Source organism: Gorilla gorilla, chromosome 7 (assembly GCF_029281585.2).
Source record: "Gorilla gorilla gorilla isolate KB3781 chromosome 7, NHGRI_mGorGor1-v2.1_pri, whole genome shotgun sequence".
Taxonomy (NCBI): Eukaryota; Metazoa; Chordata; class Mammalia; order Primates; family Hominidae; genus Gorilla; species Gorilla gorilla.
Genome location: NC_073231.2, coordinates 91912353 through 92034248, shown reverse-complemented (window position 1 = coordinate 92034248; position 121896 = coordinate 91912353). Strand labels below are relative to the sequence as shown.

Here is a 121896-nt window from a genome sequence, read left to right as displayed (position 1 = left end):
GTTCCTATCACTAAAATTACTAAAATATTTAACTAAAAAAGCTAGATTTTTGCAGAAAATTTGATTTACTCCTTGGTCTATGCATCTAATTCTAGATATCAGTATTTGTATACTCTCTGTAAATATTCTGATTTGAAGAATTTTCAAATATATATGGGTTTATTTTTTAAAACATGGCAAATATAGATTTTACATTTAGGAATATGTTAATATGTTTTATATTTAAAGGAAGGACTTGAGCAGTGCTTTGTTGCCTTTTTTTTCCTGGTAGCTCTATGCACCATTTCTATTGAGATTTTAATAGAGAATTCATACCCTGCAAACTGAACCTGCAATTTTTGAATGAGTAAACTACAATTAAGGAGGTCATTTTCTTCTCATGTAAAGAAGGAAGAAACCACAAGAAAGAGAGATATACCTTTTATTTAAAGAAAGGTGTGAAAAGCAAATTTATTAACAAATTTAACACTGCTTGCATCTAGAAGACAGGATTTGAAATTGTGTTGCTTTCTCAAGCTGATTACATCAAAGTATATTAGAAAACAAAAACAAAATAAGGGGCCAGGTGCAGTGGCTGAACAAGGGGCCTGTAATCCCAGCACTTTGGGAGGCTGAGGCGGGTGGATCATGAGGTCAGGAGTTCAAGATCAGCCTGGCCAAGATGGTGAAACCCCGGCTCTACTAAAAATACAAAAAATTAGCTGAGTGTGCTGGTGGGTGCTTGTAATCCCAGCTACTCGGGAGGCTGAGGCAGAGAGTTGCTTGAATCCGGGAGGTGGAAGTTGCAGTGAGCCGAGATTGCGCCATTGCACTCTAGCCTGGGCTACAGAGCGAAACTCTGTCTCAAAAAAAAAAAAAAAAAGCAAAACAAAACAAAAAACACATTTTCCAACAATTGTGAACCATGTTGACTACATACAGCTTTGGATTTCTGTGAATCTAGGCAAGGAACACACAGTTAAAATGTAAATGAAGCCCAGCACAGTGGCTCATGCATGTAATCCCAACACTTTGGGAGGCCAAGGGGGACCGTGGATCCCTTGAGCCCAGGAATTCGACACCAGCCTGGATAATATGTTGAAACCCTGTCTCTACAAAAAATACAAAACTTAGCCTTGTCTGGGGGTGTGCACTTATAGTGCCAGCTACTTTGGAGGCTGAGAGCTGGGAGGATCACTTGAGCCTGGGAAGTCGAGGCTGCAGTGAGCTGTGATCACACCACTGCACTGTAGCCTAGGTGACAGAGTGAGACCCTGTCTAGAAAAAAATTTGAAAAAGAAAAAGTAAAGGAGACATTCAGTATTTGGACCTGTAGAGAAGCATGGAAAAGCAAGAATAAAATACTTTTATTAGGTCCAATTTTTAACATGATCAAACAAGAATAAGAAAAATGCCATAGAGTTAATTAAAACTATCCTGTAAGGCCCAGTGAAGAATGAGACAGACATGTGGAAACAAGATCTAATACCACTGAAAACAAGGAAATGCTTTGTTTCAGGGCTGGTTTACTGTGTTTCCATGGATTTGAAACTCATGAAGATATAGTGTGGCTTACTTTTGTGTAGTCTAGATAATATAACATAATTTCTTGTATTTTCTTCAATAACTTCCTTTTAACATTTATAATTTTATGCATTTGAGAACCTTACTTGGGTTATAAAATTGGAATGTAACTGTTGATTTTAGTTCGATGCCTCTGTGAAATACATTCTGCTATCCACACAATATTTCTAATTTCCTGTTCCTTCAGCTTTACATATGCATAAAACACACCGTAGTGGAACTGTCTGTCGAATGCCAGCACATTCATTTGTACCTGAGGAAAGAAAAAAAGTAACACAGATCATCAACTTATTTGGAACATTATGGAATAATATTAAGCTACTGACTGGCTTGAACTTGTGCAGTGCTTATTTGTGTTTAAACAGGCAATCTCTAAATTGGGCCAAATAGAGGAGTATGGTGACAACTCAGAAAGTTCTAAAGAGAGAGTGTCACTCTGCAGATAAATGTAGACAATGGAAGTTATTAAAGTAAGTTTGTAGAATCACAAGAAAAGCTCCAAATTGAAATAGGAACACTTTCACACTGTTAGTGGGAGTGTAAATTAGTTCAACCATTGTGGAAGATAGTGTGGCAATTCTTCAAGGATCTAGAACCAGAAATAACATTTGACCCAGCGATCCCATTACTGGGTATATACCTAAAGGATTATAAATCATTCTACTATAAAGACACCTGCACACATATGTTTATTGCAGCACTGTTCCCAATAGCAAAGACTTGGAACCAACCCAGATGCCCATCAGTGACAGACTGGATAAAGAAAATGTGGCACATATATACCATGGAATACTATGCAGCCATAAAAAAGGATGAGTTCATGTCCTTTGCAGGGACATGGATAAAGCTGGAGACCATCATTCTCAGCAAACTAACACAGGAACAGAAAAACCAAACACCACATGTTCTCACTCATAAGGGGGAGTTGAACAATGAAAACATATGAGCACAGGGAGGGGAACATCACACACTGGGGCCTGTCGGTGGGGGGCATAGGGGAGGGATAGCATTAGGAGAAATACCTAAAGTAGATGATGGGTCGAGGGGTGCAGCAAACCACCATGGCACATGTATACCTACATAACAAAACCTGCACATTCTGCACATGTATCTCAGAACTTAAAGTATAACACAATTTTTTTAAAAAAAAGAAACATTATCTCATATGATTAACCAAAATTTTACACTAAAATTTGTAGCATTTGTAATAATGTTCTTCAGCAAATTCCACAAGGAATTGAATGTACTTCCATTACTTCTCGCAGTTTTTAAGTAAACTCTTTTAGAAGGGTAAAAAAAAAAAAAAAAAGAAAAGCTACAAACTTTAGCAGCACTGCTAGCACAAAGATTCCTAGGTCTGCGTGTAACTTTGTAGCAATAATACACCACTGGCTATCAAGCTATGAATGTGCCTAATCAATTGGCATGATCAGCTGTAAAAAGAAAACCCAAAGTAAGAAAATATATAAAATCCACAGTAAGAGAAAAATAAGCTAATAGTATTTCCACTTATATCATACCTCACGCTCGTAAAACACGTCCTCCAATGTCTTTCCCCCACTGCCACCTACAGCTTCAAATAAAGGTTTGTATACCTTAAAAACAAAGACATTAATTTTAAAGACATTTTCATTTCTTACAAATGTATATAAATATATTTTTCCTAGCATTATAGAAATTGTGTACCTATTTAAAAAAAAATACCAGGAGGACTGAATTTTTTTTATAGGATTTTGGCCTCCCGAAGAAACAATAAAAAAATCCAAATAACAAGAGTGTGGATGAAATTCTAGCCTATTGGCTTGTTCAGGGCTACAAGGCAATTCAACTCTCAGTATACAGTGTTTGAGCTCATTTTCTCACTCAGGGTCTTAGGGCTAGCTAGGTACATTATAGAAGCTCAGTGAATGTTCATGATTTGATCAGTATGGGTTCATAGGTTCTTTGAGACGAAAATTGATAAAATTCACATGTAATTTCCAGTGTGGAAGGGGTGGAATTTGGGAGAAATTCAAATTTTAATATTGTGCTAAAGAGTCTCACGCAATTACATATGAGATGTCACAAGGTTTACGCATTTGCTGACTTTCATCTTTCCTGGAGTGCTTCAGAAATCCGCAGGAAAAGATGAGTGTCTTTCTAGCCCTGGAAAAGTTACCTGGAGGTTACCTAAATGTGTGCAAGTCAGAGGGAATGCAAGCTGAGCCGAAGCGTACAACCTTAAGCTGAGGAGCTTCGGGTGCTCCAAGAGCAACTGGATGCTGGAGTGGGGGAAGGACACAAGCAGCTATGTTTCCTCTCCTGATTTCTGGCCACTCAGCAAGGTGAATGGAAAAACTAATACATCCATATTGTTCCTTGCCGTCCACCTAGACGTTCTGTGCCTAACCTTGTTTCCCTAGTGGGTACCTGAAAGGGCTGCTGGGTCAGACTATTTTACATAACGTTGATATGAGCTCACATTTCCAGAACACTGAACCAGTCTCCTGGGGGAACTTGCTTTATCAAACACTTCAAAAGGAGTGCTCAGATGACCATTCCTTGGAGATTTAAACAAGTACTTGCTTGGCAGGAACTTTAAAAATTAGCAGCTTGGGCTAGAAACTTAACGTGTTTCTTAGGGAGAGATTGCTTCAGCAAGAAACACTGATTGCTACCTTACAAATATTATTACTTCTTTTGAGTATAAGTGGAAATTTGATGTGTGAGCTTCTAAAGCACATGGAAATGAATGAACACAAAGGACTTAGGGAAGCCAGTGTCATCACATACTCCGTAATGATCCGCTACGTTCTTCATCTGGTCAAAGTCTTCTGCTTGAGCCAGCAGCTGCAACCCCTCAGGATAGAGTTTGCCGAAGGTTGGATAGAGGGTCTCTCGGTCTTCTTTGCTCAGTTCAGTGCCAAAGGAGTTAAGAGTGATGATGAAAGCACGTCTGTCGGCCTCAAACTGAATTTGCAAGACAAAACCAGTAAAATCTAATAAACTGCTAAATGCTGTAAACAGACTCTTAAGTGCACACATTCATTTCTGAAATGATTCGCTTTCCTTTCTGGATCTATGTCTAATTATACTGCAGACATGTGTTATTAGTGTTCCCTTAGTCTTTTCTTGTAATGTAGTAACTCTGCTTGCCAGAGAAGGATCACACAGCAGCAATGATAACCTATGACTCCCGAAACCCCAGTAAGATTTATTTCCTGGGCACCCTGCGATGAATTCCTCATGTGTCTCTGTCACATTAGGCCACTAGTGTCGCAAGTGTCTCTTCTATAAAAAGGAGAATACCTATTTCTTAGGGTTCATTCAGGGGCAGAACCAGCTAACATAAGTGGAAGTGCTTAGCATGATGTTTGGAACAAAAAGTGCATGCCATACATGTTAATATCCCTTCCTAGTTGTCAATGTCAGCATAACTTTTTACATAATGAAATGTTGTGCTACCTACCATTTGTTTACACTCTTATGGCTTTGGTTTTCTTTGTTAGTGTCCTAGGTGAGGTATCAATAAATCTAAGACTGTAGCTAAGAACTATGTGGGTTAGGGCAAATCATCTTTCTCGCAAGAAGTTTTCCTCTTTGTAAGATGCTGGAGTGTGGCTACATGATCTTCCACGTAGGTCAACACATACTCACGGCCTGTCTTCTCTGTGCTGAACATCACTAGGCACCTGGGCTCGCATCCCTTCATCATTCCTGTTTCATCTGACCACTGAAGTCTTTCTTGAAATTTCGTTTCTATTCCTTTGAGCTCCATGTTTCTACAGTCTCTTGGTTCTCCTCCTACCAACTCTGGCCATCCCATCTCAGTCTCTCCTTTAGGGGCTCCTTTGCCTATTGTGGGGGCTTGCCATGGTTTCCTTGGGCTACGCAGCTCTTCTCTAGGTACTTCAAATGCCCCATACTTACCACTTCATTTTGAAATCTGTGCCTGCATTTCTCCCCACTACACTCTAAAATCTTTGAAGAACCATGTCTTTCTTGTTCGTTGTTGTTTTTTTTTTTTTTTTCCTTTGGAGATTGGGTCTCACTCTGTCATCCAGGCTGGAGTGCAGTGGTGGGATCAGGACTCACTGCAGCGTCAACCTCCCACCTCAGCCTCCCAAGTGGTGGGGACTACAGGCACGTGACACCATGCCCGGGTAATTTTTCTTGTAGAGACGGGATTTCGCCATAATGCCCAGGCTGGTCTTGAACTCCTAGGCTCAAGAAAGCCTCTGTCCTGGGCCTTCTAAGGGTTAGGATTATAGGCATGAGCCACCACGCCCAGCCTTTTGTTCATTTTTGAATAGCCAGTGCCTGACACATAAGAAAGTCTTAAGTACTTACTGTATCCAACAGAGTGATGTGTGATCCTACTACTTTGAAATTCTCCAACATTCTCCATAATGTTGCTATTCAAAGCAATATTTTATGGCTCAGTAGATTTGACGTCACCTGGAAACTCATTAGAAGTGCAGAGTCTCAGGCCGCAGTCCAACCCTACTCAACCAGAATCTGCATTTTCATAGGATTCCCAGGCTATCTGTATGCACGTGAAAGCTGAAAAGAATTGCTGTATGCTATCCTCTAATCAGCTTTTGACTGGTTAACCGATAACAAAACCCAACTTGCAACAGATTTCACTGGAAATCTTATGTAAGAACAGGTGTTTTCTATCAGGAGAGTGAGAGTTAGTTCCATCTGACCCTTTTGATTGCTCTCATGGAGATTATGGGTGAGCTGAAAAGTAGGGAGTGGCTTTATTTGGAAGCAAGGGCAGCTGTCTCTGGCTACTGAATATAACCAGTCCTGTCAGTAATTTTAGACCTTCTAGGGATAAGAGAAGAAATGCAAGAAGAAGATTTCATGGCAATAAGAAAACTTAAAACAAAAATTAGGGCAACTAGAGCAACAATGGAGGTAATTGTCACAGATGTTCTTTAATGTGCTCTCTGATTCTAAAATGTTATGATCTTACGAAGAGAATTAGGGCAACGTAGGCAGCATTGCAGACGTGCAAACAGCAGAGTCCAGGCCAGAAGAGGGAGCTGCAGGAGATAAAGCAGGATGATTTGGAGGAATTGTCATGGCTCAATCATTGGGAAAGCAATTGGAGAAGTGGGAAGGACAGCTGGCTGGGGAGAGAATATGAATATAAGAAGAAAGGGCTTTGGCTGATACAGTAGGTTATCTGAGCCCTCCATCTTCTCGCTACCTCCTTGCCCTTGTAACCACTTCTTCCCTTAGCCTACCGTGCATGTGCTCTGTTCCATAACTCTGCATGCTGAAATCCTCCCTGCGCTCCCGTCCCATCAAATGTCATCTTTTTCATAACAAGCCCTTCCATTTCTTCTCTAATTGGATATGATTCCCTTTGAACCCTGATTACATTCCATTTTCCTTTTATCGTAACTGACTATATATCTACCTTACTCTTCTAGTCTAGAGGCTCTTTTGGGTAAGTGTGTGTATTATCCTATGGTGAAAACACCCATCGTTTTAGAATTGGAAAAGGACTGTTCTTTGACCATCCCTAAGCAGAGTTTGATACGCATTTGATTAGAGGAGACTGAATGGGCTGGTGTTAGTGTGACTTAGTTCCTGTTTCTTGCAGAGAGTTGGCACGCTGTGTGGTATGGTGTATGTTGGCAGTCCCATGACTTTCCTTTTACTTTTCCCTATAAAAACTTACTCATGTTAAAACTAGACCTATTTTTTTTTGTTATTTCAAGAGATAGCAATGAACTGTTTACTTGCTCAAAATCACTATCGGTTGCACATCATAAACTCAGACCGATGGGGTCACACATTCTCTCCAGTTCCTCATGGGAAGAAGGGCGCACCTGGCGGGAGGCAGTGGGCGGAGATGTCAGTGGCAATGGAAAAGAGTGAAGTGAACTGGAATGGAGCCCAGCCTTATCAGCACATGCACTGACCAGTAGAGATCAAACAACATATTTTATGCTTGTTTTTCACTGCCCTATTAACCATAAGATTGAAGAGTAGGAGTAAAAGGCAAATTTTATACTACAGTGCATTTGTCTTGAACATAAGTCAATTTCTTTTTTTTTTTTTCATATGAAGTTATAATCTTGCAATTAGGTCAAATTTTCACATGTAAGCTGAGGTTAATGGTCTCTTCTACCATATTAAGTCTCTTGAAGTCTCTGGCCAAATGAGAGTAATTGAGAATATACATGGAACCTATAAACAGTAAGTGCTTTATAGTTACAAAAATAAAAGGGAGGTAATTACATGATCGAAAGTATTTATGTAAAGCTGACAAACACCCTTTGATCATATAATTATAAATGTTATAACCTCATGCCCTGTGTAGCTGATATTTCTATATAAATAAAAATTGTTCAATGGATTTTTATTTTTATTTCTTAGAGACAGGATCTCACTCCGTCACCCAGCCTGGAGTGAGGTGGCTTATGGCTCACTGTAACCTGGAATTTCTGGGCTGAGGCGATCTTCCCACCTCAGCCTCCTGAGTAGCCAGGACTATAGGTGTGTTCCACCATGCCCAGTTAATTTCTGTATTTTTTGTAGAGGTAGGATTTTGCTATGTTGCCCAGGCTGGTCTCAAACTCCTGGCTTCAAGCGATTCTTCTGCATAGGTCTCCCAAAGTGCTGGGATTACAGGCATAAACTACCATGCCTAGCTGGATTTTTTTTAATGCTGTTTGAAACAAACAAACAAACAAACAAACAAACACTAATCTCATCTGATACCATGAAGACTGGAAAAGTACAATGAGAACACTGGGCATATTGTAGTTTGATCCCATCATCCCAGTGATAAGCATTTTTCTGATACTATCCTTTTTTTACATTACCAAGGATTACAAAGCCATAATTCTTACCTATTTCTCACCTATTCAAAGACATAAAGATATTTTTTGGAGATCTTTAGTGATAAGATTTTCACTTCACAACTAATTAGGCTTTATTTTAAGAATTTCGGGCTTGGACAACATAGAGAGACCTCGTCTTTTCTTTCTCCTTTCCTTTCCTTTCCTTTCCTTTCCTTTCCTTTCCTTTCCTTTCCTTTCCTTTCCTTTCTTTCTCTCTTTCTCTCTTTCTTTCTTTCTGAGTCTCACTCTGTTGCCCAGCTGGAGAGCAGTGGCACGATCTCGGTTCACTGCAACCTCCACCTCCCAGGTTCAACCTTCACACCTCCTGTGCCTCAGCCTCGCAAGAAGCTGGGATTACAGACGTGCACCACCACATCCAGCTAATTTTTTTTTTTTGTATTGTTAGTAGAGACAGGGTTTCACCATGTTGGCCAGGCTGGTCTCGAACTCCCAACCTCAGGTGCTCACCCACCTTGGCTTCCCATAGTGCTGGGATTATAGGTGTGAGCCACCACGCCCAGCCAAGACCTGGTCTTTTCAAACTTTTCAAAAAAATAAAACACTTAGCTGGGCATGGTGGCATGTGCATGTGGTTCCAGCTACTCAGGAGGCTGAGGTGGGAGGATCATTTGAGCCCAAGAGGTCGAGGCTGCAGTGAGCCATGATCATGCCACTGCACTCCTCCAGTTTGGGCAACAGAGTGAGACCCTGTCTCAAAAATCAAAACAAACGAATAAAATCTCAATAAGGAATAGCAAAATATCTTCAACTATAAAACATTTTTGTTTCCTTTTTCTATATCAGAAGTCATCAACCAAGTAAAATTTTAATGATTAGATATTTTGAGGGGAGCTAGTTTTATCATATGCGGTTTCAGAGCATTAGGTTGAAATATTTGCAAATGAAGTTAATTTTTTTCTTTTTACCTGAAGGGTAATGCTTACTAGGCTTTTCTTGAAATCAGAATTCCACCCACCAGTGAAGTCACTGTACCAGATAATGTAATGATGAAAAATATTCTTTAGATAAAATTTAGTTTCACAGGGCAAAGTAAGGGCTTGTAAAAGCCCAAAGTGATATTTTTTCTTTTTAAGTGAATTAGAAAATTATTTACTAGCAAGAGGAATGGAGGTAAAATACTCAGTGCAAATTATGTACAGGATGCCCCACAAATCCTTCTGATCCCTGCCCTGAATCTCCCATGCATTTGCAGGTCAACATTCTTATGCAAGAGGACTCCTAAGCATAGATGAAATCTGTGGTCCTTAAGAGGAATTAAGTTATAACATCAACTAGAGAGGTAGATACCAATGGTGGTGTTTGACACGTAATTAAATGAGCTTACCAACTGTGAATCACGTAACCAATGAGTCTTCCTGCCAAAAGCTGGAATGCTCATGGGTTGCTTGGGGCAGCCTTTATTTTAGGATTTGTAAGGCACAATGTCCCTGTGGATGAAGCTATAGTGGACTTTTGGTGCCAAGTTGTGGGGGTTCCCAGCTGCCCAATGTTCCCTCACCAGAGGGAATTTGGGTGATTATGGAGTGTCTATAGTCCATCATCCATTTCTCATACTGTCAGAGGCATTTGAACCAAAGCAACTCCATCTTGAATAGGGGCTGGGTAAAATAAGGCTGAGACCTACTGGGCTGCATTCCTAGACGGTTAGGCATTCTAAGTCACAGGATGAGATAGGAGGTTAGCACAAGATACAGGTCATAAACACTTTGCTGATAAAACAGGTTGCAGTAAAGAAGCTGGCTAAACCCTACCGAAACCAAGATGGCACTGAGAGTGACCATGGTCGTCCTCACTGCTACACTCCCACCATCACCATGACAGTTTACAAATGCCATGGCAATGTCAGGAAGTTACCCTATGTGGTCTAAAAAGGGGAGACATGAATAATCCACCCCTTGTTCAGCATATAATCAAGAAATAACCATAAAAATAGGTAACCAGCAGCCCTTGGGGCTGCTCTGCCTATGGAGTAGCCATGCTTTTACTCCTTTACTTTCTTAATAAACTTGCTTTCACTTTACTCTATGGACCCAAATTCTTTCTTGCTGAGATCCAAGAACCCTCTCTTGGGGTCTGGATTGGGACCCTTTTCCAGTAACAACAGTATACTAAATTTGTTATTGTTTACAATCTATGTTTTACATATGACATTAAAATGAATCATAACCAAATCTGTGTAAACATTATTATTTTCTAATTCCAAGCTAACTTTTCCATGTAGAAAACTTCCATATTCCAACTTAAGAGTTGGAAAATACAACTCTTAACCAAATATATCAAATCATATGTATAATAAAATGTACTGCTTGTCTTACTTCTAGATTTAAAAAAAATTCAAAGATAAGGAAATATAAGTAAGGTTAAAACAGTAAAAATATGTAAGCACCTTATTTAGCATAACAAAATTCAAGGACTCTTTCTTACCTCAAGAATGGGACACATAACTTCTGCTGTGACATCACCATGATTCTTACAGAATTTATAGAATGCCTCAAGGTAAGACTTAAAAAGAAAAAAGATCATAAAGTGATATAATGAATATATATTCCTTTTGAAAATGTCTAGATCAGCTTTTCATGGTTTATTAAATGCTTTAATGGAATCTGAATTACATCTCCCATAGGAAGATATTTTATAATAAATTTGGTAGAAGCTTTCACATTGCAGCATGTTGCACAGTCTAAAAAAGAATTCCAGAAAAGGACAAAACTGCATTTATCATAACTTATAATTACTTAACAAGCACTTTTTTTGCATGGCTTTGGATTATTTCATATGGTTAATTCTTGCTATTTTAACAAGAGTGCCAAGTTCTTTTCTGAGATCAGTGAATAATTTTAGATTTAGCCCTATGCTGACATTTAGTCTCTTGTAGAGGCACATTTGGGATGGCTTTGAGCATGGAGCTATATGGGAAAGGCTGTAGGGTCAGACTGCCTGAGTTTGGATCCCAACTCTAATACGTTTTAGCTAACTGACTTCTTCCAAAGAAACCTTGGCTCTCCAAGCCTCAGTTTTCTCCTCTGAGGAATGGAGATAGCACAAACATCATATTTTTGCCAGGTGGATTAGTGAGTTAAGGCCTATAAATTGCTTAGAACGGTGCCTTCTGTTAGTTATACCTCAAGGATGCCTCCTCTAGGCCCATAAGTCACTTTACCAAAAGGAACACTGCCTGCAATACAATGCTTTTGAAAGGACCACATGTTTGAACATAGCATGCCATATATATTCAGTTACTGTGTGTGAGTGTCCAAAGAGGCTATGGTTATTTGACTTAAAATGGACAGATTTTGCTCAGCCTAAAGTATATACAGCTACTCAAATGGTGGCAGCACAGTCCAGACAGACAGTCAGATTATGCAAAGTGGTACCTATGATGCAGTGTACACAAATTGTTCATTCTGGTATGCTGCACACTGTAGATTAAAATTGTGTGGGCAGATTAGCTGTGAGATTCAGGGATACTAACAGGATTGAGGACAGAGATGAACACTACATAGCAGAAGGTTTACTATGTTTGCTGGTTGCTTTAAATGGATTGATATTGTTCACCCCATTTCTTCACCTACCATCATCCAGACACCTTTTATGTTCCAGGTACCATGCAAGGAGCTAGGAATATGGAAGAATAGGGCATGTTATTTCCTTTCAAATATCTTGCTGGCTAGGGGAAGCTGACATGCGTGCATTTAACTAGAGGACAGGCCAGAACTATAAAAGCTATATTCCAAATATGCACAGTTTCATAATTGCAGAAGTTGGTTAATGAGTAAAGTAAGTTTTAATAGAGAACTCTAGTCACAATATATTGTGTAATCAAGAAAAAGACAATATTTGGGAAAACCATTACCTTGTATAGTTTATTGCGTAGCAATTCAATATTCAGTTCATCTAGAGCATTTTCAGACATGCAGTCTTGGAAGAATGGAGCTGAAAGCAGAAATTGCCATACCAAAAAATGAATCTTAAGCAAGATTATAAACTGTAGAAAATGTATCCTGAACACACCACCCTCTGCTCACTCCTGACAAGAACACTGCAGAGTTGCAATCCATACATTCCACTAAATAGGGCTAATAGTAATGAGGGTGAAAGCAGTTATTACTTTTTAAGTATTTATCATGTGTAAGCCCTAAACCAGGGGTCCCCAACCCCCAGGCCACAGACCAACAGCAGTCCGTGGCCTGTTAGTAACTGAGCCACACAGCTGAGGTGAACAGTGGGCCAGAGAGTGGCTTCAACTGTAATTACAACTGCTCCCCACTGCTTGCATTACCACCTGAGCTCCCCCTCCTGTCAGATCAACGGCAGCATTAGGTTCTCATAAGAGAGCAAACCCTATTATGAACTGTGCATCTGAGGGATCTAGGTTGCCTGCTACTTATGAGAGTCTAATGCCTGATGATCTGTCGCTGTCACTGTCTCCCATCACCCACAGATGGGACTGTCTAGTTGCAGGAAAACAAGCTCAGGGCTCTCACTGGTTTTACATTATGGTGAGTTGTATCATTATTTCATTATAAATTACAGTGTAATAATTATAGAAATAATGTGCGCAATAAATGTAATGTGTTTGAATCATCCCGAAACCATCCCCTCTCTCCCGTCGTGGAAAAGTTGTCTTCCACGAAACCAGTCCCTGTTGCCCTAAAGGTTGGGGACTGCTGCCCTAAACCTCACTCACTTCACTACACACTGAATATACTTTCATTTAATCTTCACAACACCTTGGAGCTATTCACTTAAGGCTTTTTTTTGAAGTCCCTCCTCCTTCACTATCTAATAATAATATTTATTATTTGCAACTTTAGTATGTGCCAAGCATTGAGTTGTACTTAAAAGTATGTTTTATTTTTAAAACTCTGTTATAAAAACATACGATTATTTCCAAAATGAGGAAACTGGGGTGAATTGAATTGCTCCTAGTCACCTTGCTGGGACTGGGCAGAGCCTGGTTTCATGCTCATGGTTGTCTGATTGCAGTCTCAACCTCTCTCGATCAGCCTACGCTATCTCAGTATCGGGTGCTTAATGATGACACAAATATTTTTTTTTGCTTTTTAAAATATCTATCTTAAACAGCAACTATTTTGACAAACGATCAATAGTGAGTTGCTACTATCCAGATTTCCTGACAATATTAGATAATGATGCTTATACAATTATCTCTTTAGCATTTTGAACACAACTCTTGTTAGTGCCAAATTAAAAGGAAATTAACAATCATTTCATCATTGCTTCTGATGACTTGACAGATACTCTTGAGCGTCTCAGAAAAATGACATTTTTAAACTTCCTGAAAGAAAATGCTTCCTATATGCAGCCTTATCTAGACAAAAATTTAAATGGAAGGACAAGAAACTAATTCTATAAAACCAAGCTAGAAAATTACATTTTTTTTGAAGAATGACAAGTTCTATTATTTATTTGCTATGACCTGGTATAAAGTGAAAGGTTTGAAGGTTGAGAGATGAGCTCCAGTTCCTTCTCTACTACAAATGGTTCACATGTGATCTGAGCAGGTTGCTTCATTTGTCCTGATCTGAAAAATGAGGGAGCTGAACTAGATAATTCCTTAATGTCTCTGCCACTTCCAGGAATCTGCATGGTATGCTACTGTATTCACGGAAAAAAAATTGTGAAATCAAAGTACATTTTCCTTTGGACCACAGGGAAGAAAAAATAGTACATTTTCTAATGACTGTGATAATATACACAAGCAGCTACAAAATTACGTAAGTGTTCCTACCTAATGGCGTTTCGATCAGAATGGCATTAAAGAGATCTGAAGGTGTCTCTGCAATGTTGACAGCTTCCATTTCTGTGAAACGGCCCAAGGGGTGGCACTTCCCCAGAATTTCTTTCACAGATTTTTTCTGCAATGCACCATTCATCAGCAGAATCACATTGTCTATCATATAACTGCACCTGGTTTAGAAGACAACTCAATCATTAGAGGACAGCTGCAAGAGGATAAGAAGCATCCCACAAGTAAAAAACACACACTGTTTAAGTACACACTGTTTCATTCAGAAAATACATGAGTCTCTTTTTATTTTAAACACTGGGGTTTAGGAGATGTGGAGAAAAATATATGACCTCTGAGACTGTCATAAATTGAAAAAGCATATTCAATATTCTTTTTTTTTTTTTTTTTTTTTGAGACCAAGTCTCTCTCTGTCACCCTGACTGGAGTGCAGTGGCCCAATCTTGGCTTACTGCAACCTCCGCCTCCTGGGTTCAAGTGATTTTCCCGCCTCAGCTTCCTGAGTAGCTGGGATTACAAGCTCTTACCACCATACCCAGCAAATTTTTGTATTTTTAGTAGATACAGGGTTTCACCGCGTTGGCCAGGCTGGTCTCAAACTCTTGACATCAAGTGATCTGCCCGCCTTGGCCTCCCAAAATTCTGGAATTATAGGCATGAGCCACGGTGCCTGCACCTGGCCATGAAAAAGCATATTCAACATTCTAACAACTAACTAAATAAAACCTTGGCTGGTGGGAATGTGCGGAAGAAGCCCCTCCACAGTCATTCTCAAATGTGTTGGTGGGGGGTGAGGGTGTGAACTTGTTTGGTTTATCGGAATGGACAAAGGGCTTGAAAAGTTGAAAAACACAGACCTGGAGCATCTTACTCTACTTTAAAAACTGACTACTGTATTTGAAACTGCAATGAAGCCTATCACTGAGGATTCAAAATTTAATTCTAAAAAATACTGTGTAATTCTGTCCTCACATGAGATCACATTGTGAATTTTCTAGGCCACCTTCCTCACATCCCCGAGTTTATTAATTCATATTTTAATGATTTTTATGTGATTTCTTTATTTGGTATAAGCTCTGCTCGGGATACCGTGGGTGCATGTCCTGGTTCACTCATGTAGTCAGCACCTAAGATATTCCAAGCAGTGAGATTGAGAAGTAAATGAGACCTAGGGCCTTCCTTTACAGACAATACAGCTTAAGTGAGGAAATGGACAAAGAATCATTTACAACAAATCACAATAGGGCATACATGCTATGCAAAATAAATTATAGGGTGGTGTAGAGAATCATAGCTGGACACTAAACCAGTCCTGGAATTAGACTTGCTAGAGAAATGACAGGGAAGTAGAAACTTGAAGAATTAGTAGGAGCTGGCCAGCCAAAAGGGGCTGGGAACTTGGGAAAAGCACGTTTCAAGGCAGAAGGGAGAACATTTGAAAAGCCCCAGAGATGGGAACACAAGGATACTCAGGGTGTTTCCTTTGCCTGGGCGGAGCACTGGAGCTGGGGCTGGGGCTGAGCATGTTGGGTCCCGAAAGACAAGATGAGGAACTTGAATGTTAAGGGCAATGGAGGATACTGACTTCCCTTACACTGAAGGGAATATTATGACCTATGTAAATATTAAAACAGGAGAAAAGGTAAACAAACACCTATACAATGAGGTGCTTTACAAAAAGTTATCTTTTCAAACCATAGCTGCAACACTGTGAGGTATGTCGTATTATTATCTCCATTTTATAGACGAGAAACCAGAGGCCCAGAGAGGTGAAAATATAACCCATGATGACACACACAGCTGACAAGTAGGAGAGCTGAGACTCAGACTCAGGCAGTCTGCTTCTGAAATCTTCCTCTGAACCCTCACATTATGTGCTTTTAGTTGTTGGGGTGATGTGTAGGTTTCTGGGCTTGACAGTTAGGCTATAGAGCCATTTATTGAGATGAGAGCATTAAGGGGAAGAGGAGGTTGCAGTGGGTGCAGATGTTTTAGATGGAATGAGTTTAAGGTAACCAGGAGGTAACCAAGAGGAGATGTCAAGTAAGCCTAAGAAGAGTGTGCCCTGAAGACAGCTGCCGATTCGAGACATTTGGGCGAGCGGGTCAGGAGGGGTTAGTTTAAAGGTGGAAGCCGAAGTCTTGGTAGTAAGTAGGATCACATCGTAGAGTGCATGTAGAGAGTTCTTTCTTGGGAACTCTGGGGAACCCCAGCTTTTAAGGACCTTGAAGGAAATTCAGAGGGATGACTAGATGGGGGAAGGAGAATCAGGGGAGAGAATTTTAGGAAGTTCTAGAGAGTTCTAAGAAGTGACTGGAGAGTCAAAGTCCACATGTAAGTTGAGACCTGGAAGTAGGCATCTGTAGGGTACAGCAACTAAGGGGTCATCAGAGAATGCAATGAAAACGCCTTCAGTGGAGTGTGTCTGTGCAAGGGAAAGGGAGAAGAGGATGGCGGAAGACTGGCCATTGTGTGTCTGAAATTAACGGGACATGGAGGCTTAAAGAATGGAGTTCATGCTGCAAGCTGACCTTGAAGGAAGAGAAAACCAGATATATGGAGATACAGGGGCCAAGGAAGCTTTTGATTTTTAGTTTTAATATGTGTCCTTTTAGGGTGGGAGGAAGAGAAGTAAAGATATTTAAGTGCTGAGGGGGAGGAGGCAGTTGGCAAGGCGAGGTCGCAGATCAGAAGGAGGAAGGGACAATGCAAACCTAGTCCTCCAGGTTTCACAGTGATGGGAAGCTTAGCCACCTTTGTGAGATACACTTGAAAAATGATACCTTTTTACTGGATGAAAATTTACCTGAACATTTAGAAACATTGTCACCAGAGTCTGGCTGCATGGGGGACAGACTTCCTGGGCAGGGAATTCGTTTCTGGCTGGAAAAGGGGGTCTCCTTCATTGTGGAGCTTCTAGAGCTTACCCCCAAAAATTCTAACTAAAGAAGATTTTGAAGCAGGCAATTATCCCTTTATAAAAAGCACATGACTATAAAGTTTCTTCACCTCCTGAACAGCAGTACCAAATTTAGACATTATGGAATTTTAGAATCCTTTTTATCTCTTCAAAATGATATTAAAATGGAAGTGCTTATTTAACTGTCCCTTTATGGCTCAAAAGCAATTACCTCAGAGGGCAATTGCTAGTACTTAATAATGCTTAGCAGACTCCAGACATTTAATTGTTCCCCACAACCCCCCCTGCAATGTAAAAGCATCTGAGCTGCGAACATTCCCAATTAGCAGAGGACTATTAGAGCAACGTTGACGGGCGACCAGCGTCAATGGTGTGAGCAGGATGCAGCCTGCATATAACACCCAGACCTGCCTCTACAGTGTGTGCATGTGTGTGTATTCAGGATTTTTATTTTTACTTTTTTACTAATAGACAGGCTAAGCTCTATATTGCAATGAGCAAGGGCTTTATAGATGGGGTTCAATTGTATTTCAACTCTTACTGAGTGGCCTTGTTTCTAAAATGGAACAATAACACCAGTTCTTGCAGTGTTCCTCAGAAACATGGAGAACCCAGGGCTTGGCCCACGATGAGGGGCAGGGGTGTCTCTTTCCTGTCCCCTCTCTCATCTCCATCACACATAGGTACCATGTATATAATTATCATTGGCTGTTGGGGTGACAGGGACATAATGTAACCAGAAGACAGGTTACTTTCTCCAGACTATAATCTTTGTAGATCTCCAGGGGGTCATGCATGCAGTGGTTGGGAAGCAAATAATTGCTGACATTGCCTGAGTAATTTTTGAACAAAAAGACACCAGGGTGTTTACCTAGTTCAAACCTCTGTTTTAGATAATTATCCTCATAAGTAGTGACAGAGCCACCCATTCAGTTAGGTTAATTTTTCTCCTACTCATGGTCTAGACAAATGTCCTTTGACACCTGTAAAAATCATAGTCACCTAAAACTGTGATGAGCAAATTACTCAATTTCAAAAATTTTAGGATATTAAAAAATCTTTAAATGCTGATTCTTTTTGAAGTTTTTACTATGTGGCAGTAATTATATGCACACTCTCACTCAAGCTTCACAACAACTCAAAACTGTAAGAACCATTATTAAGGAAAACTGAGGCTTAGCAGTACTAAATACCTTACCCAAGATCACAGTGCTGGCAAGCAGCAGAGTTGGGTCCCTAAAATCAAAGTGCTGGCTCCCTAGTAGGTTCAGATAAAAGAGCTCAAGCCAGATGATATTTTAACATTTCCATTTGATCTTAGAGCTATTCTTTCTCCTCCTGCTCCCTAGCTTATTTAAGGATCTCAAAGATAACTATAATATATTTTCTGTATGATAACTACCACATTCTGCTGCTATAACAGTTGCTAAGAGGTCAAATAATATAGAGCCATAATTTGGTAAGTTAGAGGAATTGCTCTTCTCTGAATAAAAATTTTAGTACTTCAGTGTCATTAGCAATAGCTGAGAAATGACTGTCATTCACTAAGCACTCTGGCATGAGATAGAAAAAGAGAAACACCTTCTAAGAAAAACACAGTTCAGTGAAGAAGCTCTCCAGGGTATTACCTCTTCATTGTCACACCCACCCTTTCCCACCCACCACCCCCAATGTCTAGAAAATGCAAATCAGTTCTCCCACTCTATAATTTTGCCATTTTCTGAATAATATATAACTGGCAGCAGATAATATGTGACATTTTGAGACTGGCTATTTTAACTCTGCTCAGTGTTCTTGAGATACATGTAATACATTCAAGCTGTTGCATGTAAACAGTTTGTTCCTTTTTATTGGTGAGTAGTATTCCATGGTATTGATATACCACAGTGTATTTAACCATTCACCTATTGATGGACATTTGTGGTTTTTTTCTAGTTTTTGGCTATTACGAATAACAACTGCTAAGAACATCTGTGTGCTGATTTTTATATTAAAATAAGTTTTATTATTCTTGGATAAATGCCCTGAAGTGCAGTTGCTGAGTGGCATAGTAAGAATATGTTTAGTTTTTTAAGAAACTGCAAGACTATTTTTCAGAGTAGCTGTCCTAATTTTAGTGCAGTTTTAAAAACTTTACTTCTTTTTAAGTGTCTTTTCCTTCCCTGTTTATAACTTATATTTCCTCTATGTATATCGAGAACCACATCAGACAGAGTAATGATTTTTGCTTCAACTGTGAAATATAATTTAGAAAACTCAAGAGGAGAAAGAGTGTATTGTATTTACCCATATTTTTCTCCTTTCTGTTGTCCTTTCTTTTTTCCTATTGTTTCAAGATTACTCTTTTTATCATTTCCTTTGTGTTTCAAAAGCTTCATTTAGCCATTCTTTTAGAGTAGGTCTGCTGGTGACAAAATCTCCTAGCTTTCCTTCATTTTAGAATGTCTTGATTTCCCCTTCATTCCTGAAGGATTTTCACTGAATACAAAATGCTATTTTTTTTTTCTTGTCTTTAGTGCTTGAAAAATACTACACCGCTTGCTTCTGGCTCCATGAGGTGCCTAATGAGAAATCTGCCATAGTTCAAATCGCTTCTCTCTTATTGGTAAGGTGTCATTTCCCATAGCTTTCAAGATTTGTTTTGTGTTTTTTTCTTTCAGAAGTTTGATTATGACATGTCTTGGCCTGGATTTCATTGGATTTTTCCTGTTTGGGGTTTCACTTAGCTTCTTGAATCAGTCGGTGTGTGTCTTTTGCCACATGGGGGGAATTTTCAGCCATTATTTCTTTGAATACTTTTTCAACCTTTCTTTTTTTCTCCTCTCCTTTTGGGATTTATTACTACTCTGCGTGTGGCCTCTATTGACACCAAGGCTAAAAAGAGGGTTCATTACTGCTGGGAGGTGGTCAAAGGCCCAGCTTCCCGCTCAGCCCTCTCTGACCCCACTTACAGCCGGGTAAGGGTAGACATCTGGGTCCCCATCGAGCATTTGCTGACAGGGGTGGGGTTGCAGTTTTTCCCATGGCACTTGGTTAGAGTAGAGCCATTATTATCTGAAGATTTTCTGCTTGTGGCCAGGCGCGGTGAATCACGCCTGTAATCCCAGCACTTTGAGAGGCTAAGGTGGGCGGATCAAAAGGGCAGGAGTTCAAGACCAGCTTGGCCAATATGGTGAAACCTCGTCTCTACTAAAAATACAAAAATTAGCAGAGCGTGGTGGTGGGCGCCTGTAGTCCTAGCTACTCGGGAGGCTGAGGCAGGAGAATAGCTTGAACCCAGGAGGCGGAGGTTGCAGTGAGCCAAGATGGTGCCACTGCACTCCAGCCTGGTGACAGAGCGAGACTCCATCTCAAAAAAAAAAAAAAAAAAAGACTTTCTGTTTGTGAAGCTGCCCCTTTCCTGGTCCTTTGGCTAGAGAGAACAGGCTTTCCTTGGGGGCGTTTTTGTATGTGCCCATTGGCTTTCTGGGCTGTAAGATTCTCTAGCATCCGGTTAGGAGTGTATGAGGCAACCCGAAGGAAAACCCGAGAAACTCAAAACCAGGTCATTCCCTGGGTCTCAAGTTTCTTAGCCAATCAGTCTTCTTCTCTCTACCTTTTAGTCGTTAGTGTCCTCCAAGACGCCAATACTTCAACCACAATAAGATAGCATCTTACCCCATTTAGAATGGACAGTATTAAAAAGACAAACAATAAAATGTGCTGGAGAGAGGATGTGGAAAAAAGGAGATTCTTATACACCATTGGTAGAAATTTCAATTAGTACAAGTACTGTGGAAAACAGTAGGAAGATACCTCAAAAAACTAAAAACAGAAACACCATAGAATCCAGCAGTCCCACTACTGGGTATCTATACTAAAGAAAATAAATCAGTATGTCAAAGGGATACCTGCACTCACATGTTTATTGCAGCACTATTCACGATAACAAAGATATGGAATTAACCTAAGCATCCATCAACAGATGAATGGGTAAAGAAAGTATGGTACAGATACACAGTAGAATACTATTCTGCCATGAAAAGAATAATACGTCATTTGCAGCAACATGGATGGAATTGCAGGTCAATATGTTAAGTAAAATAAACCAGGCACAGAAAGCCAAATATCATATGCACTCACTCATATGTGGGAACTAAAAAAAGTTGATCTCATAAACGTAATGAGTAGAATGACAGATAATAGAGGCTAGGAATGGTGGGTGGTAGGGAGGGGGAGAAGAGGAGAAGTAGATTAAGAGGTATAAATATACAGTTAGATAAAAGGTATAAGTTCTATAGTTAGGCATAAGAGCAGAGTGCCTATAGTTAACAACAATGTATGACATATTACAAAATAGACTGATGGTTCCCAACACAGAATGACAAATACTCAAAGTCATAGACTCCTCAAATACCCTGACCTGATCATTACACATTCTATAACTGTAAAAAAAAATTGCATGGACCCCATAAATATGGAAAATGTTATGTATCAATTAAAAAAACAACACACTAACACTTCAAATGGTCCTGTGGTTTGTTTAGTGCCCTAAAGCTTTTTATACCTCAGGGCTATACATCATAGTATGGTGTAAAAGGATGGTGGAAAAAGAACAGTTGTGATAAGGAGGTGATAAGGGGAACCCAGCACAGTGTTCTGACTTCAAGTACTCTTAGGTAGTTTTAGTATATATACATATAGGCACTCAGGATCTGGAAAGTGGTCATCTTATAATCACTCCTGTCTCCATAACCCTTGGAAAGCATCCTGTAGACCTAGGGGGACATGTATAACAGTGGAAAGGTTGCTGTCCTATAGAATGTTCAAAATTATTCACTGATAGGTTTTAATTTCTTTCTTTTTTAAATTTCAATGTTTGCATATGTTTTTAAATGGACATAAGGCTGGGTGCAGTGGCTCCCACCCGTAATCCCAGCACTTTGGGAGGCTGAGGTGGAAAAATCACCTGAGGTCAGGAGTTCGAGACCAGCCTGGCCAACATGGTAAAACCCCATCTCTACTAAAAATACAAAAATTAGCTGGGCGTGGTACAGGTGCCTGTAATCCCAGCTACTCGGGAGGCTGAGGCAAGAGAATCACTTGAACCCGGGAGGCAGAGGTTGCAGTGAGCTGAGATCGCATCACTGCACTCCAGCCTGGGCAACAAAGTGAAACTCCATCTCAAAAATAAATAAATAAAAATGGCTGGATTCGGTGGCTCACACCTGTAATCCCAGCATTTTGGGAGGCTGAGGCGGGCAGATCATGAGGTCAAGAGATCGAGACCATCTTGGCCAACATGGTGAAACCCTGTCTCTACTAAAAAATACAAAAATTAGCTGAGCGTGTTGGTGTGCGCCTGTAGTGCCAGCTACTGGGGAGCCTGAGGCAGGAGAATCGCTTGAAATCAGGAGGCAGAGGGTGCAGTGAGCCGAGATTGCACCACTAAACTCCAGCCTGGAGACAGAGTGAGACTTTGTTCCCCCCACCCCCCACACAAAATAAATAAATAAATATAAAATTGACATAATATATTAGAAAAATGCATATAATATATAATTAAATATGTTATCATATTATGTTGGGCTTGTGTGTTAATGATTGAGGTATATGATTAAAGGATGGTGATCACTGATCTAAGGGGACAGAAGGGACATTGGACACTATATGACAAAGAACCGCTGGCCACACTGTTATTTATGTCTAAGATAAAATCCAAAAGGGTCTCTGAGGTAGAGAAGGGGAGAGTTAAGATTTCTGATGTGCTTACGAGTACTGAGTCAGAGTGAGCAGAGACGGAGATAAACCCAGACCTTGAGAACAGAATTGAAAGGGGAAGAACTGGGGTGGGGGGTCGTTTTGGCCAGCAGACATGCTCCGAGGCTTCCCCATAGGGCACATGGGGAAGAGGACAGAGGCAGGCAGCTGGGCATATTATTCTTCCTCTCAAGTAGCAGCAAGAAGGAGGGCTTCACTCTGGGGAGGGAGTGCTTCTCAGGCTGCGTCTGCCAGGATTTGCAATGGTATTTGATGAGTGTAAACACCCCTCCAGGACACCTTCCTCCTCCTTCCTGGAACTTGAATTCTGTGATAATTTGTCTTATGGTTGCCCTATCTCCCAGGCCTGTCGTTTTCTTTTTCTACTTAGCTCATTCTTTATTTTGTTTTTCCTGTCTGTCTCTTAAGCATTGCACACACTGAGATTAGAAAAACTCTGTTTTGTAAAATTATTTTTAACATAGTTTAATTTTTAGAATAATTTTAGATTCACAGAAAAAGTTGAGATGATGGTACAGAGGGTTTTCATATACCCCATACCCAGTTTCTTCTCATTAACATCTTAAAATAGTATGGCACGTTTGTTATAATTAATGAATCGATATTAACATATTGTTATTAATTAAAGTCCATACTGTGTCATTTCCTTGGTTCTTAAGGGATAGAAAGGAGATTTTCACAAGGAAGAAGGAGAAAGAGTGAAAATGGTAAAAAAGAGCACAAAGAATTGTCACAAAGTGAATGGGACAAGGCAACAACAGTAAATGCCATGGTGAATTAGGAAACAGCTGAAAAAATATCCATTGGACTTAGCTATTAGAATGGCTTTTGGTGACCTGATGGGGAAGGAAATAAGACCGAAGTGGGATGAGGAAATAAGTGAGAAAATAGAGAAGTATAGATTATTATTTTCTTTTTTCTTTTCTTTTCTTTTCTTTTTTTTTTTTCTTTTCGAGACAGGGTCTCTCTTTGTGACCCAGGCTGGAGTGCTGTGGTACAATCACAGATCACTGCAGCCTCGACCTCCTGGGCTCAAGCAATCCTCCCACCTCAGCCTCCAGAGTAACTGCAGCTACAGGCATGCACCATCATGCCTGGTCAATTTTTTTCCCTTTTTTTTTTTTTTTTTTTTCCTGAGACAGAGGCTCACTCTGTCGCCCAGGCTGGAGTGCAGTGGCACGATCTCGGCTCACTGCAACCTCCGCCTCCTGGGTTCAAGCAATTCTCCTGCCTCAGCCTCCTGAGTAGCTGGGATTATAGGCACGTACCACCAAGCCCAGCTAATTTTTGTATTTTTGTAGAGATGGGGTTTCACCATGTTGACCAGACTGGTCTTGAATTCCTGACCTCAGATGATCTGCAGGCCTCGGCCTCCCAAAGTGCAGGGATTACAGGCATGAGACACTGTGCCCGGCCAATTTTTTTCCTTTTTTATAGAGACAGGGTCTCCCTGTGTTGCCTAGGCTGGTCTCAAACTCCTGGGCTCAGGCAGTCCTCCCACCTCAGCCTCCCAAAGTGCTGGGATTACAGGCATGAGCCACCATGCCTGGCCAGATTATTCTTTTCAACAAACTTGGCATCACAAGGTGAGAAGAAGTAGACAATTACTGTCTTCACAGGGTCGCTGTGCACACTAAATCAAATTACACATAGGAAAGCAGTTTGTAAATCATAAAGAAGTTGTCACAGTAGAAAGAGCCCAGGCTTTGAAACAAATAAACCTGATTTAAGCCCAGCTCTGCAACTTAAAAACCCTAAGAGTTCCATTTCTTCAGTTTTGAAATGAAAATATTCATTCAACTTTGAATGGTTGGCATCAGGCTTAGTAACACATATGAAAGCACTCGTAGAGTGCCTTGGATAAAGGAGGACATACACTGTTAGAAGAAGATATTTTCCTGTAAACTGGACTTTGCAGGAAATTATAAGCCACATCATCTTTAATGTAAAACATTTGAAAAGTTTAGTTGAAGTAAGCCTGAGCTTTCTTCATCTCCGTAGTTTTGGATTTAGTTTTAGCTAAGAGAGTTCTTTCTAAATTTACCTATTGCTCTTAGATAATAAGAGATTATCATGTCAGTTGTGGTGTGAAGACAAGAAGCTGAGTGATACAGTCATTTGGAAGGCTGGGACACCAAAAAAGAAGACCATAAATCGTATTACTCAATAGTGTTGAGATACTAGCCCTCAAGTCTGATTTACACCTATTTCATAAAACCTATCACCATCTTGTTTTGTATCTTGTAACCCCAGAGTTGTCTTTGTGTGGTCATTATTTTATATGATGTTTCCTTTAAGTTATCCGAACTTCAAAAAGTTCAATATTACTTCTTTGGAAATGTAATCAGTAATCTCAATACATTGCTTGCCAACTGTTTGTCAAAACTGATAACAGCTTTCCTATAAAGAGACCTGAGCCCCTTTGCTAGATGGAGGCACCTCAATACTCAGTCTGAACTTTGTCTTTTGGGCCTGAGAGAACATTTAACTTGGTAATGACAACACCTTCACTGTCTACACACATTGTGACTAATATTTGGCTTGATCACAGGAGCCACATCCCTTTTATTGTTTGTTTGTTTGTTTATTTATTTATTTTGAGATGGAATTTCACTCTTGTTGCCCAGGCCGGAGTGCAATGGTGTGATCTTGGCTCACTGCAACCTCCACCTCCCAGGTTCAAGTGATTCTCCTGCCTCAGCCTCCTGAGTAGCTGGGATTACAGGCACCCACCACCATGCCCGGCTAATTTTTTGTATTTTTCGTAGAGATGAGGGTTTCACCATGTTGGCCAGGCTGGTCTCTGCCCGCCTCAGCCTCCCAAAGAGCTGGGATTACAGGCATGAGCCACTGCCCAGCTTTATTTTATTTTTTTAGAGACAGGGTCTTTGTCATCCAAATCCAAGTGGCGCAATCATAGCTCACCACAACCTCTGATTGCTGGGCTCAAGTGATCTTTCCACCATGGCCTTCCAAAGTGCTGAGATTACAGGTATGAGCCACTGTGCCTGGCCCAGAAAGCCACATCCTTGTATCAGGCCTTGATTGCTACAGGTTTCCTTTCTACCTAGGAGGCCAGATCCACATCCTTCATCTGCAACATGTAATCTAATTCTTAATGACAACCATTTTGTTTTAGGTGACCAGAACTATGTGAGATGTTGGCTAGGTAACAATTATACATACAGAATGTACAAGGATAGGGACATAAAATGCATGTTCAGGCTGGGAGCTGTGGCTCATTCCTGTAATCTTAGCACTTTGGGAAGCCAAGACAGGAGGATCGCTTGAGCTCAGGAGTTTGAGACCAGCCTGGGCAACATGGCAAAGCTGCCTCTCTACAAAAAAGACAGAAATTAGCTGGGTGTGGTGGTGAGTGCTTGTAGTTCCAGCTACTCAGGAGGCTGAGGTTGCAGTGAGCCAAGATCACACCACTGCACTGCAGCCTGGGTGACAGAATAAGACCCTGTCTCAATTAAAAAAAAAAAAAAAGCATTTCAGGGGTCATTGTTCATGGAAAGGATCGGTGTGTGTGTGTGAAAGGCACCTTTCATTTACAAGTTTCATTGAGGAATTAAATAATTTATAAAAGTACACCAAATATATTTCACACTTTTTCAATGTATGAATTTTCAAATGAAAGTTTTCCTTGATTACATTGGTAAACATTTTTTGTTATACTGTGGATTTGTTCAATCCAGCACTAACCACATATGCTTACATGGGGCAACCCTGTCATAGCGCGTGATTTCCTAGTCAGCTGAATTTAGAATATCCCCATAAACATTCTTCTCTCTCTTAAAATTTCACATTTTTGGTAACATTTCTTCCTTCTCTGAAGCTTCCCTTTTTTAAATAGAGGAAGTGAAAATTAAAATAATTTGAAAAAGCAAATAATTTTGCTGTCACACTTGTTTTTCCTTGTAGCAAAATAAAATACTGAAAAGTTACTTACAAGTCAGCATTGCCATAATAGCATATTTTGAACAAGAATGCTGATAACTTTGCATTTCCCAAGCCCTTGGTTGCTCTGGAATTTTAAGAAACCTCTTCAGTATTTAAGATTCTCTACAATCTTGGTCTAATCCAACTGTTTAGATTAAAAATTCTTCAAACTTAACTTGTCCTTTTCTACATTAATGTCTTGGTTCCTACCCTTCTCCAGATGTATAAAGTTTCCCTTCCTTACCAATCCTTTAAGGCCATATTCTAGTATCATATTTTTCATGAAGCTTTTCAAATGTCTCCAGCTAGAGGTGATATCTTTTTTCTTTCTAAATTTCTGTATTTATATTTATCCTGGGGTGAAATTAATTTTCTATATACATTGGCAGTAGCAGTGATGAACATAAGGACTAGTTAGCTCATTCATTCACAAATATTTAATACATATTTAGTGTGACATAAGGCTTGGATTCCAGTACTAATTCTGCCACTGTAGAGCTGTGTGCTTTTGAGTAAGTCGTTTTACATGTTCATTTCAAACATGGTTATTTACAGATAATAAATAACTATAGGGGAGTGGGAGAGGGAGAGCATCAGGAAGAGTAGCCAATGGATGCTGGGCTTAATACCTAGGTGATGGGATGATCTGTGCAGCAAACCACCAAGGCACACGTTTACTTAAGTAACAAACCTGCACATCCTGCACATGTACACCTGAACTTTATACTATATACAAAAAGATATATATATAGGCTGAGCACGGTGGTTCACGCTTATAATCCCAGCACTTTGGGAGGCGGAGGCAGGTGAATCACTTGAGGTCAGGAGTTCGAGACCAGCCTTGCCAACATGGCAAAACCCAGTCTCTATAAAAATACAAAAATTAGCTGGTCATGATGGTGCATGCCTGTAATCCCGGCTACTCAGGAGGCTGAGGCAGGAGAATCACTAAAACTCAGGAGGTGGAGGCTGCAGTGAGCCAAGATCACACACCTGCACTCTAGCCTGGGTGACAGAGTGAGACTCTATCTCAGAAAAACAAATAAGTTAATGAATTAAATTAAGTAAATAATACATAAATTAAAAATATTAAATAAAATATATCTTTATATATTTATGCAAAAATTATAATAGATTACATTTTAAAAGGACAAATTGTGGACAATACATATATGATCTCACTGTTCTAAAACAAACAATAAGCCCAACTATGCATATTTATATTTGTGTTTAAATATAAACACATGCACATATAAAAAAACATTTTTCACAAGGAAAAAGTTTAGAAAGATATGCATGAAAATTTTGAGTGGTTACCTCTGGGCTCTGTGACATGAATTCTGAAGTATAGTCTTTACTCAATCCATTGTCTTATTTCTAAAAAGCCAACAATACTAGTGCCACTCCATAGGGTTGCTGTGAAAATTGATTACATTTAATGCAGGAAAGTGATTATAAAGGTACTAACTTGTGTAGTGAGCACAAAATACATTTTAGTAAAATCCTCTTTCATTTTTTAAACACACGTGCTTATTTTCAATTAAAAAATAAACAAGATAAAATAAAACTAGGACAATGGATAAGTGTGGATTTCAGTCTCCATCCTGAAAATGAAGGTAATGGGACAGTCTCAAATCTCTTAAACTAAACAATTGGGGAAGAAGTAGTGTTTTGGAAAACAGGTTATTGGGATCAATATCGCCTCCTGGTGGTTGATTGATGCCTTGCCATACAGTTGCCCAAGCCCACCTTGGTACTGATTTGTATCCCACTCAAAACTGTTGTTGTAGCGATGGCATCCTAAGCTCTTTCACATCCATTACCTTAACATCCTCAACCTCAGACGCTGATTTTGCTGACATGTGGCATCAGCAACCCAACAACAGTAGTGGTGGGGCCTGTGTTTTCTGTTCTCTCTGCTGTTTGCCTCTCTCCAGCCATGTCCACCTACAAACGCTTAGCCTTTCAAGCCTTAGCTTGGGCATCACCTCCTTCATGCCACCTTTTCTCACTCACACAGGTGAACATTATACTCAAATACACAAATAAAATTAGCTACATTTTTTGAGCATGTGTATGGATGTGTGGGTATATTTATATATTGTATAAGTATACATTTTTTTCAATCAGCCAGTTTCAGGGGAGTGTGATCTATGTAGTCACAGAGGACGCCATGCTTGGTTTAATTCTCTGCTGCTGTTCTCTTGAAATCACTGAGCATATTTTAAACAAGGAGCTTTATATTTTGCACCGGGCCTCACAAACTATGTAGCTGGTTCTGTTTTTAAATTAAACTCACAACTCTATATTGTATATAATTATGATCCCTGTACTACAGATGAGGAAACCAAGGCTTTGAGTGACTAAGGGACATTTTTGGGGTCCCACAGTTGGTATATTGTAGACCCAGTTTAGAGTCTACCTACTGGTTATAAGAATTTCTCACCTGTATCAGGGTCGCCTGGAGGGCTTTTAGAAGAGCAAATTCATTGACTGCATTCCAGAACCTAGTAAATGATGATTTTTAAAAGCATGATCTTAGAATCTGCATCTTAAGTAACTCTTCCATTGGTTAATGAACAAAGTCTATATTCAATTCGTTTCTAATCTTAGAGTCTCGCATAAGCCTTTACTCATAGTAGTCACTTACTGTTATGCTGATTAAATGAATATCATTCAGTTACAGGGAGAACAAGTATAGCTTTGGCAGAATAGTGCCAGTGTTTTTCAATTCACAAAATGCTTGAGAGTTTTAAGCACTGAAGTTCTTATCAGCAACTACAGTAGGGACGTGTTTGCCCTGCACTTGCTCCCCTTTGACTATTCCCGTTGAATCTCTGAGTGCAAAGCCTTTAAGACAGTGCAATCTATAAGACCACAGAAGAACTTTTCCGACCAGAGAATCAGGATCACAAGGGCATGGTGGTGTCAAAAAGCCAATTTCATATTATGGGAAACTTGATTGTTGAAATTAGAATTCAACAAATTAAATATTATGCAAAGTTTGGGGAAAGAAAGACACAAAACTCAACACATCTATGTTCATGACCAGATGGAAGGCTATTTACTCATTTAAAGATGTGGGGAAAATGCTGATAATATACAGAGAAAAATCAAGATTCAAAATTAAAGTGATGATAATGTTAGTTCTTTAAAAATGTATAGAAAAAGAGTATAGGCATATGTCAATTGATGGTGAGATTTAGGGTGATTTATTTACTTCTATAATTTCCTCTAATTTACCATGTTCTTCCTAGTCTCTTTGATAAGAACCAAAAATAAAATCCACTTATCTTACTTGCAAATCCTTTCTTTCCTTAACTTAGAATTCCCAGGAATTATTGTCTGCTTTCCCTCATGCCTCATAAATCAAGATACTAAATCCTGTTAAATCTCTCTCTCAAAGGAATCTAATCATATTCCCCGCCTTCCTGTCTCTACCATTCAAAGTTCCAGTCTAAGCTTTTAAAATAGCTTCCTCTATTGTTTCTCTGCTTTAAGTTCCATCCCCTCCATGCATCTTTTATAATACTAACAAAATCATCTTCCTAAGATATACATCAGATCAGCTCCCTCACTTTGCGAAGCAGGAGTTAAAAAGTAAAAACATACAAATAAGCAAAAAAGAAAAAAATGATCACTTTTGGAATGCTATTTGGAGTGACTTGATATCACATCTTAGGCTTTTTACTTAGCAGCTACAAGGACTTGGACACTTTATTTTTAAGTATGCCCCAGGAAAGCAGCATAATAATAGCAATCGCCAGTTATTGAACAAGTACTACGTGCACAATAATCCTAAGAACAGGTACTCTCCCATTGGCTAGATGAGAAACTAATGCTTAGATGTCAAACTGCCTTTGGCCACACAGTCAGAGGTAGCGGAAGTGTTCAACCACTCTATCACATGGCCACCCAGGGGGAAAAGACTTCTCCCCTTACAGGGTGGTGACCATTAAGTGAGGGGGTATCGTCTGCAGCACACAAGAAGCATGGAATTGATAGTATTTTCTGAAAGCCTTCCTGTAGTGACTTTTATTTAGAGACTTAGTGACAAAGCCCTTCACCTGGTCAACCTCTTTACTCTCTTGCCCAAGTCTCTGTTATCCCTACTCATGTCTAGGTTCCAGCAATATCAGAGATGCTATGTCATCTCCAAACACAAAATCCTTTCATGCCTCATTTATTCTTTCAATCTATGCCAATTTTAAACAATGGCCAAAATTCTACTTGCTCTACAGAATCATTTAAAGTCAAAATTCATTGTTTCAGTCCTCTAGGTTCCTCTCATTGAATGTTCAAGCTTCTATTATAGCTGTGGCTTAATTCTGTCTTACTTTTACACCATTTGTGGACTTGCTTGCTGCATCAGAATGTAAGCCCTTAGTGAGCTAGAGTTATGTTGTTCATTTTTTAACTAACTGGTGATAGGGTGATCAACTGATCTGGTTTTCCAAGGACTTTTCTGGTATCGACACTACAAGTTCTGAGTCCTGGGAAACACTTTGGGTAAACTAAGGTGTTCAGTACCCTAATGTACAGCACACCACAAAGGCTGTAGATGGTTTATTATGTGTCATTGGGATATTTTAAAACTTTAATTAGCCTTTAGGAATGAACCTTTAAAGATTTCTTCAGTGTGTGGTCCTTAACCTCAGATTCTTAGTAAACTGAGAATTAGGACTTTAACCTAGGATTACTCATTACTGTTTAAGTACCGAAGATGACATTTCCTTGGTCATCCTCTACTCAGAAATTTTACAGCCTCTGAGGTGGGATACTTTGAATGCTTGAGAGATTATTTTTAAAAAGATGCCTGGTTTCAAAAGAGATGAGAAGTTGAAATGCTGATGGAAAATGTTCGATAGGAAGGAGGAAAAATAAAACAACCAAGGCCTATATTAAATGGTCTCTTCGTTAAAATGTTATTGCATTTATTCCTTTGTTTCACACAACTGTGTATAATTATAGTATACAAACCCTCCAGCAGATCTTCCTGCTATTAAGTATTTAAAAATATCCATTCCAGATTTTCAAAATAAGTTTCACATGTACAGTAATTATATCTCATAAAATGTGCAATACTTAAGATTGTATTTATTATACCAACTTAAATTTAGACTGTCTCTAATAAAATTGATTTAATCATTTGTATAACGTTGTCTCAGGCATTTTCTAATAGGACAGGAAGTTACTTCATTTGATGGAATTTCATGGGTGCTACAGAGACCCTTGAATTTGCAAGATATACTGGAAGAGAGATAAGAGAAAGGGTTTCAGAACTGTGGGATACCTTTCCACCATTTGAATATTCTTTTTTCTTTCCTCCTTCTCCTTCTCCTTCTCCTTTTCCTTCTTTCTCCTTCTCCTCCTCCTCCTCATCCTCCTCCTCCTCCTTCTTTTGAAATGGTGGAGTCTTGCTCTGTCACCCAGGCTGGAGTGCAGTGGCACGATCTCAGCTCACTGCAACCTCCACTTCCCAGGTTCAAGCAATTCTCATGCCTCAGCCTCCTAAGTAGCTAGGACTACAGGCGTGCGCCCCCACACCTGGCTAATTTTTGTATTTTTAGCAAAGACAGAGTTTCACCATGTTGGCTAGGCTGGTCTCAAACTCCTGACCTCAAGTGATCTGCCCACCTCGGCCTCCCAAAGTACTGGGATTACAGGCATGAGCCACTGTGTCTGGCCATATATCATTTCTTATTGTAATAAATCTCTAAGGTCTACAGACAGCAGCTGAATGCTGCCAGGGTTGCCAGTCACAAGACATCACATGACATGATGGGACAGATCATGGATGGAGATTCAGAAGACCTAGGCTTTGGTGCTATCTAGTCTCTGACAGGGAGATAATGCTATCTGTATAGGTAACTGTCAACAGAAACTCATGAAAGTATTTGTGAAAGTCACCTTCAAGTAATCAAGCTGAGGCCCCCTGATTAAACATTTTAAATCAGATGTGCACCTCAGTATAACCTGGGTGCCTTCAAAAATACACATGGGCTCCATCCCAAGGCCAACTAGATCAGAATCTACTGAAGTAGGGGTCAAGAATATGAGTGGTTTTTGAAGACTGACAGATATTTCTGATTTGCTTGCCTTATTATAAACTAGGAGGACAGTGGTGAGATCATTATCTTGCTAGACTGATAGACCTGGAATGGAATCCCTTCCATGTCTCTTACCTTTGTAACTTTGGAAAATGCATTAATTCATTGACACTCCATTTCCGTAATTTTAAAAATGGAGATATAAACACCTGTTTTGCAGGGTTCTTGTGTAGAGGTGAAGGTAAAACATCTAAGTCAGAGTAAATATGTTCAGGGGTCTGATAAGTAGCTTAAATACAAGAGTGTTGGAGACTGTGGCTAATGGAAGAATGCAGCCTTGACAAAATTTTTTTTTAATTTATTTATTTAAAGACACAGGGTCTTGCTGTGTTGCCCAGGCTGGTGAATCAAACTCCTGCACTTAAGTGATCCTCCTGCCTCAGCCTCCTGAGAAACTGGGACTACAGGTGCAAGCCACCACACCTGACTTCAAAGTGTTTTTTTGTATGTTTGTTTTTGGTTTTTTTTGAGACAGGGTCTCACTCTGTCACTCAAGCTGAGGTACAGTTGTATGACCATGGCTCTGCAGCCTCAATCTCCAGACTCAAGCAATCCTCCTGCCTCAGACTCCCCAGTAATTGGGACTACAGGTATGTACCACCACACTGGGCTAATTTTTTAATTTTTTCTCTTGTAGAGACAGGGTCTCACTATGTTCGCCAGGCTTTTCAAACTCCTGGCCTCAAATGATCCTTCCACCTTGGCCTCCCAAAGTGCTGGGATTACAGACATGAGCTACTGTGCCTGGCTCAAAGTGTATTTTTTAAAAGTTATTTTTTAAAACACTGAGCTGGCCTCACAAAATGTATCTGCAGGCATGACATCCAGTTTTACCCCTAACATAATGGTCAATAAAAAACCAATTTTCAAGTGCTATATAAAATATAAACTGCTGAGTTATCTGGATATATTTTTCTAGCTCTGTGTAAAGTACTGCTGAATGCAGGATTCTATATTGATTCAACAAATATTCAATGCCCATTAGGTAATAGGGAGTCCAGACAGAGATACTACAAGCACTAATTCAAAGCATGTATAGCCAATAGGAAGAGAAGATAAATTAAAATATATCCTTTAGTAACAATACTGATACTACCAAAACCAGCTTTCCAATTCTAATTTTGCGTTAGCATTCCACCCTGGGCTTTGTGATTATCTGTATTTTTGTACATAATTTTTAAAAATACTGCTTATAACTAGAAATATTTAAAATTTTAAGTAATTATTTTTGTTTTAGAAACAGTATATTTTTAACATAGTAGTTTGTTGTGAAATAAGGATGCTTGCTTAATTAATGAATGCTAAGTTTCCTTCCATGTCTAAGATTCTATGATTAGGGCCAGGGGCAGTGGCTCCTGCCCGTAATCCCAGCACTTTGGGAGACCGAGGTGGGTAGATCACTTGAGGTCAGGAGTTTGAGACCAGCCAGGCTAACATGGCGAAACCTCATCTCTACTAAAAATACAAAAATTAGCTGGGTACGGTGGTGTACACCTGTAGACCCAGCTACTTGGGAGGCTGAAGCAGGAGAATTACTTGAACCTGGGAGGCGGAGCTTGCAGTAAGCCGAGATTGTGCCACTGCACTACAGCCTGGGTGAGAGCGAGATTCCATCTCAAAAAAAAAAAAAAAAAAAAAAGATCCTATGATTAGGAAACAAGAAATCTGTGGGATCATCAGTGAGCGGAACCTTTGACCAAAGGACTCACAGCTGTTTTTAGAACTAGAGCATTTCCCAGTGTATTCTGGGCACATTGCCTTTATATGAGATTTGTTTCCCAATCCCAAAGTACAAACCCTGGCAGCTTTCTGACTCAGATAAAATTGGGCTGCCCTCTGTCACTGTCATGGTCAGATTTTCTGAACTCAACTAAAATCTGAGCAAAATAATTTTATGAAGCCTACTGCTAACAATTATTTCAAATCATGACTCCACCGCTTGTTAGATCTGTGATCAGGGCAGATTATTGCACTTAAGTTCTAGGTTCCTCATCCTTAGAATGGTGATGGTAAGAATTGAGTAAGACTTGTCAGGAGGGTTAAATGAGATAATATTTGTAAAGCACTTAGCTTTCCAACCTAATAAAGTCCCCGGCATATAGTAATATTCTGTAAATGTTGTCTAATATATTGATTATTATTTTTCCTTCCACACAACTAGGGCCATTTTGTCCTTCAGCTCAGGAATCTTTACTGTTTCCATAATTATCCATGCCAGGTATTTTTGCAGGAGGCACCACTGCTTGCAGAGCCTCTCTCATGCCAGCTATTGAAGATTAGGTATGAATTTGGATCTGACTCAGCCCAAAGCCTAAGCACTTTCTACTTCCTCCCAACCATCACCGGGAGGAGGAATATGTTCTGTGAGCAATCCTGGCATCTTCTTTCATCTCTTTTACATTTTGGGTTTCTCCTTAAGGTTTTTACCTTTTAGGAAGGGCCTTGCAGATACCAACAAAATACACCACATATACACACAACCTTGAAAAATACTCTGCGGACAGGCGCGGTGGCTCACGCCTGTAATCCCAGCACTTTGAAAGGCTGAGGCGGGTGGATCACTTGAGGTCAGGAGTTCAAGACCAGCCTGACCAACATGGGGAAACCCCATCTCTACTAAAAAAAAAAAAAAAAAAATTAGAAAAATTAGCTGGGCGTGGTGGCGTGCGCCTGTAATTCCAACTACTCCTGAGGCTGAGGCATGAGAATCACTTGAACCTGGGAGGCGGAGGTTCAAGTATGGGCAACACAACAAGGGTGAAACTCTGTCAAAAAAAAAAAGAAAGAAAGAAAGAAGGAAGGAAAGAAAAAGAAAGAAGAAAGAAAAGAAAGAAAGAAAGGAAAAGAAAAGAAAAACACTCTGATGTGATAAGGCTCAACTTCCTTAGCCTGGCATCAAAGACTTTCCATAATCTGACTGGAGTTTGCGTCTCCAGCCTCGTTTCCCCACTTTCTCCTTCCTATTTGGCACACCCACTCCAGCCAAAACTGAACTGTTCCTCACGCATGGAACAACCTTCCCATCTACATGTTTCAGCCCCAGATGCTAAGGCTTCTCCTGTATTGCCAAATTCTACCCTATTTTCAGGCTCAGTAACATCAGCCCTTCTGGGAAGGTTTTCCAGAATCCCTGAACTGAGTCCTATGTAAGTCCATATCTAATCTCTACCCCTGACTAGCTGTATATTTGTGAAGTCTTAGAAAACATCAGCATCTGTGTCTTGCCTATAAGCAACATGGAAGGAATTATCCTAACCCATAGCGCTGATAGGAGGACTGAGTATGGCAAACAAGAAACATCCGCACTAAAGTCATGCCTCAGGTATATCCACAATTCCTTCCTTCCTTGACCTACGGTCTTTTCTTCTACTTGCTTACTTACAGAAATGGAGTAGAAAGGGAGAGCTATTTGGGAAAACAATTTGAGCTAGATCTGTAGTCTAATTCTTTACACGAAAATAAATTCTAAAATGGACCAAAGTTTTAAATGTAAAAAATGAAGCAACATGTGTAACAACAAATAAATAGAAGGAAAGACAAGTGGGTTTATTTATGAATTTGGAGTAAAGGCCTTTCTAAACAGGGTACAATAAAATACCCAGAAGGCAATGAATGAAAACATTGATGAGTATAGCTAATTAAAAGTGTTCAATGTTTCCACAGCAAAAAACCACAAACATTATAAAAATTAAATTATATAACACCAAGAAAATAGTTTTGCAACATATATTATGAAGGGCTAAACTTTCTTAATTTACAAAGAGCTGTTATATGTCATTAAAAACTGCTGAAAACTCTAACAAAAATAGACAATTAGGTCCTGTATCAAATCCACATAAATAATAAATACGAAATGATCAATTTCACTCCTGAAGAAATATAAATTGAAGCAAAGAGATACTATTTTTTTAACCTATTGGACTGGCAAAAATTAAAAAGAAAATATCCAATGTTGGTAATGGTAAAAGGACACAGGTCTTTCCACAGGTTGTTGTAGAGGGTTAAAATTGGTGCTACCTTTGTTGAGAACTTAGAAATATTTACTAAAATATAAAGATGCACATTCCTTTGACTCACTACTTCTACTGCTAAAAACTGAGCTTAGAAATAAGTTCAAGACCTGCATAGAAGAAGCTAATTGATCTACGGCCATACCACCCTGAATGTGCCTGATCTCGTCTAATCTCGGAGGAAATAAGCTAATTGCAAATTTTTTTGTAAGCGGAAAAAATAAAAATAATTTAGCTACTTGTCAATAAATGATTGGTAAATGGTGTCATGACACATATAGCCAATTCTATGCAGTTATTTAAAAAGTATGATGTTTTCCAGGCATGATGGCGCACGTCTATAATCCCAGCACTTTGGGAGGCCAATGTGAGAGGATGGCTTGAGCCCAGGAGTTCAAGACCAGCCGGGGCAATAAGTGAGACTCTGTCTGTAAAAACAGAAATAAATAATAAAATAAAAAGAATGACAGTCACAAGCATATTTCTAAGAAATATTAAGTGGGAAAGAAGTACAGAAGGAATATGATTCCATTTGCATAAATTTGAAATGTGTGGGTGGGAGAGTGTGTAGCAATAGACACACGTACATGTAAGTATTTTTCTGGAATAAAGAAACTGAGAAGTGGTTACTTTTGGAAGAGAAACTGAGTGGGGAAGAAGAGGACATGTAGACACAGAGTGATATTTTTATTTTATGCTTTTCTGAACTCTTGAAAGATTGTAATCATGTCCCTTAATTACTTTTCTTTTTTTCTTAAAGATATTATTCATTAAGTAAAATTGATCCTCAGATTGTATGATGCGATGTGAAATCCCAAACAGAAGAGCCTTCCTTTACTTCTGCTCTTGCCCACTGTCAATAATAGGAAATTTGCATTGGTTTTCCTTTGTGCCAAAGGCCTAGGAATGCAGGTCTGTTTTCATGGAATATTTTCTGTTTGCTGTATTTAGATGCCAAGGAATATCTGCTACAGTGTGAGAAATCTTTCTGACTGACATATTATTTTCCCCTGAAATTAAAGGCATGTGTAGAAGTTAAGGTCCACTTAACTTTGTTCAGCTCAGCAAGTATATTTGGATATTCTTAGTTCCATTTTCTTGTTCACTGGACTGAAGGGCGAGATACTGTCATTTGTAAAGTGGAAGAATATATGATGGAGGCCGGGCATGTTGGCTCACACCTGTAATCCCAGCACTTTGGGAGGCTGAGGCGGGAGGATCACCTGCGGTTGGAAGCTCGAGACCAGCCCAGACAACATGGTGAAACCCCCATCTCTACTAAAAATACAAAAATTAGCCGGGCATGGCAGCACATGCCTGCAATCCCAGCTACTTAGGAGGCTGAGGCAGGAAAATCTCTTGAACCACGGAGGCGAAGGTTGCAGTGAGCCGAGATCACACCATTGTACTCTAGCCTGAGTGACAGAATGAGACTCAGTCTCAAAAAAAAAAAAAAAAAAAAAAAAAAGAATGGATGATATGGAAGGACAAAGAAAGAATAGAAGGATAGAGGGAGTATTATCTTCCTGGTCAGATAAGCGGATTCTTTTCATTCCCTGCTCCTTGAGGCAGTGCCATCATTTTATCGTTCAACCAGACAGAGGCTGAAACTGCTCTGCTCTTTCAGAAGGAATCTCTGCCGTCTATTTTTCCAGGCTTTCTCTTATGATATTTTCTTGGAATCTGCCTCTAAAAATCTTAGGTTGTCTCCCAAAGCCATGCTTTCATACAGCCAACGCCCAGTTTCCTGTATTCATATAACATGTCTCTAATTTCCTATTTCTAGTACTGAGAGTAGTGTTTGACATGAAGTCCTGTTCTTTTGTTCCCCTTTGACTAATCTTTGGCTTATACTATGCAGCATTTTTTTTCATTGATATTTTCTTTCCACAAATATATTGATGCCTGAGTGCCAGGCACCAGACCTGGGCTTGGACCTAGTCTTCAGAACTTTGTGCTTTACATCTAAATTTTATTTACATAACACATAGCTCATCTATTTGTGGGTCTTTGTTCCCAGTTTTTCAGCTAGGAGAACTGGAAAGGCATAAGCTTATTTCAAATGGTCCATTTGAGCACTAAGTAAAATTTATTAATTGGTGTCATAAAAGTGCAGTTCACTATTATTTGGGAGTTCAATTTTTTAAAATTTAATTTATTTTATTTTATTTTTGAGATGGAGTCTCATTCTGTCACCCTCGCTGGAGTGCAGTGGCACAATCTCACCTCACTGCAACCTCCGCCTCCTGGCTTTAAGCGATTCTTCTGCCTCAACCTCCCGAGTAGCTGGGACTACAGGGGAGTGCCACCACGCCTGGCTAATTTTTGTATTTTTAGTAGAGATGCGGTTTCACCATATTGGTCAGGCTGGTCTCGAACTCCTGACCTCGTGATCCACCCACCTTGGCCTCCCAAAATGCTGGGATTACAGGCATGAGCCACAGCTCCCGGCCCCAAATATTTTTTAGAATGAGGAGCTCATGTGTTGCACAATTGGAACTACAGATGATGAATAAAAATAAAACATATATAACTTTCACAACTGCTACTTATACTGTTACAAAGGGAATTAGGAGTGGTTTATGTGACCTTATGAATACTTTGAGATATTGTCAACCCCACCCTGAAAAGTGATCCAAGAATGTCACATAACATTTACCTTCAGTACTAACACCTTAAACACTGGCAACACTTTTTTTTTTTTAATGAAAACTGAAAAGATTCCTTTAAATGGAGGCCACCACCGCTGATATAATCATGTTTATAAATCAATGAAATCCATTTTCTAATGCAAAAATGTGGCTCTATGAGCTGATCAGTTGCTAAAATGTGAATGAATTTAAACTTACAAACAATGGAAAAGGTCTTAAGTCTCACTCTGGCTTGATACCCACCCTGTAATTGTTAGGGGTCATCCGCACGAGTACATTGGGGCTTATTAGGGCTTTCTGTCATCACTTACGTCATATAGGTGAGAAATGTGCTGAGGGGCTCCAGGGAATGATTCCGGAAATACTCAAATTCTCCACATAGTCTTTTCCTCATCTCAGTGTCAATTTTGGAAACAGTAAGAGGATTTGTTTGATTAGCCAAAAAGTTACCATAATCAGTAGTCTGGAGATGAATTTTCAGGTCTGAAATTAAATGAAACCCCAATTCAGGTTAAATTTTGAACATACACAAATAGCTTTTTCAACATTAGTTGAATTCATGCTAATTTTGTGTTATATACATATGTATTATCTTATTAGATTTTAATATAAGGTCTAAATATGATTTAGACTTGATCAGTAAAGCAACAAAAATGTAATGTGAATATGGATAATCCAGCACACCACAAAATGTGTTTTTCTTTTGTTTTGAGAGGGAGTCTCCCTCTGTAGCCCAGGCAGGAGTGCCGTGGTGCGATCTCAGCTCGCGGCAACCTCTGCCTCTTGGGTTCACGCAATTTTCCTGCTTCAGCCTCCCAAGTAACTGGGACCACAGGCGCGTGCCACTATACCTGGCTAATTTTTGTATTTTTTTAAGTAGAGACAGGGTTTCACCATGTTGGCCAGGCTGGTCTCGAACTCCTGACCTCGAGTGATCTGTCCACCTCAGGCTCCCAAAGTGCTGGGATTACAGGCAAGAGCCACTGTGCCTGGCCCTCACAAAATATTTCAATGACCTAAGAAATCTGGTATTATTTAGCAGGTCTGAAAAAAAAAAAAACCTAACAAACACCTAATCCACAGATGGCAAACAGGTTTTAGTCTTTTGGAGATAGCTACCTGGGAAACTGTTGAGGATACAAATGCTCCATCCCAACTTGATGGAAAAGATAAATGTATTAGTAGTAGCTACCATGGGTGTGGGGGCAGGTGGCACGGGCAGCCTTCGCTGCTCTGTTTCAGTATCCTTTTATTACAGACGAAGAAGTTGAAGCTCAGTGGGACTAAATGGTGGAGTTATCTAATGAGACTGAAGTAGGAGATTAGTCCCCTTATTCTCATAACCCAGCATCGTTTCCACCAGACCACGCCATGCATCCTTTAAATGTCATCAATTTTGGTTGCCAGGTAATTGGATTGAACTGAATTTCAGCTTTGTTGATTGTCACTTCCTCCTGAACAAACCATGTGTTTTCTAGCATCCATACTTCAGTAAATGCTGACCCAACCCCACTCTAGAATTTCTTCCCGCACCCCTTTTCAGATTGGCTTATTATAATCTACTGGTAACATTAAAATAATAGTTGCCAGTGATTGAGTGCTTATTAGGTACCAGGTATTGTACTGAACTTGTATTATCTCATTTAACACTCATGGCAATTTTATGAGGTAAAAATGATTTCTATGCCTTTGTACAGATAAGAACACTGAAGCTCAGAGAGGTTAGTAACTTGTTCAAGATCACATAGATTAAAAAATTTAAAAATCTCACGTAGATAAACTGTGATTCCAAGCCAAGTATTCCTGACTTCAAAGTCACTTAAAACTTTATTTTATTGCCAACTAATTCAATTAGATTATCACTTGTTCTGTAAAGATTTAATTATCTCAGGCAGAATTATTCACTCTCATGCATCTGAATTTGAAAGTACTCTGATAAAACCTCTAGCATAATACCTATTATAGGATATTTTATAGTCTTAAGCATGTTAACCCAGAAGGCAGTTACACTATCTTAGTTGTATCTTTTACCTGTGACTCCTTATGCAGAACCCAACATGTAAGTGTTATTGCATATCTGAGTATCTAAAATGTCCTTGGCAACATCCAGCACACATATGGAGCTTATTGGATCTTTCATTCAAACATTTATTAAGCATCTATTATGTGCTGCCAACTACAGGAGACCCAAAGATAGACCAGAAATATTCCTCATTCCCAAGGAAACCCACTGTTCGGTAAAGAAAGAGGCAGTCACAAATGATTCAAACAATGTGTTAATTTAGTGATAAAGATAAGGTCCTTGATTTATGGGAACATAGAAAATGAGACCCAGATCCATAAGGATAGGAGCAAGAAGCCTAGGAAAGTGTCTTGAAGGAGATGAGCCTTAGAATATTATGTAAGAGTGGAGGAAGAGGGGAGAAACAGTAAGAACAGAGGCAGGAATTCGATGACTTAGTACAGGTATGCTGTGTGCAAGGAGCTCAAAGCAGTTCAGTGTTGCTGAAGTATTAAGTGGGAGAGAAATAAATTAAAAATAGAACTCCCATATGATCTAGCAATCTCACTACTGGGTATATATCCAAAGGAAATGAAATCAGTATGTTGAAGAGATATCTGTACTCCTACATTCATTATAACATTGCTCACAATAGCTAAGACATAGAATCAAGCTAAGTGCCCATCGATGGATGAATGGACAAAGGAAAGGTGGTATAAATATACCATAGGATACTGCTTGGCCTTCAAAAAGAAAGAAATCTTTCATTTTGATAACTCAGAAGTAGAGAGTAAAGTAATGGTCATCAAAGGGCAAGGAGTGGGCCAGGAGTGGTGGCTCATGCCTGTAATCCCAGCACTTTGGGAGGCAGAGGTGGGAAGATCCCTTGAACCCAGGGGCTCGAGGCTTCAGTGAGCTATGATCTCGCCACTGTACTCTAGCCTGGGTGAAAAAGCAAGACCTTGTCTCTACATTTTAAAAAAAAAAGAAAGAAAGAAAAAGAAAAAAACTACTTAGTGGGGGACAAGTGAGAGGGTGAGGGGTTGGAAAGATGTCAAAGGATACAAAACTCAGTTAGATTCAGTTAGATAGGAGGAATAACTTCAAGAGACCTATGGTACAAAATGGTGACTATAGTAAATAACAATGTATTGTATTTTTAAAATCATGTAAAGAGTAGATTTTGTGTTCTCCCCACAAAAAATAAGTATGTGAATTCACATACTTGTTAATTCACTTGATTGATAACATGTAGGTCACATTGGGCAGGCTTCCAAATTTACCTGCCTGGCGGAGGTCTTATGATGCCTGTCCTGTCCTGTCCTGTCCTGTCCTGTCCTGTCCTGTCCTATCCCAGAGTAAAGAATCTTACTGTGAGTCCCTCAAATTGTTGATGTACTGATTAATACATAACCTACTGGCACTGAAAAGGACACTGATTTGTTTCCGAATCATCAAGTTTTGGTGATTGGTTTCTGCATCATGAAGTTTACTGATTGTCTTGCACGTAGACATTTTAGCCTGTATATCATCTGTAGCCAGTGATTGTAACCTCTGTATTGTGACCTGTAATGAAAAGGACAACTCTAGTATGAAGAGTCCTCCTCTGTTCTTCTAAACTTTCTCTTAAAAGCCTTCCAACTCGCAGCAGACTCTGGGACACACGCAGCTTTGTTGCTGTGTCTTCCTTGATCGGTCCTCACATTTGGCTTCCAATAAACCTTTACTGAACTATTTCTGCCTCAACAAACTTAATTTTGGTTGATACCACAATTAATACATATATTAAAACACCATAGGCTGGGCGTGGTGGCCCACGCCTGTAATCCCAGCACTTTGGGAGGCTGAGGCGGGTGGATCACTTGAGGTAAGGAGTTCAAGACCAACCTGGCCAACATGGTGAAACCCCGTCTCTACTAAAAACACAAAAATTAGCTGGGTGTGGTGGTGTGCGCCTGTAATCCCAGCTACTCAGGAGGCTGAGGCATGAGAATTGCTTGAAGCTGGGAGGCAGAAGTTGCAGTGAGCTGAGATTGCGCCACTGCACCCCAGCCTGGGCAAAGGAGTGAGAGATTCTGTCTCAAAAAATAAAATATAAAATAAAATAAAACATCATGTTGCATATGATAAATATATGCAATTTTTATGTGTCAATTTTAAAGGAGTGGTAGAGAAGGGGAGGTGAGAATTGAAGCCAAAGAAATAAGCAGAACTGTCCTAGGGAGGGTTTGGTATGCCATGTTTATCCTGAGATAACAGGAAGCCACTGCGAGCTATGAATGGATTGCTCTGGTAGCTGGGGGAGGGTGCACCTGCAATTTGGAACAATGTGGTTCTTGCAGTCTTCCTCAGTGTCTGGAGTAGATTTTGCATCGGAAATGCTGTTCATCTGACGGCAGAATTTATTTGCTCAATTACCTATTTAATTAACTTAAAACAATTCTACTTTGTTGCCATGCCTTATTTAGCTTTCATTTTGGCATTTCAGATTTTTATGCAGCTTGACAGTTTGAATTCTCAGCACCAAGGAATATTTGCCAACAGAAGTGACACAAATGGTATTTCTTTCAAAACCATGATATTTTGCTCATGTGACATATGTTTCTTTCAAGCTAAATAACTTTCAAACCTTTCAGCTGCCAGGGACATCCTGAAATTAAATGTCTCAGTGTTTCATACCCTGTAGGAATCTTATAATACTGTAATCAGTGAAAAGTGGAATAGAAGGAACCTCTCTTCCCCAGCACTAAAATGATCCAAGGGATGCTTGCTTTCAGATTCCAAGAGAATCTGGGGGTCTGAAATGCACTCTGGGATGATGATAGACTGTCAATAATAACAACAGTACTCATAGTTTTATACTTTTCAAAATGAGTTCACTGAATTTTTTTTCCTACATTTCCCCAAATGCTTATCTAAATAGGTGTGTGAGTAATAAGACTTTATGGTAAAATAAATTTGGAAGGCACAAGCTTCTTTACTGTAGGAATTAAAAGCCTTTACTACATGAAAGTGATTTCTTTGAAAACAGTAAGGGACAGAACCTCCCAAGCCACTAAAAAACAATGGGCTACCCACAGAGCACACTTGGGAAAATTACACTACTATCTAGAAAGGTAGAGTGGCAAATGGTGTTTTTTCCTTTTTATTAAAATAAGGAAAATAGAATATATTCCAAACTGTAGGATCACTACCAACTAAATCAATTTAATAGGTGCCACACAGCAATAGAATAAAAAAAATAGATTACACCATTTTAACAAATAGAGTCTATCACATAGTGTGAATGTGTGCCTGCATGTATGCACTGAGTCATAATATAAACATGCGTTTTCTGTGGGTTGTGGTCACTGCATGAAGGGAATTATCTGAGATCACTTGGCTATAGGGAAATTAGACTTCATGGTTATTGTCTACTAATTTGTTGGCAGACTATTTTTAGAAAATTCCTTTTTGGCTGGGCGTGGTGGCTGATGCTTGTAACCCCAGCTACTCTGGAGGCCGAGGGGGGAGGGTTGCTGAGCCCAGGAGTTTGAGACCAGTCTGGGTAACATAGGGAGACCCCGTCTCTACTAAAAATAAAGAGAAGTGACTGTCTACTGTTCTATCCAAGCAGCCCCCTGCCTTTCCCCACACTCTGCTGCTGCTGAACTTAGGGAAATTATCTGAATTTTCTGAACTCAGTTTCCTCATCTACAAAATGGATATAGTCTACGCTTTCAGGTTGTTTTGGGGATTAAACAAGGTTGTCTGGTACAGTGGCTCACGCCTCTAATCCCAGGGTTTGGGAGGCCAAGGTGGGAGGATTGCTTGAGGCCAGGGGTTTCAGTCTAGACTGGGCAACATGGCAAAACCCCAACTCTACAAAAGAAAAAAAAAAGTTAGCTGGGTGTGGTGGCACATGCCTGTGGTCCCCGTACTCAGGAAGCTGAGGTGGGAGAATTGCTTGAGCCTGGGAGGTGGAGGCTGGAGTGAGCCGTGTTCAAGCTACTGCACTCTGGCTCAGGCAATAGAGTGAGGTCCTGTCTCAAAAAAGAAAAGAAACAAACAAACAAAAAAAGATGATTCAGGTAGGTAAAAAGCCAGCATAGAGAATGCACCACAAAATATTTTTTTTTCAATTGTACCCATCTATCTCCAAAATAAATTGCTAAGGAATTCAGCTTTTATCCTCTAAACCAGAATTTTTCCAACTAACATATTGGAATCAACCATCAAATCTGGTAATTACTCAGACTTTTGATAAATACACCGGAAGATGTACAACCAGACACTTCTTTCTCCATTTTTGCTAATATATTGCCGTTCAAAGTCCTCTTTGGTGCTTTATTACTCCAAATGCCCTGCATTTCTTCCCTGATTTCTGCTGCTCACTCCCGTTTTGAATGACATCTGGCACTTCGATTACTGCAGCAATCTTTGAATCAATTTTCCCAGGCTCATTTCTCCTCATGTGCTCCCTGCCTCAAGTTTAATCTTTCCTAAGAATTGTTTTGGTACTGTAATGATCCTAAAAATAGCTTGGAGCCACTGAAAAGCTTTAGGCAGATTAAAAACAACTTTTATAAAATTTGTAGAGCGTTTTACCATTGCCAGAATGGTTTTAGTATACATAATCTCTTAACTTTAACAATAATCCTATTTCATAGATGAAGAAACTGAGGCTCAGAGAAGTAACTTGTTCCTGTTTTCCACGCTGGCAAGTAGTTAACTGAGAATCATACCTGACTCTTGTCCTCATTCAGTGTTAGCGTCAGGATCTTGAAACTTCAAATCAAACCTTCAAGGTTTTTCAGAGTTTTCCCAGCCTGAATTCCAGCCTTCTCTCCAAGTATTCTAGTATTGCAGCCTAACTGATTTACTCCCCATCCACAGGCTTTTATTTTTTCCCTTTTTAAATTCATTTGTTTTATCTGCTTGCTAGAATGTCCTGACATCTCAATTCTTCTCCTCCTGAAACCCCATTTCATGGCCTTTTATCAACCTATTATTCAAGATTTGGTTCACCTTCAAGTATATCTGCTATCAATAGGTTTGAACCATTTTTGGATTCTGAATTTTTATCTCATTTTACTTATGTGTGACATCCTATCAACCACACAGTTGTCTAGGTAGTAAATGGTGTCGTTTTTTTTTTTAGACAGATTCTTGCTGTGTCACCCAGGCTAAAGTACAGTGGCATAATCATAGCTCACTGCAACCTTGAACTCCTGGCCTCTAGCAATCCTATTGCCTCGGCCTCCCAAAGTGCTAGGATTACAAACATGAGCCACTGCATCCAGCCTGTTCTTTTTTGTACTCTCCATAGCTCCAAATGCATTTTTTTTGCCACATAAATGAGCCTCAAATATTAATTTGTGATTAAAACTTAAGATCCATGTAGCAGTGGCCCCACAGAACTTCATTATACAGTCCAGTAAATCTTACTAGGGTTGAAAATCTTCATTTTAATTTTTACTTACCAAAATAAATATTTTCAAAACTGGTGCTCTCTGAAGAACAGAATAAACTAAATGGATTCATATCCAAATGCCACTAGCCAAAACCATAAAATGGAAAGAACTATTTCAGGAATTCCAAAGTCTAGCAGAAGAGGGAAAACAAATTCTTGTTGTATGTAAACTACAGTGCAGGGGTGTATTGTTAAGATTTACAATTTACAAAACATCTTCAGATATTTTGGATCCTCCCAGTGAACTGGGAGTTAGGCCAGGGAGATACCATCTAAAGATGAGATAAGAAAGCACTTATCAGCACTCACGCTTGTAATCCCAGCATTTTGGGAGGCTGAAGCAGGAGGATTGTTTGAGGCCAGGAGTTCAAGACCAGCCTGGGCAACAAAGTGAGACCTTGTCTTTGCAAATGACAAAAAAGTTAGCCAGGCTTGGTGACATGCATCTGTTGTCCCAGGTACTTGAAAGGCTAAGGTGGGAGGATCACTTGAGCCTAGGAGATTGAGGCTGCATTGAGCCATGATCACGCTACCCACTACTGCATTCCCTGGCTTGGGCAACAGAATGAGACCCTGTCTCACAATAAAAAATAAATAAATTAAAAAATAAAGCACCATGTTAAAGGTTAAGCAGCTTGCTTAGAATCCCAGAACCATAAAGCAGAAGATCCAGGACTTGAACCCAATATGCAGATATTTCCAGCGTGTATTTTCAGATTCTTACTACATGAAAAATACACTCTTAGGCTTAGGGAGGTAGGAGAGAGAAAAGTTTAAGGTGTACTTTCTGCCTTTAAGAAGTTTACAGGCAGCCAGGCACAGTGGCTCACGTCTATAATCCCAGCACTTTGGGAGGCCGAGATGGGCGGATCACGAGGTCAGGAGATCGAGACTATCCAAGCTAACATGGTGAAACCCCATCTCTACTAAAAATATAAAAAATTAGCCAGGCGTGGTGGTGGGTGACTGTAGTCCCAGCTACTCGGGAGACTGAGACAGGAGAATGGCATGAACCTGGGAGGCGGAGCTTGCAGTGAGCCGAGATCGCGCCACTGCACTCCAGCCTGGGTGACAGAGACTCCATCTCAAAAAAAAAAAAGAAAAAAGAAGTTTACAGGCTGGGCACTCGCTGGCTTACACCTGTAATCTCAGTACTTTGGGAGGCTGAGGTGGGCAGATCACTTGAGCTCAGGAGTTCAAGACCAGCCTGCGCAACATGAAGAAACCCTGTCTCTACAAAAATACAAAAATTAGTCAGGAACAGTGGCCTATGCCTGTAGTTCCAGCTACTCAGGAGGCTGAGGTGGGAGGGTCGCTTAAGTCCGGGAGAGGTAGAGGTTGCAGTAACTGAGATCATGCCACTGCACTCCAGCCTGGGTGTCAGAGCCAGACCCTGTCTTAAAAAATAAAAATAAAAAAGCTTGCAATAAAGCAGATAGAGCTATATATTTATTTATCAGTTAAGCCTGTAACTGCAGCAGCCTCTGGAGCTAGATAGACAAACGAGGCAAATGTTCTGCCTCAGGATGACACATCTATGCAAATGTCACAGATGTTATACAGGATTAGGTTCGTTACAAGGTACTGTGGAGCATAAAGTTGAAGCTTGTCAATTCCATCCCATGATAGATTCTGTAGGAAGGGGCTTACAGAGGAAGTGACTTAAATGAAGACTTTAAAGGGAGATGGTCGCTTTCCAGGAACATGGGATAAGGGATGGAATTTGTGATTGAAGGTGCAGCTCCAGAAAAGGCAAAACATTCTGAAGAAGGGCTTACAAAGTAGATCAGCCTTTTAAGCATAGTGTCATTTATCTTGCCTGATGGAAGCTCTTGATATGTGTGTGTGTGTGTGTGTGTGTGTGTGTGTGTGTGTGTGTGTGTGTGTTTTAAACAGGAAAGAGAGAATTGGATATGTCTTTTTAATATAAGGCAGAAAAAGTGCTATAATTAGAGGTACAAATAATGTCTAAGGAAGCAAAGAGAAAGCTCTTTGAAATCAGTCATCCTCCCGTATGTTATTTTGAAATTAAAAATAAGTAATAGGTGTATATACAGGTAAACAGTGACAGGTCCCTATGCTTGTCACTCACCTACCCACCACCCCCTGCCACTGGTTCCTAGCTTCACGTAACCTCTATTTTTAGTTTCTTTTTAATCCTTTCACAGTTTCTTTGTAGCTAGGCAATCATATAGGAAGTATATTTTTAAAATTTATCCCGCTTTTTACTAGAGTGCCATGCCACACCTGGTTCTTCCCCTTGCTTTTCTGACTTAATGTATCTTGGTAATCTTTCCATATTTCTCCTTTTAGAGTGCTTCCTCATGCGTTTTTCCTTTTAAATGCAGAATATTCCATTATGTGAATGTTCCATAACTTATTTAACTTATTCCTGGCTGGTTGTGGTGGCTCAGGCCTATAATCCCAGCATGTTGGAAGGCCAAGGTGGGAGGATTGCTTGAGCCCAGGAGTTTGAGAGTAGCCTGGGCAACGTAAGACCCTGTCTCTATTAAAAAAATAAATTTTAAAAAATGAAAACTTATTTCCTGCAGAGGGACACTTGATTTGTTTCCATCTTTTGCTATTCCAAACTATGCCACATAAAAGGCCAGCCGCGGTGGGTCATGCCTGTAATCCCAGCACTTTGTGAGGCTGAGGTGGGTGGATCACTTGAGGTTAGGAGTTTGAGACCTGTCATGGCCAACATGGTGAGACCCCATCTCTACTAAAAATACAAAAAATTAGCCAGGCATGGTGGTGCATGCCTGTAGTCCCAGCTACTTGGGAGACAGAGGCACAAGAATCACTTGAACCCAGGAGGCAGAGGTTGCAGTGAGCCGAGATTGTGCCATTACATGCCAGCCAGGGTGACAGAGCGAGACTCTGTCTCAAAAACAACAACAAAAAACTATGCCACATAAACAGCCTTGTATAGCTGTCATCTCACATGTGTGTAAGTTTGTCTATGAGACTTGGAATTCCTGGACAAAGTGTATAAGCATTTGGAATTTCAGTAGGTACTACCCAATTGCCATCCTTAAGGGGTTCTCATTTTTCTCATATTTTTATTCTCCAGGTAGGATCATTTTTAGGGCAGGGACTCTATCTTGTTCATCTTTACTTTCTTGGCCCTAGCTAGAAAGTACTTACTAGATGGTGTTGAATTAATTCCTACCTGAAGACACAGCTGGAGAAGCTCTGAAGCTCAAGCCCCTTGACAGGGGGGCACCATTGTTAGTGAGATATAATCAGCTTCCCTAATTCACTTCTAAACAAACTGTGTCAAGGACAAAGTAAAGACTTAATCCAGGTCAGCAGCTCACGTCTGTAATCCCAGCACTTTAGGAGGCCAAGGCAGGCGGATCACCTGGGGTTAGGGGTTTGAGACCAGCCTGGCCAACATGGTGAAATCCCATCTCTACTAAAAAAAAAAAAAAAAATACAAAACTAGCCAGGCATGGTGGCACATGCCTGTAATTCTAGCTACCTGAGAGGCCGAGGCAGGAGAATCACTTGAACTTGGGAGGCAGAGGTTGCAGTGAGCCAAGATCGTGCCATTGGACACCAGCCTGGGTGACAGGAGCTAAACTCCGTCTCAAAAAGAAAAAAAAAAGACTTAATCCAGAATGACCTCCCACATCTTGAGAGCCAGTGGACACTGTTGTCATATGTTTTAGAAAAGATTATTTACTACTAAACTTTAAGTATTGATTTACTATTTTGTCTTTTTTCAGGAGAGAAGAATATTTCCAAAAGTCTTATTTGTAATTTTTAAAAATTCTGATGCAAGCAGTAGTGTTATTTTTTAAAATATGCTCTTTTAAAGTTATTGTTTTGGTTCAAAGTCACTTTTAAAGACCCTAAAGTTTCTTTATAGATACAACTTTAAAGCAATACCAGTGACAAAGGCAATGGGAACTAATTTCCTTCTTCTGTACCTAGGAAAGACTGAATCACAGTGGATCCGGAGATCTGAATCAAGTCACAATTAGTCAGGGGCAGGTCTCAGAATACATGGGTATTTCTTACTACACTTAACCCAATTATGCACACAATTAAGCACAATTATGAATACTAACACTTTTCAAAGCTTTGCTGGATGATCTTTATTTTCTCTCTTCTAAATTTACCCAAAACCTTATTATGTTCCTTGCAAGTTGTTCTAAAACAATTTGTTGCTATCAGAACACTTTCCTTTTAAAGACCAGATGACTTAAAAAGATTGAAAGCAAATTTAATCTTGGCCAAGTTAGTTTTTCTTTTACAGAAAGTCCCTGCTTCAACATATAGTATTGGAATGGCACAGTGTAACCTGTTGTTTATCCATAGTTTGTATGGTGTATATTTTGTGCAAAAGTAAACTAAAATCCTTAAGCCTTTAGGATTCTATTCCAACAAGTGCCCTTGATTTCTTCTCAGCTCTGAATCTAGCTTGGGGCAGACTGAGTCTCCCTAAGTACATTCACAGATGCAACAGTTGAACTGCTGTTCACACACTATTTATTTCTCAACATCCTATAAAATAATCAGGTAGAGCAGTCATTATTTTCTGTTTCAAAATGGAGTGGACATCAACTCCACACAGACCTATTCATATATCTTCAATTTATACTCAGGAGGCAATGGCATATTTTTGTGGAAAAGGAGACACAGAGAGCTCTATCCATCCTCCATCACCGACAGCCTGTTAGGTGGTCACAGCCATTCTAAGCCCCAGTGTCCTCAACTAACAGAGGACATGAAATTCTTGTTTAGATTTGTTTTCTCAGCAGTCATGATAACCTAAACATGGTTTGATGATTCATGCTTGATATTTCTGGGAGTCTCTGAACAGTAGATTGGCACACAGATTCAAATGTAGTTGAGAATTGGGAAGAGAGAGAGTTAGAAATCATGAGACACAATGGCAATAAAGCAGTAGAGCACAGGTGGGGTGGCTTCAGGTGGTTTCTCATCCCCTGACGTTGTATGGAAAATTCTGCATATGCCTGCTTATGTATGTTTTTCTAAACACAAGCTTTATTCTTGAGGTCTTTGAGAAGGTTTGAAACATTTTCTTCTCTCCCAAACTGAAAATGAAGATACCAGATTCAGCTAACTGTCTATGTAGAGGATAGATCTGTTAATCTCATTTCTTCCACCTTCTATCTATCCCCTTCCCTCGACAAGTCTTTTGATTAAAAGAGACCTAGGCGGAAAATATAGGGTGCAATTTTTAAATTCCTGATTTTTATCTTTTTACTTTCTAGAATTCTTTTTTTTTTTTTTTCCTGAGACAGGATCTCACTCTGTCGCCCAGGCTGGAGCACAGTGGTGCAGTTACAGCTCACTGCAGCTTCAACCTTTTGGGCTCAAGCCATCCTCCTGCCACAGCCTCCCAAGTAGCTGGGACTACAGGCATGCACCACCATGCCCAGCCAATTTTCAAAATTTTTAGTAGAGACGAGGTCTTGCTATGTTGCTCAGGCTGGTCTTGAACTCCTGGCCTCAAGCAGTCCTCACACCTAGGCCTTTCAAATTGCTAGGATTACAGGCATGAGCCACTACACCCGACCTATTTTCTAGAATTCTTTTTTTTTTTTTTTGAGACAGAATTTCACTGTGTCACCCAGGCTGGAGTGCAGTGGCATGATCTCAGCTCACTGCAACCTCTGCCTCCCAGGTTCAAGAAATTCTCCTGCCTCAACCTCCTGAGTAGCTGGGATTACAGGTGTCTGCCACCATACCCAACTAACTTTTTCTATTTCTAGTAGACACGGGGTTTTACAGGCATGAGCCACCTCTCCAGTCCTAGAATTCTTTATATGGCTTTAGGTATGGCTTCCCTTGATTTATCTCTGAATTCTTTTTTTCTTTCCTTCTTTTTTTTTTTTTTTTTGGTATCACAAAGATATTTTATGTATTCCTTGCATTTAAATTTGCATTCCTTAGCTCATTTAAGAGCTTGGCTGAAAACTAAATAGAATTCATTAAAATGTCTCCTCTCAGAAACACTTAGTCAGCCCTGTGTTCTTTATTTTATGTAGATTTTCTATAGGTGACCAACGTTCTCCAGTCACCAAACTCTTATTTTAATATGCTGAAGTGACTTAGGATTTGGGGTTTTACTGTAATTATTTGTAGCCAACAGAATTAGTTATCTGAAAGGTTCTTGCTGTTTCCAATGCTAATGGAAGTGCAGGGTTTGTCCTAACTTGGGTGGTTCTGTCTGAACTCTGGCTTTAACTGGTCAGAACTATAAACAAGTGGCCTCAGGACCCTTCAGCCCTAATTGAAGAGACTGCAAAGTCACCTTTAGAAGGTTCATTGGTTCGTTTTTGCCTTTTAATACCCTTCCTAGGAGGCTTTATTCTTAGTGCTTTCTTGCCTTTTCTAGAATAATCTGGAAGCTTTAAACCACCTTATTATTGACCTATATGGGTTTTATAAGTATGTTTCAAAATCAGTGAGTGTAGCTGTTTTTAATAATAAAAATACTGTTACAGACGTGGAATCATTGGTAAGGTTTTGAAAAAGAAAATGTAGTTTAGAGACAATTTCCACTTGTTGAGTATTTATTTATTATAACTGAGAACACTGAGACTCAGATGCTTGGAGCCACAGGTCACCTACCGGTGACATGACAGAAGTCAAATCCAGGACTTTTGAATCCAGGGCTGGCCCCAGCAGTAACAGCTTTTGATTTTTTTTTTTTACTTCAATTAAAGGTAAACTTCAAACTCTCAAATCAATAGATACTGAGAAATGTGATAGAATAAAATTCTATAGAACAAGGTTTTAAATATATATATTTTTTCTTTGTCATAGATCCCTTGGCAGTTTGGTGAAGCCCTTCTCCAAATGTTTATAAATATGTAGAATGAAAATACACAGGATTATAAAAGAAAGCAAATATTTTTAGATATAGTTGTCAAAATGTCTTTAAAATGTATAAGAATCTGGCGGGCATGATGGCTCACGCCTGTAATTCCAGCACTTTGGGAGGCCAAGGCAGTCGGATCACCTGAGGTCAGGAGTTCGAGACCAGCCTGGCCAACATGGTGAAAACCCGTCTCTCCGAAAAGTACAAAAATTAGTCGGGCCAGGTGGTGGGCACCTGTAATCCCAGTTACTCAGGAGGCTGAGGCAGGAGAATTGCTTGAACCCGGGAGGCGGAGGTTGCAGTGAGCCAAGATCACGCCACTATACTTCAGCCTATGCAACAAGAGTGAAACTCCATCTCAATAAATAAATAAATAAATAAATAATAAAGGATGAGTGTGATATCCTACTTCAAAATAGAGAAAACATACATGACATTTCAAGGTATCTGCAAGAACTTTAAAGGGATATGAAAACATTGAATTTTTGTTGGTGACAGTGTCACAGATACTACTTATCTCAACTACTGTGATTTGTTGCCTACATTAGTAATGAATAGAGATGTATTTTTTTTTTCCTCATTCAAGTTTATGGACCCCAGAAATCTGGACTGCAGGAATAAGGATCTGCTCAGAACTCTCAAACCATACAATTATGGGCTTTTTTTCTCCATGCTTCTGGAGAGTGACATCATTTCATTTTTTTTTTTTTTTTCTTTTTAGAGGGTGAGAAGAGCTACACTTACCTTCTAGGGTCTCACACTGGACCAGGTTGATATAGTCTTGCTGGGTCAGGAGGCTGGCCTTGCATCCTCGAACCAGGCCCTCCAGGTAGCCATGGTCCACGTTGAAGTACAGCTCCGCACCTTCGAGCATGGGGGAAGAGATCGAAGCCAAGGTAGGGTGAAACAGCTCTGTAGTCCTGGACGGCCCCTGAAGATTTGCACTAGCCTGGGAAAAGTGCGAGTAATTATCAGGCAGCACAATCTATCAGGTGATAGTCAGGGTTTTTGTGACTAGTTTCCTCCGGTTTCAGTGGCTTTCAACACAGCACACTCAGCCCTGTTTATACTGCAACAATGAATCAGCCAGATGACCCAAGTAAACCCAGGCAACAAACCACGATTGGGAAAAAGAGATATGAGAGTCAGGGGAGGATCCAGGCTCAATTCTTACTCTCCCACAGATCGGACCCTTCCCAGCTTTGCTATTGGGAGGCTTCAAACTCCTGAATGTTTTGTAAACATTCCTACCACCAGCTGAGCTTTCAACTGTAATTTACACTAATCCAAAATTCTTTGAGGACTATCAATATGAACAAAGAGAGGGTTTTTAATAAAAATAATTTAATTTAGGCTGGCATGATGGCTCACCTGTAATCCCAGCACTTTGGGAGGCTTAGGGGGGCAGATCACCTGAGGTGGAGACCAGCTTGGCCAGCACGGTGAAACCTCGTCTCTACCAAAAATACAAAAATTAGCCAGGCTTTGTGGTGCATGCCTGTAATCCCAGCTACTCGGGAGGCTGAGGCACGACAATCGATTGAACGTGGGAGGCGGAAGTTGCAGTAAGCTAAGATTGTGCCGCTGCACTCCAGCCTGGAGGACAAAGTGAGACTCTGTCTCAAAATAATAATGATAATTATTATTATCGTTATTATTATAATATAAGTAAATCAAATGTGACTAGGCAGTTTGAAGAGTCATGAGAACCTAATTCTACCACACAGTTCATTTGTAAGACAAATGGTCAGAAATGTCCTAAAATTGCCAAAGGCTGGTAGTTGCTTCCCAGCCAGTCGAAGGGCATACCCAGGAAACAATCCTGGAAACAGATACAGAAGGCTATGATTCTATAATAATAAGCCACCACCTCTGCAAAATTGGACTGTTTAGAAGGCACTCTATTTTCTTTTTCCTACTTGAATCTCCTGTTTATTCTGCAATGTGAATCTGCACAGACAGTATTATTACTAAAATCACAAATAAGGAACCAGCCCTCAGAAGCTGTGAGGCAGCTCAAAATGCACAGCTGGCAATACAGTAAGTATTTAATGAAGCTGGGACTTGTGTTGAGTTTCATACTCCAAAAGGAGTGCTTGTTCTGCTATATATTGTATTTAGTTAAAAAATTATGTAAAATATCATGAATGCTATTTGCATATGCAGTGTTTCATATATATTGTGTCAAATCTTTAATTGGAACTAAAGTCCCAGAAATTCTCCAGTCTCTATCAGGGTTTTTCCAAACTGTTTGGGGGAAGCTAGATAAAAAGTAATCAATGGAAATTCTGCTTTGATTGTTGAAAATCACAGAGAATCAAACCTAGCTTTTCACAGTGCCCAGACTTTGAAAGTATTCAATAAATAGTAGAGGCTGCCATTATTGTTATCATTCTCTATCCACCCACCACAATTCCACCATCCTTAAACATCCTGAATGTGTTTCATGTTGAATCAGTCACTTATTTATCACTTCTGTGGTCTAAAGATGGTTACATATCCACAGTTTTATAGAGTTCAAACTAATACAACTTAAATAAATTATAAACACCACACTTATCTTTTCCTAATTATGTTACTATGTTTTACTGTTATTTATGCACTTGAGGTTATTATGTCTATTGTATTTGTAAGGTAGATATTCTATATAATGACATGCTGTCATGTATCTCTTCTCAACTCCGGGTTTAATGACATAATGATGGTAGCTTGCAGCAGACCATGGCAGGAATGAAGTATTTATACCATGAAAATGGGCAAATGCTACAAATCAGGGCTTGATTCACTGTTTGGTTAATTGTCTGGACTTGAGAAAAAGATGGAGAAAATGTTAATAAAGCAAAGTAAAAGTATGTAATGTTTATAGCCATTATATTGTAAATTGCAAAAAAATTTGAAGAAATGTTCTTTCAGTATTTAAAAACTGTTATCTGATTCAGCAAGGAAGCCACTCCCTTTATGAAGATTAAGAGAAGTTTTACATATGTCTTCATTGTTTCACTTTCATATTATTCATTAATGTAAATAGAAATATTAGCCAACATTTATGTTGGATATTCACTTATTTGTCAATTCCAAGTATAGGTTGAGTACAGATAGAAGAATTGAACAAACAAAAAAATCAATGAAAGCATTCTGTGAAAATCAATTGACTATTGAATTGGAATTTACAATAAAGAGTATTTTTTTGGCTGGCTCATGCCTGTAATCTCAGCACTTTGGGAGATTGAGGCAGGTGGATTGCTTAAGGCCAGGAGTTTGAGACCAGCCTAGGCAACATAGTGAGACCCAGTGTCCACAAAAAATTTTTAAAAATTAACCAGGCATAGCGGTGTGCACTTGTGGTCCCAGCTACTTGGGAGGCTGAGGTGGGAGTATCACTTGAGCTGGCTAGGCGCACCTTGCAGTGAGTCGAGATCACACCATTGCATTCCAGCCTGGGTGACACAGTGAAAGCACATCTCAAAAAAAAAGTATTATTTTACTGTTGCTTATAAATTGGTTGAGACACATTCTTTGCGTCAGTAAAATTTAAAATAAACATGCCATACATTTTTATGGACAGCCAGTTGTTAAACGTGCACACCATAGCTTCTTCACAGTCTTGCCTAGAGCCAGTCCTGGAGGTCAACATGCTCAAAAAAAAAAAAAAAATGGAATTTGGTTGTTGTGTGTGCAAAACAACTTTCCAATTTGCCATATTTTACATTTATATGTAGAGACAATTTCAATGTATCTTTAAAATAATAGTCACCCACATCTTTTGTTATTATGAAATTGATGGGTAAGGCAGCAAAGTGTTCCCCTTCCCTTCACATTGTCCTTCTCGCCTGGCAGAAGCAAAAATGTCTCACTCCTGCTAAAGGTACTCATCATAAATGCCATCAAGCTCACAAGAGATGAGAGGAAACCCAATAGAATGGCAAGATCTGGAGTTTCTTTATAAATGGTTCCTTATGGTGAAAACATAATAAAATTGTCATTCCAGTGTTTAAACTACCAATGATGTTCAGGAGAGTGGGCTTTGGAATGTGGCAGGCATGGGTTTGTGGCTCCATCTCTCTAATGGCCAGTGTTTTCATGCATAAAATAGAAATAATAACTCCTGCCTCATAGGTTGTTGCAAAAATTAAATAAGATAAAACCTTTAACATGCTTAGCACAGGTGGGCGTGTGTGCTAAGTACTTGGTGAAAGGAAGCTACAGTTTTAGTTATCCATGGTCAATGACAGTCTGAAAATATTAAATGGAAAATTCTAGAAATAAATAATTCATACACTTTAAATTTTGTGTCATTCTGAATAGTGTGATGAAATCTTTCTCTCGCCAGCCCCCTATGCCCCAGCCAGAACATGAATCCTCCCTTTGTCCTCCAGGCTGTAGGCACCCCCTGCTTGTGAGTCACTTAGTAGCCATCTCAATTATCAAACCAACGGTCAAGGCAGTTGTTTTGTGTTCAAATAACATTTATTTTACTTAATAATGGACCCAACGTGCAAGAGTAGTGCATCTAATTTATAGATAAACTTTAAATTACACTGGTATGTATGTACAGGAAAAAAACATAGTATATAAAGAGTTTGGCATCCATTGGGGTGGATTAGGAGGGACTATTGTACAAAAACCACTGTAATCACACTTATTTATTTATTTATTTATTTATTTATTTATTTAAGAAGGAGTCTCACTCTGTCCCCTAGGCTGGAGTGCAGTGGCGCGATCTCAGCTCACTGCAACCTCTGACTCCCGGGTTCAAGCGATTCTCCTGCCTCAGCCTCCTGAGTAGCTGGGATTATAGGCACTTGCCACCATGCCCAGCTAATTTTTGTATTTTTAGTAGAGATGGGGTTTCACCATGTTGGCCAGGCTAGTCTCAAACTCCTGGCCTCAAGTGATCTGCCCACCCCGGCTTCCCAAAGTGCTGGGATTACAGGCGTGAGTCACTGAGCCCGGCCTGTAATCACTTTTAGATTGAATTTCTTAAATCCAGGAACAGTGCCTTATTCATTTTTCATTTTTCTTTTCTTTTTTTTAAAGAGACAGGGACTCACTGTCACCCAGGCTGGAGTGAAGTGGTGTGATCATGGCTCACTGCAGTCTTGAACTCTTGGGTTCAAGCCATCTTCCCACCTCAGGCTCCTGAGCAGCTGATACTACAGATGCACACCAACAGTCCTGGCTCATTTTTCCATCTCTCCAGTGCCTAGTAGCATGCCTTGTGGGGGCAGAGAATTCAATACTCATTTCGTGAATTAACTAGAGTCAGAGTTTTAAAATGACTTAAAATTACTTTTACAGAATCTTTAATTCCCTGTTTCTCTAGGAAACACTATACTTGGCAAGTGTATCTGAAGAGTGAGGGTATTTTGTGGTTTTGTAGCATAACGCACATACATATGTAATTGTGGATGCGTGTATACCTGTATAGGATGTATAGGAATTATTGTGACTTTTTGTCAACTTCAGGGGCTCCTAAGAGTCATTATCTTCATAGCATTAGAGGATCAATTTATTCTGCAAGGAAAGGAGATATTCCTTGAAGAGGTAAAGTGTCTGTCATTCTGAGCATAAAAAGTTTCTTTCTAGATATAGTAGGTTCTTCAAAGCACAATGCAAAAGCAAAGGAGAAGAAGGCTGCTTCCCACACAGCACACAGTCCTCTGATGTCTTCGATGCAGCTAAGGCAGCCCAACACTTTGCCAACTCTAAAGTAGTTGTCAGGGTGGAGAGTCATATTCACCCTCAGCCCCTGAAAGCATCTTTAGAGGCAGTGTGTGGTACACATTGCCCCTCAGAGCAGACCTATGATGCCATCGTTAACAGCCAATCAAAGGCCAGGTCAAAGTTCTCTCCTAGGACTATCAGCACTTTAAAAAAACAAAACAAAACTTTTAAACTTTTTAGGTTGGGTACAGTGGCTCACGCCTGTGATCCCAGCACTTTGCGAGGCGGAGGCAGGTGGATCACTTGAGCCTAGGAGTCCAAGACCAGCCTGGGCAACATGAAAAAATCACGTCCTTACAAAAAATACAAACAAAAAAAATTGACCTGGCTTGGTGGGCACGTGCCTGTAGTCTCAGCTACTTGGGAGGCTGAGGTGGAAGAATCAATTGAGCCCCCAGAGGTTGAGGCTTCAGTGAGCCTTGATCACGCCACTGCAATCCAGCCTGGGCAACAGAGTGAGAACCTGTCTCAAAAAACCAGAAACAAAAACCAAAAAAAATCCCAAAACAAACAAACAAACCAAAACCAAACCAAACTTTTAAGCTTTTTATGATGGGAAATTTTAAACATACAGGAAAGAAACACTACTATAATTAACCCCCACGTATCCATCACCTACCTTCAATAATTATGGACTCATGGCCAACCTTGTGTCAGTTATACAAAGGATCAGTATTTTTTATATAGGTCAAATAGTAAATATTTTAGGAACTGTGGGCCATTTCAACCTATTGAAATGACTCAACTTTGCTATCGTAGTGGAGAAGCAGCCGCATATCACACATAAATGAACGAATGTGACTGTGTTCCAGTAAAACTTTATTTACAAAAACAGTTCGTGGGTCAGATTTGACTTCTAGGGTATAATTTGCCAACCCCTGATCTGTATATAACCTTGCTTGCTTTCTTCCCACCCTGAATTATTTTCAAGTAAAACCAAGATGTATTATTTTATCCGTAAACATTTCAATATCTCTAAAAGATGAAGATCCTTTTGCAATATAATCACAATTCTATTAGCATACTTAAAGTTACTCTTTAATATCAACAAAATCTAGGCTGGACACGGTGGCTCACGCCTGTAATCCCAACACTTTGGAAGGCCAAGGCAGGTGGATTACCTGAGGTCAGGAGTTTGAGACTAACCTGGCCAACATGGCAAAACCCCATCTTTACTAAAAATAAAAAAATTAGCCGGGCATGGTGGTGGGTGCCTGTTGTCCCAGCTAAGGCTGAGGCAGGAGAATAGCTTGAACCCAGGAGGCGGAGTTTACAGTGAGCCGAGATCACTCCACTTCACTCCAGCCTGGGAGACAGGGTGAGACTCTGTTTCAAACAAACAAACAAACAACAACAAAAACCCAAAATCTAGTCAATGTTCAAATTTTCCCAATTGTTTTATAATTTTTATTTTTTTGCCGTCGGTTTATTTGAATAGGAGACACTACAATTGGTTTACGTGTTTTTATATTTTCTTTTAGATATGCCTTCCCTCCTCTAACCCTTCTTTTTAAGAAACTGGTGGGTCATGTACCCTGTAGAGTTTTGCACATTTGGAATTTGCTGATTGCATCGTGTGGTGTCATTTAACATGTCGTGGTGTCCCCTGTAATTCCTATAAATTGGTAGTTAGATCTGGAGGCTAGATCACACTTATGTTAGATTTTTCTTTTGCAAGAACACTCACAACAGTACTGAATACTTGCATCAGAATGCATGTAACATTTGTCTCTCACTTTTTTTTTTCAAAGCAGCCATTTATGATCACCACCTAGATCCACTATTTCATTAGGAATAACAAAATAATTATATTTTTAGTTTATTACTCCTTCATTCATTAGCTGAAATACTCTAAAAAAGAAACTACATCAACTATTGGTTACCCTAGTATATAGTTTGTATAGAAAAGGCAGGATAGACCAGGGGCAGTGGCTCATGCCTGTAATCCCAGCACTTTGGGAGGCCAAGGCAGATGGATCATGAGGTCAGGAGCTCAAGACCAGCCTGGCCTAGATGGTGAAACCCTGTCTCTACTAAAAATACAAAAATTAGCCGGGTGTGGTGGCGGGTACCTGTGGTCCCAGCTGAGGCTGAGGCAGGAGAATCGCTTGAACAAAGAGGCAGAGTTTGCAGTGAGCTGAGATCACACCACTGCACTCCAGCCTGGGCGACAGAGCAAGGCTTTGTCTCAAAAAAAAAAAAAAAAAAAAAGAACAGGCAGGATAAAGGCCAGGGTTTCTAACAAATAAAGATATTATTAAGGTACATATTTAAACATGATTAACATGTTCTTTTGATATAACTCTGGCAGGATTTTTTTGTGTTTCCTTCCTTCCTTCCTTCCCTCCCTCCCTCCCCTTTCCTTCCTTCCTTCCTTTCTCTCTCTCTTTCTCTTTCTTTCTTTCCTTCTTTCCTTCCCTTCCTTCCTTCCTTCCTTCCTTCCTTCCTTCCTTCCTTCCTTCCTTCCTTCCTTCCTTCCTTCCTTCCTTCCTTCTCTCTCTCTCTCTTTCTTTCTTTCTTTCTTTCCTTCCTTCTTTCTTTTTTCATACAGAGTCTTGCTCTGTTGCCCAGGCTGGATTACAGTGGTGCAACCTTGGCTCACTGCAACCTCGGCTCACTGCAACCTCCACCTCCCGGGTTCAAGTGATTCTCCTGCCTCAGCCTCCTGAGTAGCTAGGATTACAGGTGCCCGCCACTGCACCCAGCTAATTTTTGTATTTTTAGTAGTGATAGGGTTTCACCATGTTGGCCAGGCTCGTCTCGAACTCCTGACCGCTAATGATCCACCCACCTCAGCCTCCCAAAGTGCTGGGATTACAGGCATGAGCCACCACACCCAGCCAACTCTGACTGTTTTTGATAGCTTCCTTGCTTTCTGTAATGACTGGATCTTCCAAGCTCATTTTGTACAATTTTTTGCCCAGACCTGGAATGAGCTGTTCTCTGAGAAGCTCTGGTTTAACATTGCAGTTCTTATTCTTGCTGCTTTATTAAAATATAATTGACAAAATTTGAATATATTTATTGTATAGAATGTGAATTTTTGATACATGTATACATTGTGAAATGATTATCTTTTTTTGTATGTGTATAAAGAGAAAAATTTAAGATCTAGTCTCTTAAATTTTAAGTGTACCATACAGTATTGTCACCTATACTCACCATGCTGCACATTAGGTCCCCAGATTTACTCACCTTGTAACTGAACATTAGTACTCCTGGACAAACATCTCCCCATTTCCCCTGTCCTCCAGCCCCTGGCAATCAGCATTCTATTTCTGCTCTCTGTTTCTATGAGTTCAGCTTTTTCAGATGCCTCATATAAGTGAGATCATACAGTTTTTGTCTTCTTAATCCCACTTCTGGGCATATGTCCAAAGGAAACAAAGTCAGTATCTCAAAGAGATATTTACACTCCCATGTTCTTTGCAGCATTATTCACAATAGCCAAGACATGGAAACAGTGTCCATTCAATGGATGAATGGATAAAGAAAATTGATAAAACGAATAGATTTATATGTATATGTGTATATACATATGTGTGTCTGTGTGTATATATATAAAATGGAGTATGTATTATTTATTATTATTTATTTAGTCCTAAAAGAGAAGGAAATCCATTTGCAGCAACGTTGATTAGCTTTGAGAAGACGGCAGTTCTTTTGTTAAAAAAAAGGAAATTAAAAAAAAAAGATATGGGATCTCACTATGTTGCCCAGTCTGCTCACCTGGGCTCAAGTGATCCTCCTACCTTGGCCTACCAAAGTGCTGGGATCCAGGAAGATTGCAGTTCTTAATGCATGTTCAGAAAAATGCAAAGCCCCTGCGGTGCGTGGACGGTACAATGCGTGGTGTGATGGCCCCACACTTCTCTCTGGAATCTAAAGTGAGGGCCCAGGAGGCAGAGTCTAAGAGCAGTTGTGCTCAGTAGGGAACAGTGCTTTTGTGGATGGCTATGTGGTTACCTTTTCTTAACTTTCCCTCCACTACTGAACTTTTTCTAATTAGAACATATCAAAACAAAACAAACCTTCCATATCAGTCCAAGAAGAACATTATCCTGGAAAAAGTGAATTATAAGGTCATATGAACTTGATGCCTGTGTATGTTCTTCAAGAATTCTAACTTGACTAAGGCAGATTACAGTGAGAAAACTTAGCATGTGCCTGTCTTCAGTATCAGAACACTGCAGGCAAACCTGATTGCTCACTTGACATTGATTCTGAACAGATACCATGCTCCTCAGCCAGAGCACACTCCTGGTTTAACTTGCTTTTGATAAACAGAGAAGAATTTGTGAACTGTCGCCAGAGTCATTGACTTTCTGGACTACTTCACCTAGAAGGATCTCTTATATTTGGAGTTGGAAGTGGGGCCATTTATGCTTTGTTGATTTTGGCAATTTAAAGTTATGAGTATTTTAATATTTTCTTCTTCCTGAAGAGAAGACTAAAAGAATTTCAGGTGTTGGTTGGCTATTAAATCTTCCTTGGCAGTAATTTGTAATGTGTTATTTGCCCAAATGGTTTACCTTTTGTATTTTAACAAAATAATATTTTTGCTATTATATATTAATTAAACCTGGACCTGATTTAGTACATCTTCCTTCATAGTATCTCACTGTTCTTCAGGGACCTTATTTCATTTCTTATTACAAAATCTGTCTAGTGGCAAGAATTTCTATTTGAATTAGAAAAATGGGAAAATCAGTCATCATTTGTTAATATTTAGATAAAATATTTATGTAGGTATAACTACAAAGCAAAAGTAAGAAGTTCAAAATCATGGAATAGCTATATATTTCAAATGCTTAAAGGAATTACTTAGCACTTTAATCCAAATTCTATATTCTGATTGCAGTGAAATGAGTAATTACCTGGGAAAGATGATAATTTTTGTTTATATTTTATTGTATTTTATTATATTTTATTGTCCTTATTTTCTTTTCTGCTTATCAGAGCAATGCACACATTTTATAAAAATTGAACCATTACAAAAATATATGAGATTAAAGCTACTTAATACCACTCTTAAAGAGAACCTCTGATAACAATTTGGGGGAACACTAAAGTTGCTTATTGAAGCACCAAAATATTTGCTTCGGGTGGCCGAATTCATTTTTCAAAGGTTATTTTGATTTTGAACCACAAGAGGTCGCCATAATATTATAGCAAGCGTCTACATTTGGTTCCTCCCATCTGCAAATTTTTAATTTGAAATATGTCATGTCAAAGTTTTAACAAGTGGCTTCGGGTTGTTTATGTTAAGAGATTCTTTAGACATCTCACTAAGTGTCAAGAAGTTCTGCTACTCCCTAGCTCTTACTCACTCCCCAAACCACTGTTGGTCTTCATCACAAATGTCAAGCCCTTCTCTTTCCTAAACAGCAAGTGACTTTTTACCTTTTTGGCTGTTATTTCACACTCTATATATGTTTTCATTTCCTCTGTGTATTCACAGTGACTTATTTTATTTTAAGAATCCCTGAGAGATGCTCTGTAAAAAAAAAAAAAAAAAAAAAAAGAGAGAGAGCTCTGTGAACAAACGGGTTTGGGAAATGCAGTTGATAATCAATGTATCATCCTGGACAGTCAACGTGTGCATTAGCATAGTAAAGTCTCCGAGAAGCCCTTCGTAATTAAAGGTGTTTAACTTTAACCCAGTGCTTTCCAAACAATTGATTGGACAATGCCTTCCTTTGTTTAGATAATTGTATTAGTCCTTTTTCACACTGGTATAAATAACTACCTGAGCCTGGGTATTTTATTTTATTTTATTTTATATTTTATTTTATTTTATTTTATTTTATTTTATTTTATTTTATTTTATTTTATTTTATTTTATTTTATTTTATTTTATTTTATTTTATTAAGAGACAGGGTCTCCCTATGCTGCATAGGCTGGTCTCAAACTCCTGGACTCAAATGATCCTCCTGCCTCTGCCTCCAAAGAGCTGAGACTGAGTAATTTATAAAGAAGAGGTTTAATTGGCTCATGGTTCCACAGATTATACAGGAAGCATGGCTGGGGAGGCCTCAGGAAACTTACAATCATGGCAGAAGGTGTAGAGGAAGGAGAAACGTCTTACATGGCCAGAGAAGGAGCAAGAGAGAGAGGGGGAAGATGCCACACACACACTTAAAAACAACCAGATCTTGTGAGAACTCTATCAGGAGACAGTACTATGGGAATGGTGCTAAACCATTAGAAACCACCCCCATGATCCAATCACTTCCCACCAGGCCCCACCTTTCACACTGGGGATTACAATTCAACATGAGATTTGGGTGGGGACACAAAGCCAAATCATATGACTATTTTATACATTTAGCAACCTGAAGAAGTGGTATTCTTTTGACCATTATCTGGGAAATTCTGATTTATAACATTAATTATCTTAAAAGTGTTACAAAACTCATATATCACTATTCTATACATATCCACTTCATTTTTAACTTGAATAAATTATATCTTTTGAATTCACATGAATTTAAAAATTTGTATTTTAAAATTTGTATTTTTAAAGCTTGACAGTATTTTCTTCTGTCTTCCAAATATTTCCTATTTTTAATTGTTTTTTTGTATTTTGATGGCAATGATCCCAGGAGCTGTCTTGCTACAGCAGTAACTTGTATAGTAATTACATAAACTAATGATGGAAAATTCACCAGCTGGACTTGTAAATGGCATTATTATGACGAGAATACTATTTTCATGAGAAATAATGAACAAAGAAAAGTGAATTATAGGCAGAAAGGTCATTATTTTAAATTATTATAAGGCCACAAAAATGTCACAGAAGAAAGATTAGTAATCAGAAAAGGTTTTATCCTGACAAACCTTGCAATCTTAGTGTACAAAGAGACCTCAGTGTCATTTGATATAATGTCATATCACCTGCAGAAATCGGGAAGAACTCATGACTGTTTGAGGCTGATCAATTAAATTTTCAGATATCTTCAAGTAGTAGAAATATCTGTTTCCTAGCAAAGCAAAACGTGTTCCCATTAAACTAATCTACTGGTTCTATTTCTGCAATATATAGGTTTTCTTTTTTTGAAATGACTGTTTTATTTTCTGGAAAATAAATTTCTTGATGTGAGAGTTCTCCAAAGATCACATGGAATAGAACAATAGGACATATTGGCAATGACAGAGAATTTAGGACAAAAACAACAGCCTTCTTACCTTAAAGAAAGAGAAACTCAACTTCTAAAAGATTAAGAAAATTTTTTAAATGTTAAATTAAGTTAAATTTAAAAATTGTAAACATCTTTATTGAAATATGATTCAATGCCATAAAAGCCAACCATTTAAAGTGTGCAATTCAGTGGTTTCTTATATTCAGAATTGTGCAATCACTCTCAAAATTTAAGTTTAGAACTGAAAAGAGAAATCTCATACCCATTACTACTCATTTCCCATTTTCTCCCTCCTACTTTCCCCCACCTCTACACAACCACTAATCTACTGTCTCTATAGATTTATCTATTCTGGGCATTTCATATACACGGAACAATATAATTTGTGTTCTTTTGTGTTTGGCTTCTTTTGCTCAGCAGGATTTCAAGATTCATCCGTGTTGCAGCATATACAAGTACTTTACTCCTTTTTATTGCCAAATAATATTCCTTTCTCTTTTTTTTCTGTCTCAAATCTTTTTTAAAAATAATTTCAACTTTTATTTTAGATTCGGGGGTACATGTGCAGATTTGCTACATAGGTATATTGCATGATGTTGAGGTTTGGGGTACAGATGATCCTGTCACTCAAGTAGTGAGCATAATACCTGATAAGCAGTTTGTCAGCCCATGCCCTCCTCCCTCTCTTTCTGCTCTAGCAGTCCCCAGTGTCTATTGTTCCCATCTTTATGTCCATGTGTACTCAATGTTTAGCTTCCGCTTACAAATGGAACATGCGGTATTTGGTTTTCTGTTTCTGTGTTAAGTTGCTTAGGATAACGACCTCCAGCTGCATCCATATTGTTGCAGATGACATGATTTCATTATTTTTATGGCTGCATAGTGTTCCACGGTGTATATATGTACCACATTTTCTTTATTTAACCCACCATTGATGGGCACCTACATTGCCCAGGGCTGATGCCCACCTAGGTTGATTCAGCGCCTTTGCTCTTGTGAATAGTGCTGTGATAAACATGTGACTCCCTGTGTCTTTTTGGCAAAATAATTTATTTTCTTTCAGGTATATACCCAGTAATGGGATTGGTGGGTTGAATGGTAATTCTGTTTTAAGTCCTTTGAGAAATCTCCAAATTGTTTTCCAAAGTGGCTGAACTAATTTACATTGTCATCAACAGTGTATAAGCATTTTCTTTTCTCTGAAGCCTCACTCACATCTGTTATTTTTGTTTGTTTTTTAATAATAGCCATTCTGACTGGTGTGAGATAGTGTCTCGTTGTGGTTTTGATTTTCATTTATCTGATGATTAGTGATCAAGAGCATTTTTTTTCTTATATTTGTTGGCCTCTTATATGTCTTCTTTTGAGAAGTACCAGTTCATGTCTTTTGCCCACTTTTTAATGGGGTTACTTATTTTTCACTTGTTGATTTGTTTAGTTCCTTATAGATTGTGGATATTAGACCTTTGTTGGATGCACAGTTTGTAAATATTTTCTCTCATTCTGTAGGTTGTCTGTTTACTCTATTGATAGTTTCTTTTGTTGTACGGAAGCTCTTTAATTAGGCTCCACTTGTAAATTTTTGTTTTTGTTGCAATTGCTTTTGAGGACTTCGTCATAAATTCTTCCTTAAGGCTAACTTGCAGAATGGTGTAAGAATTTTTTTAAAAAAACAGACATCACAAATCAATAATGGCAGAACTGGAGATAAAACAAAGATATTACAATTCCAGGTTTATGATACATTTATGTTTTATTTTAAAATTGATTTATAAATGATACATAATTTTTTCCAATTATTAGTTAACTATTAATTTACCTTAGAGCTCTATTCTGAAATGGGGTTATTCTTGTGGGGAAAAACTTCTACTTCTCTATTTCCACCATGAGATGGCAGGCTACTGAATAGTACACAATACAGGATCTCAGATACAGGTATCAATGAAAAGAGTGGTGAATTGCAAAGTCAGCAAAGATAGGAGGTTATAAGATTTGGGTGAGTGGAATTAACTTGGGGAGAATGAGGTCATCACCTTCTCACTCCACTCTACCGCTAAAGCAATGAGATCGGTCTAATGTCCTGAACCCTAAGATGTAACTTGCTTTGGTGATCTCACACACGTGGTGAGTAGAAAATGAGAAAATTTAATCAAAAGAACTGAGATTGATCATACAGTGCATTTCAATGTCATAATGTATCCAATATAGAAGGCTTTTCTGGGTATATGCAAAAGGCAAAACAACAAAGGAAAAAAAATGGAAAAATTTCTACATAAATATTTAAAGTATATGTATGTTTAAAAATTATCATAAACAAAACTGAAAGACAAGACTGACATTTATTTTTCAGTCCCATAGACTGAACCATCTGCTAAGAAGGGGGTATTCCTTTGGGCAGAACTGAATATGCCAAAGAGTTAATATCTTTAATTTATAAAGAGCCCATTAATAAAGGAAAGAAAAATTGACAAAGGGCAGGTAGTTTTATTGTGAGGGTGGAGAGGAGAGCAACCCAAAAGAAAAATTGACAAAAAAGAGACAATTCACAAACAGGAGTATAAGTGGCCGAAAAATATCAGGAGCGAAATTGAAACTTTCTAATAATCAAAGAAATGTAAATTCTAACTATCAGGTTTTATTGAATTTTTCAAAAAATTGAAAAATTCGTATTACCAGTTGAATTCCTCAGGAAGCAGGATTTTTAGTTAATTTTTAACTTTAATTTTAGTGTGTAGGACTTTTATTAGGGAGGGGTCCTGGAATCAACACCTGTGGAAAGGAGTGGAAGTAAGATTGGGCAGAGGGAGAACTTGAGCTCTGATGCAGACTCAAAGAAGGCCTGAGTCCTCCCTGCAGGGAGCTCTGGAGTTGTGATGACCTTCAGAGTGATTGGAAACAAAGACCTGGGCCTTTATACCTTCTGTATATTGGTCCTTAGACATGAGCTTAGGCATGACCTTGGACAAGGCAATTTTCTTTAGCTGAGGCATTCCCAAAGAGGAACCAGCCAGGGGCCTACAGAGGGTGGGGCAGTGGGAGCAGCCACCTCTGGGTGCAGGTAAGAAAGAAGAGCGATGCCTGTAGAGAATTTAAAAACAATAACGAACTGCCTACAAAGTAGGTCTGCTTTTTAATACCACCATACACCACCAAGTCTAAACAATGTCAGTGATAAAATACTCTCTCTCCAAACTTTTGTTGGTCTAAGGTCAAAATAATTGAAATTACTGTGGAATTTAATAATACGTATGTAAGTTTCACCTTTGCACACTTTTATTAGTCATCTGTGATACAGTGATATAAGAAGAAATATCTATCTGTATATCTATAGTTATATCTATCTATATCTGCTATCTCTCTTTATATCTATTTTGCTATCTATATCTATATCAATAGATACAGATTTTATCTAGCTATATCTATCTATATTTATATCTATATCTATCTATATCAATCTATATCTATATCTGTTATGTATCTATATCTATTGATATGAATAACTATATATATTTATTACCAGGAACTGGGGGCAGATATGTAGATATGCTTCTCAACTATATATGTCTATATCTATATCTATATCTATCTGTCTATATGTACAGATATAGATAGATACAGCTATAGTTGAGGAGCATCTGTATAGATATATTTATAGATATAGATATATTGGTCCCTGCCCCCAGTTCCTGGCATAGAGCTCCTAAAACCCTCATAGATGGGGGTGCTATAAGTATTTTTTGTTCTAATATTTGTTCTAATAGTATTCGGTCTCTGACCCCAGTTTCTGACACAGAGCTCTTAAATCCGTTGAAATTTCCTGGGTGACAGGATCTTTTTTTTTTTGTTCTAATGAGGCAAATCTTGGAGTTTCCTCAAGAGCCTCAGGACGTGGGCTGTTGCCAGGGGAACCAACTATGTGATTAGAGGGGTGGAACTTTCAGTTCATTGGGTGCTTGTGAAAAACACAGATTTTTGGCTTTCGCAGGCTGATGTTTTGAGAACAGTGTTCTCGAGTTTGTGCTTTTTTTTTTTTTTTTTTTTTTTGAGACAGGGTCTTGCTCTGTTGCCCAGGCTGGAGTCCAGTGGTACAATCACAGATCAATACAGCCTTGACGTACTGGGCTCAAACCATCCTCCTGCCTTTCAGCCTTCCTAGTCACTGGAGCCATAGGTGCACACCACCATGCCTGGCTATTTATTTATTTATTTATTTATTTATTTATTTATTTATTTATTTTTTGTAGAAACGAGGTCTCCCTATGTTGCCCAGGCTTAGAATTTCCATTTTTAACTAGCTCCCTGGGTTATTTTTACATTAGCATGAATTATGATTATTATTATTTTTAGAAATGGAGTCTCACTATGTTGCCCAGGCTGGTCTTGAACTCCTGGGCTCAAGCAATCCTCCCACTTTAGCCTGCCAAAGTGCTGAGATTATAGGCATGAGACACTGTGCCCAGACCTTGATTTATGCACATTAAAGTTGTAGAACTGTTGATAATGGCTGGGATCAAGGGTGACAAAAATGACAATATACATATTGAACTAGTGAATACTTTTTTTTTTGAAACAGCGTTTGGCGCTGTCACCCAGGCTGGAGTGCAGTGATGCAATCTTGGCTCACTGCGTCCTCCCCATCCTGGGCTCAAGTGATCCTCCCACTGCAGCCTCCTGAGTAACTGGGACTCCAGGCTCATGCCACCATGCCCAGCTAATTTTGTTTTGTATTTTTTATAGAGATGAGGTTTCGCCATGTTGCCCAGGCTGGCCTCAAACTCCTGAGCTCAAGTGATCCTCCCACTTCGGCCTCCCATAGTACTGGGATTACAGGCATGAGCCACTGTGTCCAGGCCTTGAATACTTTTATTTTTTAAATTTTATTTATTTATTTATTTGAGACAGGGTCTTGCTTTGTCACCCAGGCTGGAGTGCACTGGTGCAACCATGGCTCACTGCAGCCTTGACCTCCTGGGCTCAAACGATCCTCCCACCTCAGCCTCCCAAGTAGCTGGGACTACAGGCATCAACCACCATGCCCAGCTAATTTTTAAATTTTTTGTAGAGACAGGGTCTCACTATGTTTCCCAGGCTGGTCTTGAACTCCTGGACGCAAGTGATCCTCCTGCTTTGGCCTCTGAACATGTTGGAATTATAGGCGTGAGCCATGGCACCCAACCTGTGAATGCTTTTAAATTCTGAATTTTATTTGACTCCTTATCTGAGCTATTTTCCTAGCAAGTGATTATATAATCAACATTTTAAAAGGCCCAAACAGAGACAATCAATGATGCGATTTTAATAACCTGAGAGCTCTTTTTCTCTCAGAAATTTACTGTTTCATTAAGGTACCCAACATGTATTTAGAAACTGAAGTAAATAAACCAAGAAGCAATGTCTTAAACAAAACAAAGAAAACACGAGATAGCATTTCAGAAAGAACACTTCACATAATGGGGGAACAAATTCTGGATCTAAACATCCTCTGGTATTCCTGAAACTAAATGACCCCTGAGAAATTTGGACACCAAACAAGTTGACAGTAGGGTGAAGATAATTAGGTCTTGAAAGCTTTCACAGTTGGCTTCAGCTTGACCACAGTCTTCTCTTGGGCAGTGGGGCTGTGTCCTACATTCTGAGACTAATGTTTGGAAGGAAAATGTGACCTCCAATTTCAATCCACAGCAGGGTTCTCCAAAATGTTGCAGAAAGAAAATTGGTCACAGACTAACAGTTGGGGAGAAAAGTATGGTCAAAGGTGCAATTGATGGTGTTCTAGGAAGAAAAAGCTATTTCCCCGGAGAGAAAGAATTGTGTGGAAATTGTAGATATACGAGAAGTATCTTATATAGGTTGTGAAAATGCATAGAATCTACAAATCAAACAAGAACCAAGGTTCTTTTTCCCTATTAACTTTTTAAAGTCTTGTTTATCTTAAACATTGCAGCAACGAAAGCCAGAGTATGTTTCAGTAAATAGCTAAGAAATGTTGATTTATTTAAATTAGAAATCAGTTTTGAAATGTTTGTGAAAACTATGCAAAAATTCTTCAAATAAAAATGCAGAATTGATTTTTATTTGTTGAAATGTTCATTTGAAAATAGTTTATCTAGATATTCAGTGTTACTTTTTAAAATAATAATTGCATTGAACGCTTGGTATCTATGGCATCCATGAGAATTGTGTCTTGCAAACCTCCTACCATGGGGAACACAGTTGATCGGGGGCCCCAGGGTCCCAGCTTTGGAATCCATCTTTGAGTTTGCACAGCGGCCACACCACCCATGAGCAGCTCCTCATCAGCTGACTGAGTGTGGTGTGGTGAGGATGCTAAAGCTGATCTTTTTCTGACAGACAGGGGACTCCTTTCTCAGTTGACTTTTACTCAAGGACTCCCCGATGACCTGCATAGCACTCTGAGACACTTTCTCTCAACCCTCTTCAGTGGTTTTCCTAGTCTTTCCCATCACTCTCTTTATTTTTTTTACATGGATATTACACCTAATAAAATCCTTGCACATTTAGTTTTGTCTTGGCCTCTGCTTCTTGGAAGATCTAGAATAACAGTATCTCTTTGGTAGCTTCTTCCCTCAGAATTGTATTCTGATTGGAAGTTACAGTGGTTGAATTTGAGGTGCAGGAATAAAAATGCATTTTTTTTGTAAAAAAAAAAGACTGTGAAACTGGAATCTAGAGTGCAGTGATGGAAAGTTTAAAAATGCGTAACTGCTGACATGCCACTGATATTTATTTAGTTTCTTTTTATTTCCATTATCCTCCTAAATATTTTGGATGATTTGATCCTCTTTTTCATATTTATTTCTCTATCACCTAGCAACTGCACATTTTCCTTTCATGATGTTTTACTTGAAATTGCATGAATTAATAGTTATCTTATACCTTTAAAAAGTTTATGAAATGGAGGGAACATCCCTGAAGAAATGAAACAAATAAATATAAATAACTTATTATGGCAAAGTCAAAGAACTTGATTAAAAAAGCATAGATATAAATATATTTAAAAATAAATAAGCACACAGATACAGTCTCATAATAGTTTTTTTAAACTTTTAAAATTTAAATATTGTTAATTTATTTTTAGAGATGGGTCTTTCTATGTTGCCTAAGCTGGTCTCAAACTCCTGGGCTCAAGCAATCCTCTTGCCTCAACCTCCCAAATTGTTGGGATTACAAGTGTTTTAATGTTATATGAGGGCTGGGTGTGGTGGCTAGCTCCTGTAATTCCAGCACTTTGGGAAGCTGAGGTGGGCAGTCACTTGAGGTCAGGAGTTCAAGACCAGCCTGTCCAACATGGTGAAACCCTGACTCTACCAAAAATACAAAAATTAGCTGGGTGTGGTGGCATGCACCTGTGGTCCCAGCTACTCGGGAGGCTGAGGCGAGAGGATCCCCTGAACCTGGGAGGCAGAGGTTGCAGTGATCTGAGATCACACCACTGCATTCCAGCTTGGATGACAGAGCGAGACTCCCTCCAATTAAAAAATATCTATCTATCTATCTATCTATCTATCTATCTATCTATCATCTATCTAGATATCTAGATATCTATATCTATAGATATCTAAATATATCTATATCTATAGGTATCTAAATATATCTATATCTATAGATATCTAAATATATCTATATCTATAGGTATCTAAATATATCTATATCTATAGATATCTAAATATATCTATATCTATAGATATCTAAATATATCTATATCTATAGATATCTAAATATATCTATATATCATATGGGCTACAGACAATTAATAAAAATTTATAGATTGAAGTCAGGTAGCATGATGCCTCCAGCTTTGTTCTTCTTGCCCAGGATTGTTTTGGCTATGAGGGCTCTTTTTTGGTTCCACATGAAGCTTACAGTAGTTTTTTCCAATTCTGTGAAGAAAGTCAGTGATAGCTTGATGGGGATGGCATTGAATCTATAAGTTACTTTGGGCACTATGGCCATTTTCAGGATATTAATTCTTCCTATCCATGAGCATGGAATGTTTTTCCATTTGTTTGTGTCCTCCTTATTTCCTTCAGCAGTGGTTTGTAGTTCTCCTTGAAGAAGTCCTTCACATCCCTTGTAAGTTGTATTCCTAGGTATTTTATTCTCTTTGTAGCAATTGTGAATGGGGGTTCACTCATGATTTGGCTCTCTGTTTGTCTGCTATTGGTATATAGGAATGCTTGTGATTTTTGCACATTGATTTTGTATTCTGAGACTTTGCTACAACTTCCTGAGAAGTTGCTTATCAGCTTAAGGAGATTTTGGGCTGAGACGACAGGATTTTCTAAATATACAATTATGTCATCTGCAAACAGAGACAATTTGACTTCTTCTCTTCCTAATTGAATATCCTTTATTTCTTTCTCTTGCCTGATTGCCCTGGCCAGAACTTTCAATACTATCTTGAATAGGAGTGGTGGGAGGGGGCATCCTTGTCTTGTGTCGGTTTTTGAAGGAAATGCTTCCAGTTTTTGCCAATTCAGTATGATATTGACTGTGGGTTTGTCATAAGTATCTCTTATTATTTTGAGATAAGTTCCATCGATACCTAGTTTATTGAGAGTTTTTTGCATGAAGAGGTGTTGAATTTTGTTCAAGGCCTTTTCTGCATCTATTGAGATAATCATGTGGTTTTTGTCATTGGTTCTGTTTATGTGATGGATGACATTTATTGATTTGCACATGTTGAATCAGCCTTGCATCCCAGGGATGAAGCCCACTTGATCATGGTGGATAAGCTTTTTGATGTCCTGCTGGATTCGGTTTGCCAGTATTTTATTGAGGATTTTTGCATCAATGTTCATCAGGGATATTGGCCTGAAATTTTCTTTTTTTGTGTGTGTGTCTCTTCCAGGCTTTGGTATCAGGATGATGCTGGCCTCATAAAATGAGTTAGGGAGGATTCCCTCTTTTTCTATTGTTTGGAATAGTTTCAGAAGGAATGGTACCAGCTCCTCTTTGTACCTCTGGTAGAATTCAGCTGTGAGTCCATCTGGGCCTGGACTTTCTTTGGTTGGTAGGCTATTAATTACCGCCTCAATTTCAGAACTTGTTATTGGTTTATTCAGGGATTCGACTTCTTCCTGGTTTAGACTTGGGAGGGTGTATGTGTCCAGGAATTTATCCATTTCTTCTAGATTTTCTAGTTTGTTTGCATAGAGGTGTTTATAGTATTCTCTGATGGTAGTTTGTATTTCTGTGGGATCAGTGGTGATCTCCCCTATATCATTTTTCATTGTGTCTATTTGATTCTTCTCTCTTTTCTTCTTCATTAGTCTGGCTAGTGGTCTATCTACTTGTTGATCTTTTCTAGTGGTCTATCTACTTGTTGATCTTTTCAAAAAACCAGATCCTGGATTCATTGATTTTTTGAGGTTTTTTTCGTGTCTCTGCCTCCTTCAGTTCTGCTCGATCTTAGTTATTTCTTGTCTTCTGCTAGATTTTGAATTTGTTTGCTGTTGCTTCTCTAGTTATTTTAATTTTGATATTAGGGTGTAAATTTTAGATCTTTCCTGCTTTCTCTTATGGGCATTTAGTGCTATAAATTTTCCTTCAAACTATACCACAAGGCTACAGTAGCCAAAACAGCATGGTACTGGTACCAAAACAGATATGTAGACCAATGGAACAGAACAGAGGCCTCAGAAATAACACCACACATCTACAACCATCTGATCTTTGACAAACCTGACACAAACAAGCAATGGGGAAAAGATTCCCTATTTAATAAATGGTGTTGGGAAAAGTGGCTAGCCATATGCAGAAAACTGAAACTGGACCCCTTCCTTACACCTTATACAAAAATCAACTCAAGATGGATCAAAGACTTAAACGTAAGCCCTAGGACCATAAACGTCCTAGAAGAAAACCTGGGCAATACCATTCAGGACATAGGCATGGGCAAAGACTTCATGACTAAAACACCAAAAGCAATGGCAACAAAAGCCAAAATTGACAAATAGGATCCAATTAAACTAAAGAGCTTCTGCACAGTAAAAGAAACTATCATCAGAGTGAATAGGCAGCCTACAGAATGGGAGAAAATTTTTGCAATCTATCCATTGGACAAAGGGCTAATATCAAGAATCCACAAGGAACTTAAATGAATTTACAAGAAAAAATCAAATAACTCCATCAAAAAGTGGGCAAAGGACATGAACAGACACTTTTGAAAAGAAGACATTTATGCAGCCAACAGACATAGAAAAAAGGCTCATCATCACTGGTCATTAGAGAAATGCAAATCAAAACCACAATAAGATATCAACTCACGCCAGTTAGAATGGCTATCGTTAAAAAGTCAGGAAACAACAGATGCTGGAGAGAATGTGGAGAAATAGGGACACTTTTACATTGTTGGTGGGAGTGTAAATTAGTTTAACCATTGTGGAAGATAGTGTGGCGATTCCTCAAGGATCTAGAACTAGAAATATCATTTGACCTAGCAATCCCATTACTGGGTATATACCCAAAGGATTATAAATCATGCTGCTATAAACACACATGCAGACATGTGTTTATTGTGGCACTATTCACAATAACAAAGACTTGGAACCAACCCAAATGTCCACCAATAATAGACTGGATAAAGAAAATGTGGCACATATACACCATGGAATACTATGCTGCCAGATAAAAGGATGAGTTCATGTCCTTTGCAGGGACATGGGTGAAAGTGGAAACCATCATTTTCAGCAAACTAACACAGGAATAGAAAACCAAACAGCACATGTTCTCACTCATAAGTGGGAGTAGGACAATGAAAACATATGGGCACAGGGAGGGGAACATCACAAACTGGGACCTGTCATGGGTTGGAAGGCTAGGGGTGGGATAACATTAGGAGAAATACCTAACGTAGGTGATGGGTTGATGGGTGCAGCAAACCACCATGGCATGTATATACCTATGTAACAAACTGCACATTCTGTTCATGTACCCCAGAACTTAAAGTATAATTAAAAAATTTATAGAGATCATTCTTTGTTTAGAATACTAGGCTGGACACAAAGACTGAGGTTTTCAAGAGGTTTACTACCTAGTTATGATTAGAGATGACCACATGAAAGAAAAAGTCACAGAAGCCCAGACTTGGAAGGGATCTGAAGGTTCAAGTCCAATCACTCTTGTGCTTGAGTATCCTTTTCCTCAGCAAGGCCAAGGGGTGCCCAGGCTGCTTAAACAGCTCTGGTGATCGACAGCCTGCAATTTCCTAAGCATAGTGTTCATCTCTCGATTTATCTTTGACTTTCAAAATTCCCCTTTGGGTGCGGTGGCTCACACCTATAATCCCAGCAATTTGGGAGGCTGAGGCAGGAGGATCACTTGAGCCCAGGAATTGGAGACTAGCCTGACCAACGTAGTATGATCCTGTCTCAAAAAAAAAAAAAATTCTCTTTGTAGTGAAATTTCACTCGTCAGTCCCAGTTCCATGACAGTAGAAGCCAGCCTCCATGATGGCTTCTCCAAATCCCCACCTCCTGGTAGCCACATCCTTGCGGAGTTTCCTCCCACATTGACAAGAGTTGCTCTGCATGACTAACAACATGTGGCAAAAGTGATGGCATGCCACTTCTGAGATTGAGTTATGAGAGACCGAAGCTTCTGTTTGTGTGTTCTCCTGCTCATCTGCTCAGGCGCACTCACACTCCTCACTGGCTATGGGGGATGCCAGCTGCCATGCTGCAAGGACACTCAGGCAGCCTATGGAGAAACCCACGTGGTGAGGAGTGGAGGCCTTCTGCCAACAGCCAGCTGGGAACTGAGGCCTGCTGACAGTCATGTGCATGCACTTGGAAGGGGATTCAGTTCCTGTCAAGCCTTGTGATGACTGTAGCCTCATCAGACAGCTTGGCCGCAACCTTCCTCCTCAAATCCTGAGCCAGATCTACCCTCTCAGATACTCAGTCTTCAGAAAATAAATGCTTGTTGTTTTAAAACTGTAAAATTTTGGGGAAATTTGTTATGCAGCAATAGGTAACTAATGTAACCCCTTGAAGCCATTTATTTATTTATTTTTGAGACAGGGTCTTGCTCTGTCATCCAGGCTGGACTGAAGTGGTGTGATCCATAGCTCACTGCTACCTCAAATTCCTGGGTTCGAGGGATCCTCCTGCTTAAGCTGTGACTACAGGTGCACACCACCACGCCAGGATAATTTTTTGTGTAGACAGAGTCTCACTATATGCTTAGTCTGGTCTCAAACTCTTAGTCTCAACTGATCCCCCTGTCTCAGCCTCCTGAAGTGTTGGGATTACAGGTGTGAGCCACCACACCTAGGACCATTCACTTATACAAGATAATATTTATGAGCATTTATAATATTCCAGGTGCTGATGTAAGTGCTTCACATGAATTAAATTATTTCCAGCCTGGGCAACATACCAAGACATTGTCTGTACAAAAAAAAAAAAAAGAAAAGAAAATTAGCTAGGTGTAGAGGTGTGCACTTGTAGTCCCAGGTACTCAGGAGGCTGAGGTGGGCGAATTGCTTGAGCCCTGAACCCAGAGGTCAAGGCTGTGGTGAGCTGTGATCATATCATTGCACTCCAGCCTGGGTGACAGAAAGAGACCTAGTCTGTAAAAAATAACAAATAAAAAGTAAAAGAATTAAATGATTCCCAGCAACCCTATGACATTTGTGTTACTATTATTTCAATTTCACAGATAAGAAAACTGAGAAGACAGAGAGGTTAAATATCTTTCCTAAGGTCACAGAACTGGTAAGTGGTGTACCGGGACTTGAACCTGGAAAGTCTCCTCTCAGAGCTGTCTCAGGAGGTTGCCGTCAGGCTGTCGGCCAGAGCTGCAGTCGTCTCAAGGCTCAGATGAGGTTGAGAATCGGTTCCCAGGATCACGCCTATAGTTGTCGCAGGCCTCAGTTCTTTGCTCTCTGTCAGCTGGAGGCCTCCATTCCTCACCATAGGAACTTATTTTATCTGTGATTTTAAAAATGAGATCATGCCATGTAGGCTTTTTTTTTTTTTTTACCTTGCAACATATTGTAACTATTTTACCATGTAACTAAACATATTTCTAGCCATCGTTTTTGAAAGCTTTGGATGCAAATTGCCAACTTGAAAAGGCAGACATCCTTTAGGCAAATCAGCGAAAATACAGTGAAATACCCTATCACTTTATCTTTTTAAATTTGTGCATCAAAATAAGAAAACTTCATTTCCTGTTGTGCTTGGAGATTTCTTTAAGTCACTACAATAACAAAATGAAATTTATGTTTTTACTGGACAGCAGAGATTTTTTCTATCACTTATTACTATATACTAATTTTTATTTTCTTTTTTATAGTTACAAAACAAATAAAACATAAAACTTGAAATTCTACAAAAGCTAAATATTCTTTCTTTGGTGCTAAATATAAAGATATGCAAGTTAACATGAATTATTCATTAGTGTAGTGACAGAAAAATATTCTCAGTAATTCAAAAATTATTACTGACTTGCCTGGATTATTACAGTCCTATTTTTATAAGGTGTTGTGATAGTGTGAAATAGTTTGGCAGGGTGGCAGGAAAGTGCCCACCATCTCTGAGTTTCACACAAAGACATCCTACTTAGAAGCTCATTATTATTTGTTTATGGGAAGAAAACTGTGAGAGTAGCTTTGCATTGTTGATTTCACACGTCATGGTGTATGTGAAATTGGCTTAAAAGAGCCCCATGCCAGTTGTCATGACAAACACAGACCCTACACCTTGGGGAAAAGGAAGCTGATAAGATGTATAACTTTAAACTGATGTTTGAGGCAGGAGATCACTTTAGAGAAAATTAATCCCTGTAGGGGGGATCTAAAGAGAACTAAAACTTGAAAAGCAAAAATATTGAAGCTATTTCAAGCAGAACTAATAAGTGAAGCAAATTCTTCACTTTACCTGTTAAAAATGAAGGTTCTATCTTTTTAGCTGTAAGGTAAAGGAGGGTATAATATTATAGGGCTTCCTGTTATATCACTCCTTAGGGTATCCGTAGTTACTTGTTTTGTACTCTTCATGTTGCTGGAGTATAATAAAAACTGATGACAGAATATCACGATTGTATTCTTTTCCATGTTTTCCACCAATATTGTTCATGAAAGAAAGAAGTGTGTCTTCCCTAAATGTTAGTCTAAATCTGCAATGATTTTTTGATTTGGCATAGTTCCTTAAATCCTTACAGTGAAATACTCTTTAGGGGTTGGATTATACTTTGTGAAGAATATCTTTCGTAAACCAAGCCACTTAATTAAATCACCGTATGAAATGTAAGTCAGAAAGTTATTCTAGGAAGTTTCTATAGTTTCAGAATCTCGATAGTGCAGGACACATTCTGGATTTAATTCTTTGTGTCCTTCTAATTCTTCTCTTTAAAAACCTCGTGTAGAGTAGATTCTGGTATCAGGTGATGGGAGCTATGTATTACACATTATTATGAATCTTACAGTTGAGTAGTAAGAATTTGTGACTTTTGGGCAATAAATGGTAGTTGAAGTATGATTTTTTTTATTAAGAAGGAAGTCCAATCTAATCACTCTTTATAATAAATACCATGTCACAGAACCATTTCCATTTATTCATTGCTTTAAGTGTCACAGGTAGCCACTTAAAAGCACTAAATACATTGATATAAAAATAAAGCTTCATTTAAAGCTGGCCTTAAGTCTAGAGCTATTTTAACATTTTATTACTTTAATTAAGTTAAATATATAATTGAAATAACTATGAATAGTTAATTAATGGGTGAATAGCAAATGGTCCCAAACAATGCTTGAGTGGTCTCCATATGATCAAGCAATTATACACAATAAAGAGAAATGCATGCAGGAGAGTCTATGTATTTGGATATTTTTCTATATGTTACTTTATGAATTATTCTTTCTGAGATTAGTCATATTAAAAGGATATACTTATGACCATTTTAACATTTCAGAGCTTAGTGGAAGTCCTTGAAAGTGAAAGTTTCAAATGCACAGGTACTTAAATTTTGTCTCCAGGCAAAGTATTTACATCAACAACACTTCTAGTCAATAGTTGGGGCTTTCCAAAAGAGAACTAATCAGTGGTTTCATTAATGTTTTCATTTTTTAAGGGCTTTAAAATCAGCGACTGTGTTTTCCAATTTTCAAGGAACGTGGTTTAGACTTAGTGGGAGGCTTGTGACAAAGCTTTCTTTGCTGTGCGGCCAGCTGCAGCCAGGACAGAAGAGGTTTCTGCAGCCTACTGTGAAGGCCCTCACTGCTGGGAGAAGGTGGACACGCAGAGGGACTGCCTGCCTCGTGGAAGTGTCTGGCGCCTTCACTGCTGCCCAGGTTTAGGTTTTATAGTAGATGCTTCCTATTTGCTGTGCGATCCTTATGCAAACAATCCTTACAACAGGCTCTCTGAGGAACAAATTTTGTGTTTTTTTGAGTAGTACCTTAACATCTGACTTCAGTTTGTTCCCTTTATTTCTCTCTTCCATTCTGTTTATACTGTTAGGTTGGTGCAAAGTAATTGCAGCTTTTGCCTTTTGAGATGAACTCTTGCTCTGTCACCCAGGCTGGAGTGCATTGGCGGCGCGATCTCAGCTCACTGCAACCTTCGCCTCCCAGGTTCAAACAATTCTCCTGCTTCAGCCTCCTGAGTAGCTGAGACTACAAGCACGCACCCCCAGGCCCATCTAATGTTTGTATTTTTAGTAGAGATGGGGTTTCACCATGTTGGCCAGAGTGGTCTGGAACTCCTGACCTCAGGTGATCCACATGCCTTGGCCTCCCAAAGTGCTGGGATTACAGGTGTGAGCCACTATGCCCAGCCTTGCCTTTACTTTTAATGGCAAAGACACAATTACTTTTGCTCTAACCTAATAGCCTATTCTGCAAATTAGTTCAAAAGCTCGAGACATATAAGAACGAGTTGTTTACCTGCTTAAAATAAACCTTCTTTCCTTGTTTCTTAGTAGTTGGAGAATTCTGAGGGTTCTTTAGGAAGAAAAGTCCATTATTTGGTAGTTATGCTCTCTTTGCAGGATGAACTAATTTTCCCTCAGCTATATGAAAGCCGTATTTTAAATTTTCCATCAAAATATAGCTCTGGGAAAATTCATGACTAATTTATTCATCACAGACATTCCCTGTTAAACCAAACTACAAATTAAATGAAATTAGAAAGGAAATTACACAAATTGAAGTAGCATTGGCCTGGAAATCGGGAAACAGCTTCCAGTTCTGGTTCTACAACTTGGGAGGCATGTGATCTTGACTTGCTTGGTCGTGACTGGATTTCATTTCCCACACATCATTTGTGTGTGTGTGTGTGTGTGTGTGTGTGAATGAATATAATTGACAAATATCAATGAAATCTAATCAATATAGTGATATAATCAATATACATTTATCAAAATGATAAATATTTATAAGTATTATAATACTGTGTGTGCATAATATATATACACACATTCACATATGTGTATAATACATATAAATAATACAAGAATGAAATATATAGAAAATGTAAAGTTACCATACATAATATTTATATTTATTTATATATATTTATATATATATATATATATACAGGTTTTCTCACTATATTTGTATATACAGGTTTTGTATATACACTGTATATGTATATACAGGTTTTCTCACTGTATTTGCTTAGGGTGTTCGTCTGGGTTCTAGACATCTATCGTGGCCCTCAGTTTTTCTCTCTTAGATGGATTACCCGGAAGATGAAGGTCATGAGTGCCAGACACAGGCCTTTGTCAACCGTTTAATGCAATAGAAGGCAGTGAAGTTATACTTTAAATATTATAAGCTCTTAGAATTGTAAATATATATATATATGTTTAATGTTCATGTCATCCGAATATGAGCTCAGCGAAAAGTTCTTTAGAGGGACGATATCCTTTATAGAATCGTATGATTTTATATGTTCACTTTGTCAGGTTAGAGATGCAGAAAGTGAAGCCCAGAGAATTAGGCGCAGGCTCTGCCTGTTGGTTGACTTTACTTTCATCACGTCAGATTACACACACAGACGGTGACCAGCGATGATCCAGGCGTCTCGGTCGTTAGCGGGTATCCTGGGGGCTATCTCCCTGACCACGACCCTCCAGTGGGGTTCTTTCAGAGTGTCCCGCCCCTCGCAGCTGCTCTTTGATAAAGGGCGGAGGAACAGGGCTGGCTGCTTCCCGAGTCCCCAGGTCCCGCGAGCAGCGGGCGTGTTGCGGGTATGGGGTGCGGCGCCAGCAGGAAGGTGGTCCCGGGGCCACCAGCGCTGGCCTGGGCCAAGCACGAAGGTCAAAATCAAGCCGGCGTCGGAGGCGCGGGGCCTGGGCCCGAGGCGGCGGCCCAGGCGGCGCAGAGGATACAGGTGGCTCGCTTCCGAGCCAAGTTCGACCCCCGGGTCCTTGCCAGGTAAAGCGCCATGTGAGGAACTGGCCTGGGACTGGGCTGACAAAGAAAAACCCCTGGCCAAGACCGCCTCGAGGTTTCCTTCAGCTTGACTCAATTTTGGACAGGGTTCTTTCGGATGATAGGCCACTGATCTCCCCCTTTCTCTGCCCTTTTGAGATGTAAATCTTCTACAACCCAAGAGTGTCTTTTTCAGGCACCTGGGAGCCATCCCTTTGAAATGTAGTCATCAAGAGAGTTAGGGCCACTGTCTCCCAGTCTCTGTGGGAGGGTAGGAGCCTAACTTCCATAAGGGCCAGGTAGCAAACACAGATCTCATTCACCACCTCTCCCTAAGCTTCTCCCATTCTTTTCCACCAGTTCACCCCAGCGCTTAAAAACTTTCTTGCCTTTTGTTTCAAAGGCGTCCATTTTCTTTCCCCTGTTGCAGAAGCCTTGACTCCTATTGCAATAGTCTGGGATAAGCCTTCCTTGCTGTGTTCCATAAGTGCCCAGTACAATTTCTTTTTGACATCTCCGAACAGGGAGTTCAGAGGATGGGAAAAAAGAGAGGAGGAGCAGCAGCAAACAAGGGAAGGAATTCCTATCTTCGGAGGTTGGGGGTGGGGGTGTGAGAGGACTGTCTGCCAACCTCCAGCATCTGTGGTGGAAGACGGCTTTGCCTCTAATATCCTGGGGCTGGGTCCTGCCAGACCTGGTGTGTGAAGGATCTTCCACTAAATTCTAAAAATTGGGATTACAGTGAGTGAACTAGAGATGCGCCTTTGAGTCAGCCAGACTTGAGGTCCAGTTCCATATCTTCTATCATGTACCACGTAGAACATTCCTTAGCTTTTTTCCTTCCTTCGTTTCTAGCTCTGTAAAATGGGAGTATCTATCTCATAAGACTGTTGTGAGCATAATTAAAGTAATACATGTAAATTATGCTGCACAGTGCATGGTACCAGTCCTCATGTAGACATTAGTGCAATGCTGATTATTGTTTTCATGAAGTACAAATAAGCCCTTCGTATGTAGAAGATTTCAGGTTGGTTGGCCTCCTGAGTGTACCATGTTGGACATGTTGGACATTTTGACCAAGTAAATCACAGAATCCCCTTCTCCTCTGTGTGTTTGGGGAGACACAATAATGGGTGGCTCAGCTGGCTTCCCAAGGCACTGCTGGTCCTAGAATTGCATGCTCACTTTGTCACAGTGCTCTGTCCAGAACCTATGCAGAGCCATTTCCTGGCCTCCTTGAGAACTTTTAGTACAGTGACTCCTGGAGGATTAGTTCAGTGGCTGCTAAGCTTACAGAAGAACAAGGCTGGCTAATATGACTGAACTGAATCTGAGTAGGTACAGGGTCTTGTCAAGACTGAATTGGTTAAATGGCATCTCTGGTCATTTGTAGTCAGAGAGATGATGCTAGTCTGGTCTAGTTTTCATCCACCCTACTAATTCCCAATCCAGGGGTAGACCCAGCCCCACAGAGTGTAAAGGCATCACAGAAGTAGAGGATCTCAACATTATAAGGGCTTCAGAGACTCTAACTCAAGGCTCATCTTTAACCAATGAGTAGTTGAGTCCCCAAAGGTTAAGTGACTTGTCCAAGATAATGGTAGAATTGGGACTAGAACACAGTCGTCTTCCTTCTCCGTTGTGATTCCATCTATAACTTTTGCAGAAAAGAGATGATAGAATTTAGATATGAGTATATTTACTTTCTTGTTGGGAGTTTATTATAATTGTTTCTCTCAAGCAGATTGTAACACTATTATTATTTCCTTGCTTCAAATCTTTAATCTATGTTCAAAAATTCCCAGTTTGTATCATAGCAGCTGAGGTTAAAGTAATATTTCCAATTTACATAGTCTCTGGGATGATACGAAATTGTCCAACCTACTAAACTGACTCTGAGGCTACTCTTTAAGAGAGTGGAGGGGTAAAAGTGAAGGAAATGAAAAGACCTTATAAAGGCATTCTTCCCAGCTTGATGTGATCTTTACTTAATGTTTGCAAAATATATATGATGATTCAGGAATAATATGTATTCAGTGAATGATTCTTTTGTTCAGTGTTTATTGCTACTCCTCTGTGCCAGGCACTTTACAAGGTATAGCCACGCAAATCATAAAGTTGGTCACCATTCATGGCAGTTGAGGACTCACGAGCAAGGCTGTAGCTATAAGAATTTGTTATGGGACAAATTGAATAACAATCTGAGGCATTTATTTCCACCACTCTAAATCTTGGCTTCAAGTGTACTGTTTCCTCCAATGCCAAATTACTAGCATTTTTTCAAATATTGGAAATATGAAGCCCCCTTAACAGTATTGAATAAAGCTTCTTTTATTTGAGCAAAAGCGTGTAGTTCTCAGAAATGGTAGTTTGTTTGATATGATTAATTCTGTGAACAAATGAGTTTGATGGCAGCTTTGAGGGCATAGCGATAAATTAGCATTTACAAAGTGCTTTCATCCACAATAGAGGTAATATAAAACTTGGTTGGTCTGCAAAGCAATAGAATTTGAAATGCCTGTGATTATCTTCAAAATCACACTGAGAATGCATGTGAATAAAAAAGCAGAGTTGGAAAGGGAAAAGGGGAAAGAATCTATTTAAGATTACTAAATTGCTATCTGTTTTGATAACGTAATTGGCCAGAAAATTAAATGCTCTGTGGAGAACAAAGCTGTTTTCTGTAATCTGGTACAGCCAAATGTCATTTTTATTCAATACACACAGGAATACAAAGAACAAACAAGAGAGGCAAAAATAAAAAAAAGTTACAGGAAAAATAAGCTCAATAAAAGAAGTTAGACTATTTAAAGCATAGTTTAGTATTTGCATTTGAATCTTTGGTATTGAATATGTGATATAAAAACGTGCCTTCTCCCTGGGTACTCCCTGAGTACATTCCATTCTCTGTCATCCTTAGCTAGGAGAGGTTTTATTAAAATGAAGTCCAGGCACAGTGGCTCATACCTGTAATCCCAACACTTTGGGAGGCTGAGGTGGGCAGATCACTTCAGGTCAGGAGTTCAAGACCAGCCTGGCAAACATGGTGAAATCCCATCTGTACTAAAAAAAATACAAAAATTAGCCAGGCATGGTGGCACCTGTAATCTCAGCTACTCAGGAGGCTGAGGCAGGAGAATCGCTTGAACCTGGGAGGCAGAGGTTGCAGTCAGCCAAGATCATGCCACTGTACTCCAGCCTGGGTGACAGAGCAAGACTCCATCTCAAAAAAAAAAAAAAAAAAAAAAAAAAAAGGAGACCTGCGTTCTAATCCTGACTCTACAACGTAAGCAACCAATTGGCTAATGTGTTCTTCAAATTTTCTCATCAGTAAAACAAGAAGTTGTGTTAAATACCCAACTTTAATATTCTTTCCAGCTATACAATCATGATTTTAAGTCTAGCATTTTCTCAACATGTCTTAAATATGAGGTAGAGGGTTAAATTTGATAGGATTCTATTTTATTTTATTTTTTTTTAATTTTTGAGACAGAGGTCTCGCTCTCTCACCCAAGCTGGAGTGCAGTGGTCTGATCACAGCTCACTGCAACCTCAAATTCCTGGGCTCAAGGGATCCTCCTGCTTCAGTCCCCTCAGTAGCCGGGGCTACAGCTGTGCATCATGATTGGCTAATTTTTAAATTTGTTATAGAGAAGGGGTCTCAGTTTTTTGTTCAGGCTGCTCTCAAACTCCTAGGCTCAAACAGTCTTCCCACCTCGGCCTCCCAAAGTGCTGGGATTACACAATGAGCCACCGTGCCTGGCCAGATTCTTAAATTTTAATAGACGTTTACACAGATAATTAAAGCTTAAGATCCCTAGCATTTGAAATCTGAGCTGATATCCTGGCCTTTTTTTCTTCAACTTTTATTTTAAGTTCAGGGGTACATGTGCAGGATGTGCAGGTTTGTTACGTAGGTAAACATATGTTCTTGGCCTTTTTGTGGGATAATTGGTTTACAAATTATTGACATACATTCCATGTTAAAATTCTCTTTACTGCCTAGAAATTCCAAGTGTGGGTATGGGGATGGAGGGAGACTGTGAGAAGCTACTGGCTGCAAGGTGGCCCTAACACTACTCCCACGAGACTGCTGAAACCAGTTCTTATAATAGCACAGCTGCATTTACTTCTTCCTTATTAACAGCTACTGTGTACAAGATGAGCCTGGGGCTGAGCTCACAGTCAAGCAACCCAAAGAAACATCCTGTTTATTCTCTGTCTCCTGATATGGGATCCTCTGTCTTTTGAGAAATTATAAACAGGAGTAAGCTTCTACTTTATTCTCCCCCACTTAATTTGTTTGTTGTTGAAGAATGACAAAAACAAGGGCTAGAGGACGGAAGGAAATTGGTAGAGGGGGGGTCTTCACATTCTTGAAACAGTTTTTGTGAAATGCATTTGAAAGGGCTGGATTTGAATCCCATCCATTCCAACCACAATCTGGGTGCCCTTGATAACTCATGTAACTTCTTTTTAAGTCTGAATTTCCTTATTTGAAAAAGGGGGATATTATTATATTACCCAGCAGGGTTTTAGTAGGGATAAGATTTTTAAAAATTGTTGGCATATAATAACTGTATAATAAATGGTAGTTATTGTATTAAGATTGTCTTTCTACCAACAAATTACCTTTACATCATTTTCCTCCATTTCAAAACAGGATTTGGGGTACCTTTCAAAAAATAATAAACACAAGTAATAATAAACAAATAAATCCAATGGGAGGAATAGAAGGATAGAAAAGATGAGATAAAGCATGGACTTAAATAATTTTGAGAATCATCACTTCTGGGGATAATATGTTCGGTTTTTCTTCCCAACAGATATGACATCAAAGCTCTTATTGGGACAGGCAGTTTCAGCAGGGTTGTCAGGGTAGAGCACAAGACCACCAAGAAACCTTTTGCAATAAAAGTGATGGAAACCAGAGAGAGAGAAGGTAGAGAAGCGTGCGTGTGTGAGCTGAGCGTCCTGCGGCGGGTTAGCCATCGTTACATTGTCCAGCTCATGGAGATCTTTGAGACTGAGGATCGAGTTTACATGGTAATGGAGCTGGCTACCGGAGGGGAGCTCTTTGATCGACTCATTGCTCAGGGATCCTTTACAGAGCGGGATGCCGTCAGGATCCTCCAGATGGTTGCTGATGGGATTAGGTATTTGCACGCGCTGCGAATAACTCATAGGAACCTAAAGCCTGAAAACCTCTTATACTATCATCCAGGTGAAGAGTCGAAAATTTTAATTACAGATTTTGGTTTGGCATACTCCGGGAACAAAAGTGGTGACTGGACAATGAAGACACTCTGTGGGACCCCAGAGTACATAGCTCCTGAGGTTTTGCTAAGGAAGCCTTATACCAGTGCAGTGGACATGTGGGCTCTTGGTGTGATCACATATGCTTTACTTAGCGGATTCCTGCCTTTTGATGATGAAAGCCAGACAAGGCTTTACAGGAAGATTCTGAAAGGCAAATATAATTATACAGGAGAGGTAAGAGAGCGTTATTTTATTTCTATTGTGTTGGTTTAGAGTGGGGCTTCTCCACCTTGTCACTTTTGACATTTAAGACTGGATGATTTTTGGGGTTGTCCTGTGTGCTGTAGGATGCTTAACAGCATCACTGTCCTCTACTCTAAATACCAGTAATGTACCTCCCCCAGTTGTGGGACCCCCAAATGTCTCCAGACATTGTTAAATGTCTCCTGTGGGGCAAAATCGCCCCTGACTGAGAGCCATTTGACTCAAGACAGCAAGGGCCTCCATTACTAGCTGCCTGTGGTTAGCACATGACACTGACAATCAAGTAGATAAATGAGTTCCTCTGCAGTTTTTTTCTCCAATCTGTGCAGAGCTTGAGCTGGCTGACTAGACTAATGTGTTCACAGAAACTCAGCATGATGCTTGGGTGTTTGGCGAGAGATTTTTCTGCCTTAAATCTTGATGATCCAAGCCCTTTTTGCGATGAAGTGTTTTCTCAGCGAAATGTTTAACCTCACAGCTTGTGTAAAATATTTATCCACTGATTAAACTTGAAACTCCCAGTGTTCATGAATGTGTTAACTTTTTTGTTGTTTTGGGTAGGGAAGGAAAGTTGCCAATGCTTGTGTGTGGGAAGCCTGACAAAATAGGAAATTCATTTCATGTACAGCAGATGAGCAAATTTATTTGACTTCTAATTTCTCATGAAGAAAAACATTGATATTTGCTTATACCTACTTAAAATATAACGTGTATATCTACAGCAACATCTTTAAGCAAAATTAAAGTTAAACACCAAATTTAAATATAATGTTTTCTACACTCTGACAGACCTTTAGTGCCTTATGGAACATGTGTATGTTTTTACAAACTCATTCAAATTGATAAATGAGAACTAAAATTTACACAAGGAAGTAGGAAAGGATGGGAAAAATTCACAGACAATGCAATACCATTGATTATTAAAAGTCTGAAAAATGTCCAGCCTCACTAATGACCAAAGAAATGCAAATGAACACAAAAATGTCTTTTTATTGTCTTTCAAATTCATAAAGATAAAACAACAAACAACTAAATTCTACACATGGCTGCGAAGGGTACTGAGAGATTAGCCCTCTCACTAAGTACTAGTAGAGGACAAATTGTCATTGGTTTCTTGGAAAGTAGTTTGAAAATATGAATCTAGAACTGTCTTAGTACATTTTCACACTACTGTAAAGAAATATCCAAGACTGGGTAATTTATATTTAAAGAAAGGTTTAGCTGTCTCACAGTTCTGCATGGCTGGGGAGGCCTCAGGAAATTTACGATCATGACAGAAGGCCAAGGGGAAGCAAGCTTGGACCTTCTCACATGGCGACAGGAGAGAAAGAGAGGCGGAAAGAGCCCTTTATAAAACCATCAGATCTCATTAGAACTCGCTCACTATCACGAGAACAACATGGGGAAACTGCCCATGATCCAATCACCTCCACTTGGTTCCCCACCTGACACACGGAGACTGCAGGGATTACAATTTGAGATGAGATTTGGGTGGGGACACAGAGCCAAACCATATCAAGAACTTTAAAAAATTTATGTATTTTGATCTGATAATTTGATTTGTAAGAATCTAAGTAATCCCAGATGCAGCAAAGGTTTCACTGTAAGAGTACTAATCCAAGCTATATTTACAAAAGTAAAAAATTAAAGAGTCCTGAGAGAATGTTTGAACACATAACTGAGCATCCATATGATAGAGTATGATAGTCCCCAATTCATGCACATTTAAAAATTGTAATGACATTGGAAAATTTTCACAATATACTGCCAAGTAGAATAAAAGCAGGATATAAACTGTGTATACACTATGATCACATTCATGTGGGAAAATGTTTGCATGGGAAAAGGCTAGGAGGAAATACAATAGCATGTTTACCGTGCTTTTCTCCTGGTATGGTGATTTGGATCATTTTGATTTTCTTTATAGCTTGAATATCTTTGTATTTCTGTTTTTGTTTTGTTTACAAAGAACATATATTTCTGTTTTCGTTATCTACCACTGCATAACAAACCATCCCCAAACCTAGTGGCTTAAAACAATCATCACTTTTTTATGACTCATGAACCTGTGGTTGATAAGGCTCAGCTTGTGAATCTTCTGTGCCACTTGATGTTGGATGGGACTGCAGTCATCTGGGGGCTTGACTGGGATGGAATATCCATGAGGGCCCCACGCAAATGTCTGGCATCTTGGTGGGGATGGCTGGAATCCAGGTTCAACTAGATCACTGGGACTCCTTGGCCTTTCTCTCTCATTCTTTCTATGCATCTCTGGCTCTCTTTTCCTCCACGGGTTTCTCCATGTGCTTTCTCCAGCAGGGCAGCCAGATTTCTTACATGACAGCTGAGGGAAGGGGATATTCCAAAAGGGAGGTATGGAAGTTGCCAGTCCTCTTCAAAGCTAAACTTGAAAATAGCACAGCTCCATGTCTGCATCATTCTATCGGTTACTGAGTCCTAGGCCAGCCATGATTCAATGTTGTGGGGAACTACACAGAGTGTGATATGGGGGTGTGGTCCATTTGGGCCATATTTGGACTAGATACTATAATTATTTTTAATGTGAAAGAATAATAAACAATATACAATATTTTCTGTTTAAAAATCCTTTTGTTGGGTTTAATTCAGAGAGTTCCTAAGGTCAGTTTCCCCAAAAGCAACTGAGAAGACGATTCATGTGCAAGTGATTTATTATGGATAGACTCCTGGGGAGACAGGTAAGGGAGTGAGGGGAGCAGGACAAGGAAGGCAAAGAGGCCAAAGCCACAGAGGGTAGGCCTTATTCAGCAGGGGAGATATTAATATTTCTCAGCATTGTCCAGAGGCTAATGGGCAGGGTTTTCACACCACACCTATCTGTTGGTCACTGAGGTTGGTAATGGTGGTAAATTCTCAGGCCTTCTGAGGTCAAGGCAGAGTGACTCCATGAGCCCCAGGGCAGTCTGCTGAAAAAGAGCAGGGGGCTGGGATTTAGAAGCAAACCTTCAAAAGAAGGGTGCGTGCATGCATACAGGATAGAGGGGCCCAGGGTGTAGATGGAGCATTAACAGCATCTCCATGGTGGGAGGTGCAAGGCACCCTCTGTTTCTTGAGGAAATGTCTGCCTATAGCCCCAGAGTACTGACAACATACACCACAGAGGAGTGTGACTGCTTGTAATAAAGTACTAGATTTACATTATCTTGATTTCCCTCCCCATGTCTGTCAGGCACTCATGTCCAGCATATTAACATTTCTTTTGATATCACCAAGTGTTTTAGTCAGTGCAGGCTGCCGTAATAAAATACCACAGGTTTGGTGGCTTAATTACTTCCCTAGAGGCCTCATCTCCAAACATAGCCACACTGGGGGTTAGGGCTCAACAGAGAATTTTGAGAGAATGAAATATTCAGTCCATAATACCAAGAAATCATATATTGGTAGACTCAGAAAAGTATATCATCATGTTTTCATTTGTCATCATATTACCATATATTTAGCATCTATTGCCAAGCCTAGTAATTGCTAATTGTACCAATTTTATTTAAAACCAGGTGACCACTGTAGAGTAAAGGGAATTTTCCTTCCCCTTCTTCTGAATATAATTTGAGTCTATAAGGCAAACTGACAATAGGCAGATCAACAGGAGAAAATGTATATAAATTTATTTCTGTGCACAGGAGCCACACAAAAGATGAGACTTAAAGAAGAGCCAAATGACTGAAGTTTTCATACTGTACAGAAAGGAACAGAGACTTGGAGTTTGGAGACAGGTTATGGGAGGGGGAGGGGAAAAAAGGCATGGTGAGCAAAGGCTGTCTTGTTATGCAGATGAAATCTCTCAGGTAACAGCTCTCAGAAAGAATAGATGGAATCCAGTGGTGACAGTTTCCCTGTTGGAACTTTAATACTGTCAGATATTTCCTATGAGTTAATCTTTCCTAGTTTAGGATAAGACTGATAATGGGTCTCAGAGAAATCCTGTTTGCATCCACTGTTTACTTCACTAATGTAGACTTCCTCTACAGATGCAAATCTTTTCCACAAAAGGGCAGCTTTGAGAGCCACTGTTATGTCTGCAGCCCCTCTAAAGAGCCATCTCAAAATATGCCAAAGAAGTATATTTTGGTGGATATATTTTGGTTTCCCATATTGTCAAGTCTGGAAGCATAGATGTGGTGGACAGAATAATGGCCCACCAAAGATGTCCATGCCCTAATACCCAGAATCTGTGATTGCTACCTTATGTGGTAAAAGAGAATTTGCAGATGTGATTAAGTTAAAACTCTTGAGATTGGGAGATTATTCTGGATAATCTTGGAGGCCCAATATGATCACAAGTTTCTTTATAGTAGGGAGACAAAAGGGTCAAAGCTAGAGAGAAGAGATATGACTATGGAAAGAGGTTTAAATGATGTGCTTTTGAAGATGGAGAGAGGGGTCATGTGGCAAGGAATAAGGACAGTCTCTAGGGGCTGGAAAAAGCAAGGAATGCATTTTCCCCTAGAGCCTCTGGAAGGAACACAGAGGTGACACTTTGATGTTAGCCCGTAAGACCCATTTTAGACTTCTGATTTGCAGAACTGTAAAATAATAATTCGCATCTTTTCAGAAAGGTTTTCTTTTGCCTATAACTGAAATTCCAGATGTGACACATTGTATAAATCACTTATTTTCCCCAGAATTCAGGTATAAACATCAAATTAAATAGGTTGGGCATTGTGGTGCACACCTGTAATCCCAAAACTTTGGGAGGCCAAGGCAGGAGGATTGCTTGAGCTCAGAAGTTCTAGACCTGCCTGAGCAACATTGCAAAACATTATCTCTACAAAAAATACAAAAAATTAGCCACACATAGTGATGTGTGCCTGTAGTCCCAGCTATTCTGGAGGCTGAGGTGGGCAGATTGCTTGAGCCTGGAAGATCTAGGTTGCAGTGAGCTAAGATTGCAGCACTGCACTCCAGCCTGGGTGACAGAGTGAGACCCTGTCTCAAAAAAATAAATAAAATAAAATAAAATAAATTGGATGAAAACTTCCAGAGATTTATGTGGTATACCTCTTATGGTGAAGGGGAGTGATGTGTTTAATATAATACTAAGTATTATACTAATATCTAACAGAGCCATACTCTAGCTCCACTCGTATATAAGTAAAAGTTAGCCATAATATTAATGTTTAACTTTTTTGGATTTTGTTGTGAAATATATTCTTTTTCATGAAATCTTCAATGATCATTCCACTTCTGTCATTCTTTCCCTTTTCCAAATACTGTTTAGAATTACAATTAATTTCATTTGTTCTAATTTAATCTGGTTGCTATAGGTTGCTGCTTTAAGACATTATAAGCTCCTTAAAGGCAGGGATACTACCATATTTTCTCTCTGCATTCAATAAGACATCTAAAAGGAATAAGCATGGAGAATGCCTTCAATTACAAACAAATTGCTTTTGAAAAATATTAAAAGATTCTGATTTATAACTGCATGAGTAACTGTATCTCAGATATAACTGTTTTGAACACAGCATAGAATTTCTGACTTATAGTTAGGTAGATGATAATTAACATCCTTAGTTGCTGAGTTTATTAGATCCATTCTGGAATATGTAGATTGTCTGAAAGGCTACATCTACTCTATTCACTGGGTTTTGCAAGGTAGGCATAGGAGTTCCCTTTTCTAGTTTTTTTCTGCAATGCTGGAGGAGCAGCCAGGGTAGACAGGTACAGCAGATGGTGGAGAAGGGACGGAAGAGAGCAAAGATTTCCTCCCCAGTGTGCAAGGAAGGCCTTCACTTATCTACTTGATTGCCAGTGCCATCACAATGGCTTTTGGATGGTGGCAGAGCTTGTGCTTGAGACGCTAAGTAAAGGACTCATTATGGAGACCATTTGAAGGCATCTTTATGTGGTCTTCACCCCTTCCTTCTGGTCAGGCCTTCCTCGTGCCAGAAATTTTGTTCAGCTCAGTGTCTCTGCTCTTAGGAGCCTCGTGGTCTTGGCTGAGAGACAAGTATGATTATGTATCTCTTCAAATACAAGTGCTTTAATGTAAGTGGGAACAAAGCCTCAAAGTTCACAGGGGCAATGGAAGAAAATCTATCGTTGCTTAGGAAAACTGGGTCAGGGTCCATGAAAAGGGCCACATTTGTGCTATCTTGCAGGAAGGGAAGGAGTTTCTGGAAGGAAGAAGATTCCAAATAGACAGAATATATGCAAAAGCACATAAGGGAATACACTGACTAGTAAAATGTAAAAACTTTAGGCCAGGAGTGGTGGCTCATGCCTGTAATCTCAGCACTTTGGGAGGCTGAGGCGAGGTGGGCAGATCATAAGGCCAAGAGATCGAGACCATCCTGGCCAACATGGTGAAACCCCATCTCTACTAAAAATACAAAAATTAGCTGGGTGTGGTGGCGTGTGCCTGTAGTCCCAGTTACTCAGGAAGCTAAGGCAGGAGAACCGCTTGAACCCGGGAGGCGGAGGTTGCAGTGAGCTGAGATCGGGCCACTGCACTCCAGCCACTGCACTCCAGCCTGGTGACAGATTAAGACTCTGTCTCAAAAAAACAAAAACAAAAACAAAAACAAATGAAAACAAACAAATGAAAAAAACTTTAGAGCTCAGATGCATGCATTTGTGTGTGTGTGTGTACATGCATGCATATTAAGTATTTTGAAAAACTGTATAATATAATAATTAAGAACACAATCTGGGCCAGGCATGGTGGCTTATATTTATAATCCCATTGTTTTGGGAGGCTGAGGTGGGAGGATCACCTGAGCCCAAGAGTTCAAGGCCAGCCAGGGCAACATAACAAGACCCCATCTCTACCAAAAACATTTTTTAAAAATTAGGTGGGCATGGTGACATGTGCCTATAGTCCTAGCCATTTGAGAGGCTGAGGCAAGAGGATCATAGCTGCAGCGAGCTATGATCACACCACTGCACTCCAGTCTTCTGGGTAAAAGAGTGAGACCTTCTCTCTAAACAACAACAACAACAAACAAACCAAAAAAAAAAAAATCCAACTACCTGGAACAAGACTGGCTGGATTCCACTACCAGCTCTGCAATTTACTAACTGTGTGACTTTGGACATTTAAAAGTTTTTTCTGTATCTCAGTTTCTGCATTTGTGAAATGGTAATCATGGTGGTACCTACCTAAAAGGGTTGTTGTGAAGATCAAATAAGCTAATAGATGTAGGTGCTGAGACTATTTTCATATGCTAGTATATACAGAGTTAGTGCTATATATATGTTCATTATTTTTGTTATTATTACAATTAACTTGGGAGACTAGGACTGAAAGTTTGAATTTTGCCTAAGTAAGTTATTAGTTTTATGGCTTTTTTTCTCAGTACAAACTTCATTTATCAAGTGCACCTTTTAAATCTTTTACATGGAATAGTGAAGAAAGGTTGGTGTTAGAATTTTAATATTAATGATAAATTACAAGAATTCTCATCAATGAGTTGTGAATCATATATTCTTGTCTAATTATATTCCACTGTATCACAGTCATCTTTTTTTGGTGAGCAATGCATTGATTTTAAAAAAAAGGAGAATTATAACCATATTAGCTAGCTGACGAGGACAGACACTGATATTAAAAACATTTTTTTCTTTTTTGAGAGACAAGGTCTCACTGTGTCACCCAGCAGGCTAGAGTGCAGTGGTGTGATCATAGCTCAGTGCAGCCCCAAACTCCCTGGGCTTAAGCAATCTTCTCACCTCTGCTTTCTGAGTAGCTGGAACTACAGGTATGTGCCATGCACAGCTCATTAAAAAAAAAAATCTTTTGTAGAGATAGGGTCTTGTTATGTTGCCCAGGCTGGTCTTGAACTCTTGGTCTCAAGTGATCCTTCTACCTTGGCCTCCTGGGCCTCCTGAGTTGCAGGGATTATAGATGTGAACCACAGTGCCTGGCCTAAAAACATACACACACACACACACACACACACACACACACACAAATATACATAGGTCTATATATTTTAAAATCCCACATGGATATTGATAGAAAATGGTCCTTATCTACTTAGGTTCACCTATGATTCTCATACTGTTAGGAAATACTTTTGCTGATATTCTCTTTTAGAAGTAACATGTCTGTTTGATTATGCTCATTTTCACCAGCCATGATCCCAATTTTGTTATGTCTCCTTTTCTCCACTAACTTCTCTTATTCTCTTGTTCTCCATTCAGGTTATTAAGTAGGAGAAAAGGAAAGAAAAGCAGAACATTCAGTACTTTAATTCTCTTTCCATCATGACTAGAATTCTTGGAATGAATATCGTACCATATTTCAGATAGGTCTGCTAAGCTTTAATTCCTGTAATTTGGTCCCCATTCCTATGGTTTAGTTCCTAAGTACTTATGCTCACCAAAATATGTGGTGCTTAATGATTTTTAATGATATTTTTACTTTAAAAGTTACTTTATAGAAAATAATTTTAGTGGTTTTAAATCTTACAAGAGTAACTTCATTTTCTGCTCTATCACTTTCTTCATCTCTTCTCTGACTTGTCTTAAACTGAATGGATATAAACCTTCATCTCTTAAACTCAATCACAGACAATAAGTGTTTCTAGGAAGGGAAATGATGGTGGTGTGTTTTGTTTTGACTGTGTAGATGTCACCTTGCATTAGTGATTAGGGTATAAACGTAGCTATGCTATCTGCTTCCTTGATTAGGTTGTATCTTGACCTTGATATCATCAGTGGAATTCACAGAGTTGAGAGGAAAGGAACTATTTGAGTAAAGTTTCCAGAAACTGACTTAATATTAATATTATGTTTATATTGTTTATATTATACTTTAATACGTGTACACTGCAAGAACTAGTTATAAATACATTATTCTATATGTTTATACTATAAGCACCAGTTATGAATAATAAATGTATATTATGCATAGAAGAATGAGTCATCTGTTGATTTGGGGTTCAAAGGCCAACCCATTTATTTTGGTCACTCTTACGTTGTTTTTTCTTTGGAGAAAATGGAACACTCCTCTTGTTAACTTCTGGTGCTTTGAAAAATAGTAGGTGCTCAAAAAACTTCGACTGTACCCAATTTTACTTAAATTTAGGGTTTTCCTTATGAGTAAAGAAATGGAAGCATTCCTTCTCTCAAAGCAGAACCCCTTCACACACAAAAATAAACTATGAGCCTAGTGTAAGATTAATTAACTTTCCATTTTAAAATTAAATGGCACCTGTGACTTGTGAATATGTGTTCACTCTTCCCAGAATTTACAAATGCCCCAGCAGACAGAGCATTCTGACATAATTAGTCAATGATTTGTCTTTCTGCAGTTTCATTTTTGGCAATATAAAGCATTTAAAATCTGCTTTGTAGATTGAGAAATAAAGAAATAAAAATATTAAATATCTATAACAAAAATGATGTATGGAATCTTCTGCTTCCTGAGATGTGGAAGAATAATTTTTGCCATGTCTACTACTAACAAAGTCATAGAGAGTAATCAGTTTGGGGCATATTTACATAAAATTTATTTGCAAAGCCTGAGTTAAATTCTACCAAGACCACACACTAATGTTCAAAGAAGGAAGGAAAATTCATCAGAAGGTTGTCATGAGTAGAAATTTTTAATAAAACGTATGATTTTTGTGGAGATAAATGTGACAATGATTATTTCTAGTGTAAGGAATTGAATGATAGCTTATTTATCTATTTTTAAAAATAGATATTTGTAGCTTTAAAAAAATTATTTAATTAAATCCACCAATAATTGTCCTATACTTCAAGAGCTCTATATTTAGCAAATTGTAACATTAATTACAATCTTAAATTCAAAGGTTTGCATCTAGAATTTTAGGGACTGGGTCTATGTTGTGTGGGTAGTGTTTAGCTTTTTAATAATTTTTGTTTCTTTGTATTTTGAGACAGGGTCTTGCTTTGTCACCCAGGCTGGTTACTGTGGTATGATCACAGTTCACTGCAGCCTCAACTTCCTAGGCTTAAGCAACTCTGCCACCTCAGCCTCCAGAGAAGCTGGGACTACAGCTGCGTGTCACCATGCTAAGCTAATTTTTGTATGTGGAGACACTGTCTCACTATGTTACCCAGGCTGGTCTTGAACTCTTGGGCTGAAGTGATCCTCCTGCCTCAGCCTCCCAAAATGCTGGGATTGCAGGCATGAGCCACCACTCCTGGTCCTAATAATTATTTTTATAATGATTTTTTGTGGGCATTTATGCAAAGGAACTGAGAAATATTAAAGCGTTGACTAGTTGTAGGAATATTAGTCATTCTTTAAACCAGTTACCTAGTTAGCTTTTGTATATTTACCAATCTTTTGCACAAGATATTAAATTAGCCCCACTAATTGGTGTTCATAAAAAAGAAGAGAATGAAAATATTAATCTTGAATATATGATTCTTGTCTCCTTGAAGAGGCACCACCAATCTCCATGGGATTCCTGGGGCTCATGGTGAGGAGGGGAGATAGGGGGTCTATAGTACACAAAGTGATGTGTGACCGCTAGATAAAGAGAAGCCTGAACAGAACATTTAATTTGGAAGCTGATGCAGAAAACTGGAGAGGGAAGTGGGGTCTGACTACCAGACCACGGAAGGCAACTGAAAGGAAGAAGAGGGCAGAATAGGAGGGAGAACAGAGTCAGCAAGTGGCAAGCTGGTGAGATGGGTTAGAGAGTCACCACTGAGGGGAAGCTAGAGAAACCATGCTGGAGAAGAGTTCAGCAAGGTTCTCACCAGGGCAGGCCAGGCTGTGTTGTGCGACGAGAGCCAGACTCTTTTAAAGGGCCTGGATGTGGGCAAACAACAGAGGAAAATTGTTCATCAAAAAACTGGAAAGCAGTAAACTACAATCATTTCTGACTTCTCTGAAGGTGAGAGTCAAGACATCTACAGCATGTAAGATACCATCCCTCCGAATTCCTTTGAATCATTTAAAGCTAATAAGTAGTGCAATTCCTGGTGTAAGTTTCAGTTTTATGCCTTTTTTGGGTTACTGTTGTTTTATACAGTGAAGCCAATCTCTATTGGAAAAGACAGAAAAATAGGCAAAGAACCAGATGAAGAAAGAAGAAAAGGGGAAAAAAGGCCTGAAATACCCACAAATATTACAATTTACTTGCAACTAAATTAATTTAATGATCTTGGGATAAAATAAAGTTCTCCTTTTTTTGTAAAATGGTTCATTACCTCTTAACACATAACTTTTTTTTGAGGGTGCACATTTGTCATGCTATTGTGAATGGAATTGGTTTGAGAATTATTGGATAATTTTCATATTCCAGTTCTCTAAGTGCAGTCAGTTCATCTATCCACAAAAGAACTGAGGAAGGAATTAAGGTGCGAGGATTTAATAGTAACAAGAACAACAGCAACAATATTTACAGTTTGAAAACCCTTTTTCACATGCTTGGTCTAATTTGGTCCTAATGGCAATCTCGTGAAGGAGATATGATGATCCCCATTTTTCTGACAAGGAAACTGAGACCCTGAGGTTGCAGAGCTGTGTGTGGTCAGACTGCCTGTCTAATCCAGATCCAAGGACTTCATGCTTTTTCCACAGTAAGATGGGTTAGCAGTGGGACTCGGGGTCATGTCTACCTGAGACTGTCGAGAAACGCCAAACAAGGGGAATTTTGAAGCAAAGAGTGGGGATGGCCGAATTTGGGAGGAGAAATTATAAGGAAGTTTATTGGACATCAAGTGGATGGGAAAGCTGGTGAAAAGACTAAATGATGTCATCAGGTGACAGCTGGTCCAGAGTGGGTATTCGATTCAACCTATGGTTTCCTAGTTGTTTTTGGTTATATAGCACTATTAGTTAAACATTTGGGGGCATGCACACTCCATTTTTATTCCTTAATAGATATGTACGTGTATGTATATTAGTCTATTTTATACTTTATTAAACATAGATGAAAATCAATTTTAGATTAATAAAAGAAAAATAAAGTAGTTCATTTTCTTTCTGTAGCTGCCCTTTTCTAATGTGAAATGTGAAATTGACTCCTAGATACTCTCCAGTTGTTCTTTATGGCTCAGGAATTCTGCAATTTATAACTCATGTTTGAATAATAAGCTTTGGCTGAAGAACTTTTTCTCTGGTTACTTTATTTTCTGCAACTGCATTTTAAACGTACAATCATTTGGGGTCATCTTAATAAGCTCTCCATAAACCTTGTTGCACATATTTTATATTCTTTCAGAAAGATTCGGTTGCTTGTCTTAAAATGTTCCAGAGGAGCCATCTAATTTAACCTTCATTTAAATAGTCTTGAGCTCAGATAGATGTGTCTGGATTCAGGGCCAAATAGATGTCTAGCCAGAACCAGAGGGCATGGCATTGTGAGTGTCAGTCACTGATGTGCTTTTTCTAGACTTGCAGAGTTTATATTTTGTTTTTCCCGTGTTTGAGTATTTGTCAGATATGCTTATTTATTTTATAACTTTTATTTCTGGGATAAATATTTCTCATGTCTCATTTACCTAAATACACTGAAGGACAAAAAAGAAGAGTTCTTTTACTGGTTTCTTATTATTCAAATTCTGGATTAAGGCTGGGGGCAGTGTTTACGCCTGTAATCCCAACAATTTGGGCGGCCGAGGCAGGCGGATCACCTGAGGTTAGGAGTTTGAGACCAGCCTGGCTAACGTGGCGAAACCTGGTTTCTACAAAAATGCAAAAATTAGCTGGGCTTGGTGGCACATGCCTGTAATCCCAGCATGTGAGAGTGAGGCACTCTCCCAGCATGGGGGAGTGAGGCACGAGAATCGCCTGAACCCGGGAGGCGGAGGTTGCAGTGAGCCAGGATCAGGCCACTGCACTCCAGCCTGGGCAACACAATGAGACACCATCTCAAAAACAAACAAACAAACAAATTCTGAGTTAAGTTGGCATGGGTGGGGGTGGGAGTGGGCCTGCAGTCACAGTTACTTGGGAAACTGAGGCAGGAGGATGGCTTGAGACCAGGAGGAGTTCAAGTCCAGCCTCGGCAATATAACAAGACCCCATCTCTAAAAAAAGCAAAACAAAACAACAAAAAACAAAACATAGAGTTAATAGGGTGCTAAGAGATCGGAGAGTGTGATGTCTATGTATGGACTCTGCTTTATCGTTACACAAGGGCAGAGACTATACATGGAAGGATTCCCTTATCTTTCCTTGGAAATACCATCTTTTAAAAACACACATCAATTAGAAATTGTGTTTGAGATACAGCAAACGTATGGGCAATTTTCTCAATGTTTCTCTTTTGCAGAGGACAAAGGTCACTAAACTGTAGTGTTTTCCAGGTATATGGTATGTGTTGGTAGAGTCAACCTAAAGGATGAGGCGGAGGCACAAAATATAGTTTTTAAGAGCTTGTCTGATCAGGCCAAAGTGGGGACAGCTGCTCTGGAAAACGTCCTAACTTCTGTGGGGCGTGTGCTCTTAGGTCTGGGCTGATACAAAGTTGTTTGAGAGGAATTAACACTGGTTTACAGAAATAACATTGATTAGTGATTGGCTATATTGTTGAACTGTAGGGTATGAGTGATGATGTCCAACCTATGGCACTTTATGGTTACTTGGTGTTAGATAGTGTAGAGCCCACATAGCAAGTGGCTTCAAGAGGTAATTATTTAGCACAAGAGGAGAATGAGAAGTGAAGGCTGTTATATTTCAGTGCCTCTCTTGGCCTGATAATTTAAAGGGGCTTGCATTCCTCAGATTAAATGTTTCTTTTCTTTCTCAGCAGATAATGCAGAAAGCAAATTTGAATATAAAGCAACAGCCTTCTTATTCCCATGCTCAGAAATGCCACTATGAAGTGCTGCTATTGTACTTAAAGTATGTGCAATTGCTGTAAACACTGCCACTATAAATCCCTGAAATAGGAACTACTTAGCTGTGCATATTGTACTGTGTCGTAGCTGTTACGTGTTGAATCTATTTGTAGTCAAATCTATTTGAATCTATTTGTTACATGTTGAATCTATTTGTTACATGTTGAATCTATTTGTTCTCAGCTGATTGGGAACAGTGAGGGCCCAGTGTGTTTGAGGAAGTGCACTTCACTTCCTTCCTTCCTTCCTTCCTTCCTTCCTTCCTTCCCTCCCTCCCTCCTTTCCTTCTTTCTTTCTTCCTCTTTCTCTCTCTCTGCCTTTCTTCCTTTCTTTCTTCCTCTTTCTCCCTTCCTTTCTTTTCCTTTCCTTTCCTTTCTTTCTTTCTTTCCTTCCTTTCTTTCTTTTTCTTTCTTTCTTTCTCACTCTCTTTCTCTCTCTCTCTCTCTCTGCCTCTCCCCTCCCCTCTTCTCTCTCTCTCTCTCTCTCTCTCTCCTCTTTCTTTCTTTTTAGAGACAGGGTCTCACTCTGTCACCCAGGCTGGAGTGTGGTGGTGCCATCATAGCTCACTGCAGCCTTGAATGCCTGGGCTGAAGGAATCCTCCCACCTTAGCTTCCTGAGTAGTTGGGATTACAGACATGTGCCACTGTGCCTGGCTAATTTTTACATTTTTTGTAGAGATGGGGTCTTGCTGTGTTGTCCAGGCTGGTCTCAAACTCTTGGACTCAAACGATCCTTCTTCCTCAACCTCCCAAAGTGCTGGGATTACAAACGTGAGCTACTGTGCCTGGCTCAGAGTAAGCTTTCAAAGGGAGGGAAAAGTTGATGATTTCTCAATCCATTCCACTTTCCCCTTCGACTCCTTCTCATTCTTGAAGTCACAGGAACTCTGTGAGATGACCACAGTGTTGCAAACACTGACCTGATGTTGACATAGTTTGTAAAAGCCAGCTGCTTTGCCTTGTCCAGCTCCCGTAAATGCAGTATGGGAACTCGTATTGATAACAACAGCACAGTGGACAGATTTCTGAGAAGGTTTTCTCACTCATTGGACAAAGAGTTTGGAAGAGAATTTCTGTGTTTGTGTTTGTCTTTTTCTTCTGTGAAAGTTTTTTCTTTTCCTCCCTCAAAAGTGGTTTAGTTCCTCTATATATGTAATGACACAGTATTAAAACTGCTTATTTGAAAAAGTTTTTTGGATTCGATTGGCATTAATCTATGTAATTAAGAATAGGATTCTTTGTGTTTGTGTATATTTCTATTTTATTTATTTTATTCTAACTTATTTATTTTTATTCTCAGCCTTGGCCAAGTATTTCTCACTTGGCAAAGGACTTTATAGACAAACTACTGATTTTGGAGGCTGGTCATCGCATGTCAGCTGGCCAGGCCCTGGACCATCCCTGGGTGATCACCATGGCTGCAGGGTCTTCCATGAAGAATCTCCAGAGGGCCATATCCCGAAACCTCATGCAGAGGGCCTCTCCCCACTCTCAGAGTCCTGGATCTGCACAGTCTTCTAAGTCACATTATTCTCACAAATCCAGGCATATGTGGAGCAAGAGAAACTTAAGGATAGCAGAATCGCCACTGTCTGCGCTTTTGTAAGCAGATGACCTCTAAAACCATTTTTGCCTATTTTAGGACCATTTCATCATGATTAGGGCACCCTCAAGCTCCAAAGACATGGGACTCCATGGTATTGTTGGATACTATTGATCTTGACTTTTAACATTTTCTTGTTCTATAATTTTTCCTATACCTGTATTCATTTTCCCAAAATACACTGCTGCAAATGATTAACAGTTTAGTAAATACTAGCTATGTTTAGATAACTGGAAACAACAAATAGATAAGAAAATCTTTAAAGTATGTAATGGATTAAATAAAATACAATACTATAGAAATAAGGGATGTATATGTGAAGGCATGGTGAACCAGAGACATAGCAGGAATAGTTAGATATGGGAAATATACGTATTTATCCTGAAATTACTGATTTTTATTTAAGCCCCAGTATACAGTGTTAACTAGGTAACACTCGAAGTAGTTGTAAATGTCTGTTAATTTCATATTTAGTCTGCAAATATTTATGAAAAATTATTAATTATGGGGCCTATAAAGAACTATAAGATATAATTTCAATCTATCAGAAACTTTTAGTCTAATTGGGGCATTATTCACGGGAAAAATAGAGATTTTTAAGAATCATAAAATAGTGATTTTTTTTCTAATATTAGCATTCATCAACCACCAGGGTTTACAAAAAATATAAACATCTTGCTTCTTATCACTACTGTCAACTCTTTTCAGTATGTACTGGTTTCTTCTAGAAGTATTTAATCAAATATCTTGATGACTTTAAACACTCACCATGAAATAATTATAGGTAATGCAATAAAGAGGTAAGTTTCAAAACTTAGTTCTCTAGGCAAGTCACATATGGCCTGATCTCTTATACAGTAAATTTTTGTAAAATGATATAAAGATTGAAATATTATTAATCATATCTGTGAGTCACTCATATGTGTGGATAAACATAGTAAATAAATGATTAACTAGTTGATATTGCTTATTTTATTCAGAAAAATAATAAAATGTTAGAATGACATTTACTGTAACTTTAAAATCAGTCTCAATATTTTCATTTTATTTTTCTCTTTTAGGCTATATAGATGGAACAGCTATATATCTGATATATAGATAAGAATATGTGGCCGGGCGCGGTGGCTCACGCCTGTAATCCCAGCACTTTGGGAGGCCGAGGTGGGCGGATCACGAGGTCAGGAGATCGAGACCACGGTGAAACCCCATCTCTACTAAAAATACAAAAAATTAGCCGGGCGCAGTGGCGGGCGCCTGTAGTCCCAGCTACTAGGGAGGCTGAGGCAGGAGAATGGCGTGAACCCGGGAGGCGGAGCTTGCAGTGAGCCGAGATTGCACCACTGCACTCCAGCCTGGGTGACAGAGCGAGACTCCGTCTCAAAAAAAAAAAAAAAAAAAGAATATGTAACTCGTGACACAACTATTTTCTTTTTAAGTTGTAATGCTGTATCACATGATATATGACAGACCTGGATTAATTCCTTTAATATAGAAAGACACTTACAAATTCATTAGATAAATAATAGATAAATGGGCAAATATTTTACCAGGTGGTTTATAAACATATAGATGGCTAATGAATACATGAAAAAAATGCTTCGTTTCATTTGTAATTTACAAAATGAAAATAAAAATGACAAAGAAAATGAAAATTTAAAAGGCAAAGAATTTTTTTTACCTATTAGATCAAAACAGTTTTAAACTTGGATACTACATATGGTAGAAGGTTGCAGGCAAGCAGATACTCTCATGCCCTGCAGAGACAGAGGAGTGCAATTTGGTGCCACCTCATGGCCTTGGGGGACAGTTTGGTAGTAATATCTACTCATATTAAAAATGCATTGACCTTTGATCTAATTGCATCATTGGTAGCAATTTGTCCTACATATATTCTTGCCAAAGTGTGTATAAAACATTGTGTATAAGGTATAAAACATTGTTATTACATTAACAGTCATAAATAAATGCCTATCAGTAGGAGAATGCCTTAAAGCATGTTACATTTAAGCAAAGGTCTACTATGTAGCCATTAAAAATAATGCGGTAGATCTGTAAGTTTTGTTATATAACATGTTATTGTGTTAAATGAATAAGCAAAAAGCACAGAAGTATTACAGTATGATGTTTGTGCGAAAAAAATATGTTCAGAAGCTTGAAAGATTGCTAAGAATTTGATAAAGGAGACAGTGATATTTCTGGAGAAAAAAAAGAATAAGTCTGGGGTGGGAGGGAAAGGTTTACTTTTCATTTTACACCTATTTCTACCTTAACATTAAAAAAGTTGATGTATTTCGGCTGAGTGCAATGGCTAACCCCTGTAATACTGGCACTTTGGGAGGCTGAGGCGGGTGGATCACTTGAGGCCAAGAGTTCAAGACCAGCCTGGCCAACACGGCAAGACCTCATCTCTACTAAAAACGCAAAAATTAGCTGGACGTGGTGGTGTACAACTGTAATCCCAGCTACTCAGGAAACTGAGGCATGAGAATCACTTGATCCTGGGAGGTCAAAGTTGCCGTGAGCAGAGATCATGCCACTGCACTCCAGCTTGGGTGACAGAGTGAGATCCTGTCTCAAACAAACAAACAGAAAAATTGATGTATTTCTTTTAAGTCTATAGTAAAAAGAAAATGCAATTAAAAATGCAAGTGGCAAAAGGGAAACAATCTAAAAGGGAGAAGCTTGAATAAGCACCCCGATAGGAACTGGGGATTGACTAATGAGATGTGAAAACTGGTTCTTTTTAATTGAATATTTCATATATTTGCCCCCTGAAGTTTTTAGAATACAAAAAAAGCAATCAAAATTTCTAATGCTAATACTTTCAGATTTCTTAAGTGATCAGGAAGTCGCTTTCACATGCTGCCATGGTCATTTTATCCTAATATTTATTGAAAACTTACTCTGTGCCTAGTACTATGCTAAGACTTTAACATACATTATTTCATTTGCTCCTCACAACAAAGCTATAGGGTATTATACTTAATTTGGTTTCTATCTGAGGAAACTGAGGCTTACAGATGTGAAGTAACTTATCCAAGGTCATCAGTAGGTAAATAGCAGATATGGAATCAGAAACTCAGAACTTTTCCCTTAATCTCTTTGTTGGATATTTCCAAGAATTGAGAATGCAAAAGTCAGGTTCTGATGACTTAGATTTTGTCTATGCTGCCACAAAGAAACAATGCCATACAATATTATGCTGAGTTATGGTGTAAATATTTGTAGTTTCCACGGATAATTGACTTTCACCTTTGCCTGTGTAGGTTGCCTTGAGGTGCTTTTCTACCCTCACCAGCCGTAACGAGCCCGCCCAGCAAGCATCCTGAAGTCCAAGGGCAGGACTAGGTTATTGCTGGGACAACAAAGGTTATTAAATGCAGGGCAAGGCGCGAGGTCTAGGAGAAGTGGGGCTGGTCTAGGAAGACGGTCAAGCCTCAGAGATCAGCAAAGTCAGGGAGTTTGTAATTTGGAGAGGCTGTCTGCAGAAGACGAGATCAGAAGAATCTCAGACACATGCTCCAGGCAACCCAGGCTCAATAACCCAGATAGAGGGAAACAACTGGGTGTCAGAGCCTTTGAAGAGGGGCTTAACACTGAGTCAAAGATTTCTCAAGGTCAGAGTGCTTGTGTGCATGGTGACTGGGGACCATTAATGAGACAGCCTACAGGATGGGAGGATTGAGAGGTAGGCAGTGCCTCTTGACTCCTACTTTTTTAGGTTCTCAAGAGCACGGACCAGGTCTTATTATCTTTGAAACCCTGGGATCTGGTAGCCCACATATAGCAGGCACTCAGTTAGTGTTTGAAAATGAACTGTGGACTGGTGTCTGTATCCCCTTTTCTCTGCTCAGCAGCCAGAGTTCCCTTTGAAGATCTTCTAAATCACTCGCCTCTGTGTAGAAGGATGAATGAGACGGGAAAGGAAGAGTCATGACCAGGGAGACAAGATGCCTGGCGGGATGTACACTGGAAATTTTCATTCGTAGAAAAAAAAATCCTTCTCTCTCCCGCTGAGTACCCCCGGGCCCTCGCTAAGAATCCTCCCAACCTTAAAGGCTTTTGAATGGAAGGTTGCGATTGGGTTATTAGTTCTCTTCTCTCCAGCTTTTGTAAAGTTCTTACAAATCAACTCAGTTTGTTTTTTAACTGTTTCTCTAATAAGCTCATGGTTCTCTCAGAGGCTTAGTTTTCTGTTATCTTGATTTGGTGTGACAAGGAACTTCTATGTCAGTTTATCCCCCAGAATGGAATTCTCCCCCCTCCCTTTTCCTACTGCAAACAAAACAGACCAACAAGCAAATTAACCAACCAACCAATCATCTTACCTTTCTAAATTGTACTTTCGAATAAATAGATTTTGACAGTCAAATAAATAGATTTTTACAGTCCTACAAATTAGACATATCATTCAGCTTTATTGTGAACTCCTGGGAGAAAAATAGATAAACTAGCACTTTTTCATCTATTTTGACCCTATTCTACCATCCTCTGGTGAAATTAGGTATTGCAAATCAATTTCTAAATGTGGATATTCTTTTCTTTATTTGACCAGGGTTAATATCAATAGAGTGAAAAGAGCACTCAGATTATTTTATAATAAACACATTAAACCTCACCTTTTCTTTTCTTTTTTTTTTCTTGTTTTTTTTTTTGTGATACAAGGTTTTACTCCTGTTACCCACACCGGTGTGCAGTGGCATGATCTCAGCTCACTGCAGTCTCAACCACCTGGGCTCACATGATCCTTCCACCTCAGCCTCCAGAGTAGCTGGAACCACAGATACGCGTCACTATGCCTGGCTAATTTTTGTATTTTCAGTAGAGACAGAATTTCCCCATGTTGCCTAGGCTGGTCTGAAACTCCTGGCCTCAAGTGATCTGCCTGCCTTGGCCTCCAAAGGTGCTGGGATTTCAGGCACGAGCCGCCACGTCCAGCCATGTTTCATTTTTCTTATTACCTTTCTTATTACTTTTGTGGAATCACTTTTACTTATTTCCTAATAGAAAAAACAAGTGTCTCCTGAATGATAATGTAAACTTCTTTCATTGCTATGTAATACTCATTTAGGTTTTGTCTTATATTATTATTTGTTCTGAGCTCTCTTACTTAGCATATTCTCTCTCACCCTTTTTCTGTTTCCTGGAAGCTATGTCATAGCTCATTGTCATCTTTGCCTGCCATATTTTATTTTTCAGTTTTTTATGGTGGTTTTATTGAAACACAAAACATGCACATGAGCTGTCTCTTCATTTTCTTTGCTGCACAACCTGGCATTGTGGTTGGTGACTCTGATGGCCAGCTGGGTTGCCCTTTCCATGTGGCTTTGCGGTTCTGGAAGGAAACATTGTGAGTGATCTCAGCAAAGTAAGATTTGTTGCACATCAGCAGCGCTTCCAGCTCCTTGGAGTTCTGGACCAGGAACTTCAGGAAGCCATCGGCAGCGTGTGCTTTGTGTTTTTTTGTTGCGCCCATAACCAGTGTTGGGCATCAAGATCTGGCCCTTGAACTGTCTACGAACCATGTTGTCAATACCTCTGGCTTTCCCAACAGTTACGCTTAATTTTGACATGTTTGTCTAACAGGTGCTGGATGAACTTCTTGGTCCTCTTTTTGATGATCTTGGGCTTCATGAGGGATCTAAGAACGGCCATGATGCCATGGAGAAGATGGCTGCCATCTCCATAGGCAGTGCCGAGGAAGACAGCTTTGCTTGCCGTATTTTAAAAATGTTTGTTTAAAAGATCTACTTCAATGACACATACAGAATGTTAATGACTATGTTTTGAAGGGTTCTATAATGTTTAACATAACCTGTAGAACAGAAATCATGCTCACATGAGTTGTAGTCACCTTTTCATACTATTGTATATTATACCATTGTCTATTAGCTACATATAAGTACGTGATGGTGAAGAGTGTATAGAATTCTGGAAAGTTAAAATCTTTAGGCTAATGTACACTTTCCATTTAATATGACAAATAATGATTGACTTGTGCTTGGGATTTTTTTTAAAACTTTTACTACAGATGCTTTATTTATTTATTTTAAATTTTACTTATTTATTTTTTGAGATGAGGTCTTACTATAATGGTAGGTTGGTCTTGAACTCTTGGCCTCAAGCAATCCTCCCACTTCAGCCTCCCAAGGTCTTAGGATTACAGATGTGAGCCGCCACACCTGGCCATTAGAAGCTTTACTTTAAAAAGTGATTTTTAACAAGAGTTAAATTCACAGAGGGAGGTTCTAAAACCTTAAACATGAGTTAATATGACCTCAATTTCAATCTTGAGACCTAAGATGATGCATTAGTTTCCTAGGGCTGCTGTAATAAAATACCACAAACCAGGTGGCTTAAAACAACAGAAATTCATTCCCTCACAGTTCTGGAGGACAGAAGTCCAAAATCCAGGTATCTCCGGGTTTGGTTCCTTCAGGAGGCTCTGAGGGAGAATCTGCTCTGTCCCTCTCTCCCAGCTTCTGGTGGTGGCCAGCAGCCCTTGGAGCTCCATGGCTCATGGCTGCCCACCTGTTTCTCCTGTAGTCTTCACTTGGCTTTCTCCTCTGTGTGTCCCTGTGTCTTTTCCTTTTCTGTCTTTTATAAGGATTCTCATCAATGGATTTAGGCTTCCATCCTATTTCAGGATGATTTCATCTCTAGATCCTTACCTTAATTACATTTGAAAGGACTCATTCCAAATAAGGTCACAGTCTGAGGTTCTGCTTGGATGTATCTTTTAGGGGTCACTGTGCCACCCACTACACATGGAAATCATCACCTGTGGTTTGCAGCTTTGAAGAAAATATGTGCTGTCTTCCCTGAGCACTGGTGTCCTAAACCACTTTCTTTGTCTTTCTCTTGTCTCTGGCCTTGGCTTTATGGCCCTACTTTCAATGTTTTATGAAATGGTGCTTTCAGTATGAATTAGTGGATTTGTTCAGAACAATATTCTATGTAATTGTTCCAATTCCATAAAATTATGTAATTACATTCTATTTCTTGGTATATAAATTCAGGAAAAGAGAGAATCTTATTTGCCTCTGAGAAATAATGAATTGAAAGTACCAGATATTACTGTCTGTTTATTTATTCACTTTCCTATTTTAAAGGTTTTAAGGTATCTTACGTAAATAGATAAAAATGAGATAAAAGTCCACTTGAATTGAGTGGAAGAGGAATGCAGGAAAAAAAAACCCCTGAAAGTAGAAGGGATAGGAAAAACTAAGATAATATTCTCACATACAAATTAGAAATAAAAATATAAAACATTTAAACCCATAAATTACAGAAGGCGACTTTATATTTGACTTCGTTTTCTGGTAATCCATTCAAAGAAGAAAGCAGGTACATGCTTCAATGTGGTCATAAAATTACAACAAATAATTTTAATTAGTTGCTTGAGGGAAGCACATTTGTTCCTGACCCAGACTCAAAAGAATTCTTGTGGGATCTCCCAGGGAGGATGTACTATGTAATTAACAAGTGCAATGCAATCAGCAACATCCTCGTAGTAAACACAGTGAGCAGTTTCCACAGGTTCTTGTTCATAATGTCCCTCAATGTCGGCCAGTGGGTAATTTGATGAAAACAAGTCCAGAGAGCTCAAAAGAACATGGTTCAGGGATGGAGCTCCATGTTTTTCTGGATTACTGGAGAGAGGGATTTTTAGAAGATTCAAATGAAGGAATAGCTTACTTGCTTTTCAAATAATATTCCAGAAATATTGTTTCTCACCCTGATTTTGGTTTGCACTGCACAGCAGTGATTCCAGGTCCTACACATGACATTACCTGCAAGGTGGCTGCCTGCAATGCCAGCTCAGGGCACAGCCATGTGGGTGAGCTGGCAGCCAGTGGGCTGGGCTGACAACCTGTGCCACACACATGCTGGACAGAAGCTGCCTCCCCTCTACGTGGAGGTGGGATGAGGGCATATCCTTGGATGCCACCAGGATTTTCTTCAGAAATTGGAGCCTGCTGCAGTGCCCAAAAGAAGGGGCAACAAAGGCCACCAAAACTCCACAGTAAATGGCATGGATTATTTAAATATTTGAAAAACCTTAAAGTGACTGTGGCAAAATACTTACTTCTGATACATAAAATACATTTAATAAAGTGTCACATGACTTTTATTGTTAGTGTCCCCTCTTGGTGTACCTTCTTCTAAAATAAACTGGCATAAAGAACTGTTTCTAGGGAAATCGAATGAATTAGTGTGTTATGTAGAATTAATATCTTTATGCTAGTTAAAAGTTGGGGAACCTCTGATGAAAATGTTGACTTGGATTTAAAAATAGATCTCTAGTTCTTCTTCCCAGCAGATATCCTATAGGAGGGTCATTTATCTATTGAAAGCATACCTAGTTTGTGATAAGAAAGCCTCTTCATCTATATTTTGGCTACTTATGATTTTATTTTTATAGAATTCCTTATCAATTATTAACACATCTTCTTGATAATAAATCATCTAGGCACAGATGGAATCTCCTCCCACTGGTGAAGGCAAATGCTTGTCTCAGCAGAAGAGCAGAAAAGCAAGAGAAAGAAGCTTTTCCTTGGATACTTTATGCCACAGCAAAGCTAGAGAGAAGCCAATTACATTTGCTTCCCATGATGCTGCAAAGGTTTGGGGAGAGTAGGAAAATCTTGGACTTTTATATTGAGTCCTTGATCACCCACACCTCCTAGCCCCCTTCAACATCAACACCTCCGGCATTTAAAAAGTGGGGCAGTGAGTCTGTAGCAGGAGGATGCAGAGGCTGCTGCGTGTTTGCGGAGCCGTCCAGGGGATTAACCGGCTGGGTTCAGCTGGGTAGTACTCTTTTGGATCTAGAGGCGGAGTTCTCCTTGTTCTCACAAAATGTCTAAAGTTAGATTCATGCCCCAGGCAGGTCTCCTGGTACCGGCTTGGTGTGGCGGCTCTGGCCACAGTTTAGAGCAACTTCAGAAGCACGCTGTTTCACTCTGTGCCAGAGCTGGCTTCAGTTTTGAAGAGATTAGCGAAGCTCAGCGCTGGGCGCCTTGCATTAGCATTGCTTCAGCGCTAAGGACATTCCTGGCCACAGTCACTGCCATTTTCCCCTACCCACAGGTGTGAGTTAGAGACAAGCAGAAGAGTGAGCAAGGGGTGGATCATGCGGGAGAGAGCTTTTCATGGCCTTTAGGACAGACTTGTGCTCAGAAGGGAAAAAGAAAGCAAAAGGGAAAGGAATCGAGAACGTGGCCACTTCTTAGCACACACTCCAATGTCCTTAAAGCAACCCAGGGACTCTTCTTCCCCTGCCAGAGTTCATCTGAAATAAAGCCCCCCTCCAGAGAGGAGAAGCCACCCCAGAGTTATTTGTGAATCACAGCTTAGGTTTGAGGGTTTCACTAATCCAGGCCCCAACCAAGGCAGAGGACCCGGGACTGGGACTGGCACATTTCCAAGAGATGGCCAGTCTCCATTGGCACTCGCAGACAAAGCAGGAGACACTAACAGCTGAGGGGACCAGGTTTATTTTTCTCTGGCAGGAAAACCAGGGAAGAAGGAGGCAGTTTGGAAATGTGGCTGTGCACAAATGCCAACTTCAAAGTGCTCTGTGTACAAAAGCCAGCACAGAAAGTAGGCTTCTTAGTGGAAAGAAGTGCATCGCCCCAGTGGAACTATAGTACATGAAAGATCAGAATTACTGAAACAACTGTTTTCTATATTGCAGTATGGGTGATTCTGAAAATAGGACCTCTTTGTGAAGAATAGCCTGTGGCTGCTGGATACAAAATAAGAGAAAAGAAGCAAAATCAGTCCAGGCCTGGGCTCTTAACATTCATACCTATGCAGACTTCAGGGAAGAAAAAAATCTCTGAGCACAATTTTATCAAAAGCCTTTACAAAATTGGTAGATGGATTGAAACATGGGTGTTGTAATTTTGAAAGTGCAGACTTTTTTAAAAAAATTATGACAGCTTTTCAAAACAGGGAAAGAAGTAAATCTCGTTGAGAAACAGACATCTAACCACAACACTGCAAAGTAGTAAACAAGCTTTTCAACAATAATGAAGCATAATTCATCATATTTGTCTTATTAAATATAATTTTTATGAAAGTAAAATAAATCTTATTGTTAATAAATAATTATATTTTACCATTAATAAAGACAAGTTAAAATTACTTTTAAAGAATTGTTTTATTTTTAGCTTGTCTTTTTGAAATTTCTAGTTTTGCACAATTTTCCTGAAGTGTATGTTCATATAATGGCATATGTAGATAATTTAATAGTAAACAAAAATAAGTAAATATATTTACTGATAAAGACTAAATAAGAAAGTTTGGAGACCATTAATCAAAGCTATCAAATGACATTTCTAATAATCTTCACACTCAGAAAGATTAAAGTTATTGATATTATTGAATATCCTGAGGTTTGCTTTGGACTCAGGAATGCAGCCTCAACTGAATTTTGTCCACAGAGTCAAAAGCAAAGGAAAGGCCAACAAAAGCCACAGAATATCTTTGTTATTCCTAGCAGATTTTTTCACAAGAAGATTAAGAATATAATTGTTGTTTATATCCCAGCCTATAATTTATCAAGAAGAGAAAAATGGGAAAATGGAATCTTTTTTTTGCAGTGTCTGATAAGTTAATAGTTTACATCTTAGGGAAAGAAACAGATTACCTTTTTAAAGATAGGAAAGCCCACCTCTAGTTGCAGAAGGAAGGGATATACTTGTAGATGTTATAAAGATAGTCAGAAGCCAGGATGGAAGCCCAGTCTTCCTAATAGTCTTTAAGTAGTTCTGTGGTCAGAGCATCACATTGTTAGTCAATGCACATCCATTTTTTTTTTCAGCCTTCTCTGTATACAAAGCACCGCTATTTTAAAACGTTCTTTCACAAAGTTTTGTTCTGCTAAGATCAACTTCAATCCTTAAGAATGCTGTAGTTATGTATATTGAGACAGGGTCTTGCTCTGTTGCCCAGGTTGGAGCACAGTGATTCACCCATGGCTCACTGAAGCCTCGATTCCGCAGGCTCATGTGATTCTCCCACCTCAGCCTCCCTAGAAGCTGGGAGTAGAGGCGTGTGCCACCACGCCCAGCTACTTTTTATTTTATTTTATTTTATTTTTGTAGAGTTGGGGTTTCACCATGTTGCCCAGGCTGGTCTCAAACTCCTGGGCTCAAGCAATCTACCCAGCTTTGCCTCCCAAAGTGCTGGGATTACAGGTGTGAGCAACTGCGCCTGACTGTAGCTATGTATTTACCCAGTTTTATTTTTAAATTTATTTTTATTTATTATATGTTTATTTATTTTTGAGACAGGGTCTTGCTCTGTGGCTTAGGCTTGGGATCGTGCCTAGGGGCACAATCATGGCTTACCTCAGCCTTGACCTCCCAGACTCAAGCAATCCTCCCACCTCAGCCTCTCTGATAGCTGGGACTACAGGCACATACCATCATACCTAGGTAATTTTTTAAAAAAATTTTGGTAGAAATGGGATCTCACTATGTTGCCCAGGCTCGTCTCAAACTCCTGGGCTCAAGCAACCCTATGACCTTGGCCTTCCAAAGTGCTAGGATTACAGGAGAGAGCCACCATGAAATACAGCCACCGGTTCTATTTTAAATTTTCAATAGATTTTAGTAGCATTTCCAAGTGATGATAAATATTATGCTTTCAAAAGAAATGCCAACTCTGAAATTTGTTTTAGCCAATGAACATTTCCATTGTAGATATAAGGGCGAAATATGAGATGTGAGATGCAGCCTACACAAGTCGATGATCAGAAAATCCTTACACACTTTGCCTAAATGATTGATTGCTCTTTTCAGAGTAGCCAGTGTGGCAGGCCTGGGACTCCTGGTCACATGTGGCTTCTCTGTGGGGTGATGACTCACCATGACTCTCATCCATCAGCCTCTTTATGTCTGTCTAGCTCAGCTGAACACCCCCATTCCCCTGTACCCCAAGTGAAAGATGGCCTGAGGCTCTTTATTTACTTTATTGAGCAGAACTAAAGAGCTGAGGGTGTCTGCTTCACATGTCACTTAGCAAAACAGCAGCAGCAGCAACAATAATAATAAAACCTATAGATATAATGAATTCTTTTTTATTTTTGGTCAGGTCAAAAATTGCTTATTTAAAAAACATACAGGTTTAAATATTCCGAACCCAATATTTAAAAGATAACTCTTCAGATTAACCATGCCACTGCTCTTCTGACCTTGTACTTAATGCAGAGGTAGCTGGACCTGTCGGGAAGAACCCATGTCCTCTAGGGTCCTTGTAGCTATAATAAGCTATGAGTGGAGGTGGCACATTGTCACTTGTTAAAGGGTCTGTAGGACTTTTTCCATTCATATAAACTATGATGATCAAAACATCCAAGGTTTGTGCTAGCTGCATTATCACAGCATGAGCAGCCACCTTACAAATGTCCCGTCTGTCCCTTTCTGCTTCAGTTTCATCACCAAGCCCTGTCCTCTACCTCCACAATGCCTCTCCACAATGTCTCTCTCATTCATTTACTTTTATCCATTCCCGTTTTAGATCTTTTTTTTTTTTTCCCAAACTCTGCACTACTGCAGTAGATTTCAGACTGGTACCTCTGCTTTCAGTTTCTTTTCTTTTTAATTCATTTTCCACATTACACACACACACACTCTCACACACACACACACTCTCACACACACACACACACACACACTTCTAAAACACAGATCTTGATTGTGGCATCAGCATTCTTAAAATCCTTGAAAGAAAAGGCCTACCAATAATCCACTGAATATATTCAAACTCCAACTACAGTCTTCTCATGCCATCTTTCTAGTCGTCTCCTCACCCTCGTCCTGCCTGCATATCCACCATGTGTTGTGGTGACACTGCAGACCTCAGGTCACTGAAACACTCTGTGGGTGCTGCACTTTCTTTCAGTGACTCCAATTGTAATGTCTTGCCACAGCTGTGTGCCTACTGTTTTTACTGTTTGTCAGCATAAAGCCTTGATTAAGGCCAAGTTACATAAAAATGATTGTATAGCTTCACTTCCAGAGATTTTTCTTATTCTTTGTAAGGACACACCTCTATCATGTAAGACAATCACTAATTGTCTTAGTTATTAGTCTAGATTAGCCTAATCTAGACTAGACTATCACTGCCTAATCTGGTCCTGCTCCAGGACAACACTAGTGTAAGCTATTATGAAAATAAAATCTGAAGTAGATTCATGTGATCTCATCACCTGGGTTCTAAACAGTGATGACACTTGGTTAGCCTGTGTTATGACTGCTGAGTTGCAGTTATAGTCATGGTTCTTTTGGAAGAACAATGGATATTCCTGTTTCTTCATTCAGGCTCATGACTTTATCCAACTCATGACTAATTTTTTTGTGTATAAATTTTATTATTTTTTTTTGGGTTATAACAGATGTACATGCTCATTGTGCAAATATGTAAACCCCAAAGAGAAAATCAAATTACCCATAATTACAATACTCAGAGATATCTACTGCCCACATTACCATACTTTATAAATACGTATGTGCTGTTTGGTCTCCACTTTTATATTGTGGAATTTTTCTATTCTTTAAATATTCTTCCACACATTTTTAATGACTACCTGATGCTTTAGCACATGGATATATCATAACTTATTTAGCCATTGTCCTACTTTTGAGCATTTGGTTTATTTCCAAAACTTTGCTATTGTAAATAAATGGTATAATGAAAATGCTTGTAATGTCTTTCCTTCCATTTTTGTTATTGGGATAAATTCTTGGAATGTAATTGGCAGATCAAAGAGAATGAACTTTTCACCCTCTAAAAAGTTTACATAAATGTACACTTCCCATGCCCTTGCCAAGATATTGGGTACTGGTAGTTTAAAAATAATCTGGTCTACTCAAATAGATGAAAAATGATATCTTGACTTAATTTTGATTTCTTTACTTTCCAGCAGCAAGTGAGCCCAAAGATGAATTTGAGGGTAGAGACTAGAACTCAGGACATATGTATGGAAGGATAGTGTATGTTACTTTGATAAGCCGTCTTTACTCAACCCCTGTCATGTCTTTATTTGCCTATCAAAAATAAAACAAACAAAATAGTCAAGCCTGAAATGCCTTGTACTATAATTTATTGACAAATTTTATACAATAGCTTATTTTAATGAGATTTTCTTGGCAATCCCATATTCTTCCCTCTGCTGCTGACATCAGAGCTTGGGGAAGGGTTCAGGGCTCACTCAGTAGTCAAGATTGAGACGTGTCTAAACTCAGGACCAAGATAATATAAGCAGTGATGGTTTATGACCTTCAATTTGAGGCAGGGGCAGGAATAGACTTCTCATTTGCCTCAAAACTTCTGTGAAATAAAATGTTGATAAAAGAAAATAAATTGCATTTATTTTGTCTTTGTAGTGCCTACAACTGTTCTCACCAGAATTCTGCAGTTATGCTTTCAGGGAGGATACAGTTAAGTGGCTTTCCTCCATTTGGGGAAGTTGCTGGTGACTAACAGGCTCTTGGTTATAAAATAAGTAGAAAATGTAAGAACTCTTATCACCAGTAGCTGGCAACTTCTCACAAGGAATGAAAATACCAATTTTTAACTCTACTTTGTTGAAATGTTAGAGACAGTTCAATTTATAATTCAGAAACCAATTTCCACTCCTGCAAAACAAACAAAGCAAGGAAGCAAGCAGAGTGAATTATTCTTCACTGAAACTGGGCATTCTTCTTTAAGGCTACAGACCTAGACAGCTGAGACCTGCATGTGCTTGTGGTTAGGCAAATGCTATAATTGAGTATTTCTAACTTCAATTCCTCTCTCTAAAGTGCTATACTAATGTGAGGCATTTTTTTTGAGTAAGGATCCTTCACAGCCACACTATCAGGCCATCAACATCAAATCGCTGAAAGACTCAACTAAGGCCAAGTTACACAAAAATGACTTTGTATAGCTGCACTGCCAGAGATTTTTGATATTCTTTGTAAGGATACACCTCTCTCACGTAAGACAATCACTTTGGATATCAAAATTTTTCCTTTTGAATTGCAGTGTAATTCTACCAAATTGTTGATATTTCTACTCTTGTCCATTCAGATTTACTTAGCACTTGGTCTGTTCCAGGCACTGCATACAGCGTGGTGGCCACAAAGATGAAAGAAACTGGGTTCCTACCTGTCTAGGACAGTGGAAATAGGCATGTGTGGGAATGTCTAGGACAGTGGAAATAGGCATGTGTGGGAACAAAGCACGTGGACTCAACAGGTAATTGTCTTGAAATGTGTACACAGCATGATGTTAACAGAGACAAAGGACTTCTGACCTAGTATTGCCGGTGTGGCCCCTTCTAAATGATGGATGAATTCTCTATATATCTAAGATTCAGATGCTTATTCCTAATAAAGCAGATTGTATTAATAAGCATTTGACACTAGATGGAGCCATAAGACATTCAGATGTTAGCACTTTGTAGGTCTGGAGTAATACTAGTTCAAACAGAAGTCTGAGGTTAAAAATTTATTAAGGAAAAGGTACAGTTTACAGAGCTAACATTTTTTACTTTCACATACATTTATATATTCTTCAAAAACTAAATAAATTGTAGACCTACATTTTAGATGATTACAAAGTGGATTTTTTGTTTAAAAATTATGCATAGATATTACCATACAGCAAAATGTTTGGTGTTTTTTATATTTTCAGGTCCAATCTTTATTAAACAGTCACTGTCTTCTATGTCAAGATGTTATAAGTTATGAGTCAAGATAGTATTACTCCCAGTAATGAAGCAGTTGCATTCTAACGAGTTTCTTTATTTTCAGGAAACTTTGCCGTAAGAACAGATAATAGAATTATAATAGAAACATATTTATTATTTAAATTCTAATTTAATGAATGAGCAATTATTGAATGTTCCTGCGCGTTATAACCTGGGCTAAGTGCTTTCTAAACATAAAATATCATTTAGTTTTCAAAAGGACCCTTTGAAATAATTATCATGATTCATGATTCCCTTTTTATGATAGAGGAAACTAAGTCTCCAAGAAGTTAGTAATTTGCAGTAGATCGTATTGTTAATAAATGCCAGGATGACTAACAATGTCAGATTGTCAAAGATCAAATGGATGCCTTAATGTGAATTTTAATATATCTGAAAATCTTCTTCATTTGTTTTTCAAATATCTATCTTCTGCCATCTATATTTACCCTTTCTGCTACTTCTATTAAATAAGTGTTGGAGCTCCTTCATTTATCTTCCAAGTATTTTATTTTCCTTTTTTTATCACTCCATGCCATATTTTAGGTAATTTCCCCAAATCTGTCTTCCAAAATTGCTAATTTTCTCAATTCTGTTCAATCTGTTATTTAATCTTTTCATTAAGCATTTATTTCTATAATTCTATTTCTATTTTATTTGGTCTGCTCTTTTTTTTATTAGATCTTGTCTTAGGGATCCTATTGGAGAAGAAGTTTAGTGCCAAGGGTTAAATAAAGGTGGAGGTTCTGGAGTCAGACTGCCTGGTTTGCATCCTGATTGTGTGATCTTGGGTGGGTTACTTAACCTCCTTGTGCCCCAGTCTCCTCTTGTAAAGTATGGTAGTAAAACCTACTCATGGGGTCACTCTGAGCAACAGATGAAATCACAAATGTGAAGCGATCAGCATAGCACTTTATATTAGGTAGGTGCTCAATAAATGTTAGCTTTGTTAGGGTGTGTTCCTTTTATGATTTCTCCATGATCAGAAGTTCTTGAGAAGCAGCCTATGTCATTTGTTACATCTTCTGGCTTTCTCT

At 39.2% G+C, this 121896-nt stretch overlaps 2 protein-coding genes across 2 annotated transcripts; one reads left to right on the top strand and one right to left on the bottom strand.

Moving 5' to 3' along the window:
* Positions 1-407: 407 nt before the first annotated feature.
* ATP6V0D2 (ATPase H+ transporting V0 subunit d2) lies at positions 408-55046 on the bottom strand. Its single transcript, XM_004047240.4, has 8 exons — positions 54653-55046; positions 39904-40075; positions 14179-14357; positions 12280-12359; positions 10851-10928; positions 4336-4512; positions 3084-3158; positions 408-1816 (listed from the first exon to the last, which is right to left on the bottom strand). Exons 1-8 carry the CDS (start codon positions 54780-54782, stop codon positions 1655-1657), a joined length of 1053 nt encoding a protein of 350 aa, XP_004047288.1. The 5' UTR covers positions 54783-55046; the 3' UTR covers positions 408-1654.
* Positions 55047-83997: 28951 nt separating this feature from the next.
* PSKH2 (protein serine kinase H2) lies at positions 83998-106489 on the top strand. Its single transcript, XM_004047239.5, has 3 exons — positions 83998-84182; positions 89006-89672; positions 104812-106489. The coding sequence occupies exons 1-3, from the start codon at positions 83998-84000 to the stop codon at positions 105115-105117; spliced, it is 1158 nt and encodes a 385-aa protein (XP_004047287.3). The 3' UTR covers positions 105118-106489.
* The last annotated feature ends 15407 nt before the right edge of the window (positions 106490-121896 follow it).

Coding starts and splice junctions, on each gene's coding strand:
- ATP6V0D2 (XM_004047240.4), bottom strand. CDS start 54,782: ATGCTCGAAGGTGCGGAGCTGTACTTCAACGTGGACCATGGCTACCTG. Junction 40,076..54,652: donor CCAGTGTGAGACCCTAGAAG/GTAAGTGTAGCT, acceptor ATTTAATTTCAG/ACCTGAAAATTCATCTCCAG. Junction 4,513..10,850: donor TTATGTGTCCCATTCTTGAG/GTAAGAAAGAGT, acceptor TTGCAAATTCAG/TTTGAGGCCGACAGACGTGC.
- PSKH2 (XM_004047239.5), top strand. CDS start 83,998: ATGGGGTGCGGCGCCAGCAGGAAGGTGGTCCCGGGGCCACCAGCGCTG. Junction 84,183..89,005: donor GACCCCCGGGTCCTTGCCAG/GTAAAGCGCCAT, acceptor TCTTCCCAACAG/ATATGACATCAAAGCTCTTA. Junction 89,673..104,811: donor AATATAATTATACAGGAGAG/GTAAGAGAGCGT, acceptor TTTTATTCTCAG/CCTTGGCCAAGTATTTCTCA.